This window comes from Furipterus horrens, unplaced genomic scaffold (assembly GCF_987537825.1).
Source record: "Furipterus horrens unplaced genomic scaffold, mFurHor1.1.pri manual_scaffold_21, whole genome shotgun sequence".
Taxonomy (NCBI): Eukaryota; Metazoa; Chordata; class Mammalia; order Chiroptera; family Furipteridae; genus Furipterus; species Furipterus horrens.
Window position 1 is genome coordinate 2,602,868 of NW_028327191.1, and position 143,347 is coordinate 2,746,214.

Below are 143,347 nucleotides of genomic sequence, written 5' to 3' on the forward strand. Positions count from 1 at the left end.
GCACGTTCATCTGAGCTCACTCCTGCCACCTGCATAACGGCTGCCCGGGTCCCCCTTGACAGCTTCTGCGTCTCCCCGGCCTCTCCGCAGCACCTCCCGATTTCCTTCTTGCTCACAGCCGCACACTGATGCTGCACGTGGGTCCCCTGCGTTGGCCCGGGGGCTCCTCACTTCCTGCTACCTCTGCCCCCACGCCACCCGGCCCTGCAGCGCCAAGGCCACTGCCTCGGCTCGGATCCCGGCAGTGCCGGTCACCCACCGACTTGCTCCGGACGGCATCTCTGGCCACCCCCTCCCCCATCTCCTGTCCACGTGACGGGGCTCATCCAATCCTTCTGCAGAGCGGCTGGCTCCGCCTTCAGGACAGACCATGTTCTCTGGCCTCCCACCCAAGTGGGGCTCCCATCGGCTCCCCCTAGATCTGCCATCCTTCTGGTCAGAGCGATCTTTTAAACACCCCTCCCCGCCGAGAAGCCTCCCGTTGCCGCGTCTCGCTCAGAATAAAGGCCAAACGTGCCCACGCCCCTGAGGCTGCCTGTCCCACCTCAGCTCCAGCGTCTGCTCCACAGCGAAGGCCAGTCTCACCACCCTTCACGACCTGTCCCAACGATGCCACAGGGCTTTCCACGCACAACGCCCTCCTTCCGAAATAGTCCTACCCCGGGTCTCCAACTGCCCTGTTCCTTCATCCCCCGAGACCCTTCCAGATCCCTCTGTTGAACGTACGCTTCCGCCCCACCTGGGCGCCTCTCTGGCACCTCACCCCACTCTCCTCTCCTCCCTAAGACTCACGTGGACAAAATTACATCCCGTAGCTTGCATCTACGGTCCCCCTTTCCCACCAGGTTGTGAAACCCAGGAGCAAGGGTTTTACCCCGTCCCCGGCTCCATCCCCATTTAGAGGAAAAGGCTAAGGTCTAGAGCGTCTAGAACAGAGCATGGCCTCGGGGGTCATCATCCGCGGAATGACCGACTCGCTCCTCACTGCCCAGTCCTTCACGCGCCACGTGGCCAGGCTCGCAGCCAGAGAACCTGGGACCGCAAGGAGATGCCCCTGAGCAAGCATCGCGGCCCTCGCAGTCTCCCAGCCCCAGAGCAAGGGTACAAACAGGCCGGGTCTGCGGGACTGGGAGGTGGGGGAGACCCGTCCGCTCAGCGAGCTCAGTGCGCGCTGGGAAAGGTGATGCCAACACGTGGGCGCCGCCCTCAGAACGCCTTCCTGGGCGAGATCTGACGCTCAGCAAGTCTTCCCTGGAGCAAACGCAATCAGGTGTTGGACGGCGTCCCCACCGCGTCCCCGTGTCGGCGTGGTCTCCAGGAACTCATCGTACGGGACAGCTGGGCTCGCTGGGAGCAAGTGGCAGACGTTTTGTGGGAGCGGAATTCTCACCGGTCAGCCTCCCGCGGCGGCTTGGTGCCGAAGCCAGCACCCCTTCCAGGGGCTCGCAGCCCTCCTGGGCAGCCCCCTCCGCAGAGATTAGGTTCCGGTCACGGGTGCGCCGGGGCCATGCAGCATTAGGAAGAGTGTGCGTGGAGCTCCTCTGGCCACGTACATACCTCGGGCGGGCGCTGAAGCCCTGACCTCCTCCCCGAAGGCGTGGCGCTGTCTGGGCAGCCCTCTAAAGCAGTATTTGATACTGAAAAACTGGATGTCCCTGTATGATTCGTCACAAATACAGCGAACACAGCAGGGATAACCACTCTTCAAGTACCGAAGGCTAACGCCGAGGAGTCTGTCTTCACCAGCTGGCCTTGCCCCCAGCTCGTCCTCCTGAGGACGAATCGGGGCCTGAGGGTTAGGAGGACTGCGCGGTGCACGGTGTAAGGGAAGCCCACGCTCTCTGGCCGGCCACGCATTCCTGTCCCTTGGAAGGGGCCGAGGCCACGCGCTCTTCCCAGGAAGCTTCCCAGGCAGGATCAGCACTTAACCTATTTCCCTCGTGTGACTCAGTGTAAGCAGAGCCAACCCAGCAAGGAGACGGTCTTTTCAGGGGCCAGGTGCTCGCACAGGTAAGGGAACGACCACCTCTTCTCCTGGAGTCTGTCCTGAGAAGTCACTGGATAGGTAGGGACTGTGGATCAGTTGACATACATCATTGATAAAATGTATGTTCTCTGATCAACCATCCATTCCCCTATCATGAACAGCGCCCTGTCCTCTGGCTGAAGTCGTGGTGGGGCACATCTCCAGGCAGAAGGAAGCCGGTCCTGAAAAACAGCAGCTCTGATGGGATTAGCCAAACACCGTGAGGTCCCCACCATCAACCCAACGCGGCCCGGCCCCGGAGGGGGCCTCGGCTGCCCTGCTGCAGCGTGGGACCCTATGGGACTGAACCCTGGTCAAGGCACCCGCTCTGAGCACGGGGGACGTCCTTCTCCCTGAAGTTAAATTACACCCAGGAAGGATGTAACACAGCGTTCTGTTATAACAGTGGAGGCGTGGCAGCGTGACCCTGTCCCAAACGGCTCCTGTTCAGGGACAGGGGAGTAGGGCCCTCCTGCCTCATCTTGCAGGTGGATTGGATGCTGAAGGTCAAGGGTCATGACATTCCTCCCTGGACCTTGGACTGGCACTGAGAGCAATAACCTTTCCCTGGAAGCAAGGTGTCCTTTCTCCAAGGAGGTCCCAAAGGGCAGGATGGGATACTGAGTGCTGAAAGACCCTTTAATAAACTCAGACCACAACTCTCTCTTTGAGGGAGCAAGGCGGAACTGAGCATGAAATGGCTCACCCCCAGAAGTCCCCTAAAGACGGACTGCGTTCTTCGGGCCCCTCCCCACAATGGCCGTGCCACGGGGCTGACAACGATCCCCTCCCCTTGAAGGTGCGGCACCTCCGCAGTATCTTCCAGGGCACCAGCAGGAAGTCACCTGTGAGATATCTGTCACCAACAATGAACCAGCACGCAGACGGCCCCTTGCCAAGCTCCACGCATGTATGGCCACTGCCAAGAGCGCTGGTGTCCTGGATCCAAAGCTGGCACCTCTCGGGGGCTTCTCCTGCGGGGGGATGAATTTTCTGGGTTAGTGGGCAGGGAAGCCCACCCACGGAGAACGTGCAAGGCCCACACCCACGCCTGTGTTCACGTACCTGAGGGCGAGGCTGACAGATTTCTTACATGAAGCTGGCGTCCCCAGGAGGCACCACACCCCTGGTGACTGCGTGAGAGGCCTCAGCCGCCCTGGTCACCGCCTCGGTCCCGTCCCAGCCGCAGGGCCTGGCAGTAGCCGCAAGCCACCGCCCTCAGCACAGACGAGATCCTGTAGGTGGTGGGCGCGGACGACACCCACCTGTGGGGGCCGGGCCAGCCCCCGGCCCCAGGAGTAGGGGCATTCCGAAGCTGGGGTGCAAACTGCAGACCGAGGGCGGCAGAGCTGTGGAGGCGGAGACGCATCGGCCGCGCTGTCCTCACACGGAAGCATGCAGGGAACACAGCTGTGGCCCGTCCCTTCAAGTACCAGGTGGCGGTGTCTCCTGGGAGTCCACCTGAAGAGGAAGGGGACTCCAGGGCAGTGACCTCAGAGGGAAGCGGGGACAAGAGCAGACGCTGCCCGCCCTGCACACACCTGTGGAGATGGAGGCCCCGCCTCAGGGGCGCCTTCGGGGGACATCTTGCCCCTTGAACGCAGATGACCTCAGAGGGGTTTCGGTGAAGGAAGCCACCGCGTCTGCTCCAGCGCGGCCAGCAGAGCCCAGGGAAGCCACCCTGCAAGGGAATGGTGTGCGGGTCAGTGCTGGAGAGACTGCCGCCCCGGGGCAGGCCTTGCAGCGACCACGGCGCTGACCCTGCATCACACGCTCCCTCCCAGGCAGGCCAACAGCGAGCGACGTGGCGGTGGGGGGGACCCTGCATACATCATGAACGCACATCGCACTCACCGCAAAGCTGCTGCGAAGCACCCCCGGCTCGCCCGGCCTCCGGGCCAGGAAGCACGGAGCCGGCCTCGGGCCCAGGGCACACGCACGGCACACGCGCTCACGCCTCCCGTGCAGGGGCCCTCCGAGGCTAAGCATGTATGATTCATGACGAATGAAGTGAACATACCACGGATAACCTCTCCTCAGATACCGTTCAATGTACCGAGATGAAAACCACAGCTCCGTTCCCACCGTCCTCTTGGGCTCCGGAAGGTTCTTCCCAGGAGGAGCCGGGTCCCAAGGGCCAGGGGGCCAGGTGTTCACGCCCTGCAAAGAGGGCACACGTGTGGGCACCGGCTGCCCGCTCCCCCGCCTTGGCCCCAGGCCGAGACTCAGCCCTGACACCCAAGCCCTAAGCCCCCGTTAAGAGACACGCTCGGGAAGACCCCAAAGCAGGCTCAGTCTTAGAAAAGTAGAACTCAACGTAAGCGCCTCCTCCGCAGATGGGTTTGAGGACAAGAGCTGTGTACTTGAAACCTGTGCAATCTTATTAACCAACGTCTCCCGATACGTTTAATTTTTAAAAACTGGCACCAAAGGAAAGAGAGAAGTAGAAAGGTGAGGCACCAGCAGGTAAGTGTGTGTCGCAGGCAGGCAAGGCCATCACGGAAAGTACCTCGTCTGATGACGCGGAGCACCACGGGTCCCCGACACAGGGTCTCTATGGCGAGATGGCCTTGGTCCCAGAAACGCCTCCTTCAGACTGGAAAGGGAGGGTCACAGAATTAGACGGCCCGGTCGCCCATCACGCCATGACACAGCCCCCGACAGGCCCCGCTCAGGGCTGCCATGGTGGCCACGGCCGGACACGGGCCTGGCACCGGGCCGCCCTCTGTGGCACGATCAGATTCTGGAGGAGAATCTCGTTCCTCCAGAGAGCGAGCCCGTCGCAGAAAACCAACTGTTCACAAACCACCGAGCTTCGGGGACGTCCTCCCGTGACAGGCGGCGTGGGGCAGGTACGGGTCAGGGGACACACGTCTCAGATAAAGCGCGCGTGTCCGACAGCGCCGGCCCCGAGCTCTTCCACGCGTTGTTCACTGACCAGCAGCATTAGCATCACTTGGAAACTTGCTAAAAATGCAGAATCTTGGTCCCTGAATCAGAATCTGCCTTTTAACAAGATCCCTAGGTGATGAAACTCTTAGGAGCATTTTAGTTTGAGAAACACAGCTCTAGCCCACAAGTCGTACATGTGCACACTTACACACACACACACACACGCACACACACACACACCAGAGGTGCCGTTGGCCGCACTGCCTTATCCCTCAAGTCTGTGTCCCACGGGAGGGAGTCTGAGGTAAGGTGGGTCCGGAAGAAGGCACATGGTGATGCCACGGCCGCCAAGTCACTGGAACCCTCTGCAGACAGCAGCTCAGAAGGCCCAGGCAGCCACAGAGACAGGGCGTGTACTGCCTCTCCCCTAGGGAGTCTCCATGCTCTGAAGGTGTGCCAGAAATTGGGGGGATGGGCGCCAGGTGCCCCGCGCCCCCAAACTGTCTCTGCCCCAAAGCTGGTCTGAGTGTGAGGGAAGGCGCCCCGCCGCTTGCCCCCCGGCCTGCTCCATTAGCGACCACGGATCTTCAGAACATCGTGCTCCGGGCGGGGCAGGCCCCGAGGCCCCCTCGCTGACGCTGGCACGGGCCGGGAAGGTCTTCGGAAGCCAGTTTGGATGCTAAAACAACGGATGTCCGATATTAATCACCGTAAACATAGAGACCACACTACGGACAGCCATTCTTTAAGCACCAAAGGTCTGTGCCGTCCAGACGAGCGCGGCATCTTGTCCCAAGTTCACGTCCCTTCCAGAAAGTTCTTCCCAAAGGCTCTGGGCAGTGAGGGCTAGCGGGCCAGCTCCACAGAGGAGAGAAGGCACGCGCTTGGGGTCAGTCACACCCTCGGGTGGGGGAGGGGCACCAACAACGACCTGTCACTAACGCTGCCTTTACATCCAAGAAGTGCCTTCAAGAAGGAAGACGGAGGAACCGCGAACAGTGTCAGCGCCGACACCCACCGGGGAGCCACGCCGCAGCCCAGCCCTGGCCACCAGGGTCGCGGAGGTCGGAGCCCCAGGGCAGCCGCAGGCCCTCTCCTCCCCACCCCGCAGGGGCCCGGGGCTGTGGCTGTCACGCCGTCCCCTCGCAGAGCGGGCCCAGGAGCCCAGGAGCCCAGTGCGCCGCAGGGGCAGGACTGGATACGCAATAGGAAACCACCCTGGCCGCAGCCGTCCCAAGCGAGGCGAACGCACCCAAGATAATTTCTCCTCAAGCGTGAGACAGCGGCACAGCCGGGGACACCGGCACCTCCAGGTCTGCGGCTCACGGTCGGGCGGTGGGGAGAACTCGGCCACCCAGGCACACACACACGCACACGCACCCACACGCGTGCGCACACCACACACAGCCCAGAACCCGCTCCTCACTCTGCTTAGCGTCCGCACCCAAGGGTCCTTCAGAGAGTGGACGGCGGCTGAGGCCAAGAATCCGAGGCCCGTCCCCGTCACACGGCGCCCGTGTCCCCGGTTTTCCGAATGCCGGCACAAGAAGGGTCAGCGGTCACACCGCAGGGCCTGCGTCGCCGCGTCCATTGCGCACACGGCACAATCTCAGGGCTCCACGGCCCGGTCACATACCTGAGGGGGCGTCACATCTGCACCTCGGCGCTGCTCCGGAACCCCGAGGACAGCGTTCGAACACCAGCGCACCGCCGGCTCCCGCGCACGCGGCCACCGCGCCCGGGGGGCTGAGCGCCGGGCCCCGCCCCCAGCCTCGCACGCGCCCTCACGCACTCAGCCCCCGCAGCCCCCGCCGCCCGGGCGACGCGTGAGACAGCAGGCACGGCGCGACGGGTTCCTTGCGCAAGGTGGCACGGTTAGTAAGCGTCAGAGGCGGGGTCCAGACACGGGGAACCGCACTCTACAGTCTGCGCTCTTGATACTGAAAAAGTGGATGACCCTGTACGATTCGACATGAGTAAAACGAACAGGACAGGGATAACCACTCTCCAAGTACCAAAGGTTAGCACGGAAAAGAAAGCCACTGCCTTGGGAGGACGCGGCACATCTTCAAGGCGCAGTCCTGGGGACAAATTAGATGCCGAGGGTTAGTGCACAGGGCCACACGCACCGAGCATGAGCATGCGGGCTCCGGGGTCAGACACCACGGGGACGACACAGCCACCCCCCACACCGACGCTGCCCTGGCCGGCTCGGACCCAGACTGTACACACAGCGCATGCCTGCTCCCGGTCCCCACCTCCCCCCCAGCCCGATGCAGAACCATGACAGGCGGTGTTCCCCAGGCCACTGCCCTCCCTGCAGTTCTCTCTGCAGAGGGGTGACCCATGCACGATGTGCCACACACCACACGGACACGCACCGTCATGCACACACATACCGCGTCCCTCGCTGTGCGCACTGGGTCCAGGGTTTGATGCTCACAGAGAGCTTGCCCTTGTATATTCTATGCCAAAGAACCGAATATACAAAGGGCAACCTCGCTCTAAGCACCAAACAACAGCGCTGGGCAGGTCCATTGCTATAGGCGCGGGGCTGCCCGCGACGCCCCATGGTGGGTCCTGGGGAGGGGGTGGGACATGTAGGAGCCGCAGACCAGGGGGCACACGCCTCCTGCCAAGTGTGTGCCAGCGGGTCAGCTCTCCATCCCTCAGAGCCCGCGGAGGGGCGAAGTCAGTGCCCCTTCCCTGAAATTGGCATCGTTTCCAGGAATCCATCCAAATCAGGACTTGTTCCCAAAAAGGAGCTCAAGCCCACAGGCTTGGAGTGCGCACACAGAGTCAGCTTCTGTTTCTGCAGAACGATGCTGCAGATGGAAGCCACACGGGCACTTCCTCCAGGAAGTCCTGACGATGCATGGACACTGATGGCACAGGGGCTGGGTGAACTTACACGGAACAGAAGCAAAGGCCCTGCGGCCAATGCCAGCTCACTCCTCCCACAGAGGTGTGGACCTCGCCCCATCGTCCGCCCCCTCGCCCCTCCAAAGCCCTGCTAGGAAAGACCTGACCCTGAAAAGGGTCAACCCCTACGTGCCACATTCCCACGGAGAGAAAGACTCACGGCCAACTGCTCGAGAGGGCCTGTACCCTACAGAAGGGGCATGAACTGAAGGCCACAGGCGAGCAGCTGGCCTGACTCAACCCTTGCCCACCCCCCCCCCCCAGGAGGTGCTCACCTCTATCAGACGACATGTACTCTCCTTGACGGGGGATGTTGCAGCACCCACCCCCGATACAGATGACCCCCATGGCAGCCAGGGTGTGCAGGCAGACGCACGGCCCAAGAGACGTCTCCACCAACACAGACCTTTGCTCCTGGCCAGCATCCTAGAGGTGAGCAGATACAGGAGGTCAGAGGGCCAGAGGACCAACACTGAGACAGAAGCACTTCCCTCTGACCTTCCAACATCCACGTACCTGGCCCAGGGAGATGGCTCCCCTGGCTTTGGCCCAGAGCCATGCAGTTCCTGTGGAGGACACTGGCTCCAGGCGGGACTTGAACCACAAATCACAAACAGAAATAGCTCTTACAGATTCATCTCGGGGGCCACAAGGAGAATGTCCACAGACACCGACGAGGAGCACTGATGAGCAAATCTCAGCCTCTTCCCAAAGGCTAATGCCACCTCCAGGAAGTCCTCCAGGATGGATTCACAGGAGTTAGTCAATCAGACTTGAAGTCATAAATAGAGCTGCTGCTCTGTGGTCCACTATCACTCATGAGTTACCCTTGAAAGAGTTTGACATCAAGGTCTCTCTCCTGAGCTTGACGCGAGGAAGCCTCTGGGACGCGACTTGATAATGATGAAGGGCAGGTCCACGCACGGTTCATCTTTAAAAGAAGCAAACCACCATTAAACTCATGGCAGACAACAGACAGGTTGCACAGAAGGCACGGCCTCCCGGGAGTTCCTGAGGAGGACCTGGGAGCCATCCTCACAGATGACACCCACGTTCAGGCCCGGGGAAGCCAGGACATACCTGAGAGTGCATGACCACGGCAACAGCGTCTCTGTCCTGAAGATGCATGTGGGTCCAGGCGCCTTCTCGATCAGAGTTTGATACGCAAATAAGAGTCTCCCCTGTATATTCACCATCAATAATGCGAACATACAAAGGGAACCCTCTCTTCAAGTACCAAAAAGCAGCTCTGGTGAGGTTCCACACCATGTCTTCCTGTGGGGCCTGAGACCAAGGGGGAGAAGCCGGTGACAACCCTGCTCCCTACATGCTGTGACCCAGCCCGGAAGTGGGCTGCACTTCCCAGCCTCTCTCCAAGTTAGGATTGTCTCCCCAAAGACAGGCCAGTGCTGTAAGACTTGACATAAAGTGGAAGGAAAGGAATTCTGCATCACATTCCTCAGAGCCTGCAAAGCCACCCTGGGGAAAGAACCACAGCCCCTTCCCAAAGCCACTGTCTCCAGGAAGCCCACCACGATGACAGACGGGCTGCTGGGGGTTAGAAGACACACTAGCATGCATCATTAGAGAGAAAAAGCAAAAGGTTAAACCAACAATCTCCACACTCGCAAACCGTAGCAGTGTTAAGACAAGCATCCCTTCTCTTGAACTTGGCAGTGTGACCGGAAAGCCACTTGAGCTGCTACTCAAAAGTACTCATTTAGTGCAAGAGTCACCAAAGGGAAAGGCACTCCCCACAGGCTAGCTCTAATCAAACAGACAGGGGCATCAGTAATCCCGGTGACTTTCCATCACAACTGGCCAAAGTGGAAAATGCCCGTGGACAAGAGGGCAGTGGGGCTTCCCGGGTCCAGGGCCGGGTCCCATAAAGACATGGCACTTCGGGGCTCCTGCTCCTGTCACCTTCCTTCAAGTGGACACGAGAGCCTGGAAGTCGGCCCAAGGAAGGGCAGTGTGTGGACAGAGGGTAGACCAACTGACCCCAATTTAAGGTAGACCCTGACATTGCTGTTGGCCACTCTCTCACGTGTCTGGGAGAGGAAGGGACCCTGAGGTCACTTCCCAGGGCTTGAGGTCATGTCTGGGAAGAGACTGGCCAGAGTAGCAGCTCACGATGGCATGAAGAAGGCCCACCCAGGAAGGCGCCGCTTTCTAAACAGAACAGCAGCTAGGAAAAGAAAACCACTGCATCATCTCCAAAGTCATCGTTTCTTCCAGAACGTTCTCTGGAGGATGCATGAGATAAGAGAGGTGAGAGAACCAAGTCACAGACAGCCAGAGAGGCCCCTGCCCTGTGTCAGCCATGCACCTGCGTACCCGAGGGCCGTCCTGGCTTGGATGGGTCCCTGACGTCAGCCTCGCTGCCGAGAAGCCTGCCCGCGCGCGGTTTGCTCCTTGGAGAGAGCTTGCCCTTGGATACTCGTCAGAAATAATGCAAACACAGGAAGGATAACCTCTCTTCAAGGAGCAAGGGATCCCACGGGTGGAAAAGCCACGCTCACGTGACAAAGCTGGCACCAGCTCCAGGGCGAGCCTAAGACAAACAGACCGGATACGCAGGGTTAGCGGGCAGGCGGCCGCGTGGCGCGCACGTCTGCCCCTTCCTTCCACGTCCCCCGGAGCGGCACCCCCAGCGGGCCCTCTTCCTACCTAGGCATTCTCTAAGGTCACTGCAGAAGAAGTTGATTCCAGAAAACACGATAAACTTGGTAAACAAACAGAGAACAAAATTCATTCCCGGCCAGCGACGCAATACAGAGCGAGGAGCCTCCTAACCGCACAGGGCACGCGGAGGGGGGCGCGTCTCTCTCACACGGGGCTCGGCGCCCCGCCCCTTCCATGGTGCCTTCACGTCCTCGGAGGTCTCCCAGCAGCATTTGATACTGAAAATGTGGATTTTCCTCTATGATTAATTAGAAATAATGTACTCATAGAAGGAGAATCTACCTTTTAAATACCAAAGAAGGATTCTGTCCTGGAGAACGCGAGCCAGGGCTGCGCCTTTGAGCTCAGAAGTCGCACGAGGCAGACGAGCTTCCGCGGGCAGCCGGGGTGACCGACCCGCAACGTCACTTTCCCCAAGTTGGCTTCTCGGCCAGAAGCGGCCCCCAAACGCGGAGGATGCGCAGGCGTACATCTTAAGGCAGATCCGTCGTGCGGTCCACGGTCTTTCCCTCCCCGCGCAGCCCAGGCGGCTGGGAGGCGGGGGGCCCTACAGTCCCTTCCAGCACCGTTTCCAAGGCAGCATTTGATACTGAAAACATGGATTTTCCTCTATGATTATCTGTGAATCACGTAAACATAGAAGGAATATCCACCTTTTAAATACCAAAGAGAGATCGGGTTCCGGAAAGGACAGATCCGTGTGTGCAGCTCCTCAAACACGGCGGCCGGACGGGTCGTGTTCAGCTGTTCAGTCCGGGGGCTGAGCCGCGACCACACGCCACGGCCTCCGGGCCCAGCTGGCTCCTCGCGACATGGGGCTTCTAAAGGTGATGGTCGGCAGACATATGGCATGAAAGAAACACATGTTCCGCCGTCCACCACCTTTTCACTTCCCTGCGTGGGCGGGGCCCTACCTCGCGGCTGCCCTGACCCCGGCGTCCGTCCGGCAAAAGTTCCAAGAGCGGCGTTTGATACTGAAAACGTGGATTTCCCTCTATGACTAACCACCAACGACGTAATCATAAAAGGAAAATCTACCTTTTAAATACCAAAGAAGAGGCATCCCCACGCGCGATCCGTCTACAATGAAAGTGGCGGGACCCAGGAAAGACGGCTCAGTGGCCACAGAGAGACTGACGAGACCCGCACGTCCCCACGGGTGGGTGGCCAGACACGGCGGGAACCAGGCGCTCCTGCTGGGTGCACACAGCCCCACCACTGCCCCCACGCGGCTGCACCCCACCCGGCGCCCCCAGCGGTTCTTTTGTGCACAAGCGTTTCCCAGTAGCATTTGATACTGAAAATGTGGAATTTCCTCTATGTTTAATCGTAAATAACATAAACATAGAAGGACTATCCACCTTTTCAATACCAAAGAAGGACTCAGTCCCGGGAGGCACGGACCCAGGCATGCGCCGTCGGAAACGGAGGGCCCGGAGGACAGGCACACCTGGCTGGGCCTCCCGGGGCGGCGGCGGCAAGGACGGGAGTGCCGAGCGGCGCCTGCCCGCCCCCTCGCGAAGGGAGCCCAGATTTGGGGTCTGCCTCCCATCCACACCCGGGGGAGAAGTGGGGGCCCTTAACCTTCCTCCCTCTTCCCTGAGGGGGACTTTGGGGCTCAGAACTGCTATAAAAGCAACTTTCGATACTGAAAATGAGGGTTTTTCTCCATGGTTAACCATAGCCCTGTAAACATAGAAGGAAAACCCGCCTTTCAATACCAAACGCAGAGCAGCTCTGAGAAGCACACACCCAGACACAGTTCATCAAGAATACACATGGCCCTGAGCTGGCTGGCTCAGGGCGACAGGTCGCCGGTTTGATTCCTGGTCAGGGCACGGGCCTGGGTTGCAGGTTCGGACCCCGCTGGGGGCGCGGGGGAGGCCACGGACGAGGTTTCTCTCCCTCTCTTCCTCCCTCCCTCCCCCTCTCTCTTAAAATAAACAACATGTTTTCTAAAAAGAATAAAGACTGCCCAGGGAGGGGAAGGGGGCGGGTGAGTACTTTCTACATTCCCGGAGGCCACTGTGAGGTCAAGGCCGGGGCCTCTTTTCACCCAATCACGGCCTGATGAAAAGGCGCATGCGTGGGGTCTCCTCTGCGGTCACTCAGCCTGCCAGAGGGAGCCGTCCTGTCTCTGCCCGATGGGTAGTCTGTGGCCAGCGGGGTCTGATTCTAAAACAAGCGCATGCACTTCTAAAATCCACCATAAATAAAGCAAGCACAGCAGGGATGACCATCCTTCAAGCTCCAAAAATATCACAGAAAGACAAAAACTCTATAAAACCCCTAAAGTCAGTGTCTTCTCCACAAAGACCTTCTAAGGCGTCCGATGACAAAGGTCATATAAAAGTGTATGCTGGATAGGTGAGCACCCTTTCCCATACCTTGGAGGGATGAGGACATCACAGAACCTTCCAGAAAGTGAGATTTATGTCTGGAAGGTCCCACATAAATCGACATGAGAGGCTGTTAGGAGTACGTTAGACAAACAGATCACCAACAACATCCCTTCAGACACAACTGAGCAGCAGCAAAGCACAATGTCCACCAGCCATGCCCCTGCGAAACCGTACCGCTCCCAGGAGACTCACCTCTCAGGGGGTTGGGATGCAGACACTTACCACAACAGTTTCTGTGAATCCTTGGAAAAATGTGCCTCTAAAAGCAAAACACAAAGCTCCAATAATCCCAGACTCAGTCCCTGCTCTGCAAGGTTGCCATCACCTCCAGGAAGTCCTCCTAAACAAAAACTCAATATGGAAGACAAACGGGCTGACGACAAAGCATGAGTTCTATGGTGGACTCTCCGTGCCTAATTCATAAAGGGCCCCCAACACCAACGCTGCCTTTCGAAAGTTGGAATTGGGTCCAACAAGTCTCTAACTTAGAAAGCAGTGGCTGGTACAAGGGGGGGTTTCAGAAGTCCTCCTAAGGAGGAATGGGCGTGCGCTAAGGGGACCAGGTAACACCCAGCCTCTACAGAGAGCCAGCGTTGCTCCCCGGCATGGACAGCACATTGAGGAAGCAGTGCTGAACCCCCAAGGTCCCCCAAGCCCAATCTGCCATAAATAAAGCACACATATGGGACCGGGTATTCCGCACATACCGCTGGGAGCAATGCCACACCCCCCAGGCTGGGGTCACCTCCGGGAAGCCCTGTCAAGAATAAATGAGACGTGCTGGTTAGGGGACCAGATGGTCTGAGGCGTAAGGTGAGCAGCCTCGGGGAAGCAGGACCAAGAATGAGGAGGGCGTGTCATTGAGGAATAATTCCTGTTTGGGTTGTATTATTATTTTTTATAAATCCTCCCCCGAGGATATGTTTATGGATTTGAGAGAGAAATACTGATGCGAGAGAGAGAGAGAGAGACACTAATCGGTTGCCTCCTGTACATGCCTTGACCAGGGATCAAACCCGCAACCTAGGCGTGTGCCCTGACCGGGGCCGGAACCCCCAGCCTTGCGGTGGGCGGGACAGCGCTCCAGCCACTGAGCCACCCGGCAAGTTGGTGGTGGTGGTGTGGTTATTATTTTATTTACTTTTTGAACTGAAACGCAGGCAGTCAGGCGAGAGCGGGGCTGGGTGCAGTGACCAGCCGTGAGAGCCCCTTCGGGTGTCCTGGGGGAGCAAGGCCACGCCCCCTGGTGCCTCTCTCCTGAAGCCGGCGCCCTTCCTGGAGCCGCCTGCTCAGGCGACCACGCGGCCGGCGGGTCCCGGGCCCGTGAGCTGGTGACCCAGCACGCGTTTGCTCAGCCAGTGTTGGCACTTCCTGCCTGTCCTGTCTCCCTCGTCCCCCTGGAATGGCCTCCCCTGAGACCCCTGCTCCAATAGACCACCTGCCCGCAAATCCCGAGGAGCCTCTCCGTGTTGGAGAACAGCGTGCACATCAGTGACCGCAGCGCGGCCGCTCGGGCGGGCGGGAGAGGCGGAGGCGGAGCCCGCCAAGGCCGCCTAGCCTCACCCCTGCTGGGCGCCTCGCGACCGTCCTGTCCCCAAGCGTGCCGCTATGGTGCCTTGTAAGAAAGTTACTAAAAGAAAGCTATATCAAAGTCAGTTACGGACGAAGACTCTGGAACGCCCGCCACTTGTTCATAAGCATTCCCAGGTCCTCTTTCTTATTTGTCATTTTAATTTGTCCCGCGGACATCTGCGTCTTATCTATTCTGTTAGAGGTCAATCAAGTAGGAAACCCAGGGACTGGAGAGCGTCTACGGATTGTTCTAGAACCCTGGAGACTGCATTAGACACACGCTTGTTTCCATTCCTTTGCCAACTTTGAAAAAGAAACAGGTGTTGGAGGGCCAGTTTCCGCATTCGTGGAGTTACCGTAGGAGAAACGGGGTCATATGGCGATTCATTAAACCCGCGCTCCACGCTCAGAACCAAAAAGGAATACACTTGCCATCCGGCCAACCGCCCGCTCCCAGTCCCCCAGAGGGGCCCGCGCCCGCACCCCGCCCCGACCGGCGCGCGCGCAGCGTCCGTCCCGAAGGCATTTGATGAGGAAAAGAGATCAACCGTGCAATATCTGCCACCAACAAAGCAAATACATCACGGACAACCTCCTTTCGAACATCTCAGACCGGCTTCTGTGGCCGCGCTGCTCCGGCCGCCGGGGCGTCCTCCTGCGGAGAGGGCGGGGGTTAGTGCGCAGAGAGCAGAGGCCCGCAGAGCCGCTGCGCGCCCGCGGGGGGCCCGCCCACGTACCTGGGGGCGCTGGGAGGCTCCCCTCTGGGAGACGGCCGCACCTTTCCCAGCTCCGCAGGCGGAGAACCGAGGAACAGCGCTCTTCACGCCCCACAAGTGACAAAATCAGAAGCTCCACTGGGGGGCCCTCAGGCTGCAGGGGGTTTTCTGAGGGTCCGGGCTCAGGTTGCGCGCGTGGCATACCAAACGCACTGCCTGCTCTCGGTCTCCGGCTCCCAAGCCCTGGGAGGGGCCCGCAGCGGCGCCTCCCCGGCAGTGGGCACCCCTCACCCAGAAGGTGTTACGGAACCCGGGACGCGTCTGCCGCGTCCCCGATGGCCTGCCCATGAGCCCGACCTGAGACAGCTCCTGCTGCTCCGCAGGCGTCTCCCCTCCAGGGAGGTCTCTGACGGGCCCCGGCGCCAGGGCGCGGGTGGGGCAGGAGCTGGCCTCACGCCGAGGCAAGCGTGGGCCACTGGGGCCTCTGGGGGGGGGGGGGTGCGGGGCGCAGGGCGGGCACGTGGCACTCCAAGAGAAGCGCATGCGTGTTTTCGTCCCCATCCCCGACAGAGCGGATGAACAGACACGCCCCGTTCCAGCACCAGCGCCCCGCCGGCCAAGCTCCAGGGGCGCTGCTAGGGAACACGGATGCGGAGGTTAGGGGATGCCTGGCCACCACGCCAGTGGCGCGCTTGCTCTCTAGACGACGACCCGTCACTTACCCAAGGGAGGGCCGAGGCCCAGCTCCAAGAGCCTTTCTTCGAAGTCAGATTTGATAACGAAAAGAGGTTGGCCAAGAATGATTCGTCATAAACGAAACGAATCCACCTGGGAAAACCTCTCTTCATGTACCACAGAACAGAACCTTCCGCGGAGCCCCGCAGCGCCTCCTCCAGGAAGACGGCCTGGGATGGACTCATGGGGCGGCTAAGAGACCCATCGACGGTGGCGTCACACGTCCATTCTCTGGTCCTGACTTGGGGCCAGCACCAGCGTCCCTCCTCCGTTGATGGCACTGATGAGCACATCCATCTGAGGCAGGACTGGAACCTGGAAAGAGTAGGGCTGGGCACGATTAGCCCCCGTGTTGTGGCTGCTCTGGGAAAACCCCTCTCCCAGGACCCCAGGGAGCGCTGCCTTCGGCCACAGTCGGTGCCCTCAGTCAATTCTACTGCAGGTGTGTGGGTGACAGTCCACCGTTGAGACGCCAGAGACAAAAGGCACACACCTGGCCACCCCACCCCCCAGTCTGGAGACGTCTGGGGGCTCGCTCTCCCTGTGTACTACTTCCTGTTGTCACCGCTGAGGTGGCTTGGCTGCATCATGTTTCTGGCTGCTCTCACCTGAACCCTTTCGGAGGTTGGGGGCTCCCTCCCCACAGACCCCGGAAACATGTCTCCCAGCCTCCCGTGCAGTGCGGTGCTGGCCTGTGACCATGGTCTCGCCAGCTGTGCGTGTTCTTAGAGGTCGCGTGGCCTGCAGTTGGACCACGGACGGCTGGACACGGGGTCCCGCCCACACACAGTGGATGGGGCAGATCCTCCACATATGTCCCAAGAGAGGCAGTGACACCAGGACCCCTCCCCAAAGTTCCAACAGGGCCAGGGAGCTCTTCGAGGTGAGAGTTGATACCGAAAAAGAAGTGCACCATGTTTGTTTCGTCACATATTACGCGAAAAGAACATGGGCAACTTCTTCTCAGGCACCAGGGGTCGCGCGACGGGCCTCGTCCGTGCCAGCTGCCTCCAGCAGTCCGCCCGGGCTGCAGGGATGCAGAGGCTGGGGTGTGGGGGCAGCCCAAGGGCACCTGGCTCCCCGGGGGAGACAGACGCACTCGCCGCCAGCGGGACACAGTGTCTGGGGAGCCCGTGCTGGCGGGGCTGGCACAACGCCCGGGTGGACGTGGGGTCCTCACCATGGATGGAGCGAACCAATCCCGGGCTGCCCCCGCTTCAGGGTCCCAGGGAGTCTTCCTGGGCCTGTGGGTTCCGGAACGCCAGTGTGAGCTCCCCGAGGACTCCCGGGGAGTCCTGTTCCTCAGACAATGGGACGGTCCTGGACCTTCGACGGCTTCTCCTCTGAGTCAGCGAGGCTCCTCTTGGGAGACAAAAGCAGGGACGGGGAATGTGGCGACGCGAGTGTGCCTTGCATGGGCCCGATGCCCCGTGTCCCTCCGTAAGGGTTCAGTAGGACTCATGACACATGCAGCCTACCCATCACAGAGAACTCCAAAAAGCAGCAGGTCTGCGTCACTTCTGGGAAGACCTCCCAAGGAGACAGGTGCTCTGAGGTCAGGACAGGTCAGGGCACGTGCTCAGGGGCACCGCCCTTCAGATCTCCTGGAGAGGGGCCCACGCCCCACGGCCTGTCCTGGACACAAAACACATTAATCGTGTGTTAGTTGTAATTCATCAGTGAAACCACTAGGACGCTACTTTTGAAGTACAAAGTAAATCCACAAGAAAAAGTCACTTTTGACCAAGAACCTGCCTTCGATAGGGTCCTCAGGGCAGCTGACCCAAGAGAGACACATCGTCAAAGAAACGCAGGCTTTCTTGTCCCCCGTGCTGTGGTGTCATCTGTTTGCACCCGAGTAGGATAAAGCCCAGCTCAGAGAGGCTTCAGCGGTGAAGGGACGGAGACGCTCTTACAACTGAGAGGTGCTGAGTCATGGGAAGCTTCAGGCAGGGTTCGATCCAGGGGTTCAAACGGCCTCACCCAGGTCCCGACGTCTCTCTGACTCCCCAATATGCCTTTTGTGATGCAGGCTACCATTCTGGGTCTGCACTGTCCCCTCCTGCAGAGTCCCAGGCTCTTCCCTCTTGGTCTGTAAGGGCCCATGGGTACTTCAGGCTCACGTTATGAGGTCACCTGGCCAAGGGACTGTGGAGGGTCTATTCTGACAGCACTCACTGGAGAGGGGGCAATACGCCCCTCCCCAGAAGCCTCAGCAAACGTCTTGTCATTGGCTCTGTGGAGTTAGGGGCCCATCTTTGAATCAGTCCCCACAGCAAATGGGAAGCGATAATGTAACTCACTTAACCCCGGGCAGGTGTGTGTGTGGTCAGCGGGGGGAGGATCAACCCAACGCCAACCATGGCTGGAAAGGGGGAGCTCTCCTGAGATGAGTCAGGGGAAGCCGAGGAAGGGAGAAGAGATGCAGGGGGGCGGAAATCGTGCCCAGAACCCACAGGGACCTGCATGCACTGCGGGACGTCAGTCCTCAAACTGGGACGTCTTCAAGGCAGAAACGGGTACCGAAGAAGAAGTGCACCGCGAATGTTTCGGCACAAATAAAGCGAAAAAAACGCGGGCAACTTCTCATTAAGTACCGCAGGTCAGAACCGCGGAGCAATGCGTCTTCTCGGGGGCCGGGGTCACTTCCAGCTGACTTCCTGAGAGCAAATGGGTCCCGCGAGTGCAATGGGGACATGCCTTCATGCGGTGGTAACAGAGAGATGCGCGAAGATCATCAGACATACAGCAGACAGCTCATGGACGACGCAGCCACGAGTGCAATGGAGTGACCCTGGGCCCTGACGGGGCCACCACAGCCAGCCAGCCTCAGGTCTACCAGAAACTGGAGGCTGATGAGTTATGAATGAATAATGAATGAACCCCAAGTCCCCAGGGCCCATGTGGACGCCTGACCCACAACCATCCCCACACCCACACTCTCGCCATAACCTCCTTATGGGTCAAACCCATCTCCCTGTCCTTGTCTTTGGACTTGGACATGAGACGCGTTTAGGTCAATGATTCGTGAGCAGAAATGTACCAGCCTTCGGTGGCCTCTGGCCTTCCACTTACTTTCTCATGTCCCTGCATCACCAGGACAACAATGTGACGTCCAGGCCAAGATGAGGATGACAGGTCGAGCCCCGCCTTCACCCCCAGAGGAGGCCTCGTCTCCAGAAGCTATCCTAGGTAAGGAAGTGTAACCTGCGATTAGTGGACAGCAGACACGCCTGCTAAACAGAATTGTGCTCTGGAGAGAATCGCCCACACACCTGCCTTCACTGATGACAGCAGCAGCCTCCTGTGAAGCTGGCGTCACAGCGGAGTGCATCTGGGACAGGATCCGGCCCTGAAAAGCATCTAGTCTGTTTGGGTCTTCACATCGAGCAAGGCTGGATCACAGACCCAGAGATGACAAGAGAGCCTCTTTCCCCAGGTCATGACCATGGACTTGACGTCGGCCCAGCGAGGTTGGATTCCATGCAGAAATGCTCAGAAGGGGCACACGGATGCACACACTGCGAGGCGCTCAGTGCCCCAGCCGCGCGCACACCTGCGGCGCTGCAGACCCCGAGGGCCCGTTTCCCGCCCAGGAAACCTTCCACAGAGGGGTTCACGGCTGGAAAGAGACGGGCCCCGTAACGGTTCATCACACCCCTGGCCAGCGAGAGCCTCTGTTCAGGGGCCACAGCCAGAGCTGGCCTTACCGGCGCAGACGCTGCCTGCATTAGCACTGTGACATGCACCGCGCACACACCCTCTGCTCAGGGCTCCGGAAGTCAGTTCACCGGTGTTTGTGCCAACTCTTAAGCTGGCTTTTCTATTTTGCTACACAACTCCTTTAACCATGACTGTTTCATTGCAAGAGAACACCGATACCGCCAGACTTTTTCCCTCCCATCAGGAGGCAGGCTAACCCCGATAAGACAGGGCAGATAGGAGCCAAAGTCAGGGCAGCAGTAACTACAGCGTCCCCTCCCACAGCTGTGCAGCGTGCCGCCCCACTCTCCGAAGCTGGGCTCAGAGCAGAAGACAGAGCGTTGCCACGTGCACTAACTAACCCACCGGAGCGCCCTGTCGTGTGAGCTTGGGGCCACCAGCCCTGGGCACAAGAGAGACAATGGCATGCCCACCACAGCCACGTTCTGTCCCCTTTCTCCTTTCCCACAAGGCTCTTCACAGGTGGGAGAAATGATGTTTGGGTATCAGCAGAAATGGAGACCGGTTGTGTCAACCGGTCTGGAGGGCCCTCGTCAGACACAGGGGTTGACGTAGAAAGACCTGGCCCTTCTTGACAGCCCGAAGCCCCTTTCCCAGATGCCACAAGAGCCCAGAACCCAGGGGCATGGACGACTGCCAGCCAAACAGACAACCAACATCTTACCTCTGTGCCTTGCCTTCAGAGCCGGCCAGGAAGCCCTTCCTTCCTCGAAGTTTGGCGTTGCCTCCAGGAATTCCTCCTGCAAAGAGTGACAGGAGTGTCAGTGTCAGATAGGACATGCAGAAGTGGGGGGCACACGTCTTGGCTCACTCACCCTGGACTGGGGCTGACAACGTCTGTCTTGTCCGGGACGTCTTCCATGCTGCTTCCTGATGTGGAAGAGAGGCCGGCAGGGACAGTGTGTCATCAGACAAAGACGATGCCAAAGGAAGGCGTTCCTCGCGGACCACAGAGGGGGACACACAGAAACGCAGCCTCTCCCCTGGCACCAGCACCGCCTCCTCAGGGTACACCGGAAGCAGAGTCCAGAGCACGGGGTTGTCCCGGGAAAGTGCACAGCCTGGCCGCAGCCACCTGCTCACCTCCCCTGAGTCCACGTTGTTGACAAAGCTTTACCCTAAATGGGCAAACCAACATCAAGCATTCCTCCAGATTCAAAGTAACTCAGCCCCAGAATTTGTGTTAGAAAAGATCAACCCCCACCCCAGACCACGACTAAGGGCCCCCAAGGCCTCATCATGAGGTCAGAACTAGCACAGCACCCTTCAGAGTAAACTGGAGCCTGAGGGGCGCCAGTGCAGACCCCCTGTGCCGCCTGTCCACAGGCACTCACCCAGCATGGGCTGGGCTAACTCCGCACCTGTCACTGCATGCCACCAGGACCAGCCACCGCTCCGAAGTGGGGCCGGATACGGAACTAGGCTGAGCAGGTATTACCTGTCAGAAGCAGGTAAAAGGAACTCCAGCTAACCTACCTGCATGCGCTGGGCATGGAGCCATCACGGGAGCACAGCTGTCCCCCAAGCAGGCAGTATCTTGGGCGTCCTCCTAAGGACGGATCAGATATTGGGGGTTAGTGGAATCGGCAATAAAAGAAACACAGGACAGGCTTTGTGGACAGCCACTTATTCATGACCTTAGTGCCCCTCCCTGATGCTGGGACCTGAACCACAGGGCCTCCACGGGGCATGCGATACCAGAAAAGAGGTTCCCCGGGTGCATTTCATCCTCGCTAAAGAAATGGGAACATAGAAAACCTCTCCCTCGAGACCACCAGCTGGCATTGACATGAATCCCGCTAATTCTTCCCCAGACTTGACACTGAGCCCTGAAATCCTGTCCATATGGACCCGACGCTGTCTTAGTAGAACAAGTGACGTGAGTCATAAACATAAGGCGGAGGCTTTGGGCTCGACCCCTTATTTCAGTCGCCTGGATGGGAGCTGAGAGCAACCCCCTCCCTGGCGCAGGGGCCCGGCCACCGGGCCTCCAAGGTGGGATCTGATACTGGAAAAGAGGTTAACCAGGTGTGTTTCATCCTCGTTGCAGAAACAGATACCCAGAAAACCTCTCTCCAGGTACCACTGGCTGACTGACACCGACAAGGACACCCCTGATTCTTCCCCAGACTTGGCCTCAGTCCTGGAAGTCTGATCTGTAGCGCCCGGACACTGGGCACGAGGTGACGTGCTGGCGTGACCTATCGGCCGAATGCATGCTGTCCGCCAGCCACCGACCAAGTACCCCAGCGGAGCAGACAGACCCCAGTGGCATCCGGAACCTCCTAGCGCTGGCACCGTGGCCAGAGGGTGGTGACACTATAGAGATGCTGGTCACAGGAGCGATCACATTTCTAGTTAACCCCCACCCCCACCCCCGGGGAAACCTCTCTCAGCTGCTCTGGGCCCAGGCGGGCTCCCTGAAGGTCCTCCTCCCGCGGACGCCCAGGCCCCGAGGTATGGTAGCCTGGTGACCTGTGACCTGTGACCTATTAAAGCTCTCACACTTGGTCAGCTGAGCCCTCGAGCACTTTGGGGGGGTGCAGACAGCATGCCCCTTCCCCTGAATTTGGACGGCCTCCTGTCCAGGAAGCCCCCCGAGGAAAGAGAGCCTTCTGAAGACAAGTCCACGTTTGCCACTTTTGGCACATGAGCCACGAATGTCTTGAAGGTGCTCTTTTCTTCCAAGTCTAGCAGAGCCCGGCTGGCCCCGGTTCACTGTCTCTTGCCCCAAAGCTGGCACTTCTTCCGAAGTTCTCCCGGGGGGAATTAGATACTGAGGGTTAGTGGACCAGGTCACAAACGGCACAAATAAAGCGTGTGCTCTCTGGTCAACCATCTCATGTATCCAGGCACGTGCTGATGCCACTCTCCGCGTCCGCGAGTGGCCCTCTCCTCGAAGCCGCCAAGCCTGAGTCGTGTGCTGAGAAGAAGGCCGCCACACGTGAGTTAGCATTGCACAGGACAGACACATCACAAAGCCCGCTGAGCCGCACCCAGAGCAGACTAGGGCCCCCCCCGCGCCCCCACGGCTGGTGTTAGCTCCAGGAAAGCTTGCGAGGCGGGATTAGATACTGCAAAGAGGTCGACCGTGTAATGTGCGCCATAAATAAAGCGAACGCGCCACGGACCACCTCTCTCCAAGTACCAAGCAGCGGCGGCAGCCCTGACACCAGGGCAGTGGCTCTTCCACAAAGCTGATATCACCTCCGGGAAGTCTTCCGAGGCGAGATGTGATATTGAGAAGAAGTAGACCATGTGTCCTACGTCATAAATAAAGCGTACACACCATGGTCAACCGCATCTTCAAATACCATGAAGTGACGCTGACCCTGACCCTCTTCCCTCAATTTGGTGTCACCTCCGGGAAGCCCTTGCGACGTTACCAGCAACCGGCAAAGGTGACAGTGCCCACAAACCCACGTCCAATGCCACTACCTCCTCCAAGAATGCCCTGTCAGGCCGGGATCGGGTGCTAAGTGTTGGTTGGGGGCCCAAAGGCCCATGTCATGAATAAAGCACATGGTCTCCTGCCAGTCACCTGGGGCGTGTGCCGGACAGCGCCTACCACACCAGCCATGCCTGCAAGTGGGCATGGCCCCCAGGAAGTCCCTTAAGGCTGCCTGATGCTGAGAATAAGTGGGCCATGTCGCATACGTCACAAACCACACGTATGCTCAATGGTCCACCCTCTCTCCACAGACTGTGGAACGGCGCTGAAGCCAGACCACTGTGTCTCCCACGAAGTTGGCTTTGCCTCTGGGAAGCCCTCCGCGACTGACTTTGATATTGAGAAGACGTGGACCATATTACATACGACCTAGAGACAGCGCATGTTCTATGGTCAACCATCTTTTCAGGTACCGTGGAAAGGGCTGATGTCAGAGCTGGCATCTCTTCCCCCTCATCAGCATCCCCTTCAGGAAGGCCTTGGAGGCTAGATGCAGTATTGAGAAGAGGCCACCATGCAAAGTCTGCGACAGATGCAGAGGACGCGGCACAGAGAGACCCCTCAAGGACCCGGAGTGGAGGTGACGCAGAAGGAGCGCTCTGCCCGAGACCGAGTGCCGCCTCCAGGAAGCCCCCCACGGTGCAGCTGCTGTTATGAGAAGGTGGCCCAAGGAACATGCGTTGTAAGTAAAACATAGGAAGAGTGGTCACCTTCTACCAAGTATCCCAAAGCAGGACTGGTGCCTTGTCGCCAGAGGCTGACGGGACTTCCCCGGAGACCGTCACACTGAATCTGACACTGAAAAGAAGCAGACCATGTTCCATACGCGGTTAGTAAAACACATGCAGTGCGCTCCAACCCTTTCCAGGTACCGTGAGGCGGCTGCTGACATCACAACCAGTCCTCCGAGTCGCCTCTGAGGCCGGCAGCTTCATCAGCGTGATCCCCAAGGCTGGACTGGAGAGCGGGAAGGTGGGGGCCGGGGAGCACGCTTCTTCGGCAAGCGTGACGGGACCCGTGGTGTCTCCGAGGAGGGTCCACGTGGGGCCCGCGCCAGGGCATCTTCCGCTAGACGACTAGACTTGATATGGAAAAAAGATAGACTGCACACGCACCGTCAGTGACAACAACGAGTCAGCGGGTCTTCGAGTACCTGGAGTGGCACCGTCTCACGCACACCCACAGCCGCCTCTCCAGGGGCGCTTGGTCCCGAGGCCATCGAGGATAGCTTGGAGGACGACGAGAAGCGGGACGTGTGACCTGCCTCCTTCGTGAACGTTCGCGGCACTGCGCACCTCTTCTTCAAGCGCTCCGGCGGGTGTGCCAACGCAGAAGCGGGGCCCCTTCCTAGAGGTTGTCATTGTCCTAAGGAAGCCCTCGGAGGCTGCGTTTGACACTGAGGAGAAGACCGTGTGGCAAGCATTAACAGGTTAAGCACACATGTAACAGTCTACCATTCCGCCGAGTACCAGGGAGCTCGAGGGGCCGAGGTCGCGCTGCGTCTCCAACTTCAGGCTCTGCAGGACCGTTTGGATGGCTGGGCTGGATACCAAGAAGCGGTTTACCGTCCCACATACATACTCAAAATGTATGTGGGACGGTAAACCATTTCTTCAAGTACCGCACGGTGGCAGTGGTGGCTGGAGGAAGGCTCGCGTCCACAAGGTTGCCTCTGGGGGCCTCTTCAAGGCTGCGCTTGACGCTGAGAAGAAGCAGGTCATGGTGGATACGAGACAAGAGCTGTGTAGTCAACCAAGTCATCGAATGCCATAGAGCAGCACTGATCCCAGAAAGAATCAAGATCTCCTCCCCAGAGGTGGCGAGAGTTCCCGAGCAGGACTTGATATAAGGAGAGCGAGAGAATGTCATTTGGCATCATGCAGAGAGAGCCCTACAGAAAACCGTCTCTTCGCGGGTCATGGGGTGGGCTCACGTTGGGTCCAGGGGCGCCTCCCAGCAGGCCACGGCGCTTCCAGGAGCCTCGAGGATGGATTTGATACTGAGGGTTAGTGGACCGTGTTACATACGTCACAGATAAAGCGTACGCTATACGGTCTACTATCTCTCCAAGTACCACACAGGGACGCCGAGGAGAGAGGTTGAGGACGCATCCAGAAAGCCTTCCAGAGCTGGGGGGAATCAGAGGCAGGTCGAGCGCAACACATGCATCATGCGACACGCACACATGGGCTAGGAGTCTTGTCTCCACCGTCAGGAGGCGATGCTGACGCTGGAACTGGTGGCTGAGCCCCAGAGCTGGCAACTCCTCCAGGAAGCCCTCCAAGGCTGCATGTCTCACTGAGCAGAAGTGGACTGATGGATTGCATCACTCCAGAAATACTGATTAAGTGCCTACTGTGTGCCAGGCACCCTGGCGGATCTGAGGGCATGGACAGGTGGGCACAGTGGGAGGGTGGGCACGCCATGTGGACGGCCAGCAGAGCTGTGTGGGGACGGGCGAGCAAAATGAGAACTCTAGGTCGGCCCGTGTGTGACCAGAAAGAACACCTGCCTAGTCATGCCGAGCAGGCCACACAGTCTCAGGGCATGTGAAGCCCAGGCGGAGAGCCCTGGTTGAGGCACAAAAATAAAGCAGGCCATGGACAGCCATTGCTGCCTCTGAGTCAGAGGCACTTCCAGAAGGTTCTCTCAGGCGGGTGTCATTTTTGGTCAACTGACTCCCTAGGGTGGGGAGCTCTGTCTCGTGCCCATCTTGGCACTGCGTCGAGGAAACGCTCTGAGACGGAAGTGAGTGCCAGTCAGAGGCGCCAGCGGCACACACACAAGCAAGGGTCTCTCCAGCGGCACAGAACACAACGGAGGTGGGCCGGGTGGGTCCCCTGCAGGTGGCATCAGTTCCGGGAAGCCCTCCACAGCGGGCCAGGCCCCCGGGGCGTGGCGGGCCACGTCACAGAAATCTCTCCTCGTGGACACGCCACGTGGCGAACCGTGTCTTCGGGAGCCGGTGTCCTTGCCCCAGGCTGTCCCTCCAGAAACCCCCCGAGGAGGCCTCTGCCGGGCCTCATTTCGCAACTCCGACGCGAGCCTGGGACTCCCGCGGAGCAGCGCGCGTCGCTCACGCTGCCAGCACCTCCGGGGGACCCTCCGAGGATGGAGTGGATACTGAGAGTTAGTGGACCATGTTACATAGGTCAAAAATCACACAGCCTACGTTCCATAGTCTACCATCTCTTCAGGAACCATGAGTGGTGCTGACCCCAGAGCCTGAGGCTGGCGTCGCTTCCAGGAAGCCCCCCAAGGCCTGACGCCCGCCCCACCCCCGCCCCGGCAAGTGTGGTGCCCGTGCTGACGGGGCAGAGGGGTTCCCGCCGGAGCAGCACCGCCCCCCGGGAAGGCTGGGCCAGCACGGAAGGATGGCGCGGAGGCAGAGCATGCAGCGGGGCCCGCGCTGTGGCCACTCCGCGGCCACATGGTGCTTTGCTCTGCGCGGCGGAACGGGATGCTCGAGGGGCAGCGCTCAAAGGCAAAGTGGGTGCCTCGAGTTCTGGGGACCAGCCTGCCTGAGCTCGCCCAAGCTGTGACAGTCCTCGCCACGCGCCCCACGACAGTGGTGTGCTCAAACCACAGAGCCAAGGGGGTGGGGGGCTCCCCTAGCTCCACCACCACACGCGCGCCTCCTCCAAAGGCCTTCTCCTGGGCCTCTCCGCCCACTCAGAGCCCAGCTGCCCATACCACCTCCCCTCAGGACTGGGACGCACAGCCCGGAGATGGGCCGGTCGCGGCGGGAGGGCATGGCGGGGGGCATGGCGGTCCTCCAGAGTCTTGGAGCCCAGTGCACAGCATGTCCGCCTTCTGCTCACAACACAGGCGTGAAAGACCGAATTCCTCAGTGACATGCACGGATGCGTCCTTCTCCCCCATTCTCTTCCCTGCTCCCTGGGCCCCGACACCACCACAGCAGGTCAGGCCTTCACGCCCCCTGCCCCTCCACAGCACCCCGCCTGTACCTCACCTCCAGCCCAATCACGTCGTCCTTGGCGTCCATCACAGAAACAAGCTCACGTTCACCGAACGCCTGTGAGGAGCTGGAGCCAGATGTGCTCCCGCCTGCTGCAGCTTCTGGCTGAGCAGGAGAAGCCACACTGAAATCATTGCAGAGCACTGGTTTCAAAATTAAAAGAGGCCTGAGTCTTATGAAGGAGCAAGGAGCATTTAAGAAGATCTGAGCAATTGGGGTGTGATGGGGTAGGAGAGGAGCTTCTCAGAAGAAGTTCAGAATAAAAGACTGAAAAAGAAAAAAGAGTGAGGATACTAAGCCAGAAAGAGAGCGGACAGGAGGGCACAGTGTACAATGGAAGCTGAGCGGTGGGTCGGGCATGGAGCAAATAAAGCAGGGACCGGAGAGATGGCGCACAGACCAGGTAGATGGAGCACGGACCGGAGAGATGGCTCAGGGACCGGACAGACGGCTCAGGGGCCGGAGAGACAGCTCAGGGGCCGGAGAGACGGCTCAGGGGCCGGAGAGATGGCTCAGGGGCCAGACAGATGGCTCAGGGGCCAGACAGATGGCTCAGGGGCCGGATGAGTAGAGCCCAGTCTGAATGGAGTGTGGTAACCCAAAGAGCATCCCTATGAATAGAGTCAATAATGTGCCAATAATAAGGCTGAGGAGGTAGATGGGGGTAGATCACACAGGCTCTTAAAACAAAAGCTAAATAAAGATTACAGATTTTACCTTTAACCCAAAGCAAAGTCCTTAGTACCTGTTAAAGAATATGAGTCCCATGTTTTAGTAAGATAGCTCTTACTGCCATGAAGAGAGCGCCACTGGGGGCCAGGGTGGGGGTGCAGAGAGTACAGGAGTCCCGAAAAGGGAGGATGGCGCCCAGGACAGGTCGAGCGGGCATGTCTGAGTTTGGAAGAAGAGCACGTGAGCAGAGAGCAGCAAGAAGATGCCCAGAAGCCCTGCCGGAGTCTGGCACGGATGCCAGGAGAGAGTGGCACCGCCTCGGAGCTGAGCAGCTGAGCAGCACCCCACAAGTGTGGGGTGGGGGGCAGGAGTTCAGTCTGGAGCACAGCGAGCCTGCAGTGCCATGACAAGCCTTGGGGAGAAGAGGCCAAGGCCCGGTGGCCTCAGAGAGCGCGTGTTCAGCACAGCGGTAGGGGTGAAAGCCAATGAAAGTGAGTGGTACGAAGGGGCCCCCAAGACAGTGGTGGGCAGAGGCAGGAGGTGGGTTCATGAGACTCTTCATATTAAAGGGACTACAGTGCGGTAGGGCCTCAGAGGGCTCCAGGGTCGGGGGAGGTTCACTGATGTGCAGCCAAAACGGGGAGGGAGACTCCTGAGAGCTGGCGGACGGAGCCCAAGTTCAGGGGGGCGGGAGCCGCCGGGCCAGCACCGGCTGCTTCCCCCACGGGCCATCGGGGAGAGGCACAAAGGGACAAGGCTAACAGTGGGGGGCTGGGGGCATTCGCTTGGATGGCTTCTCTCTCCTCTGTCCACGACTGAGAAGGAGCCACGCATGTGGCCCCCGCTCGGTATCAGAACGCCTCTGGGCAGGAGCGGTCCCACGGGTCTGGGCTCGCTGTTCCCAGCCACCAGAACAGGCATCCCACAGAATAATGAGGAACGAAAGGGCGGCCCTGAAACCGTCCTTGTCCTCCTGGATAAAGCGACGTGCGTCCCCAGTAGCTCCCCGGAGGTCTAGAGGGGCGGGCAAACGCACCTTCCCAGCCAGCCTCCCAGCACCCGGGCGCCCGGCCCGGGCTGGGTCTCCTGACCTCAGATGCGGTGGCTGGTGGCCCTTCTGACACCCTCCGAGGCCGGTCACGGCCCCCTCCCTCCCCTATCCGTCTGCTCAGCCGTCCTTGCCACAGCCCCCCAGGGCACCGCCCCCTTCACGCGCCCCTCTCCACCCGAGGCCCGCCCCTCCGCCCGCGCCTCTGCGTGGACGCCCCCGCCTCGCCGCTCAGTCGCAGGGCCACACGCACGTTTGCCGGCCTTTGCCCCCTGCCTCCGCGTCCCTGCGTCCCAGGAGCTCACAGTCTGGATGGGGGAAGACAGTCACTCAGCTCACGCGTTGACGGAGACCATGGAAGTAGACCAGGCGGTAGGATTCCAGGCCCCTGCAGAGGAGCCAGGCCTGAGAAGGCCCAGAGAGGCGGCCGCCACCCCCCGGAAGACAGGAGGCAGGGCCGGGCGGGGAGGAGAGGGGCCGCGAGAAAACCCGCTCCCACCGTGTCATCGGAAGGGTGCAGACAGCGCAAGGGCCAGAAGCAGGTTCGAGCCTCAACTTCACAATCCACGGAACGTCACGCCCAGAGAATACTGTGATTTTGTTTTTGTTTTTACGGTGAAGAAATATCGATGTAACCACGGTGTTAAGAAAAAAACTACACTATAAGCACTGGAAGACTTAGAAGCTGGTCGCGTACTTTCGGAACCACCGGAGTCAAATTTTTAAAAGGTAAACTGTAGTCTATATAATAAAAGACAGCAGGAGAGAAAGAATAAAATAAGCACTGAGTGTAATTTTAAAGTTCAAACAGGAGAATCAGGGGAAAGGATGGAAATGGGCTATACATCCCTTAAAAGGGAATTTTTCAATTCAAGTCAAAAACCTCACATCCAAGCTGTGTGTTGTCTATTTGAGACTCGCTTTAAATAAATGAACTCAGAAGAAACCCAGATCTAAGGGATGGGCACAGAGAGCGGAGGGCCTCAGTTTCCACGCATCTGGCTTTGAGGCTGACATCCGAAAACCCACAGAATTCCTGCAGCAGCCCCACGCTGGCAACCAGCTCCCCACCAGCAGCGCCCCTAGTTTTGCATACACAGGAACTGACTCAAGTTTCTGGGCACAACTGCTTACATATCTCCCGGCAGAGGCTTTCACAGGGCATTCAGGGGGCTCCTGCGGTTCCCCCATGTCCCTGGCAGACTGATGCTTAAAGCAGGAGGCCACTGCCCAGCTCTAAACAGTGCAGCCTTGATTTACTTTATTGTGTTTGTTCGACTTCTGGGTAATCTTTGGTCTGAATAAAGGGCTTGGCTGCATCAAAATCCCAGCACTTAATTATGTTTTGCTCGTATTGTTTTATAAAAATAAGTGGGAAACGGAAAAATAAAGTTGCTGATACCTGCGGTAAGAGCACAGATCTCATATATACTTAAGAAATTAAGACAAAGATGGAAATCATTAGGTAGATCCCATGCGGCCAACCTTCAGACTCAATAATTGAATTTAAGGCCGTCAACTATGTGTTTGGAAAGAAGAAAATTAAAGAACATCCGTGGAATGCTAGAAATTGTCTGGAAATGAGCAGATTATTGAGCTCTCCGGGAGCAGAATTCTTTGGAACACATTTCAACTTTCAAACAACACTTTGCCTTGAAAACAGACTTCCAGAAATAATTACATGTGAAAGTGAAGTTACCCAACTGGGGAACACAGGTGAGGATAAAGCACAGGTGGGCCCGCAATGCCAAGTGCCCAGGCGCAAGATCACGAAGCAGGTCGATGGGAACCAGCTCTCGGAAATGGAAGGTACAGCCGCGATGATGGAACAGTCACGCACACTTACATTAGGAATTAAAACAACATCCCCAAATGGGGGGAATAGATCCGAACAGTTCCCAAAGCAAACTCAGTCCTGAGGACAGCAAACAGGCGGGAAGTAAATGACAAACACACCTCAGATCTAGACGCAAGTCACATCACACTTAACAGAGAAGGAGAAATAAAAGGTGCTCACAGCATCAACATTAGGTTACACTGTCCACAAAGCTCTAACCAGTATGATAAAAAATATATATTACAAACTACTAGAATGAGACTTAAATGATTACTTACAGAATTCTTAATTCTTTACTAAGAAAATCCAAAAGAATCAACTGATAACCTGGTAAAACTAAATGTCTTCACATCAAAATCGGGACCCTATAAGCAACATGTACACCTTATTTTAAAGGCCCGTGGAACATTTACAAAATGGATTATATAAGGCAAAGAGACATCAGTAAATTCCCCAGAGTAGAGTTTTTTGTCCACATTCTCAATCCACAATGAGACATAACCACAATTCCATAAAAAGTATAAGCAACAGCACACAACCCAAGCATATTAGAAATTAATTCAAAAATAAGCTCTACTCTTGCACATTTAGTTCAGATAATCACTTTTTCTAAGAAAAAGAAGAAATGAAAAGCATAATTACAAATACTTTAACATTGAAAAAACTACATATTAAAACTCATGACATGCAGCCAAAATTGCAAGTAGAGGCAAATTCATACCATGAAATATTTTCATTGTTAAGGAAGAATAACATGAGTTATATAAGGACAGGTCCATAAAACAAGCTTAAGAACAGCAGAAAGACGTAATCTTTATAAAAGGCAGATATTGTTGAATTTGAACACACACAAAAACAGTTGAATTGATAAGTTATTCCAAGAACTGATTCTTTGAAAAACTTCTAAGATAGACATTCTTCTAGCTCATCTAATAAAAAGGAGATAAAGTACACATACACAAAATTCATAATGAAAATAGTATATAATCATAGAAATAGATTAAAATGTTATTACAAAGTAATATTTATAACTATGCTAAGAATTTTTAAATCACAGAAAAATAAATTATTTCTAGGATTGATAAGAGGTTATAAAAAGTCGTTGAGCACTTAACTGTGCCAGACACAGTGCAAGTTACTTTATCTCTTTAATCCTCACAGTGGCCCTATTAACTACAGACTCTCATTGTCCCATTTAACAAATCAAAAACCAAGAATTAGGGAAAAGACATAGTTTTCCTGAAGTCACATGGAGAATGACAAAGAATTTAAACCCACACTGGCTGATTCCAATGCCTGAACATTTAAACACTGAGCTATATTAAAAAAAGAATAAAAAATTCTCAAGATGTAGAATATATAAAGAATCCAACAAATACAGAATAGGAAGAAATATCTCAGGAAAGTTATATGGGTGAGTTCTTTCAGGTTTTCACAAAACAGATCATTTCAATGATGTATACATGGTACAGAACACAGAAAAAGATGGAATGTTTCCTAATTCATTTTACAAAGCCAGCATATCTTTGATACCAACATCCACAAAAGGTAAATTTGAGAAGGCCTACATGAAACACCAGCAAAGCAAGTAGTCTATTAAAAGAACAGTATACCACAAACAGGTAGAATTTAATCCAAAAATGTTTCAAAGTTATGAAACATTATTATTACTTATTGCATCAATAAGTCAACAGAAAAAAAACATAAATATCTCCATAGATATCAAAAAAGCATTTGGCAAAATTCTAAATTCATATCTGATTTTAGTCACAAATACCTCATTAGCATTATAAAAATATGCAGCCTAAATTTATTTATCATATTTAACAGTGAACCAGAAATGAGACAAAGATTTCTATTTTCAACAATGCAATGTTTTGGAAGATCTAACCAATGCTATAAGACAAGAAAGAGAAACAGAAGAGATAAAATATTGAAAAAGGCAAAATTTGCATTATATAGATATGAATTGTTCTTAGAAATTCCAAAACGTTCAACTAAAAACTTGTGGAACAAAGGAGAGAATTCAGTAAGACAGCTAATAACAATAAATAGTTAATCTCTTGCCTACATACCAGCAATAACCAATTAGAAAATATAAGAAAGGGAAATAAATTCACAATAGAAGAAATACTTAAGTTCTTGAAATAATGACAAATAATAAATTTGTCAAGTTTGACAAATTGTGAACATATACATTGAACTGCAAAATATCATGCAAAGCCCACATACCAAAAATATCAATTCTCTTTAACTTATAATTTTGTAAAATTCCATAGAAAATCTATAACAATTTTTTTTAACTTCACAATATCACTAAAATTCATCTGGAAGTATCAACAAGTGAGACTAATCAAGATAATCTTGAAAAATAAGAACGAAGGAAGACTATTGCTACCAAATAATAACACACATTATAACAATACTATATATTAAAACAAAGCAATACTGGTACAAGACTAGGCGGATTAATGATATTATAGAAAGCCACAACAAGAAACAAAAAATATAAAAATATCTAGCATGTGGTAAATGTGGAAATGGGACACATAATTATTGCTTACAATAACTAAATTAATGGATTGAAGATGCAAATAAAAATGAAATGATGAAAAAACTAGAAAAATTAAAAGTGACTATGAACTCAGGGTGGGAAAGGTCTTTCTAAGTAAGAACAAAGTATAAGAAAAAATTTTGATAGACTTTTAGAACATAAATTTTTTAAATTAAGAATTTCATGAACAAAAATGGAATGATAAGTGAAAAACGGGGAAAATGACATTGGTAATAGATGATAAAAAAAGAGTTTCTATTCTAATTTTAAGAGTCTTACAAAATAAAAATAAGAGGTGAACACACCAACTGAGAAAAATGGGTAAATAACTTCAAGTTCATTATGGCGAATTGAATCGAGTTGTTCACCGATCCCTGCACCCCCTGAACGCGCTAAATGAGCTTGAAGACATTTTCATTTTGAGCGTAAATACACATGGAAAAGACAAGAAGAGTTGTAACAGATTCAGAGCAGGGAATCCTAAACTGGCAGTAAGGAAAGCAGAAATAAAGGCCACTGTATCCCGGGAACCCACAGAAGTCTTTAGGAATTGGCAGCACCGGGTACCCCAATGTGGCAGGAAAATCTGGGCCTAAATGAGATGAAAAGGCTGAAAGTCTATTTAAGAAGAAGGCAACTCCCCAAATCCTCACCCACTGTGAAGTCTTCCTCAATCCTGAGAGAAGACTAAAAAATATAAATGAAGAAACTGGAGGTCACTAGAACAGAGATATATCTATATCATTATATTTATATCTAATTATATCACTGGAGAATTTAAAAAAACCCATCTAACATTAAAGTTAGAAACACATACACTTGGAAGAAAAAAAAGGTTAGAGACTCTGTAGGGAGAAGAAACTTTAAGAAAACCTATTCATATTATCAGAAATATCAAAGAAGCAATTGCATCTATTAATTAAAATGTTATAAATTATTATTTAGAGTATAATTTTAAAAATCTTGGAAATTAGAGATTACAGAAGTGAAAATAGATCAAAAGATGAGGACAGCAAATCTTTCAAGATGGGAACAAAGAAATGGAAGGTTGACGATCAGAGGGAAAATATGGGGATGTTAGAGAACCAAAGAGATCCAACATTCAAACAATATAAGTTCTAAAACAAGAAAACAGATGGGTGGTCATTATCCAAGGAATTATTCAAGAAAAATTTTCATAACTGAAGGACAAAAGTTTTTAGTTCAAAGGTCCTGGCAAAATGGATGAACATAAGTCCACTTCAAGACCCATACACATGAAATTTAAAACACTAGAAGATAATGAGAAAACCCTACGAGTATCAGAAAGGGAGGGGGTAGGACCACATATAAGGGATAGGGAATCATAAAGGTTTCAGACTTCTCCTCAACAACACTAGAAGTCAGAACACAATTATTTACGCTTTCTAAAATCTGAGGGGAGAAAAGATGACCAACTAGAATTCAATACCCAGCCGAACTATCAATGTCAGTGGGAACGAGACATTTTCCTTTTCAGATGTGAAAGGTTTCCAAAAACGGCCCTCTCATGAACCTTTTCTCACTTTCCCGGAGGATACATTTAACAAAACAGGGGAACAGACTGAAAGAGAAGATAACACAGGGTTTATGATGTTAGCGATCCAGCCAAGGAGAAAGGAGCGAGGAAATCCTTGGGAGGAGAATGAGGGGTGATCCCAAGATAAAGGCATGAACCCCAAAGATGGACCAATCCAGATGGAACAGGCAAGAAGGCTCCAGGAGGAGATTCCTTATTAAATGACAAAGCATGAAGAAACAAACAAACAAAAACGCGTTTGAATGGATTGAGAAGCTTAGAATAAATTGGTGATAAGTTCATTAAACACGATTCAAAGAAAAAAGTGAGGGAAAGAAGCAAACAAAAAAGACAACCGTCAACTTCAGAGAAAACAAAAGTTGGGAATTAGGGCCCAGAATCATGCGTCATTGTTGCACCGTCAAGAGCGTGTGCTCGGTTACGACCGTGTAAATGCTGAATGTTGATCAAACCAAGACTGAACTCGACGTCCATGGGGGGGGGCCGTGGGGAAGCCAAGGGCATTTGGGAGTTAAACTCACACCTTCTGTGGGTAGAAAGTGAAGATTATGCGTAAGCCAAAAAGATCAAGAAGAAAAATAAGAATATTACTTAGAAATATAGATATGAACATCAAGAGAAGTCAGGAAAAGGAGTTCACAGCTGAGGCTCTGGGGCGCAGGCTACAGACGGGAACTCGGGGGGCTGGAGGGCTGGAGCTCCTAAGCAAACCCTGCAGAGCCACTGAACCTGAACGTGACGCACAAGCATGACTTCACCCGAAATAAACGCAGTGGCAGCTCAGGGACGGAAAGCCAATCGAGATACGGGGGAAATGCTCTTATCAAAAGTAATAAAAGAACTAAAAATGAGGAGAATGAAATACCACGTTTTGGCAAACTAGCAGAAGTTAAAAACCTCGGTAATTCCTAGAGAAGCAAGGCCCTTCTTCGGCTGGTTCTGAGACCATCAGTTGCTACAAAGTCTACGGAGGTCAGCCTGGCCATAACGTTGTCACGCCTTTTGACAAGGTCCCTCCCCTTTGAAAGGCTCCGCGGGCAAGTGTGAGGATGAAGGGAGCGAGAGGCTCATGCACACACAAGCCCGCGCCTCCCGTGAGCTGCAGGCCTGGCCAGGGGGGCCCATGAAACCAGTTGCGATAGAGGCATTCGCTAGGACACGATATGACATTTAAAAAACATCACAGAACAGGAAACTATTTCACAGCACTGGAAAACATTCAGGAGCTAGAGTTAGTGGAAAAGTTAGGATGACAACAATGAGCCCAATTAAAAATATACACACACACACACACACACACACACGCTCTCCTCCCTCTCTCTCATGCAACTGACAGGGGCAGACACATTCAATGTTGGCAGAGGTCGTCTTTGCGGGGTGGGACCAAGTTATTTTTTTTAGCATTTTACAAGCTTTTACAATGGAAATGTAGTTCTTTTTCTTTTTATACTTCTTTTATAATGAGAAAAATATTATTTTTGAGAAATACGTTCCATAGATTTCAGTTATTAGCTTAGAGTCTTTATGCGGAAGCCGGACATGGCTCTGGTGTCCTGCGCGCCCCGTTACAGTCACGCATCCACAGCACGCAGGGACTGCCACCACTTGAGGAGACTCACTAGGAGCAGGAGCTGCAGGTGACCCTGAGCCCCAGCTCCAGCAGCCAGAGAGGACTCTGGTATCTACTCACTGCAGAGGGCACAGGGCCCCACCACCTGGGCGCGACCCGAGACAAGGAGGGACAGCTGTCTGGGGTCAAGCCCCCACTGACCTCGCCGAACTTGGCTCCCCCTCTCCCCGTGGGAAACCCTGGGCAATCTTTGAGCAGCTTCTCCGGCCGGCCCCGCTGCCCACTCAGAGAAGCAGCTGCCAGACCAGGCCCTGCCTCTGCCGGCCCTGCTGCAGGTGGGCAGCGCACGCCCATGGGTCCCTCTGAGGCCTTCGCCCAGGCCCAGCCCATCCTGATCGTCTGGTCTCCCGGCACCCTCACCAGCCTGGCCCTTTCTCAGAGGTGTGGGCACTTTGTAGTGTCACAGGAGGCACAGAACTCACCCAGGAGACGAGCGCTCCCCAGTCATCCGAGGTGACCTCCGGCAGCCACACCTGCAGGGCTCCGTGCTGTGGACCACCTTCCGAGGCAAGAGGGGCATGTCAGCAAACCAAACCGCCTGTCTGGGCACGTGTGGGGCCCCAGGGTACAGGGAACACATAGCCACTCCTGGACGGGGAGCTTTGGGTTCAGTGAGGCCCAGCCCCGGGGACTGAACACGTGGGCCCGTGTGTGAAGTGCACAGTTGTGGAACAAAATGTGGGCGCTCCCTACGGTGTAGGCCCGGAGCGGCTCCCGAGGGCGGGGCATCAGGGCGGGGACTTGCAGGGATGAGCAACCCCCGTGAGGGGTGGCTCTGGGGCTGGCGCTCAGCTCCTACTAGCAACTCCCTGCCGTTGTCACTGCTACTACGATTGTCTGTGGCACCAGGCAGAGAACTCGACGGCTTGCCGTCTCCAGCCCATACAGGTGGCCATGAGTGGCCCACACAAGCTCTCTTAGTTTCTGATCTTTATCCAACTTTCCAGGTATAAAGGACCACCCATAAAGCCCCCACCCACACCCCCTGTGCTGGGTGGTCCTGCCGTTCCCTGCCAGCCTGGTATTGGAGGACGAGACCCACGCTGGTCCCACCCCTGATGCTGGGTTCCGGAGCGGAGTCTCAGCCGTGCGCTCCCTGTCCCCATAGGCACAGCACAAGCCTGCCCGGAGCTCAGCTCGGCCAAGGGGAAGAAACGGGCTGGTCTGGAGGATGGGTGACAGCCGGGCCACCGCCTGTGGCTCTGCCCGTGGTCATGGCAGTGGAGTTTGGGGGATCGAGGCCAGCTCAGGCAGGCCAAAAGTGACCCTACCCCGGAGGGCCTGGTGGCCAAGCCAGGAGTGTGCATTTTGAAACATGCTGTTTGGGTGACTGTCAAGGGCAGAGGAGTGGCCTCACCAGAGGCTTTCCCGCAGGGCTTTTATGGAAGGTCACCGAACGGGTGGCTTGGCCAGGGAAGTCTGGTCCATTCCTTCACTCTGACGAGCAAACCACAAACATGCGCTTCAGGACTCTCCAGTCCCCACCCTGCACGGCCCCCGCTGTCACAGAGGAAGCCACGGGCAGCCAGGGGCCGGCGGAGACACCCGGGACTTGGGGCAGAGTGGCCACTGTGCTGTCTGGGCCTCGGCTTCCTTCTCCGTAAAAGGGCCAGCGCTGCGGCCCCTGCGGCACTGGGGCTTCGGGGGGGGGGGGTGGCAAGTGCAGCGGCACCCACTGACCCCGCCAGCTCCCGGGGGCAGAGGGGTGGCTAGGCAGCGCCTGGGGGCCGCGCAGAGGTAGGCTGGCGGCCCAAGGCGGGCGTCTCCTCCCTCACCTCCCTAACACCCGCCTGGCACTCTCTGGCTCATGAACCCCTTTTCCTTTATTCCCCATCGCACCGCAGACAGTGGCTCCATGCGGAGAGGCCTCATCTGAGGCCGGGCGGCCAGGAGGCCCTCCCCTGCGCTTCAGCTGTGGCTCCCCCAAGGCCGATGGGCGCCCCCCAGCTGTGTAAGCGGACGAACATGGAATGTGAGCCATGGCTGCCCAGGGGACAACATACGTGGGCATGTGACCTGCAGAGCTGTGGATGTGGGGGGAGGTGAGGGGACAGTATACAGGGTACAAGTACACACGGGAGAGGGGCCAGGAGCCTAGCAGACTTGCACGGACAGAGCAGGAAGACCCCAGGGGCAGAGAGAGCTGGACAAACGGCCCTTAAAGAGTCTGATCTGGCTGGAGGTCCCCGAGAACCCACAGATGGGCCCCCACACTCCACGGGATGGACCTGCACACAGGGCACAAACTCACTGCAGAGTAAACGCATGAAATTTACTTCCCTTTTACACAGGAGGGGCCTGGAACTTGGAGGTTTCCGGTGATGTCTCCCAAGACACAAACTGCTACTTTTCCTGGCAGAGAAAAGAAACGGAAGTCAAACAGAGAGGACACCAGACAGTAGAAGCTCCCTGTCCAGGGCCAGTGCCCGCTCCCTGAGCACGCAGGGACGGCGGGACAGGGCTCGGCACTGAGGACTGGTCACCGTGGCCATGCCCCCGGATTCCCGGTGCCAGCCCCGGCTCTGCCTGACAGGCGCTCGGGCCGAGCAGCGGGAGGGGCGTGGGTGTGAGCCAGGCTGGCAGGCACAGCGCCGCCTTCCGCAGGCCTCAGTTGCCCCGTCTGCACGATGAGGAACCGATGACCCGCATTAACAGGACAAGAAGCATAACGCAATGTCCTTACGCTGTCCCCTCAGCGTCAGGACCCTCAGTGTCGGGACAAGACCCTGTGCCCGCGAGGGCCTGCACCCGTGTCCCACTGATTTCAGGACCAACTCCAACTCCCCTCTGGCTTCGTGGGGACCCGAGGCCTCAGCCGAAAGCTTGCAGGAGCTAATGAGGGTGACCGAGCTCGCTCAAGTTTCACCAGAGAAGCACAGCAAACCGCGGAATTCCCCTCGCAAAGCTGCCGCCTGCCCAGGGACAGCTGAGTGTTTGTTTTCCATCTTCCCTTCCCTCCTCGGAGGGGGCCCAGCGACCCCCACAAACCAGACTCTACTCTGGCCAGCGGCCATAGGGTTTCAAATTTTGAAATGGGCCTTCTGCAAAAAGCCCGGTCCGGCTGCCCACGTCCCGTCCAAACTCCCTGGGGCAGGGTGGGGTGGTTTATTTAAGGCAGGGAGAAAAGCACCCAGCTGGTGCGCGGACGGAACGCACACTCCGGCTCCGGCAATTGCAGAGTAAGGTTACACGTCTGCTAACGGGCCGCAGGCGGGGGCGAAGCGGAGCTGGCTGGGTCAGGGGGCGGGCTCGGGAGCGAGGGTGCTGGGGGGCAGAACCTGTGCCCCAGCATGGCCTGGCAGTCCTGTTCTGTGCCCTCATTCACTGTCAGCCAGCATGCCTGTCGCTCCGGAAGTCACTCGGCACGGGTCCCGGACCAGACCGTGGGTAGCCTGAGGCCCCCGGCACTGGGCACCTGCCGTCGGGGGGCTCAGAGTCTGTTGGGGAAGGCAGGTGCCCACACAGGGCATGGCCGAGCTACAGGAGAGGCTTCTGAAGGAGGGGAAGTTCACCACCACGCAGTGGTTCTGAGGGCGGACCAGTCCTCCAGCTGCCTGAGCTGCTGCAGAGGCCCAGAGCCGCAGGCGCGTGCGGACGTGGGGAGGGGGCCGCTGCGCAGCACACGAGGCCAGGCTCTGCATGTGGCCAGGCAGGGCTAGAGGCCGGGCCACGAAGACCCTTGAGCAAGAAACCCAGGGGCTCGGAGACCTCAATGTGGACCTTTCAGAACTCATTAGAGGGCGCTAAGGAACACAGGGACTGCCCTCACGCTTTCTTGAAGGGTCACCCCAGGTACTGTGTGGAGCACAGACTGGAGGGGCGTCAGGGAGGCCAACTAGGAGGCCGAGGCCAGCCCAGCATGAGACTCAGGGGCCCATGGCGGGGGGCGGGGGGGTTCCGAAGGGGTGGGCCTGAGGTCGCAGGCAGAGTGAGGGTGGCCCCGATCGCAGGGGCACTGTGGACACTACGCAATGGGGCGACAGGAGGGTCCCTTGGGCAGCCGACAAGAGACCCGGGGTGCACGTGGCGGGCGGAGAGAGGAGGAACAGCCAACACGTACCCGTCCTGCCCCGAGCTGCTGAGCTGGTGGCACATCAAAGAGCCACACTTGCAAGTGGACAAGGCAGACCAGACCGGACGCTCACAGGGCCCAGCAGCTGCACAGACCCCCACTGCGGCCCCTGTCACGCCTCCAAGGGTGTCCCCATGAACCTGACCCCAGGAGCAAAGCCACTGACCAGCTGTGACCACGGCTACAGCCTTGTCCTGCGTCAGTGTCACCCCGAACACAGGTGAGCACCAGAGGGAGCTCCTGGCGCCGGTCCAGACCCGCCCAGCCGTGGGGTGACAAAGCCCTGGCACTTGGGCTTCACATCATCACTACGAGGGCGCTTATGAAATTCTGCTGGAAGCATCTGTTTACGACCCGTCTCCCACCCACCACCCGGAGCCCCTCGGGGGCAGTGACGGGCCGTCTTGTTTGTGGCTATTTATCACCCAGCCCCTGGCCCTACAGAAGGGGCTCCACTGTTTCTTGAATAAGTGGAAGGATGAACAAGTGGAAGGATGAACACTCAAATGGGCAAACATCCCTGGATGCTGCGACCTTCTGGTGGGCTGCACTGCCACAGATGGGGAGACCTGTCCTCAAGAAGCTCCGAGTCCTCTGGGAGCTCCTGTCATTAACAGGTTGTAACTGACAACGTAATGTGGGCTGTGTCAGGATGTGGAGGAGGCGTGACGGAGCAAACGCAGATACAGGGACGCAGGGGGCAAAGGAGAGGGACGGGACGGTGACGGGCAGGTGGCATCTGTGCTGGCTCCACACAGAACTGAGCAGCCAATGGGAAGAACCAGACTAAAATTCCCCAGAAGGCTTTGCACGCTGCGTTCACCCAGGAACTCTGGGGACGAGAGAACTAACTCCTGTCCCCTGTCCCTGCACACGCATCGTTCATGTCTCAGATCCCAGCCCAAAGCCACCGATGGGGGCCGGCTGCCCACCAGCACCCAGAAGGCCCACCTGCTACCATGGTCTGACCACTCACAGGAGGGGCTGGAGCGTGCCCGGATGGGAGGCAGCCAACCTAGAAGACCCACAACTGGGGTCCTGGACGCCCAGAATTTTAAAAATGGGGTGCTACCTGTTTCAGTCTGAAGCAGGAAGGCCACGCACAGGTCTGCGCTGACGCGGGGTCCTCGTGAAGGAGAGGGCTGTGTTCCAAGACGGCCACGTACCATCTCCAAGTCCAGAGCAAGGATGCGAGGCCAGGAGAGCAGGGTCAGGAGCCAGCCAAGACAAGAGAGGAGGAGAGGCAGTCAGTGTCAGGCACGGAGTGGGTGCTGAGGGTGCGAAGGGAGGCGGGCCTTGGGCAAACGCCCCCTAAGGGAGTTGCGAACTCACCTTTCTTGTCTGACCCCGACAGAAAGGCCTGTTGCTGTCGCCAAGGTGTGCGCTCTGCGGTGGCCTGTCCCACTCACAGTGGCATTCCTGTGGAACTTAGTTGAACTCACCATTCCTCTGGGACGGGGCATTTGGGTATCACATTCATCTGGGGCTTTTAAATAAATATAACTGAAGCATCAGTTATAGCTGCCTCGGCTAAGTTTTGAGGCATCTGTCCCCTCCCAGGTACCACACGACGTACAGGACATAGACCCTGTAAGGTCCTTAGGATGAGCTTTTGATAGACACGTTTAATCCTCACACCCAGCAGGTGGGCCTCCCTGTCCCCACGTAATGGTGAGGCCGATGCTGGGTCCGGGGGTGCTTTGTGTCTAACCCGGAGTCCCACGACCAGGACAGGAGGCAAAGAGCGGGCCCGCTTGCTGGAGGCATGAAAACAGGGCCGGGCTATTTTTGCTCCCCGGTCCTGGCAGAGGCAGAGCAGATTTCGGGAAGACCCAGGGCTCCCATCCACCACGCCAAGGTCCAGGGCTGTCGGAACTGCCAGTGTTCTGTCTCTGTCGGGCTCCGGCCGCGGACAGCTGGACCCCAGGGAGAGTCTGGACTTGTGTGGGAGGGCACCAGGGGCCGTCTGACACACAGCACCCTCACTCCTGGTCCCTTCTGAGAAGGGCCACCCAGTTCCACAAAAGCACGTGTATTTTTAGTTGTTCCCTCATTCATTCAGGGCCTCCTAGGCACGGGGCCGAGCAGGCACTGGGCACAGAGAAAAATCTGACCCGGTTCCAGGCCCTCGGAGCACGCGGGGTCAGTGAGGACACCTCAGCAAATGCCCACGGTCGGTGGAGGGGACCCAGGGCAGGGTCACTCACGTGCCACCTCGCGGGCAGGTCACAGGCTCATCCACTCCCTTACTGACTCGATCGCTCCTTCACTGATTAATGTGCATGTCCCCTCATTCATTCAGGGAGCAGCTAATCGATTCTTGGGTTACACACTCACGGATTCACTGCCTCGCTCACCGACCCAATCGTTATCCTCTCTCCCTGATGTGGTCCCCCTGCCACCCGTCTGCAGACCCATTCCCCACCGATCCGTGTCACTCGCTGACTTACTCATTAGTCAAGTTACTCAGCTTTCTCCTCTCTCATTGATTTACCCATTTACTCACTTACTCCTTTTTGACTTATTGATCAGTTAACTCACTCGGTCGTTCGATGGCGCGCTCACTCTTTGCTCCCTGCGCCCTGGCTCATTTGTTCCCTGCTCACTAACCATCCCCACCCACCCGTGAGCTCACGCGCCCACGCAGAGGCTCGCGTACCTGCTCCCTCGTCCACTGCTGCTTCCACTCACTCGCTTGCGCCTTCTCGTTCTGGGATTCTCACCCGCAGACCAAGTCGCCCGCCCCGGACTCGCCCCACATGTGGGCACGCACGGACGCGCGCGGCTCCCACTGCACGGAGCTCGTCACTGGCTCAGGCGGCGTCTCTTCCAGAAAGCACCTGGCACTGAAGGGGCCGAGGGCCCGCCGCCCGTGCTTCTGCAGAGCCCACGCGCTTGCCCTCTGGTGTGGAATCGGCACGTTGATAAGCAGGCCTCCGTCTGGGCCCAAAGAGCTCCTTGACAGCTGGAGCCGGGCGGGTCTCAGGTCTGAACGCCACGTCCCACGCGGAGCCTGGCATGGATTCCCACCCAAGCGTGTGGAACTGAAATCTCTCCCTGACTCTCAGGTACTGTTGCTCTCTCCCAGATAACGAAGTGCCAGGAGAATTGAAAATAGGGGGTACAGGGGGCCTCTCCACTTCGTCTCCACACAAATCAGGTCACTGGGGCTTATGCCAGAGGTAGGGGGAAAAGAATCCTTGTAAAAAGCATGCAAAAATATCCAGGTTATTTCAGAATAACTTGCAGAGAAGTGCTACACACTGTTTGAGAACAAAGATACAAAAAGACAAATGTTGCTCATTAAAAAAGTCAGTGGCGCAGAACTGTAACAATCATAATCCTTGTTTCAAAACACACTCTCAACCCTGGTTCATGATTTTGCCTCATATAATTTAGTTTCTCACAGACTGATTTTCTAAATAATAACAGCGACAATAACACCAGCAACAGCATCACAACCACAACACCAGAACCAAAACACTGAGGGTTTTCACAGCGATCCTTGGCCTCGTCACACTCAGCGGTAACTGACTAAGTGTTTTTAGTTAGACGGCTCTCAGGGAAGCGAAACTGGGCGGATCGCAAGTCTTGTTTTGTAAAATGTTAGCATTGGAATACTCTTGGTCATTTTAATTTTCTTTATATGGGAATGTCTCCTTGTTTATTACGTTGGTCAGTTACTTGTCTTCTGAAGTTAAGTCAACAGCAAAGCATCTCCACCCAAAAGAGCAGAAACAATCTGAGCGTTATTTGAATCTCTCTGCACGCTCCTTCCACAGAGTGGTAAACAGGTAGCCCAGCTTAAACCCTTGTTTTATAAATAATACATCACTGACCAGGAGTGGACATCGTAATTTCACTCGTATATTTACTTTCTGTTTGTCTAATAAAGGAAAGGAAATCACAACCAACCCAAGAACAAGATCTTTGACCAAGACTAGAAGGTGTCTATAATCTTCTTTGTCTAAGAGAAAGTGGTCAAAGCCTATTTTTCTAATGGGCCTTGGTTTTACCAAATTAATTACCATGACCTCGTCAACACAAATTCTTATCATGGTCTGCTCCGATTTGATTTCATGATCGCACAAGGCCACTTGTTCTCTGTAAATAACAGTCACAATCCGTCAACAAAATGACCACACCAAGAATAAACACTTAATTTATTACTTACCTTGATCTCTGCTCTCCTTGGCCACAGAAGTTTAACAGTCAAAACCTTCATCGTTAAATAACAGCTGAAATAACCGAGGTGCAGCCATTCTGGGAGACAGAACAGATTTAAAAAAGAATAAAATACACTCCTCACTGGTTTGTATTTTGCACCGAATCACTTAGTCAGCCGCGGGTTTAATTTCTATGACTGTTCCGCCGCATCCCACACCACGAGGTCACAACTTGAACTTTTGTTTCTCCACGGACGAAGGTGCTTCAGAACTGAATTAAGAAGGTCCCCGTTATCCTCAGAACTGACCTGTGTTGTAACCTCTTCTCTTTACTTACGAGTACAGTTTTATCAGTCCGTTCATTCACTCACTAATAACACAAAGGTAATAGCCTTGAACCCTCTCAACTAAACTCAAACCTCCCCGAGATCATCCCCGAAAAGTCATCTGCTAGTTCTCGTTTCACAAAGTGGACCTCAGGGGTTCAAACGATGATTGATCACAGTTTCCTTCAGATGCATTCCGTTTACATCACTGGTCCAGGAGGGGCCCTTCTGTCTTTAACTCGGACAACTTTCAGACGTTGCCCTGAACAACCACCAGCCACTGTCCCACCCGAGTACGGACTCCCTCAGCGAGTAAAGTCTTTATCAAAGGGTGGACGTTCAAATACAAAACCCCGCAGACAGACGACAGGGTGGTGGCGAACAGAGGGACGCGCGGGAGAGGCAGGAGAGGGCCACGGGGCTCAATACATGGTGACAAAGAGATTGAACTTGGGCGGTAAGTACACAGCACAGGACGCGGATGACGTGTTACGGGACAGTGCGCCTGGCCCCTATGTAATCTGACTGACCAACGTAACCCATTAAAAATCAGTGAGACAGAAACACGAGTGAGAAATTCAGGTTTGGAAGCGAATGAGAAAAGCTAACTTTTTTCTTGTGCTTCTCTTGCGCTTGCGCTAGATCGGACGAACCGCAGACTTTAATTCATAGCTCATTCTCCTCAGGGATCTACACATGGCACTTAAAAGTTTAGTCCCATTCATTCTTTTTAAATGATGTAACAGAAGCCCACGGACTAGCCACTCAGAGCAGGAACTTGATTACTTACGTAGTGTGACATGCCCCTCCCCGAGGGACAAGCAGAGACCCTCCCAGCGGGAGGACGATTTAATCGGCCGCGGGCATGTCCTGCCCCGTGGAATGAGAGAACAATGACAAATGCAAATGCCGGGACTGGGTCCTCAGTTAGTGAACATCAGGTAACCGAGGAAGGAACTAATCATTGTTATCTCTGGCTCATGAATGGACCCCCATTTTATTAATATATTCAGTCATCCATTTGAATAATATAATAAACACCCTTCAGTGAGCAACCCAACCTAAGAACCATGGGGGCTGAGGACCTGATTCTGGGTCCCTTGCCCACGGAACAGAGAGGCGAGAACCTCTTTTCCAAGAGAGCGCTGCTGGGCCGAATCACCTTCATCATGAAGTCTCCCTCGTGACGCGGTCTCATCGCGGGCCCTTCTGTGGGCTTCGCGGACTACGTCCACAGCCTTTAATCCCGCCCTGGACACCGTGACCAGGCTGCCCGCACAAAGACAAGAACTTGAACTATTATTCACATTGACCCTTAAAGGTCTCGGTCATTAGAGAATAATTATGGGTTCAAGTGTGTCCATTCTGTGGAATAGAAAACAGATGGGAAAAAAAAAATTGAAAATCATTCTTTTATAACTTCAAAATTCTTTAATAAAATATGTGAGCCTCTCTCTTCCCAAAAGAGGAAAGAGGTGTGAAATTTCCTCAATGGACTCATGCTTCTCCCTTGATGTACATGTTGTTTAGGTTTTGATTAATTAATAGAATTATCTATTTCTGTTTCTCTTAATAAAATTAGAGATGATAACAAGATTGAGACATTAGCTCCATTGTTCTATAAGTTCCCTAATTATTTAGGTATTTATTAACTTATGGTAAAACTTACTCATTTTTCTCTATAAAACTCAACTTCAAACTTGCAGCTGACTCAGGGAAATCACTGACTACCACCTACTATTGTCTATACCATCCTTAGAGACATAATACACTTGGTCCGTTTATTATCCATTCCAATGTATATTAATATTCATTTTCCTGACTACATATTTTAGTAAAGAACATGCTTCACCTGCTTCATCTTTATTCATTGTATGGCACCTTTGCTAATTTATTCTGCCATTTATTTGTTTATAAACATTTTTTAAAATTCATAAACACAAAAACCAAGATCATTGTATAATCCTGGAATCTATCCACAGTAGCGTGTAAAATACAAAGAACAGCCTGGCTCGTTTAGTCCTGGCCTTCCTACTTCCACACCCACACCGTCCGTCATCCATGGCTCCTTCACCACCCGTCACCGTCAGTGGTCCATGCGCGGTCACCTTTCTGTCCATTCTCATGTACACGTTTTTATCAATTCATTAATGAAAAAATACACATAAATCACACACAAAAATAAGATCCTTCGATATCCCTAGCATTCATCCACAGTATTATTTACAATGAGACTAAATCCTTTTCATTAACTAAACGCAGCGTTTGCATCTTTTGTATTTACTGGCATATAGTTGGTATACGATACTGTGTTAGTGTTTGTTTCGTTATGGATGAGGGTGATCAATGCACTGCTTCATGCCAACCTGGTTTTCAACACTGGCCTGGCTCGCATTCCTTGAATCCCTCAAAGCAAGACAACGCTAGGACTATGACTCACACCGGTCTCCATGCTCCTCACACATGCATGCGAACGTAAGATCGTGGCCAGAGAAGAACCTTTACACAAGCTTGAGGGCGCCCACTGTAAGGAATGAAGAACAAAGCGGATGATAAAAACGACTGAGACACTCTATCCGTTGATCTACAGATTGTACCATGCACTTCTATAGTTATATGGGTATGTATTATGTTAATAGTTTTTAAAATAAATCAAATGTCAAACCTGAAACTGACGCACAGCAGTATTACTTATACCATCCCATTATCACTCTTTCCTCAAAAATAAAACACCCTTCCCAGAAGACACGTAGTTCACTTATTTACTGTCCATTCCAAAGCACAGTAACAATATCAGCCTTGTACACATGTCTGACACCAGTGCGAACAGTCGTGCTAGCGGGGCCGTGAACTAGGTTTCTCTCACGCTGGACCTCCCAGACATGTATTCCTTGTATGTGACTCAAATGCCATCAGTGGCCATCCCTGACCCAATATTGTCCCCTTTTTCTCATTTACTTCTAGGGGCTTATTGATTAATTTACTACTAATCATCTTTAAATGTCATAAATCACAAGAACCCAGAAAACTTTCTATGTCCCTCATCTATAGACGGAATTGTTTTCACAATACACCTCTCATTAACTGTGCTCAGTGTTTCTTAGGTACATTAATAAATGTGCTAACTACAGCTGCTATTTATCACTGAGTTAGAAAGGCATTCTTAAATAGGTGTTTCACTTTTTAATGACTAATCTTACAAAACAGAACACCGAAACCCAAGAAAACAGCCTGACCTATTGCTCGCGCGCATCTCTGCCTTCCTGTTACGCACAGGCAACCGCGGAGCTCGGGACTGGGGGTCAGTGAACTGCAGAGCAGATGGCAGAGACAATTGGCGCTGTCACTGACCCTTGTTTTCCACATCTTGTTAGCTCAGGGTTTAGGTATTTATCACTTTCTCTGTCGTATTTATCATCCGAGACTTGGATGCGCCGCCGGTCGCCACCACTCATCCAGGGGTGACCCCCATTGTCCTCGTTCGTGTCTACACATCTTTAAATGATGAAGAATCACAAAAGAAACACCAAGGGGTCACAAAAACATAAAACAAGACTCTTGAATATTTCTAACCTGTGTCTATAAAATTACTTTCCACAAACAATACCTATCCATTATTAATGACTTCAAAATTTCCTACCAAGGTTAATTAACATAACACCTTGTGTCAGCACCGTTATCCTTTTTAGCGTGTTTGGCAGTCATGGATCGTAGTTCAAACTTATTCTTTTTATTTAATTTTTTTTTATCCTCACCCGAGGACACTGTCATTTGCTTTGTTAGAGAAAGAAGAAGGGAAAGAAACACCCATGCAAGAGAAGCATGGACTGGTTGCCAAGCACGCACCCAGATCAGGGACCAGGGACAGGACTGGGGGCTGCACACGTCCCTGCCCGGACCAGGGATCAATAATGAACCCACAGCCCAGGCATGCGCCCTGATGGGGATCGGAACCGGAAGCCTTTGATTACCGGATGCTGCAGCCACCCACTGAGCAACACCTGCCAGGGCCACATTTCACACTTCTTAACAATGCGCTGAAAACCTTTTTTAAAGACTACAGAACCAAGAAAAGGACTTTGGTACTTATTCTGCTATCTGTGCTTTCCATGCAGAGGGAGCCAGAGAGCTCGGGCCCATGGGAGACGCTGAAATCAGCCACGTGGTCCATTCTGAGGGGCACAGAGCGCAGCGGATGATGACGACGGACTGAGACACGCTCTGCGTGGACAGGCACGCCCCGATCGCCTGCGTCGGGCCTCGAGAGTTGCAGACACGTCCCGGTCACCACCCGGGCCTCCTACGCCTGCACCGGCCACCGCCGGCCCAGCGGACCCCTCCGTCTTCATTTCTATGTTGTTTTCTGATTAACTCATTAACTCACTGATGGTAATTTTAAAACCTTACTATTTAAAAAACCCAACAGGCCCTTGATATTTTTAGTATAACTAGAATCACTCTAACAAAATATCCCCACCATTAATTATTTCAGTTTTTCTATAGGTATTGATCAAAATAACAATGCATATTTATGCTGTAATCGTTGCTAGGAAACAGTTCGTCTTCTTTGAGTCCATTTCACACCTTTTATTACCAGAATGAACATCCTTCTGTGACTCACACAATGTCATCCTCAGCCATATAGGTAGCAGTCGTGTACCATTTACTTCTAATTATGCTTCAGGGTTTTCATAATACATCAGGAGTCTTTCTTGTAGAATCACATATTTTTATAATTGGACAATACTTCACTACACTCATCTTTACATATTCATTTATAGAGTCTCACACCTATTCAATTATAATAATGGAGTGGAAATGCATCAACACTGACACCAAAAAAAGCAGATCCTCAAAGAGTTCTGACGTGCGTACAGGATCTTTTCATACAATGGAAATGGACTAGGTGTCCTTTGTGCTGGATCTCAGAGCGCCAGACATAAAGTCATCGTAATGACGCAGATGCTACCAGGAGTCATCAGCGATCCTTTCATCCCTCGTTTTCTTTCCTTTTTAATAGTTTGTTGATTAAGATCATTAATTCACTACTAATAATATCTAAACATTATGGTTCACCAAACCCAAGAAGAGTTATTACATCCCTTATCTGTACATATATTATTTTCACATAGGTGTATCACTCTGATTAATTATCCTGCTTTTCATACATGGATTAATCAATATAACGGTTCATATATCCCATATTTATCACTGGGATACATTCCTTATTTAATTATATTTTATAATTTTTAATAACGCTGCGAATTACCTTAAAAAACCACTTAACCAAGAAAATAAAACTTCGGCTATTACTCACAATAATCTCCATCCTCCTGGTACATAGAAGCTTCGGGACGCTCGTGACCATCGGTGATGCTGAAGCGGCTGGCGCGCGTCTGCCTGCAGGGCACAGAGCAGAGCACCTGGCAAGCACAGTGAAGGTCTAATTGACGCTGACCCTTGCTGACCGCATTCACAGACTCAGGACTTAGATACTTCTTCTATCTTAATGTATACGCAGTCATCCTAACGTGATGAAAACCTCGATCTTCAGACTGACCCAGGACAATACAATAGATTCATTCTAATCAGGGTCAGTACGATTCTTAACCAAAGAGGAAACACCTTCCCACATTTATTTCTCCATAAATATGTCTTTTCAATTTTATTAATAATAACCTTTGCCTTACCACATACATTCATGGTTATGCATTGCCTCACCCTATATTTTAAATTTTTAAGTATTTGTTTAATAGTTCTGTCAGTTCCATTAATAATAACATGTCTATGAAATCAGTACAAAAACATGAGCTTTGTATTGATTTGTTTTTATCCTGACATCTGTCTATAGAAATAATTTGTCAATAAAATCAACAGAACTTCTTGCCTATAATTGGACAATATTCCACTCTCTTCATATTGATTTCTTTGTATATTTGTTTATTGATCATTTCATTGACCCAATTATAAAAGAAAAAAATGCATGAACATAAAAACCAAAAACAAGACCCATCTATAAATCTTCCCTCACATGTGCCTATGGGGTCACTCTAACAGGAATAAGGGACCAGATGTCATTTCTGTTGCGCCTCAGAGTTTCAGACTCATGTGCATCATAGATGACTCATACTCTGTCAACGGTCACCATTGACCTAATATTGTCCCTCTTCTTCTTTTATTTCTACGTTGCTTCCTGACCAATCACTACTTGTAATTTTAAAACTTGATGATTCACAAAACCCCCAAGAAGACAATGATATCCCTACTACGTATCTAGAATCACTCACATCCATATACCTCCTCCAATAATAACCCCAAATTTTATTTGAGCATTAATCAATATACTAAGTCCATATTAATTTGAATATTAGTAACTGGATGGCCGTTGGCTTTCTTTGATTCTGTATGGCACTTTTTAACCTCACACTTGAGACTGACCCAAAACATTTACTCTTCATTATTATTTTTATTTTCCTCATGAAATACATTGGGAAGACATCGGTTAATAAGATTACAGTTCTGATACTTCATCTGTATGCTGCACTGTGCGTCCGAAAACAGAGCCAGGCCGTCCCTGTCACCTTCTATCTGACCCCTCACCCTTTCCTACCCCGGATCTTTGCTTCCAACCGTACGGTTGCCTGTCTGAGTGTTTGTTCGTTTTTCTTGCTTCTTCATCTGTTACTTTCGGTTCTATATCCCACACGAGGGAAATCACATGGTTCTTCCCTTTTTCTGATGGACTTATTTTGCTTAGCACGGTGTCCCCATGACATTCTCCAGGCAAGTGAACCTGATCCCTGGCCAAACAATTAACACCATTGATCAGTGTATTTCTCAAAAAGCTCAGTGTTTTCAATTTTTTAACATTATTTTCCTCCTTACCATGGATGCTCAAATTGTGTACAATGATTTAACATTTTAATCTATTATTCATATTTCTTTAACGGTGCTTATCACCCATTAATGATAATAAACTTAAATCTATGAAGCCAAAATAAAAACACGCGTTACGTGTGCTTGACATCTGTCTCCAGTATCAAACGCAACAGCGAGAACTCCCTGGGACTGGGCTGGCCCTTAGGGCGGGAGACAGATTGTTCACATCTCTGGGCCACCCTCGCGGGTCTGCTAGAAGCCTGCTTCTCCCCCACTCATTCCCACATTTGTACTGATGACCTCACTAACTTTCCGACAGGACCAGAATACACAGCTTACAAAAAAACTTAAAAACAAAACACTTGACTATCCTTAACTTCTATCTGTAGAAACATTGCCAACACAGGTTGTGTGTCTTTCATTAATCAATCTCGATGTGACATTGATTAACCAAGATAATGATTTGTATTACATTTATGATTGGGCAATAGGTAACCTTTTTAATAATAGCTATTATATTTAATCATACTGTAAATCTCCTTAAACAATGATGCAAACCAAAACAAGACCTTTGACTTACATACACACTTTAGTCTATTTCCTTATATGAAGGCAACGTAGCAGCCTTGACCGTGACAGGGGACAAAGTTGACCTGAGAACCTGTCCTGAAAAGTACCAGGCAGAGAGGGTGATAAAGACATCGAGACCTTCTCTCTATTTAGTCATGGTTCTTACCATGTATTTGTAGACTCATTTAGGCATTTATAATTTATGAAAATACTTACTTATTTTTAACTTAATAAATTTCACACCTGCAACGGGCTCAGGCGATAATTGACTATTATATGTCATTGTTTTTATCAACCTTAGACAAAGACATAACACACTCAGTCCGTTTATTATTCTTTCTAATGTATGTCAATATTCTTTTCCCTTGCTACAGATTTATCAAAAAATAATGCTTCACCCTCTTCATCTTTATTCATTTATACATTAATTATTTTACACTTTGTAAACGTTAAAAGTGTGAATACAAAGAGCAACACAGATGTATGTGCCTGACATACACCTCTTGACACACGGGGAATTACCTGGTTACCTTCTGTGGACCATGGAGTTCCAGACACATGGTGTTCATTGTCCCGCAGTCGTCATCACGGACCCATGACTGTCCCTCTGTCTTTTCATTCTCATAAACATGTTTATTAATTCATTAATAAAAAAATAATCAGTATAATCATTTCCACCCAAACTATGCTGACTTCAGTGTTCTATTTGCAGTATAGTCAATACAATGTCTCCAATAAACTGGGTGGTTTACACTGGCCTATTTCCACCTTTTTTTATGATACTGAGCACTTTTGAATAACACAGTGAACACCCTTGAACAACCATTCAAACTAAGACAATAACTTGGACGATTACTCCCACGGTCCCCAAGCCCCTACAACGCAGACGGAAACGAGGAGTTCGGAACTGTGGAAAAATGTCACATTCAGCTTGAGAGCGTCCATTCCAAAGAACAAAGGGCAGAGCAGGTGATAAAAACAGGGACTTCCTTCCATTGATCTGTATTTTACGTCTTTCACGGAGACATTTAGACGTTTGTTACTGAAGTCTGTTTACCTCATTGTCTTTGTGAAGCCAAACAGCCCTGAACTTCCCACTGACCCAGAACACAAACACTGCCTATAACGTGCCCTGGCCACCGCCCCCTTAGCCGAAGGGGGACGTGCCACAGATTCCCCTCTGGGCCTCACATTCCCCATTTATGCCCACAGAACTCACCACCCCCGCGCGTGCTCCAGACTGGACAACACCGCTACCATGCAGCTTTGTTTTTATGTATTTCTTCATTACAAACCATTGATCCCGTTATAGTAAAGAGTGAAAATACACACAGAACACCTCATTGCTTGTGCTGAAGCCCAGAGTTCCAGGCCCGTGCCATTCATCATCCGTGACTCGTACGCTAGCTGCTATCACCACTGACCCAGAAGACCGCTTTGTCTTCATTCATTTCTACATTGATTATTGATCAATTCATTAATTCACTAATTGAAATTTTAAAACTATGACTCCCAAAATATCAACAGACCTAATATATCTCTATTATGTATCAAAAGAAAATCCCTACATCAATATCTCCATCATTATCCTCAGTTTTCTAATGCATTTAGAAATTAATAATGCTTCTAATTAATCCCATAATTGTTACTAGAATACAGTTCAACTTCTTTGATTATGTCTCACACTTCTTATTAATATGGTGACTATCCTGACACAAAACAGCAGAACCAAGATGAAAACTCATTATTACTCATGTTGGTGGGCTCCAAGGCTCTTGATCAAGGAAGAACCCTTACATTAGGCCCCGCGTGTCTGTCCGAGAAGAATAAAGCAAATGATAACAAAAGAGCTGAGACACTCTCGCCACCCAGCCTTGCTTTTCCCATGTCGTGCGGTCAGCAGCTTAGGGCATAGTTTTTCCCTTAAGGAAAAGGGCGCCACTGACCTTGGACACTGACCCAGAATCTGAATGCCGTCTGTGACTAACACCGTGTGACGTGCTTATACGGGTCCCAGCCAGGTACCGTTCATTTCTAACTGAACGTCAGGGTTTTCATAATATAATAGCTCAGTACTTCTTGCATATTCACACGTTTTTATAATTGGGCAATGCTTCACTACATTCATCTTTATTTATTTATAAATTTACAGACTGCTCGTGTTTATCCAATTACAATAAAAGAACGAAAATGTAATGAAGACCAAGACCAAAAACAAGGCCCTGGTATATTCCTGATGTCTACCTACAGGATTCCTTTACACGGTGGGAATGAACTAAACTCCCTCTATGTCGGACCTCAGGGGCGGACACGTACTCATCGTGTGCTTCACACGCCCCCAGTAGGCACCATCGATCCAACGGTCCCTTTCTCTTCAGTCGCTTCTGTAAGTTTATTGGTTAAATCATTGATTTACTAAAAATGATTTTAAACCCTGGTAAACAAAAACCTAGAAGAGCCTTTATGTCCCTAATCTGAACATAGATTATTCTTACATTGGTGTCTCTCATTAATTAGCCTTAGTTTTCCATGGGATTAATCAATATAATGTTTCATAGATCCCATTCTTATCACTGAGAGGCAGCTGCTTTCTTTAATTATATTTCAGACTTTCTAATAATACAGTGAATTATCTTTTTAAAAACCATGGAAACCGAGAAAAGAATTTCTACTATTACTCACATTAACCTTCCTCTTCCTTTACAAACGCAACCACACCCCTCCTGAACACGGAGGGTGCTGCAACCACCCAGATGGGACCAATCTGAGAAGCACAAGACAGAACAGATAATTAAAATGATTCAGACATTATGCCATTGGTCACTGCATTCCACCTTCCATTTAGTCATTTATGTAATCAATGTATCCAGACATTGTATATTTTAATTTCTCATAGGTGAGCAAACATTTATCTAACCACTGACAGAAATGAACACTGACCACTCCTTATCAATACCTAAATCAACCTTGGTCCAAGAATAATGACCTGGTACCATGTAAGCCCTTTTCATTGACAGTGTTTTAAATATATATTAATACTATTCCTTGTCTAATCATACATTCTTATAATTGGACAATATTTCACCACCTTTATTTTTATTTCATGTTTGTTCATTGATCATTTCATTGATCCAATTACAAAAATAGGCTAGATGTCTTTCATATTGGACCTCAGAGTTCCAGACACATAGTCATAGTGTACGACTCAGACGCCACCCTTGGTCACCATTGATCCAATATTGCCTCTCTCTGTCTTCAATCATTTCTGCACTGTTTAACTAGAGAATTCATTAGTTTACTAAAAGTAATTTAAAGTGCTATTATTCACAACACCCAAGAAGAGTTACGATATTCCTAATCTATATGTAAATTCATTCTCACATCAATACATTTCTTTCTTAATTATCTTAAATTTCATGTATGTAATAATTAATATAATGTCTCATTAATTCAATAGTTATAACTGGGCTATAAGTTCACAAGACTTGACTCCATGTGGCACTTTTTAAAAATACAATAACTATCCTTAAGAAATATTGTTGAAACCAAGACAAGAACTTTGACTCTCACTCACTTAGGTCTCTGTGCCCCCAATGCTGAGGTGCCACCCCATGGCCTGCCACCGTGGGACAAGCTCACTGAGCTCCAGCACGTCCCTTCTGAGAAGCACAGGGTGCAGCAGTAACAGACGTGCAGACGGATTCCCACTAATCCTGGCTCGCTTAGGTGTTTCCGGATTGTTCACAATGCGAACGCATTTCTCTCTTAGAGTAGCGACGTCACGCTTGGGCCGGACCCTGGAAGAATGAAAGACACTTGCTCATCTGTGTCCACGTGAGCTTCCGGGGCAACACCCTTGCTCCACTGATTTCTCCCTGGGAATCAGCCCTTCCAATTGTAATATTTATTGCTTCGCTGTATATGTTCCTAGTTGGATAACGGAGCATTGGAGACCAGTCTATAGATGCAACCACAGAGCTCATGGCCTGGAAAACAGCTCAAATGCACCCACGTCACAGAGAATATCCACAAAGGTTGAGCCATTATGTTCACTGGCCCCCGCAGTCCACCTTTTCCTGAGCCAGTCGTTTTAGCTGAGGAATGATTTGGGACCATGTATATTTCATTTTCTTTTCTTAAATTTTTTTTACTTAACACTGTATAACACTCTTAGCCAAAACTTTACACCCTTTGCCACTTCTTTCCTAGTAGATACTGGTCTTTTCAATATACAGCAATATTTACTATACACTATAGTAATTTTGTCTAATCTCATATTTTTATAATTGGACAAGACTTCATGGTCTTCGTTTTTATTTATTTAAACACATTTTTATACTGATTAGTTCATTGATCCAATTATAAAAATAGAAAGAAAATGCGGCACATAATGACCAATACCCACGTCCCTGTGCGTTCCGGGCCTTTGCCTGCAGGGCTGCTCCCAACAGGGGCAGGGACCCCGATTCCACTTGCCTTGGCCTTCACGGTTCCAGAAACACAGCCGTCGCATATGCCACCAGGCGTCGTCACTGATCCGCACGGTACCCGCTTTTCTTCATTCACGTCGGATTATTTACTGGTCAATCAATAATTCAGAAATTATAATTTTTTAAAATTATTATTCACAGAATCTATAAAGAATCTAGTTATCCCTAATATAGATTTAGAATCACGTTCATGACAATATCTCTCATTAATTATTCTCAATTTTTACTATGTACATTAATCGATATAATGCTTCACATTAATTGCATATTTCTCAGTGGGCTATTTGGATTTCACTGATTTTATTTCACAGTTTTCAATAATACAGTGAAGTCCTTAAAGTGCTGAAACTAAGAAAAGAACGGGGACTGTTACTCACATAGTCTCCATACCCCCGCCACGTGAGCGCAGCCGGGGAGTCCGGGACGATGGAAGATGCTTGAATCAGCGCGAGGGTGTCCATTCTACGGAGCACAGAGCAGAGCAGATGACAAAAAGTTGGGAACTTTAGTTCCACTGATTCTTGTTTTCTGCATTTTATTTCTTAATTTATACATTCATTAATTTTTCATAATGTAGTATATTTCTCTTAACAAAAGAAAACCTTAAACTTGAGACTGACCCAGAGCAATAATATTGAGTCCTACTCTTCGGTGTCTGTATGGTTCTTAGGCAAAAGGGCAAATTCTTCTTCCATTTATTGCTTAGTACGTATGATTTTAATTTTATTTACAACAGTCTCGCCTCACTCCACGTGTTCCTGGCCAGACAATGTTTCCCTCTCTTTGTTAGCTGCTCACCACATTCTCAATAGTTCGATTGCTGACCCACTCATAACAATAAACCTCGATGCAGAAACGCAGAGTACGCATGTGGCCTTTGTGTGCACGCCCCGCATTGCCCCAGAGGTCACCGACGACGGGAGTGGACTAGGTTCTGTTCCCTGGGCCTCAAGAGCGACAGGGACCCGGTGCTCACGGAATATGACTCCTGCCCACCAGTCAGCACCACGGGTCCGTGTATGGGTGTCTTCCTCTTCACTTGTGACTGCATTTCTAATTATTAAATCACTAATTCATTCATTCAAAAGATACCTGATTCATGAAATCACAAGAAAAAGACCCTAGAATAAGCCTCCCTTCCGTTCCACACGGATTGTATCTTTTCCATTCTTTGACTTCAGTGCTGCACATGATCAGCCTATCAACATAATCCTTCACGTCACATTTGTCACACAGTTAACTTTTTAATTATATTTACTACCTTCCAATAATACCATGAATACTCTTGTAAAAAACCACCCAAGCCAAGGCAGGGCTCTCTGACGGGTATACACACTGGTCCCTTTACTAACGTGAAGGGGACGCGACGTCGGGCCTACCAGAGGCTGACATCGGCTCAGCGCACTTCCTGGATTCCTGAAAGTACAAGCAGACGATGCAGAAATGACGATCGATTTTGTAATATAATGTAAATATATGCATTAAAATGGAAAGATCTCCCCTATAGGAATAAAATTAGAATGCATAGATATCAAATTAGATCCAATTAATGGAGAAAATAGTTAAATTAGGAAACAAACATAACTAATCAGAAAGCAAATCAAGGGAAAGAAACAAACAGAAAAAAACACAGGAGTAACTCAGAAGTTCAGTGAGGAACATATGAATACACTCAAACGTATTAGTCGTCGTAAAAATGTAAAACAATATATTACCCAAAAATGTCATAACTAATCAGAATACATTTTAAAAATTCAACTACATGATATTTACAAAAAAAAATGGAGACATTTTCTCCATTTTACCATATTTCCCACTATTCGCTTAGTCATCCAGGCAGCTATTAACTTATGTAATATTCCTTTATTTTACGCTTAATAACGACAACTCCACACGAACTCCTGCCCTAAGACCATCTTTAATACCCGCCTGTGTGTCCGCCAGCCTCCGTCAGACACTTAATCCACTCGGCCCTTTCTTCACCTCTCCCCTTCCTATTGATATTCATTTTCATTATTACATATTTTATTAATGAACAAAACTGTCGCTCTCTTCATCTTTATTCATTGATACATGTGTCTACTTGTTCTGCCATAAAATCTCCAATAATAATATTTTTAAATTCATGAACTCGAAGCGAAGAACAGGAGCCTCCTGTGCTCCTGACACCTGGCCAGCGGCCCCGCCATGACAGGGGCACGCACCGGACCCCACCTGGGCGGGACCTCAGAGCTCCCATGAGACCGCGCCCGGCCCACGACTGGCCTTCGTTCTCTATTCGATGCTAAGTTCATTAACGAAGACACACACGTGTCTCTAACACCCGTCTGTGTGACCGCTTCCAGCGAGACCAGGTTCCTTCCATGAACTGCGCTCCGTGTCCCACATATGGATTAATGCACATGGTATTTCATGGTACACTGACATTTAACGTGGACATGTTTCATCACCTTTGACGATGCTGACACTTTTTAATAATACAGTGAAAACCTTTATTTAAAACAAAAGGTTAAACCGGGAGGAACACTGGCTGTTACTCACAGGGGTCCCCGCGTTCCGACTGCAGACACCCTCCCGGGGCCCCCGACTATGGACAACGCCTGAGTCAGCCGGGGGGCGTCCATCCTTCTGAGTACAAAGCGCAACGGAACCAAAGAAGAGATCGCGATGTCGCCTCCTTGGTCCCAATGCCACCGTGTGGAATCGGTCACGCAGATAATTAGCAGCTGGTGACTGTGTCTGTTTCACTTGCTCTTAAGTGACTGAACAATATCAGGACTGCCACGCGCAGAATAGGAACACGGTTACTCATTACTGTCTGCATCACACGGAAAAGGGCAGCGTCGTGTCCCGCTCATGTTCATTCATCTTCAGCGCTCGCAGCAGCATAATAGGATTTTTTACCAGACCACATAGTTTTATAATTGGACAACGCGCAACCCCGTCATCTCTCCTTGTAACCTGTTTCTGGGTTTATTCGCCGGTTCAATTATATTCACAGAACACAGATGAGTGAACACAAAGACGAAACAGGTCCCTGCACACCCTGCCATGGGGGCGGGCCCATCGCAGCCGTGTGACATGGGTCCTTTCTGTCGGCCCTTGGAGTTCCAGGCACAGCGCGCACCTGTCGCTATCCTTGGGGCAGGACCGGCTCTTTTTCTCTGCTGTCTGTCTTTCTTATTGGTCAGATTCACTCCTACGAAAGCAAACACAAACGACCAAAAAGATCACAGATAAGACCCTTGACTCCTCCTGCCATCCACCTACTGGATCATTTCCACGGAAGCCCAACTCTTCTGTTACCTGAGCTCAGTGTTGCACGTGGGATTAATCATCCTGTTATTTCATATTAGCAATATTTGACATTGACGTGTTTGGGCTCCGCTGATTATATTTAATGCTTTTTAATGATGCAAAAATATCGTTTTGTAAACCATTCGATCCATGAGAAGAACACTCACCATTATTCACTTTCTTCTCTGTGTTCAGAACCCCCTGGACCAATTTATTTCTCAATGAACACTGTTCTCAACTTCTATTAACATTTCTTACTTGACCACATGGTGCTTCGTGTTCTCCTTTGTCTATTCATTTATCTTTCTTTAATGATTCTACCATTGATTTGTTAATAATATTATATCTAACTCTACAAATCCCAAATAAGAACATGACCTTTGTATATTTCTGACATCTGTCTGTAGAATTATTTCCTTCAAAGACTACATTTCTTTCTGTACTTGGTCTCGATCAACGGTTAATACACCAATTAATCGCCACCACGCTTCCTATCAATGCCAGGTTCAGCAGGAGGCCTTCTTCTCCGATTATATTGCACAGGCCTTCATACAGTCAATACCCTTAAGCGACCCACCCAGATCTCAACAAGGAAGTGGACTCTCACTCACTGTGGTCCCCACGTGGAGGCCACCGCAGTAGAGCTTTCGATCGCCAGGACCACAGCCGGACCTTGGACAGTGAGCAGCCGCCCTGAGGAGCACAAAGCAGAGCCGATGACAAAAAGGCGGAGACATTCCCTGCACAGATCGCCACCTTCCGCCCTTTACACTCATCATGAAGTCATTTAAATGTTTGCTTGTCGATGACAATACTCACCCGTCTCTTCTCGCAAAAGGAAGAACACCGTGGGACTCACCAATGCCCCACGGCAGTGCCAACGGCTGTCATTATCTCTCTATGGGACAGGTCACCAAAGAGGTCACCCATCCTCAATGTGTTTATTCCCTCAGGGACACTGGTATTTCCCAGTTATGCTGGTGATGGTACTTCTCATGTCCTCTCATATGTTCAGGACGGTCAGCCCCTCACAGTCTCCGCCTTCATTCAGTTGTGTAATTGTTTAATTCCTGACTTATTCATAACACAGGAAAAATTAATGAAGCACAGAAGTCCAAAAACAAGATCTTAATGTATTCCTAATCTTCCTAGAAAACCCCTGCCAAGAGAAGGAACACACTAGATCTCTTCTGTGTCATCCCGAGTCCCAGCCTTGCCTTGTTCAGTGCCCGTGGCCCACACGCTGCCAGGTCTCCACCACTGGTCCAGGGTCTGCCCTCTTTTCCCTCAATCATGTTTATATTTCTTGATTTATTAAATTTTCAATGGACTAATAGTAACGAAATTAATTTACATAATCCCAATAGCCCAAGAACAAGGCTCTTAAGCCTCGCTCACACCTGTCTGTAACTTGCCTCGCAGCTTCCGATGGCAGGGGGCACCAACCCATTAAGGGTCCCGCGCTCCAGGTGAGCCCCACCGTGGGCCAGGGTTCAGCTCTTCAATTGTAACGAATACGTTTTTTAACAATTCAGGGAACGTTCTGAAACAGGTCACCCGTACCAAGACAAGAGGGCGTGCGCTCCCGTCGGTCCCCGTGTTCCTCGCGGTTCTCGGCCGTGCAGAAGGTCGACCAGCTCGGCACGTCCCCTCTGAGATGAGCACCACACACAGGATTCTGAGGCCACCTGGCCGTGAAAACACGCTTTGGTCATTTCACTGTCTTCGCCATTTAGGTACTTAACTTCGCAGTGTGATTCTTTTTCTCTAAAGTAAATGACCCACTCACACTTACGACTGACGCAAAGCAAGAATATGGACTCCCGTACATCACCATCTTAATCCTTCCTACCCTAAAAATGGGACCCCTTGGCCCATTTATTGCTGAACGGACTCTGGAGGCTCCAGGTTGTATCAGGAATAACGTCTATCTCACCACGTATTTTCATAGCTCGACTGCCTCACTCTTTAGCGTCTACACTGGTATTTATTTACTCTTCTGTTTATCTACTTACAATAATAAAATTAAAATCCATGAAGCGCTGAAGGCTGAGATATGATCCTTAAATAGTACTGAAATCTATCCATCACGGTCTTATTCCCACTGAGGTGCACACTAAAATCCCTTTCTGTAATGGACCTCAGGAGGTCACGGGTGTTTTGATCATAAACTACAGTTCAGAATGCATTCCATTCACATCATTGGTCCACGCTGGCCTTTTCCATATGATTCGCAAATCCTTCCTCTGTGTGGGATGGCCCCCACATCAGCACTAACCGCTGGCCAGTACTCACCGTTCCTGCGTGCGCTGCCCTCATATGGAAGATAGGGGACCTCTTTATCAAGTAAAGAGTCTTAGGGAAAACCTAAAACAGAAATGTAAGGAGCTATTAAAATGAGTATCCCGGTCTCGCTCTGTTATTAAAATCATCCTACACAAAACTGAGTCAAGTTAACTCTACACTTTACTGGTACAAACAGGTCCTGCTTTGACTACATCCACGAGTGCGGCCAAGTCCTCGTTTGAAATCTAAATCCCTAAAGCAGAGGCCGCGAGCAATCTTGGTCTTTCAGAGGCTGACTCGGCTCTGGGGCCCCCGCTTTGTGAAGGAGAAAGAGGGTGTTTAAAGATTGAAACATTTCCTCTACTGAACTATGCTTTCCCTCTTTCATTTAGACTTTTAGATATTTAAATATATGTGTTACCTTTTCTTAATGAAATAAACAAAGTGGAACTGTCCTCTGATGCAGAGCCAGGGCGTTAACTATCATTACCGCTATCGGACTGGATCCGGACGGGATGGCCCGCGAGGCAGCAGCAGCAACACGAGACCATATTGAGAAACACAGATTTTTGGGTCCCATGCCACTCCCACCGAATCAGAAACGCTGAGGGTGGGGCCCATGGTCTGTATTGTCACCCACCCGCCCTCCAGGGGGTTCTCCTAGTCAGGCCTATGTCACCCTAACCCAAAGAGGTGCCACCCTTGAACTCCCAGTGGCTCGATACCCTGCCCCATGTCAGAGCCATACGAAAAGTGATGTCTGTCTCACAGTGTTTTTCCTGAATTGAGCTACCTTTACTTCTTCTATCTACCTAAGGCCTACCTATCAATCTAACGTAACTGCTGATCTTTTCATTTATTCCCTCAGAGTCATGCAATAAATTCCCAGGACCCACTTAAACCCTGAAATTAGGTTCCTGAAAATGACAAAAATCTAGCTCCAGGCTTATTCCCCCAAGTGTAATATATCAGATCTTTTTTTTTGAACTAAACTTCAGCAATGCAGAAATGAATTCATCACACGGCGCATTCAGAGCACATCCCACTCGCACCATGGACCTGCACTTGGCTCCTTTTCATTTAACTCGCACGGCCTTTGAATGATATAAAAGGAGCAGCCGTGACCTCACCATCCACTCGGCACCCAAACACTGTCAATACCCTGCGTCTTTCTGTGAATTGCTTCGTTGAATTAACAGCTCAGATCTCATCCTCAGAGAAATGTTTATAAACTCTGACACGAACCTAACAGGGAGTAATAAGCAGTTTTGAAAGTGCATATAAAATCCTCAAACTTTTAAAAAATTGTCCTGAAACGGATACACAGCGTATCTTCATCAAAGATCCATATTTCATGTATGTGCATAGCTACGAGTTACTAGCTGTAACTTCATTCACTTACTCCTTCATTCACGAGAAACTGGAGGAACTGTTGTTTCGTGAACAAAATGAGAACTGTTTAACTTCCCGGAAGCCCAGGAGAGGAATGTTGTTGGTGTTCCCCCCTGACCCCCTCACTCACACGGACGGAAGCAAATTTCTGCCTCTCAGGAGGGACGTACGACGGGTACCCCTGACAGACGCCGTTTCAACACACGCACATCGCTGCCCGAGTGCCTGCCCCTCTTAACTTATTACACTGTTAACCGATGACCAGTTTATGATGACAAGGGTGTCTGTGTACAAACACAAGACAGCGACACTGACTAACAGTAAACAACTGTGCCCGGCCCCTCCCCGCCATGATACGCTTCTTCCTGACTTTGTTGCGGGATAAATGGCAGAGATCATCGTAAACGCTGAGGGCGCACCGAGGGCCGCTCTGGCTCACCCTGTGGGATGGTTACCCACCGAGCACAATGAGGGTCACTGGACTGATCTGTCCTCCAGCACATTTTTGTCACTGGTTCACACTCGGTCCTCTTTAATATGCTTGGTGGATTGAACTATATAACTTTTCCTACTTATTAATTTAAAAAAAAACACCTGCTTCCCAGATACAACACAGAAAATGAACATCAGCAATTACATACAGCTCTCCCCAGTCCCTTAGGCTGAGACACAAAAGCCTCTCTGCATTTTTAATGGACTTCAGTTCTTTGGAAGTGGACGGGTAATGATGTTTGTTTCATTATATATGTCATTATTCTTCCACATCTGGCCCTCTTTTCCTTAATTTATTCATACATTTATGTAGTTATTATTGCATTATTGTAATAAGCAATAAAGTCTGCTTTGCGGTGGACCTTGGAGTTCTAGGTGGGCATGAGCCTCCCCCAAATCATCCGCCCGAGCCTCCTGTTCCTCAGCCATCCTAATTCCATTAAGAGATCAATCATTAATTCACTAATAGTAAATGTATACCATGAATTTTTAAAAAGCTTTAATATCCCTGAAGATCTGATATAAAATCACTTTTTAAAGAGCAAGTAGTCTAGATCTGCTCTGCTAATCCTCCTCAGTACTGAATATATGGATTAGGCAGCATATTGCTCCATTTGACCCTCCTTATCATTAATCCGTGATTGGCACGGGCTAATCTCCACCATCTGTCTACAGAATTATTTCCCTCGGCAACACAGCCCTTTCATTAAATGACTTCAATGTTTCATATAAAAATTAATAAACACCATGCTTCATATTAATTGCATTTTGTGGACATGGGTGACATTTAATGATTACATTTCACACTTTTTTGCATTTATTATACTTATATAATAAAATAGTAATAACTTTATAAAGTTAATGCACTGATGATTAAAATCCAATTTTGTTTTATTTATAATTCTTTTTATTTTACTTTTTGTAGATTTTTAAAATTGTTGTCCTATTACAGTGGTCCCAATTTTTCACATTTTAGTAATACAGCGATTGTCCTTAAGTAAGCCGCCCCAACTGAGCCAAGAACATGGACGTCACTCACGTGGTCTCCACGCTCGGACACAGACGCCACTGCGGAGCCTGAGATCATGGAAGGACCCTAGAATCAGCTCGAGTGCATCCATTCTGAGGGGGACAGAGCACAGCAGATGGCTGTAAAAGGTTCAGATTTCATATCTATCGATCTGGCATTTAACTTTTAATTAATCACTTAGGAAACTAGCAATTTGGAAAAATCTTTAAATTCTCCAAAGTAAACAAATGTCTGTCTCTCTAGATATTTTCATATTTGGACAATGCTTCATGACCTTCATCTTTACTTATTTGTACGTTGTTACTGGCTACTTCATTGATCTCACTGTAAATAGGAAGTGCATGAGCATAAATCAGAAACAAGACCCTTGGATACTCCGGACACCTGTCTAGATGATCCCTTCCAACAGGGCAACGGACTAGACCTCTTGTGCTGGGCCTCACAGTCCAGACATGTGTTCCTCGCATGTGACTCACACGCCACCAGGAGTCATCATTGATCCATATTTGTCCCTCCTTTTCTTCAATCTTTTCTACACTGTCTACCGAGTAATTAATTAATTAATTAATATAAGGTTAAGATTGTATTATTCATAAAAACTCAAAATAAGCCTTAATATCCCTAATCTGTATATAGTCATTCTCACATATCTCTCTCATTATTTTATTTTTCTTATATACATTAATCAATCCAATCAATGTTCTATCAATCAGAAGAAGTCCCATATTTGTCACTGGACTAGAGTCGGCCTCACCTGATTATGTTTCCTACTCTTTAATGATACAGTGAATGCCCTTTTTATAGAAACGCGGGACTTAAGGGAAGAACTCTGACTGCTGCTCCCACGGTCTCGGCGCTCCTACGCCACAGGCAGCCAGAGAGCCCGGGGCCAAGGAGGACGCTGAAACCTGCCTGCGGGCATCCGTTCCGAGAAGCACGGAGCCCAGCGGGCGATAATCAAACGGAAATCTAATTGCCATTGATCTTTGACCTCCAGGTTTCATTTACTCAGTCATTTGGCTATTTGTTAGGCAATGCTAATATGTTTTTCTGTCAATAAATCAGACACGAGAGCTGCAACTACTCAGAGCGGGAATTATTACTGATCATTTTAGATATCGTTCTTCGCCAAAGATGTAACACACTTAATACATTTCATATCAGTTTCAATATACATGAGCATTATTTTTCTTCCCATTTTAACAATAAACAACACTTCACCCCCTTTGTCTGTATTTATTTTGTCAGTTATTCTTTTATAACAGTATTTTGTAAAACTTAAGAACGCAAAACTCAGAACAAGAGCCCCGTATGTCCCTCATCGCTCCTGGCATCTGCCCACACCACCCCTGCCAACAGAGGGAAGGGACAGGATTCCTCTCTGTGGGACCTCACAGTTCCAGACACAGCAGTGCTCACCCACATGACTCGCACGCCACCAGGCGTCCCCATCGCTACAGGTTGGGCCTCATTTTCTTCCTCCTCATCTGCATCTGTTTCCTGGTCAGTTCATCAATTCACTAATAACAATAATAAAATAAATACCTAGGGATCACAAATACTCAAGGATAAGATCCTTAATATCTCAAATATCTATCCATAGGAATATTTGCCTCAATGAATATGGCTCTTTTCTGGATCAGCTTGATGGATGCAAATACCCATTAGTTGATGCACAGAAAGCTTCATGTCAATTCCATATTCACGCTGGGGGTAGGACTGGCTTTCTTTGAATGTATTTAATACTATTTTTAACATTTTAGTAAGCACTCTAAACAAACAACCCAAACTGAGAGAAGCATCTGACTATTACTCACGTGAACCTATACGGAGGGACAACTAGTGGAGCCCGTGGTGATGGCCCAGGGTTTAACCAGCTCAACAGTGTCCGTCCTGAGGAGGACAAAGCAGAGCAGAGACGATGAGACTGAGAGCTGACCTATCGGTGCACGCACCTCACCTTACAGTCAGTCAGTCCCTCGGGAACGGAGTCCACATTTATTAATTTTCTCTTAACAATCCAAGCAATAAGCACCTTGACCCAGACCAAGAATAAGAACTCTGATGGTCACTGACGATCTGGATCATTCTTAGCCAACGAGGCGGGGCACTCGAACTATTTACATTTCTTAAGGAACTGTGGTTCTTTTCAATAATGTTAATAATTTTTATTGTCTCACCCTCTTCATCTTAATTTATTTATATTTGCACATTGATTCCTTTTCAAGCCATTTATTACGGTAGCATCAGACATCCTGAAAATGACCCAAGTAAGTGGTCCTTTTTCCTTTCCCTCACGTTGGTCTAAAGCATCGCGTCCAACAGAGGCCACAGACTACTTCTCTCTTCCTTGGACCTCCGAGTTTCAGACCCACCGTATTCCTCATCTACGCGTGACTCCTACTCCACCAGCTGTCACCTCTGGTCCGTGTCACGCCTCTCTCCCTTCATTGTCATACACATCAATTCATTCATTAATTCTTGGATTGATTAATTTGTAAAACCCCATAATTCACAAGGAAGGAGAGCAATGAATATTCCACATCTGCCTATAGGATGATTTGCCACATTGTTCAAGCTCTCTCATTAATTATCATCAATATTTCATACACGCATTAGTAAATATAATGCTTCATAAGAGCCCACATTTATCATTTTCCATGGTTGGTGCTTTGGATTATATTTCACACGTCCAGCAATGAAGGGAAGATCCTTTTGAAAATTTCTCAAACAAATACAGGAACTTTAACCTTTACTCACATGTGTCTCTGCTTTTGTTCAGAGCAAACGCTGAGTCTTGTTACCATGGAAAAGACTTCCATCAGCAGGACTGTGTTGATTCTGAGGAGTACAAGACAGATCAGATAATTAAAAATTAAAACCTTCTCTCCATTAGTCATTTTCTCTCTGACTTTTTTCAGTTATTTATATATTTCATTTTTAGAATATATATATATATACACACACATATAAATATTAAAAAATTAACATCCTCCACTCAATACTGGCACAGGCTTATAAAACTGAATGTTACTTATTAGAAAAAGAGGTAATGTCCTTGGTCCCCTTATTTCTTACATCCGTTTCTTCAGTTTATAGCAACAGTATTTCTCGCCTGCCACACACATGCATAGCTTATAAGCTTTTATCCTTTCCTTGCTTAGTCCCACACTTGCTGGCGGGCTCCATCAGTGACTCGTGTCACGTTAACAGTAACAGTAACAGTAATACTAGTACACTACAAATCCACGAGTGCAAAGCCACAAGGACCATCTCCTGGCGGACCCCGAGCCCCGAAGCAGAGGATGACTTGCAGGAGGAAACACCAGACGTCTGGCCTTGGACCTCAGACTTCCAGACACAGAGCAGTCACCGTCTCTGACTCATACGCCACCAGTCGTCATCATTGGTCCGGGTGCGGGCCGCTCCTTCCTCGCCCTCACCTGACGTGTTCGCACGGTAATTCGCCAACCCGCTACCAATGATCAGACACATAACTGGGCAAGGACAAGAGCCTCGGGGTGGCGGTCGCACTGCCTGAGGACCAGCGACTCGCTGACTACCCCTCTCTCATGGACCAGCCACACTGTTCCGAACGAAGGCAGGCCGGCCAATCTAATACTTTGTACGTTTCCAGTGTAATCACTGGACCACAGTGGGTCTCTGTCCTCCTGTTTAATGCTTTCTGAATTACCGCAGTGACACCCTCGACAGGCCACCCGAAGGAGACAAGAACTTGGATTGTCACTCACGCTGGCCCTTCATGCTCCCACGTGGGGCTCCTGGGCATATGGCGGCCGCTTCCATCCCTTCAGGCGTCCCGACCTGAGAAGGACAAGGCCAGAGAGACAGTGAGGACTCTGAGACGTCACTCCCACCTCACGTTCAGCCGGTCCGTTAGGACGTAGTGCAGTGGGGTGACACCTACGGTTGCGCTCGCTCGTGACCCAGAACACGGCCTTCGCTCAGAGGCAAGGCCGTTAACTTTCCGAGACGGGCTTCGGTGTTCTCACGACAGCTGGGGCCCGCCCGCCGCCTACCACGGATCAGCGTTTGCTCTTCCCTCTGCTTGCGTCGCCGCGCGCCGATTCGGAAACTAACCGAGGTATCATAGGAGGATCAAAATCCATGAAAACTGAGAAGGCGGTCTCTTTATATTTCTAAAAATCAATCTACAGGGTCACTACAAGCAGAGGCAACAGACTATTATTTCTTTTTGTGTTGGACCTGCGACTTCCGTGTGTGGTCTCTCTCGCTAGGTTTCGTTCTGGACTGTCCTCGCCCTTCCTGATGAAGGGCGGGAGCGGGTCCCTGTGACAGAGCGTGGGGCTACTGCTGGCCCGCCGGCGAGAAGCCGGAGGGAGAACGCTCTGATTCTGAATCATCCTGCCATGGCGATGCCCATGGCTGGGAACCAGGAGCAGAGGATACTGATGGTTAGGGAAATTTAGTATTCGTGGGTGCAGTTAACCATGGGTACCAAAACCACAAAAAGAAAAACCATGGGTATAGGTCTACTGTACTTCTCCAATAGTTCGATCATCGATCTATTAATAATACATGAAAATCAATAAATCTAGGGTAAGAAAAGGAGTAGCTGTGAAGCATAACAAAACCGAGAACGTGAGCCTCAAGCAGTCCTACCTCTGTCTACAGAAAGACTGACTCCATCAATAGGTCCCTTCCACTGATCACTCCCGAAGCGTCATATAGGGATTAATCAATACACTGTTACACCTCGCGTCCACACTTCTCAGTGGGCCACGCTGGCTTTTGCGACTGTACTCCACACTTTGCAAATACAGAGCACACACCTGTAAAAACTCACACTTGTTTCTGTGCACCAGGCACCTGGACAGCCAGACGTCCTGTGAGCACGGAGGAGAGTCCTTTTCTCGGCCCCAGCGCAGCCTTTCTGGGGGGCACAAACACAGAAGGAGAAAAAAATGAGATTTCTGCTCCCTCACTTCGCCTTCCGCATTTAATCTCCTCGGTCACCTAGATACTTATTCATGTCCACAGCATACAATGCTTCACACTCATTCACACACATTTCCTGACATGTGTTTATACTTCTCTCCCTGATCTACCTATGCTAACAGAATCATTATCCATGGACACAAAAACCAAGAACATAATCTTTATATGTTCCTAACATCTGTCCCTACGGTCACTTCCAACAGAAGGTAGAGACTAGATTTCTATGGTGTTGGGACCTCAGAGTTCCCGACACAGAGTGTTCATTGTCCGTGACTCATACGCCACCAGGTGTCATCACGAGTCCAAAACTGGCTCTCTTCTTCTCCATTAACTTATTGATTAATTCATCACATCACTAATAACTAAATAAATACCTGAATCACAAAAACATAAGAACGAGACCTTTAAGTATCCTTAATAGCTATCTATGTGATCATCTGTCACCTTGATTATATCTTCTATTAATCATTCTTAATTTTTGACACTACTGACTAATCTACACAATGATCATATGTCATGTGTTAATACGACACAATTACAATGTCATATTTCTCACTGGGCCATGGTTGGCCGCCTTGAATTTTTTTTAATAATACAGTGAATATCCTTTAAAAACAACCGGAACCAGGACAAAGACTTTGATTATCCTCACACGGTCTCCATGCCCTTCACACAGGGAGCTTACCCACAGAGCTTGTGACCATAGAAGATGCTTAGATCCCCCGGAAGCGCGCTTTCTGAGAGTATGAAACAGAACAAATGATAAACAAAGAGATGGACGCATTCTGTCCATTCATCCTGAATTCCTCCTATCATTTTATGAGCCGTTTAAGGCTGCAGTAAATAGTGATATCTTTTTCTTGAGAAAACGATGTTGAAGAAGGCACTGACCACACAAGAACAAGGACTATTATCATTCCTTAAAGAGGCACTATCTTTAAGACACTTATTTCTTCATGGACTTCAGTGTTTTTGATATATATTAATGAATTCAGGCCTCACCATATATATTTTTTCTTAACTGGACAATGCTTCACCTTCTTTATTTATTCATATATTTGTATTAATTCTTTCCATTTATAATAATAAAATCAAATTCCATGAAGACAAAAACTAAGAATGAAAGCCTTGAAAATTCCTAACCTCTATCCACGGAATCATTTCCAACAGAAGGTATAGACTATATTTCTCATTGTGCTGGACCTCAGAGTAACAGACGGTAGCCACCATCCATGATTCATATTCCACCAGCCCACATTGGTCCAGACTGGTCTTCATTAGCTTCAACCATGGCTACATAGTTTTATTAACTAATTCATCCACTCACTAATAAAATAAATGCTGAGGTCATAAAAACTTGAAACAAAATTCTTGAATATCTCTAATATTTCTCTATAGAATTACTTCCCACTGAGAATATAGATTCGCATAGAAATACCTGTAGGTAGAGAATATACATGTCTTTGATTGACTGACCCCAATGTTGGCTTTATAAATTAATGTAATCCTTTACGTGAACCCCATTTTGCTATTTGAATGTGACAACACTGTGTTTACAACGCTAAAGAAGGTTTAAAGGAACTGTGACGTGGAATTAGAACTGAACAATACATTTTACATTAACTAACTGAATAATTAACTGTTTAAATGAATGAGTGGTCTCGCTTGTTTCTCTGTAATTGATCACGGATGCACTGACCTGGCCCACACGTGACCTTCACTCATTTTATTTGTATATGTAACTGTTTATGCCCTTTCAGTAAGAGTTAGCATCTGCAACAACCCACCAAACCAGGAGCAACTCCGGCGACTATTACTTACCTAAGTTTCTATGGTCCTTTAATTGGATCACAGTGTGTCCATTCTGCAGAGCGCAAAGCAAATATAAAGTAAATTAAATTAGATAGAAAATAGATCAGTCTAGACTCAGGTTTTTTAAATTGATCCAAGTCAACAATAATTGATTAGGAATAAACCTTAGTGCTTGTTACATATTAAAACTTGAATGGCTTATTGATTTGTTTGAGTATTAAATTTAACTGATACAATGAACATCTTTGAAACCAACAACAGACAAAGAAGAACCATGACTATTATACCTATTTATCTATACGCCCTCTACCCAGCTAGGTAAGGGCTGTTATTTTCTTTCTAAATGAATCTGCTTGGGAAGCATGAGGTCAGTCTGCATTCTAGACGGGAGCACATTCTCCACAACCGCCTATGCTTGGCCAGTCTGTATGTGCAGGTATGTATATAGTCACACATGGAGTCACCTGAGTCCCATCTTTTAAAGTAATCACTCCAACAAGTCAGAAAGAGAAATTCTACCTAAATGTATTCACCGCTGTAAAAATGTAAGCGCCTAGGCGTGTTTTCTTTATCTGGAGAGCAACTGTATCGCTCACTCTCCGGCTCCACCCCATGTGCTCGTCCGTGGCCAGCGCTCTGCCTTCTTTCAAATCATTGAATAAAATATTAACTTATTCTTTTATACATTAATACCAATATTATTGATATTTGTGACCCCACAGAAACAGGACAATATTCATGCCTGTCCATACGTTCATTAGGCATGGAAAAAAATATCAGATAATCTTTTTCTCGTTCTTTAAATTAAAAATAGTGACGATCATTCAATTAATTACAGCTGGTCATGTGACCCATCCAACATAGGTCAGTGTGCAAGCCCTATCTCAATTATGCATTTATTTAATCAATAATTAATTTTAGCTGATGGTTTGCACTTCTCTTAATAAAACAGAAGCCCAGCAGCCCAACCCACCTGGCTGCTGTGGCTCAGTGGATTGAGCGTCGGCCTGCGAGCCAAGTGTCGCTGGTTCGATTCCCAGTCAGGACACATGACTAGGTTGCACGTCAGGTCCCCAGTTGAAGGCACGAGTGAGAGGCAACCACACAGTGATGTTTCTCTCCCTCGCTTTCTCCTTTCCCTTCTCTCTAATAAAATAAAATAAAATAAACAAGTTATATTAAAAAAAAAAACAGAAAAGTAACATGGGCTCTTACACCCATTTATCCAAATGCTCTTTACCCAAAAGGATCAACTTTAACAAACTTATTTCTTTCTCTAGAATGCAGTGCCTCAGAAATGTATTACTGATGATTTTTATGTTACACGAATCACATTACTATTCTCACATTCGCCCCAGGAATAACCCATTTTGTCTCCATTCACTGGTGCGTCTCCTCGTTTATTCACGCCTGATTATGAAAACGCGACACTCGGAACCCAGGAATGGGCTCCTGCGCACCCGCAGCTCCTAGCAGGAGGGATCCTTTGGCAACGGACCTCAGAGTTCAAGGGTTTAATCAGAGTCCTCGATTTCAGACACCCCAGGGTACTCATCATTGATCCAGGCTGAGCAGGCTCTTCTTCATCTATACCTTTGTTTATCGACCTATTCATGGATCCATTAACAGTAATAAAATCAACATTCATAATTTTTATGAAAGGCAAGAACAAGATCCCTGAATATGACCAAGATCTGGGGATGGGTTCCTTTCCCATAAACTCGGTCTTTTCTAAGTCAAACAGATCTCCTTGTGCAGCGCCCATCAGTGATGTATGTGTGACCAGTGACCATCCTAACCTCACTCGTACCCCGTCCCAGCCACCGTCCATCCCTAGCGCACCCCTCCCTCGGCGGGGAGCAGGCAGGAGGCCTTGGTGTGATACTATGATTGGGCTCTAACGCGGCTCCCCAGCACGGTCACCTACTGCCGCATGGAGCTAAGCCCTGAAAGGCAGCAAGAGCAACCAAGGAACTGAATTTAACATTCATTTGATTTTAATTATTTTAAATGTAAGTGGCCCCATGTGGCTAAGGGCAACCACACTGGACAGCGCAGCCCTAGACTTTATTGTGGGATAAATTGTTTAAATCAAATACAGTGATAACATGAATTATTAATCAGCTTTGAAAATAAACAAAATATTCTCCATCTTATTTTTAACCATAATTGTATTGAATTGGATTAAACCACAACCTTTGTTTCATAACACATTCATATTATCAGTTTATGTATGGATTAATTTAAATAACTCACTGAGCACTAACAAAAAATACACCCCAATTGACAAGATCTTTTGACTAATATTTACGTTAGTCTTTAGATTTCTTACCCTAAAACTAAGATCTTCATCAGCAGAGACTGATTACATCAACCACGGTCTTCAATCTGTGGAGTCAAATAAATGCCAATATTCAAAATAATGAACATTCCAAATTTAAACCCATTTAAACAACATTAATTGTGTGTTACTAGGTTAGTCATGAAGTTGATTCAAGTCTCATTTTTATCATGGAAAAGTTCAAATTATAGCCATAAAGTGTGGGTGCCCATGAACCGTACACCTAAATACTCTCGACTTCTGCTATAAGCTCATTTCCATAAAGGGGGAAAGGAGGCCACTTTGCAGTAAGGGTCCTCAGAGTTACAAGTGGCTCTAATAATGATTTTTGATTGAGAGACTCTCCAATGTCATCACGGGTCCAGGCTTGGCCCTCTCTTTCTTACCCATGTATAAACCGTCCCTTTCCCGGGACTCGCAAACTCCCAAGAACAAGATCCTTGATGTCCCGATGATCTGCCTGTAGGGTGATTTCTCACAGAACTTTCAGACTAGGTCCCAGTGTAAACCTTGCTTTGGATAGCATCACCACTAAAAACGGCCCGTGGTTTGGGCCACGTTCATTTAATCTGGCTGAATTAAAACATGACGTCGTAGGCAACCCAAACCACCATGGTATCCAGGACACAGACGCCATGTTCCCCCTTCTGAGGGCTTCCTCTGAACTGTTAACAGCCTGGGTTTCTACCAACACGGAAATGCTTCGATCCACCGTGGAGCAGAAATAATATGGAGCGGCAACCAGTTGTGACGACGAGTTAAATGCTTTCCGTCGCCGGAAAGAGAAATGAATCGCAGCTGCGCTAACGAGGGCTGGCCCTGCTTGTAGGCCTGTACCCGGTGCCCGTGCTCGGTCTGTACTTGGTATTCTCGGCCCGTATCTGTTTTACAGCCTTTGCTGCATTGAGCTACCCCAGTAAACACACGAGGCCCACCCAGCCCACGCCAGCCAGGGGCTCACACTTTGTTCCTTCCATGGCTCCTTGTGCGCGGAGAAAGGAAGAGCCAAGACCCCCATCACCGGGCAGCGACAGAATCCGACCAAGCATTCGCTCACGAGGAAAGGCGGGTCAGTAGAAAGAGTGGAGAGCGTGGGTTTAGATGTTTCAATAGGAGCTGGCTGTCCACTACTAGATGCGTCGGAAGCATCGGTTGGCGTCACACTTTCGTATCAGTCCGACAGCTCTTCCCTTTCCTCTGACTGACTGAAGTTCTAGTGTGAAATAACGTCAGGTAGGCCTTGCGACCTACCACCCAACATAAAAACTGTCACTACTGTCAATGCCTGTCTATATGCCCCTACCAAATCGCAAAAAGGACATCACCTTTTAATGGGAAAATATTTTGCCGAATGAGATTGTGTCATAAAACAATCTGACCACGGGGCCACGCTGTGCTTTCTTCCACGTGTGCATTGGTTAATTTACTTTTATTCGGTAACTCTTCTTCCCGAAAGAAAACACAAAATGGTAGAGCCGTCCGCTACCCAAAACTAATCAGTGTTACATGCAAATTTCCATGGCAGCGCCACGTGCCCCGACGGGACTTCGCGCAGCGATGAGGCAGCTCCATGTTAGCACTGCCCCGCAAGGTGGCCGCTGACCCCACCCCGCACGGCCAGACTGTGGCTAGGGAGAAGGAGAAACTGTAGTGTCACCCTTCATTAATATGAATTTCTATGTTAATTGCAAGATGCATTTGGAGGGCGGAGCTGGGATCTTTTTCCCTGGAGGAACCTCAGCAGGTCAGAGCGGGACACGCGCCTGCGTCCCTCGCAGGAACTGCGCACCGCCCGCGGTTCGCCCTTTGGAAAGCGATGGGCCGAGGTGTGAAACTGTCCCTTTACTCGCTTCTAATACCAGCAACAATATTGGGGAACCCCACGTACCCAGACAAGAACACAGAGGGACGCTAAATCTGCCCATTCGCTTATGACTCACAGACATCAACAAAATGCACTTACAGTTTTCTTTTTAGATAAAAATCAATTAACACAAGGATATTGGTAACTACTCTATTCACATTTTCAGTGCTCATGACTACACCCTTTTCATTTTTCAATAACTATTGAATCATTTGTATTTTAATTATTGATTATACTAAGTGATTATGTATTAAAATAGTTTTATACTAATGTGTTTATCAAGATTTGTTATATTGTTATTGAGTTTATTATATTAAGTTTTATTGATTATTGTGAAATTATGCTAAGTTTTTGTCCCTTTTTTAAAAAAGACACGCAACACAAACTCGCCACCAACTCAGAGCAACAGGGATATTCTCCTCTCTCTCTATGGTCCCTAAGAAGGAGCAGCCTGAAGTCCATTCTATTTGAACTCAAAAGTTCAGAAATGCATGAAGAATGACCCTCCGTTCATCAGCTCCTAGAAAAGGTGTAGCTCTCCTCTTTATTTATACTTCATTCGTGCCTTGATTTACTTATGATAATATAATCCACATTCACAAACAACAGAAGATCAGGCACAAACCCTCGGATTTTCCTCGCCCCCTCTGCCAGCACGTGTCCCATGGACGCAGCGGACCTCAGAGTCACAGACTGGGTTTAATCAAAGTTTTAATTCAGATGCCCCACGCACACTCATCAATGATCCAGACTTGGTATTCTGTGCCTTCCTTGCATATATTGTTCCTGACTTCTTCATTGGGTCACTGATAATAACATAATCCACGTCCATGAATTAGGAAAATAAACCAAGACCCATGAAGACATGAATATGCCTGTGAAGCTGAGCTTCCCACGGAGCCGGAGGCCTCGCCCTGCGCCCGTGTGCCCTTCCCACGGCCCTGCCCCGGCCCCTTCCGGATCAGTCGCTGACCCAGGCCTGGGCCTCCTTCATTTCACATCCATATTTTCAAGTTGGTCCAATGAACGAGCATTTTAAACCAACTGAGAAAAAAATTTCCATTTTCTCACGTTCGCCTCCTCCCAATAGGTGTGTCGTCTGTAACGGGGTAGACAGGGAAGCATTTCAGCTCACTGTGGTACCGAACTGAAGTGGAAGAGTAAGATGCTCTGAAAATGACCGGGATGCCTTTTTTCTTTGTGTCCCAATGAGCTCAGCCGTGCTGAAACAGACTCATCGTCATTCGGAATTCATCACACGCTCTGATCCTTGGCCAGTGCGTGACCGCCTTTGACCTGTTCATGCACAGAGGCATTTATTCCTTCAGAGGGTCTCAGGGCACGGCCGCGCCCCCAAGTACGAACATGAACTTTATTACTGACATTCATTTTGTTCTCTTTTTACCCCAGGAGGTAAAAAGCAAGATCATCACCATGAGATCAGAGTCAAATCTGATAGAGTGTGTTCCCTCGGTAATCAAGTAACCCTGAGCCTACATCCAATTCTCCACATTTGGAAAGAGGGGGCACTACCTTCTATTTATCAGCGCGTGCAGCTTTGTGTTTTAAGTAACCACGAACACCAGTGAGCCCAGAGGTAAACAGGAAAACGACTATAATTATTAGGAATATCTGTCTGAACTCGCTGCCCACATAGGCAAGAGCCAAGGTTATCTGACTGGTTGAACTTGGTGTGGAATGAGATACACGGAGGGCCAGTTCCCGGCGCAGTCTCACCAATGGTCCCAGCTTAACCGTACATAATACATTTAATCATTCACATGCTTCATTTAATTCCTCTTGGGGAAGAAGACCATCCCTTCATTTTCCTAAAAGAATTCCGGAAAGTATAAACAACCGTCAAAACGCAGCTGGAACACTGTTATTTGCCAATTTCTATATGCACCATTGGAAGGGCCTAGAACTCTGTCTTCCTATGAAGATCAGTTGTGGAGAACGCACTGAACCATGATGTTTACACCCAAGTGCACGCTCCTGTTGCTGCATTGTTGGCTCGCTGGAATGTAAATGTATACATTTGTCCATGTATAATTCTCCATCAACGTATGGGAGCCCACCCGCGCTGCCTAAGTACCTTGCATAATATTTACATATGACCTTATGTCATTAGCCAAAATAGCAGCAAACTGGTTCCTTGAACGTATGTTTGCTTATACAAAACTGCATTAAAAGATTGCATCAATCATGACTGTGTTTGTATAAAACAGTCTCATCGTTGCTCCATGTTCTCCCACTCAATTACATAGTTTATTCGATCAACAATTTATGTAAATGTATTTTCCTTTCCTTAATAAAATGACCAATTGGCAATCTGCCTCAACACAGAAGCAAAACACTGACTCTTAACAGACGACCACAAGCTTCTTACTAAGGTGACAAGGGCCTTGACTAGGAATGTATTGGGACCAAGAACCTCAAAATTGTCTTAATAACTTTCCTTGTTTCATTAACTGCCTTAGAAATAGTGTGCACACACCTCTCTTACTTTTCCTTCACTGAGACGCTTCTTTATTTGTGGGCTAATGTTATGATAATGGTACAACTTAGACACCAAACCACAGGACCCAAGAACAAGGTTCTGTAGGCTCGTTAGAGGACAATGAGGTGTTCCGCTGTCACGGACCTCAGAGTTTCCAGTGGGTTCAATCAAAATTCTTTCTTCAGAAACCCCACGACATTTGTCACCAGTCCATGCTGGACATTTTCTAAAACTGACTAATTCTCTGATTCACAAATAATAATACAATTGCCAAATTCCAAAACAGGGTCCTTAAATCGGAGGCCCTTGTGTAAGGGCCCTCAGGCTGCACGTGCGGACGGAGCCACATCCCTGAGCGGTGCACGCAGCTCGCTCCCTGTGTGGCCCTGTCATTTAGCGTGTCCGTCTGTCAGAGGCGCCTCAGTGAAAAGCACTCCCCGTCCCCTGCGGGCGCTGTCCCCAAGAGCGCCCCGCCAGCCCTGCGCACGAGAACGCCGAAGCCGACCACGGTGACAGCCAGCTGCTCCGCGGAGGAACTAGGTAACTTCCAGCGTCTTTTAAAATTACCTCAGTTGTACCGATGGAGCATCAACCTAACTTTTGGTTTAGAACACATTCCCGTCGCGGGCCCACACTTGGAGTGTTTAATGTGTGTGGTACGGAATGATTACTTTAACATCCTTTGGACGACACCCGTGAGCAAACATCGCAAACAGAGAATGTAAACGAAGGGACTGATATCGGCCCTGGTGCTCCTGGCTCACAGCGACAGCCCCGCTGCCCTCTGTTCCCTCTGGAGGGGAAGAAGCAGGTTTAGACTCGATTTACACTTTTTCAATGGCTGTTAGTCGGGCAGAACTGGATAACAGTAACCTTTGGCTCAAAAATGCAATGTTGTGTCTGCTAGTATGGAATCTTAGCTTTATATAAAATGAAAAAGTTCGCCACCTAGCCAAGGTTAAGATCTATACTAATTACGAATCTCCACCTATATGAACATCTATTAATAATGGATTACTGATGCACTTTCTCTTTTTTTAATGTAAAAAAATTACCCAGCAAACTACAAAAACTCACAACACTGCCTCTTAACTACAAATGGTAATGAAAGAAGATTACAGGTTAAGCCTGTTCCTTTTATTGTAGAATTATATCCATATTCAGAGCTATTTTATTATGCTCTAACTGGTCCGTGAGTAAGCCTCTTAGAATTCACACATGCATTTCGTTATTCACTCCCGCATCGGTTCGCCTGAAATAATACCATCTATATCCGTGAACCACAGAAGCCCAGAAACAAGTGTATCAAATTTTCCTAACTCTTGCTCTGAGCTAACTTCTCCCGGGAATATGGACTGGTTCTCTTTCTGTCGCAGACCCCAGAGTCACACAAAGGGCTACATCAGAGCGTGTGTCGATTCAGATACCTCCACCGATACGCACCGTTGATCTAGGCATGGCTTTCTACTTCTTCCCTCATTTATGCCTTTGAGAACTGATTGATTCATTCACGGATTCCCGAGTAATGATTATATCATCAATGAACTCGGGTGACACGGGACCGAGAACAAGGGCCTTACGTGCAGCCAAGGCCTGGCCCCGGCCCTTGCTCACATGGTCTCAGTCCCTGTTCACGACGAACCTGTCGCAGGTGCAGGGTTAATGAGCCCGGCCTTCCCCATTAGCCCTAACGCTGGTGCCCACCCGCTCCTATCACCGCGACTGTCCGCACGTTAAAGTCACCCTTCTCAATAGCCACGGGCCCCTCATCATAGCCCACATGTGACAAAACTGACATGTGCCACCCTCGAAGGGACTCGAGCCTCAGAGTGAACAGCTGAGGTCTTTATCGGTGAAGGAACACACGAGGCAAAGGGGACAAGAACACCGAATGGGAAGTTAAGTCCCTTAGAAAACACGCGGAATTCCCTCCATCACTGTCTGAGGGTCCTTAGTTGCGCTGAAATGAATTCATTGTAAACTGGAGTCATAACACGTTGAACCATGGCCTCATGGTTGGCACTCCTTGATTCCATGTATTACTTAACTGAGTAATTGTGTGGGTTCCCATGAATAACCCCCCTCTAAGCTTCAAACTCACGTTCACTCACATCAGGCGTTCTGCTCCTCGGTCCCAGAACTGACGGCCAGGGTCTCCACAATCCCAGAAGGACTAGGTCAGGGATATTCATTCTACAAAGGAAAAAAGAGCCCACTTTTAAAAATGATGACAGAGTCTTTTTAAATTGAAATTCATCAAAAAGACTAGATTAATCGTAAGGCCGGCCTCACTTCCCCGTCTCATCATCTCCCCAAGAACAGCCGTCTTTCACACACTGATACTTAAATGTCACTATTAAATACTATAGTAACTCCCTGCATAGGGAGAGAGCCAGGACCATCTGTCTGTGGGACGCATTTATGCGAAATGTAACACACTTAACTCGTTTCCTGATACAATGTCATCGACTCTCCGCTATTTGTATTTATCAGTTTGCTCACTGATTTAGTTTCTTATTCAGAGAATAAAAATACAGTGTCCTCATTTTTCTAAAGAAACCAAAAATGGTTAAACACCAACCCAGAGTCAAATTTCCACAACTTGAAAAGATCTACGTGCACCTTTCAAACAACAGAAGGTCCCAGAATGTTTCCTAGAATCTGGGCTGTTGGAAGCCAGCTGAATCAGTGTCCTCATATGAAAATATGCATTCCTAACTGGTCTGGGGTTTACTGTATATTAACAATGGATTAAGATATAAAATTATACCTCCTCTCTTACACAAAGCCATCAGTATCTGTAGCCCATGATCATAATTACTGGACAAAAACATGGAACATTACCATCAAGAATAACAGACTTGCTTCTGTTTCAGTGTTTTATTAAAAATCAGTAGAAAGGATAATTATGAGTGTCGTCATATAAAACATTCTCATTATTGGTCTCTGCTTGGCTTTCAATTATGCGGTTATTTGACCAAATGTGTTTCCATTTCCTTAATAAAACCATCAGTCAGCGACCCACCGCCAACCTGGGACGGGAACTCTGTCACTGGACAAGTGACTGGTCCTTTCCAGAGCAGAAGGAGCCTTTCCTATTAATTCTCTGGAAGTCAAGCCTCAGCCAACTTTTAATAATAATCCATGTTTCATTAAATTGCTTATTAAAAGGTGAACGGCCTGTCCTCTTTTTTTCATTTATGAACACATTTTATTTAATTTGGTGTCAATTTTAAAATAAAAATTACAGTCTGTTCCAAAGAGTCACAAAAGCCCAGCACAGCATAACATGGGCTCATTTCCCATACAGGGGATCACTCTGTGGACCTCAGAGTTGCATACGGGTTTAATCAAAACTCCTGTTTCAGATACCCCATGGTACTCATCATCGGTCCAGGCCTGCTGCTCTTTCTTTCTGCTTTCATTAATTTATTTCTGCATTGATCCACGAATGACAGGAAAATCACAAGATGCCAGGAACAAGAGCCTCCCATTACTGGTTCTTTCCCCATGAAGAGGCTAGATCTCGCTTTCTAGTGGGCCTCGGAGAACATGTGTGATCCGTTAATACCCATGCTTCATACTGAAGCCACGGTCCCCCTCGGTCCTTCTGCAGCTCTCTGTTCTTTAATTAGCCCGTGTTTGAAAGATGAGTCGATGACAAGTGGTGACACCGCCACCTTGGATCCATACTCAGACCTAGGGCCTGCCACCAGCTCTGGGATGCCCCCCACACGGACGTCGGCCAGGACGAGCGCAATGTGCAGATGTTTAAGTCATTTGTCGGGAAAAATCAAATGCAATACTTAATTGTTTTGAAAAATGAATGCAATGACCTTATTTTTAAATTCTCCCGGTTGTCCCAAATTAGATTAAATATAATTTTTGATTCAGAACATATTCCCATCACTGGTCCATACGTGGAGACTTTGTATTTCTTTTACAGGCATTGATTCTTTTCAAAAAAAACAAAAACACTTGTGAACAAAACATTCCAACCAAGGATGGGAACTTCGACTCTTACTTACTATGGTCTTTATCCACAGAGCTGAATGCCAGGATTTTGTTTCTTAGAAAACGAGTCAGTCTGTATCCTGTAGTCCTTCTGTGGAGGACAAAACAGAATAAACCTATATTTTAATGTATATTAATTACATGGAACTAAATAGTAATATACTTTAGAGTCCTTTTTAATTAGTCTAGTTTTTTACTTTTACTTTTAAGTAATGTAATAGCCACTGTTGAACCTACCACATTAGAATAAGAACACTATCTATCAAAAACTCCTGCCCTGGCTGGTGTGGCTCAGTGGACTGAGCGCTGGCCTGTAAACCAAAGGGTCACCGGTTCGATTCCCAGTCAGGGCGCAGGCCTGGGTTGCTGGCTGGGTCCCCAGTTGGGGGCACGCGAGAGGCAACCACACATGGATGTTTCTCTCCCTCTCTTCTCTCCCTCCCCCTCTCCCTAAAAATAAATAAATAAAATCTTTAAAAATATATATTTATAGTTTAACAATTTTAACAGAATAAAAGATAATCTTAATGGATCTTACTTTTGCAGAATTGGGTATACGTAAATTCTCATTTCACATTCTCAATGACTCATGCTTGATTCTATTTTACATTTTCATTTATTTGGTCACTTACTCATTTATTTAATTATTAATGAGATTATTTAGCCATGTGCTCATTATATTAAAAAAATGAAATTGGTAAACCAGTCAGTAATCCAGGACAAAAATACTATTAAATGCAATGATCTACATGTCCCTTATCAAAAATGGGAGCAGGCCAGGATTTTTCTTTCTATAAACATCAGAAGTGAAAATCCAAATTAATAATTATGATTGTTTCATAAAAATGTAGTATTCAGTAACCTGTGCTTTCTCTTGTTTTAAATAATTATGATAGGACTTCATTAATTATAATACTTCAATAATCTGAATGCAAAGACACTAGAAATAAATCCTGAATGATGCTAACATCTGTCTATCTATTAGTCACAGGAATAACTGAGTCGATTTTGAGGGTGTTAATGAAATTTAGTGAACACAATCTGGTCAATCACAACATTGTCAACATGTGTCCATTACTGCTTCTCATTCAATGAGATATACAGCCATTCAAATACCCATTTCTGTAAATGTTCCCTATTTCTCTTATTTTAAAAATGGATGCAACACAAGCAGTGCTTAGAAGGGGATTTATAGCATGAATACATAGAAAAGAAGAACTAAGCGTCAGCCGCTAGATGAACAGATGAAGAAAGTGTGGCATACACACACAGCGGGGTGTTATTCAGCCATTAAAAAGCGATTCTGTCATTCGTAACAACATGGATGGACCTGGAGGACATTATATACGAAGTGAAATAAGCCAGACATAGAAGGAAAACTGCCGCATGATCTCACTTATATGTGGGATCTAAAAGAGTTGAATTTCTTGAAGCAGACAGTAGAATGCTTATCACAAGTGAGGAGAAGGAGGAAGCAGGAAGATGTGTGTCAGGGGTACAATGTTGCTGTTACATAGCATGAATAAATTCTAGGATCTAATGTACAGCATGATGACTATAGTTAATAATATCAGGTTGTATATTGGAAATTGGCTAAGAGAATAGATTACTGGTGATCCTATCACAAAAACAGAAAAGAAAAAGAAACTATATGAGGATATAGAAACATTAATTCGCTTGATTATAGTAATTATTCACTATGTATATGTCAAAACACCATATGCACACCTTAAATATATACTATTTTTATTTTTTTAAATAATTCGAAATCAGTAATCTAAGTTTCTACTTTATTAAACTAGAACACCACAAATTACATCCAAAGTTAGCCTAATAAAAGAAGTGATAAAAATTAAGGCAGGATCTTCTCCAACTATAATGAAATGAAACTAAAAATCAATCATGAGAAAAAACACTGCAAAAACACAAACACACGGAGGCTAAATAATGTGTTACTAAACAATGAATGAGTTAACAATGAAATCAAGGAAGAAGTCAAATGATATCTTGAAACAAATGAGAATGAGAACACAACAACCCCAAATCTATGGGACAGAGCAAAGGCAGTCCTCAGAGGGAAATTCATAGCATTATCGGCCTATCTCAAGGAACAAGAAAAATCTCATACAAACAACCCACATTTAAGCCCAAAGTGAGAAGAAGAAAGGAAATAATAAAGATCAGAACAGGAGTAAACAAAATAGTCTGAAAACAACAATACAAAAGATAATTAAACTTCTCTGAAAAGATAAACAAGATTGATAAACCTTTAACAAGATTCATCAAGAAGAAAAGAGAGAGGATTCAAATAAAGAAAACCAGAAATAAAAGAAGAGAGGTAACAATCAACACCACAGAAGTACAAAGGACTACAAGAAAACATTATGAACAACTACATGCCCCAAAATGGACAATCTGGAAGAAACAGATAAATTCCTAAAAACATACACTCTCCCAAAAGAGAATCAAGAAGAAACAAAATCTGAACTGATTACAATTAATAAAATTGAAGTAGAATTCAAAAAACTTTCAACAAACAAAAGTCCTGGACTAAATGGCTTTATAGGAGAATTTCATCAAACATTCAAAGAACTAAGGCCAACCTTCTCAACCTAGTCCAAAAAATTCAATAGAGAGAAAGACTCCCAAGCTCGTTTTATGATGCCAGCATTATCCTAATTCTAAAACCAGATCAAGACACTGCAAAGAAAGAAAATTATAAGCCAATATGAGGAACATAGATATAAAAATCAACAAAATATTAGCAAACTGAATCCAGAAATATTTTTAAAGGATCATTCATCATGATTAAGTGAATTTATACCTGGAATGCAAGGTTGGTACAATATGCACAAATCAATTACTGTGAGACACTATATAAACAAAATGAAAGCTAAAAATCATATGATCATATGAATAGATGCAGACAAAGCTTTTGACACAATCCAGCACCACTTATGATAATAACTCTAAGCAAAGAGGGAAGATATTTCAAAAGAAAAAATAGCATATATGACAAACTTAACAGCTAACATAATACTCAGTGGGGAAAAACTAAAAGCATTCCCCTAAGATCAAGAACATGAGAGGGTTCTCCACTTTCATCCTTCTTATTCCACATGATACTGGAAGTCCTAGCCATAGAAATCAGACAACAAGAAGAAATAAAAGGCATCCCAATTAGAAAGGAAGAAGTAAAACTAAGATTATTTCCAGATGACATGATATTGAATATAGAGAACCCCCAAGATTTCATCAAAAAACTACCAGAACTGATAAATAAATTCAGCAAAGTACCAGGATACAAAATAAATATCCAGAAATTGCTTGTATTTTTATATACCAATAATGAACTATCAGAAAGGGAAACTAAGAAAATAATCCCATTTATAATTTCATTAAAAACACCTAAAAATAAATTTAACCAAGAATGTGGTAAAGACCTGTACTTTAAAAATTATATGACACTGAAGAAAGAAACTGAAGAAAATACAAATAAAAGCATATACCATGTTCATGGACAGAAAAAAAATAACATTGTTAAACTGTTCATACTACCCAAAGTAATCTATAGATTCAATACAATTCTTATCAAAATACCAATGATGTATTTTACAGACTTAGAACAAATAATCCAAAAATTTACATGGAACCAAAAAAGTCCCCAAGTAAACACTGCAATCTTAACAGGAACAAAATTATAAGACTCACAATACCTGATATCAAACAATACTTCAAGACCATAGTAATTAAAACGTCATGTTACTGGCATAAAAATGGGCACATAGATCAATGAAACTGAAATAAGAGAACCCAGAAGTAAGCCCACGCCTTTATAGTCAATTAACATTTGACACAGGAGGTAAGAGCATACAAAGGGGTAAAGACGGTCTATTCAGTCAATGATGTTGGGAAAATTGGACAGATGCCTGCAAAAGCTAAATAAATAAACCAGATCACCTTTTTACACCATACACAAGACATGTAAGACTCAAAATTATAAAACTCCTAAAAATACAGGTGATAACATCTCAAACATTTCTCTTAGCAATTTTTTTTTAACATATCTTCTTGGGCAAAAAAACAAACAAAAGAAAAAAATCACAAATGGGACTTCATCAAACTGAAAAGTTTTTGCACAGCAAAAGAAATCATCTATAAAATGAAAAGACAACCCACCTAATGGGAGAAGATATTCCCCAACGATACATCCAATAAGCGGTTAATATCCAAAATTTATAAAGAACTCATACAACTCAAGGCCAAAAAGAGAAAGAAAGAAAAAAACCTCCACAAACAATCCAATTAAAAAATGGGCAAAGGACTTGAAGAGACCTGAACAGACACCTCTCCAAAGAGGACGTACATATGGCCAATAGACATACGAGAAGATACGCAAAATCACGCATGACCAGAAAAATACACACTAAAATCATAATGGGCGAGCCCCTCACACCTGGCAGAATGACTGTCATCAATAAATCAACAAACGCGACATGATGGCAAGGACACGGAGAAAAGCGAATCTTCACGCACTGCTGGTGGGAATGCATTTGGGTGCGGCCACTGTGTAAAACAGTAGGGACGTTTCTCAAAACAGGAAAAATGGATCTGCCTTATGACCCAGTGGTCCCAGCCCTGGGTAGGTATCTGAGGAAAACCAAGACACTGATTTGAAAGAACATATGCACCCCTGTGTTCCCTGCAGTGTGATCTGCAACAGCCAGGCTATGAAGGAGCCCAAGCACCCCTCCACAGACAAGTGGATAAAGACGAGGTGGTACATACAGACAATGAAATACTCCTTGGCCATTAAAGAAGAATGAAATCTCACTACTTGTAAAAGCACGGATGAATGTAAAGTACACTCTGCTCAGTGAGGTAAGTCAGGCAGAGGGAGGCAAATGCCGTGGGGTCCCACTCACACGCGGGGTATGGAGAACCGTGCAAAGGCACAAGCCAGGCAGAAACAGACTCACACACACGGGAGGCAGACAGATGCTTTTCGGGGGGTGGGGAGGAAAGGTAGCCGGGTTGAGAAGTACAGGTTGGTAGTTACAGAACAGCCACAGGGACGTAAAGTACAGCGAAGGGAACAGAGTCCGTAATATGGAAATAACTACGCTGCCAGGTGGGGACCGGAAATATCACGGGGAACACTTTGTAACGTAACGATTATCTAACTCCTATACTGTGCTCTTGAAACTAATACACAGTAACGCTGAATGCAAACTGCAATTGAAAAAATACTTAATAATAATTTTAAAATATCAAAAAATTAAAGCAGAAATCAGTAAAATTTAAAACAGAAAATCAATAGAGAAAATTAATGATACCAAAATCTGGTTCTTTAAAAAGATCAGTAAAGTCAATAAGCCTCGAGTCAGGCTCACTAAGGAAAAAAAGAGAGGACATGAATTACCAGCGTCAGAAATGAAAGCGAAAAGATCACGACAGTGCCAACGGGCACTTACAGAACAGGCAGAGAGTACAGGGACGACTTTACAAGCACAGATGTGGTAACTTAGACGAACAGGACCTATTCTTCAAAAGACATGATTTGCCAAAATTCATACAAGAAACAAATAGACGATGTGATTAGGACTCTACTATTAAAGAAATTGAATCAATAATTAATAACCTTCTAAAATAGAAAGCATCAGGCCTACATGGGTTTACTGGTGAATTTTACCAAATATCTATGGAAAAAAATTATATCAAGTTCTCTACAATCTCTTTCAGAAGACAGAAGCAGAGGAAATGCTTCCTAACTCATGCTGTGAGGCTAGCATTACCCTAATGCTGAAACCAGACAAACACATTACAAGTAAACTACAGACCAACATCTCTCATTTTTAAAAATGCAAAAATCTTCAACAAATACTAGCAAATTGAGTCCCAGCAATCTATGAAAAGAAACACAGAATGACCAATGCTGGTTCTGTATTCAAAAATCAATTAATGTAATCCCTCACATCAACAGGTTAAGAAAGAAAAAAAAAATCTGACCAAATGCAACACCCATTTCATGATAAACACCCCAGTAAGTATGCTTAAAGAGGAATTTCCTCCGCTTGACAAAGAACCTAATGCTAACACCATCCACAGTGTTGAGAAATGACGCTTTTCTGCTAAGATAAGGAACACTGTCAGGGTGTTCCTTTTCATCACTCCTTTTCAACAACACTCTACTGGAAGGTATAGCCAATGCAATAACGCAAGAAAAAGATATTATTTCCTGAAGAAGGAAATAAAATAGTCTTTGTTAACAGGTGACATGGTCCGCTATCTAGGAAAAAAAAAATATATATATATATATATATATATATATATATATATATATATACATAAAACACACACACAGAAGTCAATCGATTTCCTCTATAATAACAATTAAAAGGTGGGATCTAGAATTAAAAACACAAATTAAAAACATAGTACTACTTATGTTAGCACCCCAAAACTAATGAAATCCTTAGGTATAAATCTAACAAAATATGTACAAGGTCTCTATGAGGAAAACTAAAAATCCTCTGATGAAAGTAATCAAAAAAGAACAAAATAAACAGGAAAAAATTTCATGTTCATGGACAAAAAGACTCAATGTTGTCAAGATGTCAAATTTTTCCCAACTTAAGGTCAATGCAATACCAATTAAAATCCCTCCAAGTTACCTTGGGGATGTAGACACACTGATCTTATTTAAAACTTTACACAAATTAGGCAACAGACCCAGAATAGCCAATACAATATTGAAGAAGAACAAAGCTGGAATGCCTGGCTCCAAGACTTACTATAAAGCTCCAGTAGTCAAGACAGTGTGGTGTTGGCAAAATAAAAGACAAGGAGATCTGTGGAACACGATGAAGAGCCGAGAAAACGGAGCCAACTGACCTCTGACAAAGGAGTCCACGCACCACCGGGAAGCAACGCCACCTTCCCAACAAATGGCATAGAATGGGGACGGCTATCACGGGCAGAAGAGGCAACTAAACGAGGACCCTGCACTCTTCACAGCAATCAATCCCAAATGGATCGTGTTTGGACTGATGTATTTAAGGAAACTATCATAAAAGACTTGTTTAAGAACTCTTAAAAATCAATTTGTTTGGGGGGCTGGGTGGAAAAGGGGAAGGGATTAAGCAAAAAAAAAAAATGAAAAAACCTCGTAGACACAGAAGACGGCAGAGGGGCCACCTGAGGAAAAGGGGGAGGAGGTAGGTGGAAGGGGACTTGGCTCTGCGCGGTGAGCACACAATACTATATACGGGTGATGGATTACAGAGTTATACCCCTGAAACTTATATAGTTTTATCAACCAATGTCACCCCAATCGATTCGATAAAAACTTATCAATTTGGGTCATAGGTCAAAAATGTAAAATGTAAAACAATAGAAGTTCTATCAGATAACAAAGAAGAAAATGTAGATGACCTTGAGTTTGGCGATGACCTTGTCAGGCAGTCTGCCACCCAGCAATAGGTGACCAACACACCACGATGATCAACCAGCCATCCCCACGTCCCAGGGGCATCACCGTCCCTCTCCCGTGTGCCCCCTCGCGGAGCTCACGGCCTAGATATTTATCACCGAAAACACGTTTGCATCAGCCAGGGCGCAAAATAAAAGACAGTACTAAAAGCTCTGACGCTGGCTGAGCCCCTCCGTTGGGTACACCAAACCTCGGGTGCGCCCTGAATTGGACTGATTGTAAAATTTGGTTAATTTCCACTAGTGGTCTCTGTGGGGCATCCTTGATTTTATTAATGCCTTTTGTATTTATTCCTTTGACATGTAAACAGACCATCTAACCGAAGGATGCGGATTTGAATTCTGACCACAATCTAGAACAGACTCTGGGCTCCCGACCACAAAGGTAAAACCAAAATCTTTACTAGGATTGAATAAGGAAAGCGGCTAGTGTTTCCATTCTGTAAAGTAAAGCGCACGTTTTACAAAGAAGGAAACAGCATGAACTTAACTTTTGTCTAAAGAACGGGAGCCATGAGGTACCAGACATATCGTGGGTCTTAGTTCCTACCAGGTCCTCGTTAGCAACTCAAGAATGTCTCTGCTCTTTATGCTCCGACGTAATTGTGGTTTGTAACTGACGTCGTGACGCCGTTCAGGGCACCAGCCAGCACAGGAGTGTAACCACGACTGGGACGACCACCCTCCTGTGTACTCTCTCCCTAACCACGCAGGCCACGGCCTCGTTAGTCTTTGTTTAAACCTCGCTGCCCACGAATGGCTTCGAGGGCACCGGGAAGCGTGAGACCCACATTTACCCTGACGGATTCATTTACTGACGCACTCATGCAGCTCTCCTTTAATCACTCCAAGAATGATTTGATCATCAATTCATTTTTTTAAGGACAAAGAGTAAAACTCCCAGTAACCCGGAATTAAAACCCCGTTTCATGCCACTGCTGACAAGCATTTGGTCCAAAGGGAGGTAAGTCTAGATTCCTTTCTCTTCATCTAAAATGATCTCGTGACCCCTAGTCTTCCCTGACACACACCCTGCCTTCTTTTTTTCTTTTTTAATTACACTTATTGGGGTGACATTGGTTAATAAGACTATGTGCGTGTCACGCGTGCGATTCTCTGACCCAGGCTCTGCAGATCACAGCGGGCGCCCACCACCGCGGTCGGGTCTCCTCCCATCATGTGTACCTGCCCCCCTCACTTCCCTCCCCTCTGGTAACCAGCACCCTGCTGTCTGTGTCTCTGAGAGGAAGGGGGAGAGAGGGAAGGACTGATCTGTTGTTCCACTTGTGTGTGCGTCATTGATTCCTGATTCACTGATTCATTCAGTCCTCACCAGGGATTGAACCTGCGACCTTGGTGTGCTGGGAAAATACTAACCCACTGAGCCACTCCCAACCAGGGCCTGGACCACATCTTCGTTATCCAATCATCTACCAAAAGATACTTTTAAAAATATAACTGACCAAAACACGAACTCCTTCAGCCCATTGTTCACTCATTTACTTTTAGCAACACGTTCAAAACAGACGCAAGCCAGGACCCCGGACAACAGCACTGACTCTGACATTCGTCCCTATGCTCATCGTCCAGTTACAACCCGCTAGGGGTTTTGTGCTTCTTAACCCTAGTCAGGCGACAGAGCAGACATGAGCACACCTGCTATCACGTGCTTAACGCGGGTCTACGCCTGGTCCTCCTTCAAGGGGGCACTTACCCGACCAAGCGTCTCTCATGGAAAGGACTTGCTCCTTTTTTAAATAAAACCAACAGCCAGCAGCCCACTGCCAACCCAGACAACATGGAGTCCCACGGGACAGGATATATTTTTTTATGAGAAACAGTAAGAGAGCGTTGGTCCGCCTAGGTTATGAAACTCGGCGCTTCGGGAAATAACAGAATTAATGATAACCCTTGCCTCATCGCAGACTCGCGTCATCGGTCTGCATGCAGTGACACACCCTATCCTTGCATCGCTCCCTTGGGGTACCCGTCGCAGACACTGGGAACAGAGCTCACGGGCCAGCCCCTCACTGCTCCTGACTTCTGCAGGAAGCCCCTCTCCCTCCCGGGGAGTCACTCGGTTTCCTCTTCCTAACGGGCCTTGAAGTTACGGGGTGTAGTCAAAATCTTCGGTTTGTCCATCTCAGAATACCCATCATTGGTCTATACTGGGCAGCTTTTTCTTCCTTTGTCTATGCATTATTTATCCCTTTATTCATTGATTCACTAACAATAATACCATCAAACCTCATTAATTAAAAGCCCAAGAACTACAGCCTTGAGTATTACTAATACCTGCCCAAATGCCCCTACCCTGCCGCGCTAAGAGATGGGAGCAGTCCCTGGAGGGTCTGAGCGTGTGTGTGCTTCTCACGCATGTAAGTTAATCAACGTTCTACTCCGTGTCAGTCCACTGGTCCGTGCTTGGCCCTGGGTCACTTAGAGAAGATGCAACGAACAAGTTTGCATCGTAACCTCACTTCAGACTAGAACAGCAACACTTTTGTCCCTCTTCCTACGTGTCCCTCCCTCAGAGAATTAGCCTACACCTTTATCCTTGGAGAAGCCCGTAAGTCAACGGTTCCCAGCCTGTGGGTTTCAGTCCTTTGGGGGTCAAACGACCCTTTCACAGGGTCGCCTAAGACCATCAGGAAACACATATATAATTACATACTGTTTCTGTGATTACTCACTATGCTTTGGTTATGGCTGGGGGTCACCACCACATGAGGAGCTGTATTACAGGGTCGCAGCTTAGGAAGGTTGAGAACCACTGCCTTAAATGACCCGCAATGCGAAACTAAAACACAATGCGGGGCAGCCCTGGAGATAAAGGGAACACCTTCTGCCTTTCTGGCTGGGTTTTTTAGTCCTGCCTCAGATTCCAAACCCCAATTTCAGCCTCTGCTGGTGTTATTTGGTTTTACTTATTAATGTATTCATTGATTACTTGGAAAAATCCAAGCCACACCCAGAAAGCGACCTCCCAACCCAAGAACATACACTCTTGTGACTTACATCAGTCTCTTCTCTCCTTACCTGCAGTTAGTAAAAGCCACGAACCTGGACATCAGAGAATGAGGACGGCGGCGGCGGTGTGTGCAGATGGGGACAAGCAGACTCAAAACACAGAAAGCCCATAGTTAGATCATTTGTAATGGAAGTTCGTCTTGTAGTATTACAATAATTATACACTCGGTTCATTTCCTAATCTCTTCATTGTCCAAGAATTACACACCTTATTTTAGGGACTTATTCAAGTCTTACTTTTAAATAATACAATGGACAGCAACCTAAGAATATGAACCATGATCTGTCATCAGTACCTGCTCATACGCTCCCTGTTCATAAATTTCACATCTCAGTGACAGCTTCCGGCGGACCCCTCACTTGTGCAAAAGGGGATAAATGTACATCTGTTTTAGGGCATATTCTCACCAAGGATGCATGCATTTTTCTGAGGCATATGACTCGAGCTTATTTACCCACGTGTATCATCATTAGACGTAAAGTAAATTAATCATCTACCCGTTTTTCTAAAGAATTTCTCCATGAACGTTTCTACAAGCACTTTAGGCAAAGCAGAGGGAACCTAGAGCCCCGTTTCTTTATCTGGACAACATCTGGGGACCACCTTAGGTTCAGAAAACGTTTCTCACTGGCTGTCGCTCAGCCTTCCTTTTAGCAATTAATCAATATATAAATGCACCCCTTCATTCCCTTATAACAGCATATCAATCCCAATTAACACCAGGGCGCTGGACAGGAGCGTGGAATACCCTGTCTCCACACTCGTGGCCCGTGGAAGAGTACCCAAGCCCTCAATGTTCCACGCTGCTGACACCATTACGATGTCCGCCACTCCCCCTCTTTGCCGGCGTCCCCCAGCCCCTGTCCCCGACGGCCTGGCCTTCCCCGCATTACGGTCGTTGTCCGTGGGTCATGCCTACGTACGTCCTCTGGCTCATTTCTTCCCCTTCTTCCGTCCAGCCCCCCATCCCCTCCCGAGACCTGCTAGTCTGTTCCATGTACCCACGCCGCGGGCTCTATTTTGTGCGTCTGCTTAAAACACTCAGGGAGCAGAGTGAAGACCCGTCCTAACTCTAGTGACACGGCACATTCTCAGGACGGGCTCACGCTCGGCCCTCTCTCCGTAAGACAGTCATTTAGGCAATTGTATATTTATGTAAACCTCTTTCTTGTCCTTCTCTATTTAAAGCAGCCCACCGAACCATCAAAGGAGCAACATATACTCTTGGGTGTATCGGCCCCTTTTGTCATTACGGGAGGGTTCAGAGCTTTGATCGACTTATCTCGGAAGCACAGTGTTTCAAACATGCGCTAACAGAAGTCACACCAGTTCACACTGGCCCGCACGTGGCCCTCCCTGCCCTCACTCACTTACGTGCTTCCTTAGCCGGTCATGAGCTCACTTTCCAGACCCACCTCATCTCTTCCTGCAACCGTCAGCAGACTTCCAGACAGGGACCGTCCCGACTCTGGACGCAGACCCTGCCCCCACTCCACGGCTCACGTTCTCCACCTTTTGTTAGGGGGCCACCACGTGCGAACGGAATTAACCATCATGGTCAGTGGTTCGTAATCTATTCCCATCATTGCATAGCAGTCTTTAATTCATTAAAGATGTACAGCATTCTTTAATTTTATTCTTTTATGTAGCTATTTATACTTTCAAATGGTTCAGTGAACACCCAGGGGCAAGTTCCCCTAACCAAGTATATAAATTTTGTATGTTACTCTCCTCAGTATTTATGCTTCTTAAACACAAAGTTGTTAGTGAAAATCTTTATCATTAAATATGATTAAATCAGCTACAGTGTGCTAATTCTAAGGAAAAAAAGGAGGCTTTAAAATAATGAAAAAGCCCTGGCTGGGGTGGTTCAGTGGACTGGCTGCCAGCCTGTGAACCCGGAAGTCGCAGGTTCGATTCCCAGTCAGGGCACAGGCCTGGGTTGTGGGTTGGGTCCCTGGTTGGGGGTTTGCAAGAGGCAACCACACATGGATGTTTCTCTCCCTCTCTTTCTCCCTCCCTTCCCCTCTCTCTAAAAATAAAACAATAGAAAATACTTTAAAAAATAAAATAATGAAAAAACAAATTTCAGTATTTTTAAAGGATATTATAGAGTTAAAAATAGACATAAAACTTCATTTCATTAGCCCAAGAATATCACTACTTTTATTTCCTGAATTATTTAATTTTAACCACTCTACTGAATACCATGGAATCCACTCCCTAACCCACAACTCAGAACTATGACAATTATAAATATGTCCAAATACTTTGCATAAGTGGAGTCTAAAGTGTCCTTTCTAACGGATCTTTCCTGTGCTGAGAGCATAAATTTAAATCTTTTTATGGCATATTCTTGATAATGGCCTATGCCTAACTCCACTTACTGTAGTCATTCTTTAACTCATTCATTCATTCATCCGTTTACTTACTCGCAGGATAATTTCACCAGGTGTTCACCACAGAAAGAAAAGGCAAAATGGTAAGATGGGCAGCAACCCAGAGCTACAATTCATACTATTGTGTGCGACGGTCCACACACACATCATGCAAAGTGGAAAGAGCCTGGGTTTAAAAAACTATGGATGTCAGTTGTGGAAAGCGAGGTAATCATTTAATCATTTTCCTTATTTCATTATCAGGCTCCTCATTGCTATGTGCTTTTCATTTGTAAGCAAAATATGAATGTACTCACTCACTTATAACAATATATAATTATGTCATTTATAATTATAACTCATTGGACAAAAGCTCTGAATAGTATTAGCGAGTGATCGTACAATTAATCACAATTCTTGTCATATGACATATTCTCATCATTGCTCCACAATTGTTCTATTTTTTAAATTAGATAATTATTTACTTATGCAAATATTTTGCCCTTTTCTTAATGAAATGAACAACCAGCAACCCACCATCAATCCGTAATAACGACATTTAATCTCAGACGTTCCTGTCTATTTGCTTCCGAAATGTCTCGAAAGGCACTCTCATTATTGAGCACCACATGACTTTCCTGCTCTTCCTTCACCCTTTCCTTTTTGTCCCTCCTTGTTATTTCATTTCTAACAAGAAAATGGGAAAGCCACGCCTAAGGCGCGGCAGGTACAGAGGGCCCTGAATCCTCCCTGCTGTGCCACAGAGGCTCACACAGAGGGACTGACGAGACTCCTCTGCGATGACCCCAGGACTATAGGGTTCCATCAACACCCTTCCCCGAAACACCTCCGGATACTCAGCACTGGTCCGGACGTGGCGTTCCTCGCCTTCTTCACCAGACCCCCTTTCGGGATCACTCTGCACGCGCGCATTAAGGTGCAGTCAGTGTCCACGCGCCACAGATGCCAAGGGCGGGATGCATGGTGTTACCAAGATAAGTCTGCTCACACTTGTCCCACAGAGCAAATGCCCTGACGCCTCCCAGGGGGCGGCATGCGTGGCCGCCACACTGCGATGGCTTCCCGCGCGTCTCTTTAATTCATCCGCACGCACGGGTGGCAGCAAGGACAATATGAGCTGCCTCCTTGCCTCCCAGCCACCGCAGTGGCCTCCCCTCCTCCCTGGTGCTCCGCCCTCCGCAGGTGAGCGACCTCCATCTTTCCTAAGGAAGGGGTCTGGGAATAGACTCTGACGCCAAAGTAAAATAACTACGTGGTGGCCCTGGGAAGGCTGAATCGTGAACTTTGGTTCTTCGTGTGCTACCAGCCTTAGTCTCTGCTTGGTGTTTATTTTATAAAACATCACTGACCGGGTACTTCTATGGGTCTCTGAGTTCTCGGGCCACCGAGGCCGCCCCGCTCAGCGCAGGGGGGACCTGGCCGCGGGGCGGGCCGGCTCCCAGCACCCAGCATAGGCGGTTTCAGCGGACGTGACCTCTGCGCTGCCGGATCAGTCACCTGCCCCAAACCGCCCCCCTCTCATTACCGGTGCCAACCCGCACGCCTTTCCCGTATCGGCTTATTTTGTTTTTCGTTGTGAGCAGCGTGGTAAGTAATCGCCATTGAATCCGACATCTGGGTCACGAAGAAGGCCCGTCACGCCCGCCAGAGGTCCGTGTGGCCGCGGACTCTCTACTCTCACTTAGTAACCTAGGAAGTATTTCACGGGCTCGTGCCAAGGTAGGGAGATTTCACACCCAGCATCAGGGCACCTGCTCACCAGTAAACCTAGCTTCATTCTGTTTGGTGACTTCATAAATTCTCTCATTTATTTCTTTAATTATTAATTAAATAATCTCATCTCTTTTTCCTAAATATATACATATGTTTTGATCATCATTGTATATAATTTGATATACACGTGGTGTGGCAAAAGCAGGTTTACAGTTGTGAGTGTGTGAAACAGTTTATTCTTGTGTTATTATTTATTATCGTGTTATTTTGCACACAAACAACTATAAACCTACTTCTGCCCCCCATATAATTGTCATTATTTTTCTAAAAATATATTGTATATAATACATACATAGTATATGTAACAAATATCTAAAATATTCTATATAAAATACAGAGTATGCCATAAAACCACAGAAACTATAAATGTAATAAAATTACACAGAAGCTCTCCGACTGAAACCCAGAACTGACGTGCTACCCTTACGTGCACCTAATCCCAGGAAAAGAAATGAGGACGTCGGGGGGTCAGAGCAGGACTGATCAGCCTTGTTTCCCCTCTTTTAAGTAACTGCTTGAGATATAATCACATGACTCAAAAACTTACAACAATATTTCGTTACTGAGAATCTACAGACCCTGTACTTCCACACCAAAACCACGAACATCTGCCCATGGGCTCGTTACCCACAGAAGTAACTGACTATATGTCATTTCATTTGTTTTGTTTTAAAAATAACTTCAGTGAATACTAGTAAATTAATCCTAACTGGTGTCAGATAACACATGCTCAGCCCTGGCCCATGTTTGCTTCTTCCCAGCGAGTTATATAAATATTTCTGCATGTAAACGTCTTTTCCTTATTAACAACACCAACACCCGCAGCCTCCCACCAACCCAGAACAGCAATGCGGACGCCTCTGTGCCCATGTTTCAGGGCTTCCAGGGACTCCAGCTTTCACCCACCCAAGGGGAACGTGTCATCAACAATTACATTACTAATAATTCCTGTTTCCTGACATTCTCTCATAAGTGACCCATGTGATCCTCTTTGTCTTCATTCACTTACATATATTTATTCATGTATTCATTAAATCACGTAAATCAACACAATCCACACCCAGGAACTACTAAGAGTAGGCTCCTAAATGGGCTTGAATTTCTGCTCTGAACTCAGTTCCCTTAGGTCTCTTTCTTCTTCTTTTTTTAAAATTTTATTTATTTATTTTTAGAGAGAGGGGACGGGAGGGAAAAAGAGAGGGAGAGAAACATCACTGTGTGAGAAACACATCGATCTACTGATTATTCTCACACGCCCCCAACTGGGGACCTGGCCCACAACCCAGGCCTGTGCCCTGACTGGGAATCGAACCCGAGACCCTTTGGCTCACGGGCCAGCACTCAATCCACTGAGCCACAGCAGCCAGGGCTAGAGGTCTATTTCTAAGTGATCTCAGAATTTAGGGATTAATGGATATTCTTGGTTTTTACATCATTGACCCAAGCTCAACACTTTCCTTCCTCTCTATATTTATACTTTGTTTATTGACCGTTTGTACATTAGTTATTGATTATTGCATTCATAGATTGACTGAGAAAAATTGATTTCAATGAGTCACAAAAACCCAAGAATAATATCTTCAAATATTGCAGAGAGCTGTTGACAGGTTTATTTCTCACAGAGCTAATAAATGAGTCCTCTTTTTAACTGAACCTCAGTGTTGCGTGCAGGGTTTAATCGACAACCTCACTTCACACCTGTCCCATGGGTTTTACCACCCTCTGCTAGCTCATGCGTCTTTCACTTAATTTCTTCATATTTTATAAGTGGCACAACCGACCTACCACCTTACCCCACAGTGAGAACACTGATGATATGTTCTAGCTTCCTAGGTGTGCCTATCAGCGATGGAACAACCTAGCTCCTTATCAAGAAAGGAATTTTTTTAAATGTGGTGCAAAGATAAAGTGGAATGTTACGCACCACTGAAAATGGATGCAAAGCCCTGTACCTCTGCTCTTAACGGGTCGCATTTGTCCGACAATGGACTAACCCTAATCAGCGAGCGGTTGGTCACACAACCCCAATAGTGCTCCACCCGTGACACTGTGACTTGCTGTTTGCAGCTGCCACTTGTTCCTTTGAAACAACGTGGAAATCTCCTCCAAGCCGAGACCATGAACTCTGTTACTTACACGAGTGCCTTTGCCCCTTTTCCGGAGAAGTGACAACGAAGGTCTTCATCGCCGGATAATCGCTGAGTACATCAGGCGGGTATATTGAATCTGTGCAGTAAAAGGCAGATTTTAGAAAACTGAGGTCGTGGGGGTTTTTGAAGGGAACTGAGCTCCGCTGTGCCAGGTTTCTCAAAAACATGTTTCCACCTCATGCTATTGACCCAGAAGTGGCCCTCTTTTCATTTCATGTAACTAGGAGTACACACAACATGAAGACAACGGCCGAGTCCACCTGCTAGCAGAACTGAGAGCTACGCCTGCTCCAGATTCTGTCTGTCAGACCCTCACACGCAGGCAGAGCTGGATTAGCCTTGACATGGGTGGTCCTCCTTGATTAAAATTAGGTAAATGCACATCCTGTTTATTCACCTGTTCTCACCAATGAAGTTATTCATTTACTTGTTTAGATTTCATTTATTTACTCATGAAATGTCTTGTTACTATTATCTTTTTTTCTTCCAAAACAAATGCAAAATGATCTAAAATACTGTCACAGACAAGTGTCTCTGTGGGCAGAGCCCCGACACCCCCTCATTTACCTGGACATCGGAACAGAGCGAGAGTCATAAACTTCCTTAACACGGTCAGCGCCCACCTGTCTTGCCTCCCTTCCCGTTTGGCCCTGACATCCGACTTCACCGAGAGCTGGCCGCCGGAGGTCTGTGCAACGCTGCGACGAGCCTGCACGTATATCATGAGATATATTTCTTGTATATATTTATGGCAATCTGTACTCTGTATTCTTTTAGAAATGCTTTCTAAATACTCTAGAAAAGTATGCTGTCAGTCACCAGTGACTGACGCTGTCTGGACAGAAGTCACCAGTGACAGACATGGCGCTTAACATGTTAAGGACAGAGTATCCTCACTGTTTGTCCTCTTTTGAAACAATTTCTTCCTTAATTCACTTATAATATCATGAATACTCATAAACCCAGGCAAGAGTCCTAACTTACACTAACATTTGTCCATAAACTCAACAGCCACAGAAAAATAACTACCTGTGTTTTTCAAAACATGATTCTGATTGAGAAGAACTGATTTAATCATAATGCATTCTTAACACTGACCCATCCCTTGGTCTTCTTAAATCAGGTAGCTCTGTAATTCAGTGTTTATTTTGCTCCCCTTTCCTTTTCTTTTTTTTTCTACTTTATTATAATTGTTTACACTCTTACGGATGTCCCCACTTCCCTCCCCTCCCCCCTCCCCCCGACCCTGCCCCTTCCCTCTGGCCATCAGCACTGTGGTCTGTGTCTGTCTCTGTGCAAAGGCTGCGAGGATGCAGAGAAGGGGGAACCCTGTGCGTTGTGGCGGGAACACAGACTGGGGCAGCCGCTGTGGGAAACAGTAGTTTCCTTAAACAACTCAGAATGCAACTGCCTTTTGACTTCTGGGAGTATATCCAAGAACCTGAAACACGAATTTGAAAGAATAGATGCACCCCTATGTTGACAGCAGCATTATTTACAATCGCCAAGATCTGGAAGCAGCCCAAGTGCCCATCAGCACAAGAGGATAAAAAAGCTGTGGTACACTTACACCATGGAATACTACGCGGCCATAGAAAAGGACTGGCCGAAGAACATATGTTTCCCTTTCCTTAATAAAATTAACAACCGCCAACCCAGTGACTCTTACATACGTCGGTCCACGTTTCTCATCGACATGGGAAAAGCCCAGGACTCTTCACTAAGGAGGCCTCAGATCCTCAGAAACCACTGAGTGATAATTGATAGTATCTCATTACATACTCTCATAATTGGTAAATATCTAGCTCTCTTTGTCTTTATTCATCGATATGCTTCTTTATTCACCCACACACTGATTCACTAACAGACGACCCACACCTAAGATCTACCAAAGCCGAGAGCAAGATGCCTGTGTCCCTAACTTCAGCTACAAGCTCAGGTCTCAACAGGAAGGAAATTACATTTTAAATAATGAACTTCAGAGTGACAAGGTTTAATCAAAATCCTTGTCTCAGACACCCCAGAGTATTCGTCCCTGGGTCTGAGCTTGGGACTATTTATTCTATATTCACTTATGCATTTTTTACTCATTCATTTATTGAGTAAAAACTACTTCCGCTCCGTGAATCACAGCAAAGCGAGACTAAGATGTACGACTATTGCTAACTTCTGCCGTTTGCCTAATTTCCCCCCGAAGTAACCGACAGATCCCTTCCCACCGTGGGCCCCACTCTGCCGCTGGGTCAGTCCGTATTCTGTGTGCAGACCCACACTCACCGGGGCCATGCCTGCTGCTTGCTATGGCCTCTCCTCCTTTTTCTGAAATGGTAAACATGTAACAAAAAAATCCAAGAATGTCTCACTCTACCTCATGAACAATTTCCCATCTTTCTCGGGCTCTTTCTCAGCACGTTAAGAACCTACATCTTCGTCACTGGTGGGCTGTGTCAGTCAGCAGCGGTGAAGAGCAAAATGAAATATTAAGCAACTGTGAAGGGAACGAAGTGCCCGCTTGTGCCCCATTTCAGCGGCCCACACGTGTCCCAAATTGGGTTGGTCTGACGCTGGCACATTTCACCAGTGCTCATTCCTGACCCTCTTCACGTAAGCATCTATTTGCTCATCTGTTAGTTATTTTGATGAGACACGGATTGATTTAGCCCTATAGACTTTAGATGATAGTTCACAAGAGTAAACACACCAATAGCCCCAACCGAAGCAATAATATAACACGACTTTACCTGTGATCCTTAAATAGGTCGGATGCAGGCCGTATGTGAGCCCCGGCAATGACCTCTGAGTTCATCCCCTTAACTGTTTAAAGCTTTGCCTGCTGTTAATGGATTGGTTCCCTGTGACCATAAGATGCCTTCATTCCCTCACAGCGTACAACTTGGAGCCCGAAGAAGATGGTCAGAAACTCTAAATAACCTAACAGCTGTCAGCCTGTTCATTACCGACAGCGATAACCAGCCAGATCTTTGTTGTTATTTAATGAACTCAGTGAATAAATAATTCTTATCATCTGACACACACTCAGCACCGGTTTTCTTCCATTTTTTTATTTATGTTTAGAAATTAATGTCTGCACCTTTTTAATGGACATCAGTGCTCTAAAAACATATTAATAATAATTCTTGCTTTATTACAGACACTCAGCATTGGCCCATCGATGCCAAAGTGCCGCGGGCCTAGCATTTACTCTTCACCCTTTGGTAACAAGCCTAGAGCTTTCTGTAATGAAGCCAATTTGGAGGGATCATCATTTTTGATCATTGGTCCTTGAGGCTTCCTTTTTGTTTTATTTGATCACTTCTAAGGCAGTTTTAATGAGCAACCGCGCATCCCATGTCTCACTCCGCAAGTGGAACATTACCTTTCATCTCCCTCTGGGCTCCTTGCTCAAAGAGGTCTTTATCCACGGAGAGGCGTCAGAATAAACTGTGTACATACAAGGAAAGAAACAGACTAGGTTATTTTTTGGAAGTCAAGAGCACAAAAATAAATGAACTATAATCCTTTAATCCTTGGGTCATTTTCATCACCAGTCTGTGTTTTGGCCTTTCTTGTGTTTTAAATATTCATGTAATTATTTATTTTTAGTATTGAAATTGACATCCAATGCATCCCTGTGCAAAAACAAGAATAGGAACTACTTATTCCTTAACCAACACAGTTTTTAAATAGACACTGGGTCTACAGAATTACAATAATCTTCATTCTGAGATAATGAGATAGCATCATCATTGACCCATGTTTGTTTTATTTATTAATGTGCTCATTCATGGATTTACTTACTTACGAGCACTTTGAACAACTTTCCAGCCAAAGATTTAAGAACACTGACTACTGCTTACATTTTCTTTTCCGTACTTTATTCACCCAAGTAAGAGTCAAAATTCCCGCAAATACTGCACGATTAAATAAACTATCGTGCGTCCGCTGTGTGCAACAGGAAGGAATGGCGCAAAATGAACGTCCTGGATCGTTTTCATTGGCTGTCGCTTGTGTAGAAATGAATTAATCGCTTTAGTTTATGAAACACTGTTCTCATTGGCCTAGGAGCACCCCTTTTTCAGGTTACCTATCCCTTTAAGAAATCATAAAGGAATGCCTTATCCAGCAAATAGAAAACCACCAATGCTTCTCAGCTGTAATTCAAACAAACTTAAATTAAAAACTACCAAGACCTGATGTCTGTGCGCACCTCTCTCACTGACTTGACAGCCTAAACTATCAACAGGGAAGTGTTTATAAGCCATAGTGTATAAAAGAAATAAAGTAACATAGATATTTCTGCTTTAATGTCCCTCAAATTTGCAAAACTGTGTAATCATAAATCTTAGGTCGTGGAACACTGTCTTCATTAGCCCATTCTTAACCCTCTTTGATTTATATATGCATCTACTTATTTTTAATAAATTAATAAACATACATGAGTCCACCACTCAGCCAAAGAACAAAAAAATAACAATTCTACTTATACAAACACATATGTTACATATATGTATAATACAGTTATCCCTATACACATATAAAAAATTAATACAGTTATAGAAGTATGTAGTTCCTGCTTACTTGCCCATTCCCGACAGAGGAACAGCCCAGTTCTACTATTTTTCGCTTTGCTGGCAGCTGTGCCCCAGGACACGCGTCCCCCTCCCTCGGCTCCTGGCCGTCTCATCGGCACAGCGACAAGCCTCAGTGCCGGGCCACCCCTGGTTTGGCTGCGTACCTGTCACTCACAGCGCGGTCCACGGCTCACCTCCACAGAGCTCCCAGCCACGCTCCTCGCCACCAGACCCGCGCTGGGGCCTCCATTCTGTGGAACGCAAGGAAGACATTTTACAATCAAACAAAGGAGGTGTTTCCACAGGCCGTCGGGCCAGCAGCACAGGGCGAGTGACAGCCTTTGGTTCACGGCGGCCTCCCACTGGCCCAAGCGCGGCTCTCATGGTACACAGTTTTCCATCCCAGAAGTTTGTCACAACGCACACACGGACTCACCGCCCTCATCAAAACCAAGAACGGCGACGACCACACACCTGTCTTCACGCTTCTTGCAAAGGGACCAGCGCGGGCCTTGCTCCCAACAGGCCCAGGGGGCAGAGCTGGAGTCATAATAATCTTTGATCCCACACAGAAGCTCATTTTGGGTTCTTACTTGTCCCTTTTACTGCTTTTACTTGCCTGTGAGCTCAGCCTAACCCAGCACAAAAACGTCAGTTAGTCCTTCGCTACCAACGCCCCTTGTCCGCAGAGAGAACAGCGTGCTTTTGTTCTGTTGTTTTAAATAGTCCACAGCTGCCCCTGAGCAGACTCATCTCACGCCATAGAGCACTACCTTCGGTGGCCCATTCTCAGCCCGCTGTCACCTGTCATTTATTTTGTTACTCATCTGATTAATTTTTAACTCCACAGTAGCTACACATGATGCCACCGTCCAGCCCCAGACCAATGACGGTCCCGTGTACCTTTTGATAGGCTCGCTCCCCACAGTGCCAGGGACCTGAAGCATGTTGGGTTTGGGGGATGGGGGTGAACCAGGTCCCTCATAATCTTGTTTAAAAACCTGTGCTCATCACTGGTCCATGCCTGACCCTCTCTCATTTTATTCACACGTGTGTGCACTTCTAACTGTTCAGTGAACTCCCGTGAAGCCCCGCTCACACCTGCCTACGGTGTCCTTCTCCACGGCCAGGGTTTCTCTGGCTAAGGAGCCCCAGGATGCCATCCTATGGAACACAGAGCCCATGAAAAGGAAAAACATAGCCTAGACCTCTCCTGTCTGTTAATGTCGGGTCAGCAGACCCGGGTTAATCACCACGCTTTGTCCAGAACACGTTCTCACGATTGCTCTGTGCAGGCCATTATTACATGATTTCTTTATTTTTAATAATAAAATTAACAACCACAAACTACTCTGGTCTTTTTTACGCCCCTTGGTGGCGGAGAATTAATAACAAGCCCTGGCCTGTGGGACCTGCTGTCGCGGATCTTCCTGGCGTGCCCCCTCATTCTATTACTTATTCAAACCAGTACAATAACCAGGCACGACGGTCCCCCCAGGTTTAGGGTTGGGGCTGCCCGCTACCTCGAATAATCACTCCCAGCTCTCCTGTGTGCCCTCCCCCCTTTCCCTTTGACACATAGAAAACTCGATCACGTGTATGTACCCTTAAAAAGATATTACTATTTTCCATGGCTTGCTGGGCCTCTGTCAGGGAAGACAATGAAGCTCATGCGAGCGACGCGAGAGCATGTCCACCAGGGGGTGGTAAAAGGGCTCAGATCCGGGCCCAAGGATTCAGGACCTGTGCTCACAGCCCGAGGCAGCGCGTCCGCGGCTCGGGCACCTGTGAGTGCCACCACCCGCCCCCAAACCCAGCCTCCGACCCTGACCTGCCGTGGGACCCCTGCTCTGAGCTCCTGTCTACCCTCCTGCACGACAGCCGCGGCACTAGCCCCTACACAAAACGCACTGTGACGTCACGCCGAGGTCAGCCGGGTAGGCCCGGTGACACCCCCGCCCCGCCGCCAGGGTCTGAGCCCCTCACCCACGCCTTCGCTCCCTGTGCAGCAGCGCCCGAGCTGTGGCGCCAGACAGACAGACAGACCAGGTTCCACCCCAGCAGGCACTCACGAGAGTGTAACTGCAGAGACGTGACCTGGCCTCTCTGTCTTGTGCCCCGACTTGCAGGCTGAGGACAGCAGCATCCCCGTGGCTGCAACGTGAGGGGGAACCACACCTCGGGCCGTCGCTCAGGCAGCTCCCGCCTGGCAGACACCTGCCCCGCCCGGTCCTGCCCTGTGCATGCTGCCCACCCCACGGGCCACCCAGCCCCCAGGCCGGGGACAGAAAGAATGAATGCGACGCTCAGGCCCCGCAGAGGGTTCTGGAAGGAGGGACCTCGGGCAGGAAACGGCTGGGATCTGTCCGGGTTTGGACCTGGCACCAAAGCTTAAAGAAGCACCCTGGGAAGGAGGAGTCCGGGAGAAGGTTCTGTCACGGAAGGTGCCACCCCAGGGCCATCTGTGCCATGAGATTCTTGGTGTTCAAATAGTTTCCCAGGAGCCAAAGCGGCCTCTGCTCTGACCCTTCCGGACAGGACTCAGCCAGCCTCCTCCCACCCCCCAGGGCCGGCCGGGTGGCTGTCCAGCACACCCGCCTCAGAGCAACCAAGACTCAACAACCGGAATCCATACATAATTATAACATAAGGGAGTCATGGAGAGAACCCTCCACTGGGCACCCAGAACGTGACTCCTGGCTCTGCCTTCACCCCACAGCAGGGGCCGCCCCAGTCGGAGCCTCAGGTGGCAACAGCCCCCCAGCAGGCCCTGCCGCCCAGGTGGTAGGGAAATGGGAAGCGTAAAGTTTAAGTGCAAGTCCCCCCGCAGCAGCCGTGCGGCGCTAATGGGGTACCTCCCGGACCCGGCACGGAGCGGCCGCAGCGTGCCTCGTCATACATTATCCTGCTTGATCCTCGCCGCTGCGGCCCTGGGAATTAGACATAATAATCATAATTAGCCAATATTTATTGAATGCACACTCTCCACCAGGCACCATGCTGCCTGCCCTGCCAACGAGACGGTCCTCTCTGGTGGGTACAACTCAGCAGCCTGTCTCCCCCGCCCCTCCAAAAAAGTTCAAATGTGCGTTTTGTGCCGAGCCCTGGTCTAGGTGCCCGGGATACAGCAAGGAACAAAAGAGACAAAACACAAATAAGTAAGCGGCGCGTGGCACAGGGGACAGCGGGGAGGGCAAAGGCCGACCCCCGAGGCGCGCAGCCTGATCTCGCCTACGCGCAGAATTTTTTCAGTGAACCCTCTGAGTGTGTTTTTCCTTCCTTACGATTTCTTCCTAACACTTCCTTTCCTCCAGCTTAGCCCCTCGTAGTAGAAACACGCATAACGTACAAAACACGCGCTGCTCGGCTGTGTAGCTAATGTGTAAGGCTCCTGGCCGGCGGCAGGCTATCCGTGGTGAGGTTTGGGGGGACACCGAAGTCACACATGGGCTTTTTGCTGCGTGAGGGGACAGCACTCCTAACCCCCACGTTGCCCAAGGGTCAACTATACGGACAAAAAGGGAAGAGGGGAGGGAGTGAAAGAAATAACAAAGAAAAAGCCGCCCTGAACAAAGACATTATTAGCCCCAGTTTACGTGAGAGAAGACGGAGCCTCAGAGAAGGGAAGCGATTTACAAGGGGTCGCACAGCCAGGAAGGCGCTGGCGCAGGGGCAGGTGGGGGAGGTCTGGCTCTAGAGTCTGTCCTCCCCAGCTCTGGCCTCTGAGACGCGTCAGCCTGGCAGGGCGGGGCAGGAGGGGCGCCTGTGCGACCCCTGCTCGGGCAGCCCCAGGGCGCACCGATGTCCCAGATGGAGCAACAAACTGCCTTTCGTGGAAGGGGAGCGTTGCCCGGATTCCGGGGTCAGCTCTGCTGCGATCAGACATACACCCCACGCCACCCAGCAAGTCCACACAGGCGCCGACCCCGTCTCCTGCCACGTGGCTCTGAGAGCACCCGACTGCGGCCCCCCCGCCCCCGAAACCACTCCCACAGGCAGGGGCACACCACCTCCGCTGCCCAGGAACAGGAGGGCACCCAGAACCGTTCCACTGGGCCACCCTCCAAAGGGCGGGCAGAGAAATGGCTCTGAAGTGTCTACAGTTAGGAAGTTTGGTGAGGGCCTCTCCCAGAACTCGGAAGCCATGAGGTGGTGCTCGGACCATGGAAGTGGCCCTGAGGCCCCAGCGCCCATTCGGTCCCTGCCGGGCCCTCTCTGTCCCCGCTCCCAGTGCGCCCGAGGGCCTCCTTCAGGGCAGCTGCACCTGTTCCGGGGCTCATGCTTTTGTTTGCTGGGTCATGTCCATTGGGTGTGCATAACCCTTGTTTCCGGAACTAGAACAAAAATCCTCTAGTCTTACATCCAATCTGTGTTTCTAGTTCACTGCCTCGCTCTCGAAAGGCAAACACACCTGAGTACCTGCTCAGCTCGCGGTAAAAGGGCGGTGGTAACTCCTCCCAGTCAGAGAGGCCATCTGCCAGCTCCAAGAGGACAGGTAGAACAATTATTTTAATTGTCGTGAAATATTTGCGCGCTCACCCTATGGAAAACACTGTTTTAAGCACTTCAGATGTTGGAGTCCTTTTACCTTCCAGAGCCCATTCACAAGGTACTACTGCCATCCCCATGTTACAGCTGAGGGAACTGAGGCTCCGGGCTGCCGGGCGGAGCTCCCAGAACCCGTCAGGGCAGAGCTGGGATTGAAACCTGAGTGTCTGGGACGAGGGGACGGGGCTCCGCCCCCTCAGCAGATTGTGGGGTGGGGCCCCCCTCCAGAGCCCCTCTCTGCTCAGCTGGAACCCCTGTAAGGCTCTAGACTGTCCCACCGGGTTCCCTTCACGTCAGTCACCACACGAGCCACCAGAATTTTTGTTACACTGAGGAGGTGTTTTGCAGCAGGCACGAGAGACCCTCGTTACGAGTGGTCCTAACAAACAGGGGCAGCTCCAGCAGGTGTTCCTTGAGCAATGCTTTTAGAGGCTAGGGGCTGCCCTGGCTGGTGCGGCTCAGTGGGTTAAGCCCCGGCCTCTGAACCAAAGGGTCGCCGGTTTGATCCCCAGTCAGGGCACATGCCTGGGTTGCAGGCCAGGTCCCTTTTGGGGGGTACGTGAGAGGCAATCACACACTGATGTTTCTCTCCCTCTCTTTCTCCTTCCCTTCCCCTCTATCTGAAAAATAAATAAAATAGAGTCTAGGGGTTAAGAAGTCCCACTCCCTCATGGACCAGAGGGTGAGTACAATGTTGGTGAACACCAAGAAGTGCAGGCTTTTTCAGGCACGAGCATAAAGAAAAGGAAATGGGGGAGAGTGTAGGTTGGAAAGGAAAGCGAACTGGGGTTCAAATCCTGTCCTGTGTTTGCTCCCTTTGCGAGCTGGGGCAGGTCGGTCATCGTTCCTAAACCTCAGTTTCCTTCTATCTGAACGCAGAACGCTCCCTGCTGCCATGGAGGTTGGCGGGGATGACTGAGAAGGCACACAGTTGTGCCCAGGGACTAGAAAAGGCCCGGGCACGCGGCGGGGCCGGGGCGAACCCCCCCAGCCAGGAGAGCCAGGCGGAGGGAGGCCGCCTGCTGACCCTCGCCTCGCTGCCCGGGAACACAGCAGGGGCTGCGAGCCGCCTCCGAACAGCCCCGCCACCGCAGCGGGGACTGGTCCCTGGGGACCGGCAGCCCACCTGTTGTACCAGAGCCACCGAGCCAGCCAGTGCGCTCAGAGGCAGAGCAGGAGGCAGGAGCTGCACCAGCGAGCGCCGCTCGGAGCCGACCTGTGTTCTCCCAACAAGGAAGCCTCTGATCTTGGTGAGAAACTGGCTACTTCTCATCCGCCCATCCGTCCATCCATCCGTCCATCCACCATGCTCCATTATCCCTCCTCCCTGCTCTCTCATGCTTTGGAATCGAGACAAACCTGGGCTGGAGCCCTGGGTGCCCCTCGCTCCTGAGCCCACCTTGACCAGTCACTAACCTCTCAGCGTGCCCTCCTCGGTAACGTGAAGGCTGGGGGAGGATCTGAGAGGAGCGTGGACATACCAGCGCCCGGCCTGGGCGACTGCCCCCTGCATGTCCTTTCCCTCTGCTCCTGCATCAGGCTGCGACGTGCGCAGGGACAGGACCGGTACCCCCTGCATGACATTGAGAAATACTTTTTAAAAACTGTCTGCCATGTCGCAGCACCGTGCAGTCCCCTGCAGCCCCCAGGCTGGGCACTGGCCACAGCACTTTGGGGTGGTGGTCCCTCCTGGAGTCCCAGCGTGTTATCTAGTGGACCAACAAAAGGTGGGGTCCCCGGGAGGTGGTCCTGGGTCACAGCAACTGCTGTGAGCCAGGCATCCAGGAGGTCGCCGCCCCCAGGCTGCAGGCTGCCCTCGCTGGGCGGTGGTGCATGAACTGTCTCAACCACTCGGGGGTGGCCTGCCTGGTGGAGGGCAGCCAGCTTGGTTTTGCCTATCCTACCCAACTCCCCCTTAGAGGGTTCCAGGGAAAGAAGAATCACCCCAGCAGGTCCCGTTTGCCGACTGTCTGCTACGTGTCAGACGCGGGACTGGGGGCTTCCCATGCATGCGTTAGCGCTGATGCTCGCAATGAGCCCAGGGAAGGCCCGGGACTTGTACCCTTTTCTGTGAGAAGGTGAAGGTTGCCGAGGCTGGGTCACTGGTGGGAGGCGAGGGCAGGTGGCCAGGGCCCTGACCCTGCAAGCTGCACTTACCTTCGGAAAGCCCAGTGCCCCTCGAGCGTGCAGGGAAGTCTTTGGACGTGGACTTGGACAAGCCAACTGGAAAAGAAACGTATGAGTTAACGGCGCTATTTGAAAGCTGAATAAACGTTGGATGATATTAAGGAAATGCTGTTAATTTCGTAACTGTGATGATGGCACTGGGGTTATGTGTTTAAAACAGAAAAGAGTCCTCATTTTTAGAGAAACATACTGGAAAATGCCCAGAGGACATGACGGGGAGCTGGTTCCAGCACCTCCGGGGCTGGGGGGCGGCGGGGGTCTGGCTGGAACAGGACTGTGAGGGCACCGCAGCGGGGGGCAGAGGGATGAAGAGTGTGCAGCTCGGGACGGGAACACGCACCGTAATGCCCCTGCGCTTCTGTGCTGTTCACGGTCCCTCCTAATTATAGGGCTTAAAGGGAAAATCAGTGCAGGACACGAGGCAGGACAGGGACCCAGGGTCTCAGCCGAATGTCAGGAAGAACTAGGAACAAATGTCTCCGAGTGAAGAGGGGCTGCGCTGTGGGAGCAACCGTTCTAAGCTGGGTGGATGGAGGAGACGGGGCGAGGGGGCCCCCTGCCCGCCCGCCCGCCCTCCCGCAGCCCCTCCGTGGCCCCTCCGTCCGCCTCCCCGCCATGCTGGCCTCCCCCGCCTTCCTCCCTTCCAGGGCCTCCTGCACCGCCCCAGCCCTCTCTGCCTCTCTCAGCCCCCGCCCACGGGGCCTCCTGACCCCTTCCTGGCCCCTGAAACCCCCTCTCTGGCTCTACTGACCAAGAGCACCTCCCATCCCCTGGGCAGGGACCCCTGGTGACCCTCCGAGACCAGCACAGCCAGGCTGGGGGAGGACTCACTGTGTAGCTTTCAAATACTTTTTCTTTTTCTTTTTCTTTTTTTTTTTTTTTGCTTTTTTGGGGGAGAACAAGGGTCGGTGCTTTTCCCCCGAAATGTTTGCCCAGCGGCCCTGGCTGCCCCCACTCCCTCTCTTCCCCCCCTTTTCAGCCCCCCCCTTCCTCTTCCCCACCCATCCTGAGGCTGCAAACTGACTCACACTTGGACCCTGGGCCCACGGCAGTCTCCCCTCACCCCCGGGACCATCACGAGCTCCTCCTCACCCCTTCCTGGCCCTTCCGCAGCTGCTACACCCTCAGCACCCTGGTTTCCTGGCTCCCCCCGTCACCCCTCACTTCCCACGCTGGAAAACCGGCTGCTGCCAGACAGCTCCGGGACCCTCCGGCCGCCGGCTGCATTGCAGCGTGGCTGCAGGAGGGAGGGGCGCAGCCCGCGGCCACCCCTCCTGGGGCCCCCAGCCCAGGGCAGGCTGGCCCCCCGCTCGCCGCTGACGCAGTTGAAAGCGCCACTACAAAAGTAAAAACGCCCGTCCCTACTGACGGTCTCCCCCTCCTCACTTTCCGGGCTTAAAATGTGGCCCAGGCAGCCCCCTTGTGGCACTTGGGGGCGCCACAGACCCTTGGCTGGCATCTGGAGAGTTCAGACCGTCCGTCTGCTTCCACTGCACCGTGAGTTGGCACAAATCTTAAAGCCCAAGCCCGCCGATGCAGCCTCTGCTCAGTCCTCTCTCGGGGTCGGGGGCAGCCATCCCCTCCCCTCCCCTCCCCTTCTTCTCCAACCCGCAGGCCCCCCTCCCCCTCCCTCCCCCTCACTCCCTCCCTCCCCCCTGTCTCTCTTGCACTGAAACTCTCCTGTGCAACAACACCGCTCTGACAAGCAGACAGGTGTCTGGAGCCTGGAGCAGGGGTAGGGGAGGGAGAGAAGGTCGTGAGAACCGGGGCTTTTCTTGCAATGCTGCGCTTTCCATCGGGGTCTCACAGGGAGGGAAACTGAGGCGCAGAGGCTCAGAGTGGCTGTTTGTGTCCGACAGGGGCTGGGGCCCTCCCCCAAAGACGGGGTTCTAGTGCATGGCACTTCCCTGCGGCGAGGGGCTGCCCGGCAGGCAGTCCCCTCCCGCCTGAATCAGCCATCCAGTCCTCCCCAGGGGGCAGCTTGAGCCCCCGCCCCTGCCCTGCCCCTGCCCCAGTGCTCTGAGGTCCAACTCCTCATCCACACAAACAAGCCCCAGACCCCTGGAGCTCCATCTGCATTCTGCATGGAGGTGGGCCGGGCCCTCCCCACATCAGGTTAATAACACTATTTTCCTAAGCCTCTGCCCATAGGTGCTACCACCTAATCTTGAATTTGCCCTTCAAACGGATTGGGCCACAGAGGAGCTGGGATCTCATGCACGGCTGGGAGGTGCTTATAACTAATCAATCCATCCCCTGCCCACCCACGTCCCCCCCCCCCCCGCCCGCCCCAGCACTCAGCACAGCCTTGCTGAGCAGTCCTCAGCAGCAGGGTGCGGTGGGAGCCTCGGACACTCTGGGGTTCCATCCAGGCCTGGTCTCACATCAGCTGAGAGCCAGTGAGTACCAGAAGCCCCTGCCCCTGCCTCAGTGTCTCCATCCAGTGAATGGGGATCCTGAGGCTGCTGCTCGGTTTCTGCCGGGGAGAGCCCTCTGCAGACGGCCCAGCTCAGTGCTTGGCCCCTCCATCGGGCCCCATAAATCTCAGCTGCCAACCCCCCCTCCCCCCCCCACCACTCTGATTTAAAGTGACTCACTCCCTGCCTCTTTCCCCCACCAGACTGAGCTTCGAGGACAGGCAGCTGACCGGCACCCAGCCTTCCAGCCTTCCAGCCTTCGAAGCCAGCTTCCCACTCGGGTCTGGTCCCAGCAAGGTAGGTGCACAGTGGCAGCCTGGGGGCAAGTGCACGGTGGGCGACCGTGTCCCACAGCCTGCAGGAGGCTTCCCTGTGCCGGGCCCTCCTCGGGAGCCGCGTGGGAAGCTGCCTCTCCGTGCCTCCCCCCGGGGCCCCTCGGGCTGCTGGGTACAATGCGAATTCTTGCTTTATGAAATACAGATGTGGGTTTCGTGTCCTTTCTACCATCTACTGCATCTACTGTGAGCTCACAGGCCAAGGGCTGCCTCTGGCTGATTAAATGAGTGTGGGGAAGCCCACAGAGGGGTCTCTGCCCGGCGAGGACCCCCTCTGCACTTGGAGCGGGGTCTGGGAAAGGCCAGACCGGTTTCTTTCGCGCGACGCCTGTTCTGTGCGCGCCTCCCTCCCTGCGTCCCCGCGTCTACTCCGCAGGCAGCTGTCAAGTGTCTGATGTGAGCTGGGCTACCCTGAGGTCCTTTAGTCTCCCTGCAGGCGGGTGGGGAGCCCCCTCTCAGCGCCTTTGCGGAGGAAAAACCAAGACTCGGAAAAGTGAGGGAATCGCTGTGGCGGCCGCTAGAGTGGGAGTGAAGCGGGGTCTGCTGGGCTGGGGTGGCCGCCTGCTGGTGCCGGGGCTGCGGCTGCAGCGGATGCGGGCTGCCCAGGGCCACCGGCGGCTCCTGCGGAAAAGGCAGGGACTTTGCATACAGAGTGTTCTCCCTGGCAACTGGCAATGGGGCCGTAAAAACACTGAGGGGGCTCGGAAGCCGCTTAACAGAGCTCCAGAGCAGCTGGACCCGGCCGGCGGGCGGGGAGCCCCGCGCCCTCCCCTGGGCTCTCCGCAGAACAACACGGCGAAGGGGTCCGTCCCGGCGCCCGGCCTTCGGGGGCAGAGGCGCCGGGACAGGTGTAGACGGCCGCAATCTGGACTGGGACAGGGACCCCAAAACTGATCCTTGATGGGGGGCTCGCTCCGCCGCACGGGAAGGAGAGGACTGAGCGCGAGCTGGCTGCCTGCGAAGCGCGGAGGGCAGAGGGGGCGAGGGGGCTGCGCGAGCCAGGGAGGCAGACGCGGGAGGCAGGGGAGGGCTCAGCGCAGCAGCTCGTGTGTGAGCCCCGCGCGGGCGGCTCGGGGAGAGAGGGAGCTCCCTGTTACGGGAGGCATCCGAGCAGAGAGAGGGGCAGGCCAGCTCTTGGCCGGGAGGCTGCAGCGCGGCTCCCTGCCCGGGCTGGCAGCCCGCACGTCTAGGCCTCTGAGCAGCTCCTACGGAGCTCAGTCCTGAGCGGGCGGGCGGGCGCGCCGGGCTGGCTGCGGAGAGGCGGGCTGGGGTCAGAGCAAGGATGCGCACTTCCCCGCGTATTTGGCCCTGAGCTGAATGGCAAAGGCACCGATGGCCAGTGGAGCGCGCCTGTCACAATGAGACAGTGAGGGAGAGGAGCGGAGAATGGGGGTGAGTGCTCGGGGCCAGTGGGGGGAGGTGGGGGGCTGTCCTGCAGCCAACTCCCCATCTCAAAGGCTGGGCCACCTGGAGAGAGAGGCCAAGTGCCCGCTCTGGCTCCCAGGCCCAGAAAGGCTGGCCTGGGTCTTCTCTAGGCTAACAGGCTGCTGTAGAGGGTGGGGGCAGCCTTCCTGGGGGGCAAGTGGTTAGGAAGAGGGGCCCTACTGAGTGAAGGGCTGGCTGGTCCTGGGAAAAGCAGGCCCTTTCCTGGAGGCTGGGCTGCAGTCGCCCGTCTCCACCGGTTCCTGAACCTTGACCTGGATGCCCTGGGGACTCCTGAAAGCCGCTGGTCCCGTCCGGGGCCAGGGCAGGGGCCAAGGGCCTGGATATTGATGAATGAGGCCAGCTCTGGAGTCGGGGTTCCAATGCTCCAGGCACATTCATGGGAACTCAGTTCCCAGGAACTCTGTCTGGGTGGATGGGGCCTTTATCAGGGGACCCCGCTAGACGAGGCTCTGCTCTGCAGTTTCTAAAGGAGTTTTCTTGTCTTTGTTCCCAGTGCGGGCACTGAGCGCGCGCGCACACGCGCGTGCGTGTGTGTGTATGTGTGTGTGTGTGTGTGTGTGTGTGTGTGTGTGTGAGAGAGAGAGAGAGAGAGAGGGAGGGAGGGAGGGAGGGAGGGAGAGACAGGCTGGCTGGGGGGCCAGGATGCCCTAGCTCACCCTCAGGGGCAGAGGGGCACCTCCATAAGGTAGAAAGATTCAGGGAGGTCACAGCCCCTGGTCACTGCTGCCTAATGGTACCCCCTCCTGACATCCCAGGCGGCCAGGGCACTGTCAGCCTCGGGGTCCCAACAGCTGCATCGACCCGCCGTGGGGGGGCAGCATCGTGTTGCAGGTGGAGAGCACAGGCTGGCTCCCGCAGACAGACAGACAGACTGCGGGCCGCCCACGGAGGCGCTGCACACGAGAGTGTTTGTTTTTGTTTTGTTGTTTTTCCTTGTTGTTGTTTCACTCTATTAGAAACCTGAAATTGTGGGAACGGTTGGTGACATGATATTTACGAGTGTGTTGCCGCCGCGGCGTGGTGTGGCGTGGAGGGAGCAGGAGAAGTCACGCAGCTAAGGTGTTGTGTAAAGAAAGGGTTCTGGTCAGGGCAGCTGGTGGCTCGGAAGAGGACTCAGGATATTCTTGGTGTGGATTTGAGAAGTCACCTACCCACATCACCTCACCAGCCAGAGGCCCTGGAAGGGCGCAACCTCGCGCTCCTGACAGGCAGGCTGGCTGGGGAGGGACCCCTGCAGGAGGTTGCACTGTCCTGGTCCCATGTCCCCGCTGGTCCCTATGCTCCAGACACAAACAGCCGGACTCCCTCGCCCAAACGGGAGAACTCAGGACAGAGTCCGGGCATGAAGCTGGGGCCGCAGGGGCAAGGGCAGCTCCATCACCAGCCCCGGAGCAAACCGCCCGGCGTGAGACGTGTGCCTGACCCAGCCCACGCGGCAGAGTAAATAAACCCGAAACCGAGGAGAGAGGGGCCTTTGTGTGCAGCGCCGAGGAAGCCCACGCCCGGGCGAAGGCGGCACGCACGCCCTGCTCCCGCTGCGGCCGGCCGCGCCGAGGCACAAAACCCCCATTTAGGCCCGGCCCGGCCCCCGAGCAGTTTCTGTGAAATTGAGGAGAAGCTTGGTTTAGCCAGAAGTTCTTCCAGGAACCGTGAACCTCTGGAGACTGTAGCACTGTTCCTTCCCAGCCACCCCTGCCAAAGTCTATAAAACACGAGCCTAAAACATCTGCCTGAAGAGCAGCCTGACATTTTATATATATATTTTAAATTAAATTAAATAAACTATCGCCAAACTTTTCAGGAGAACCCAATTAAAGCCAGAGGGGCGGCCCCTTCCCGGGCCCCCAGGTGTGGGGAAAGGTCGGCGTGTCCCTTGGGGGAACGGCCTGTGCCCGGGCTGGGGGTACAGAGACTTCCACGCCCCGTGCGCTTGCATCGTCTCTGGCCCTTTTGGCCCTGAGGGAGCCTGACAGGCGCTGCCCCGCTGTGGGGGTGCCGGGGGTTAGGTGTTTAGGGAGGAGATGATGCGTGGACAAGCCCCCGAGTCGCTGCTGGGGGGCACGTTCGTGCTGTTTTTCTCTTAAAGCCCATGGGCGTTACAATTGCTCATTTTAATATTGGGGAACTGAGGCACCGGGCAGCTTGGGGACTTAAAAGGATACACAGCTCTATGTCGGGTCCATAACTTTGTTTGTGTTCAAATGGCCAGCCTCTCAGGGAGCCTCCTCCTCACCCCTGACCCCAGGGAAAGAAAAGGGACCAAAACCTTGAACATGCTGGTGACTTCTTTTCCTCTCAAGGGCAGGTGACTCCTCTACCCCAAGGGTGACGGGGACTTGGCATCCTAGCCCTCTACCACCTCAAAGCCTGTGTTCTTTCTAGAACATGCCACTGTCACTCTGAGCCATGTCCTCTCCCCAGAGCTGCCACCGACACCCCAGCTGGGGGCCCTATTGTCGCATGCTAGGACTCCCCTCTCTCACGTTCTGGGACCAGCCCATTTCCCTCTGATGAGGAGCAGACCACTAAAGACGCAATCACCCATTTCCAGGCTGTGATGCGACCCCAAGACCCCGTCACTGGCACTCACAACCCTGAGGTGCTGGACCCCATACTCTTTGAGTTTTGGGGCACTGCACACGTAGCTGCCAGCAGACTTGGGGGCAGCCTGGTGTGTGCGCCTAAAGGGCAAGATAGGGCAGTGGGTGCTCTCTGGGCCACCCTGGATGTGTATGTGCAGTGCGATAGCATTCTGGGACTCACCGGAGCCGCAGGGCACACAGCTCCATCCTCTGACATCGTCCTTGGGCCCAGGGAAGAATAAGAGGTGGTTTTCAGTTAGGGGGCATCATATCCAGGCAAGACAGGAGCCGAGGGCCCTGGGAAGGGACAAAAGAGAGGAGCTGATTAACATGCAGCCAGTTTCGTGAGTTCTAGAAAAATGCGAAACATGGTCTGGGACTAGGATGACGTGTCAGTGAGGCATCACGATTCGGGGACAGAGCTCTGCTGGACTTCTGAACGTGGCGTGAGGGGGAAGCCTCTACGTCAGGCATGAAGGCCAAGGAGGAGAGGGGCACAGAGAGGAGCAGGGAGCAGACAGCACCACAGTGAGCCCAGAGGGGGCTGGGTCAGGGAGGGGGCAGGAGGCAGGGGCTTCCAGCCAGACCCTGAAGGGTCCTACGTGCAGGGCTGAGGCTCTTGGACCACGTCCCAGACGCCATGGGAAGTCAGATGAAGGATTTAAAGCAAGATAGTGAGGGGGCCAAGATGGTGTTTCAGAAAAACCACTCAGTGAAAATAAACTTTGCACACTGCTTAACTCGGCTCCCCCAGCTCTAGGAGCTCGGGGTAGAGGAAGTGTTTCCACACACGACCCAGCAATGCTCCCTGCAGGGCACAAGCGAGGGCAAAACCAGGGCCCACGCAGGTGTCTGTGAGAGGGCATCAGGTAAGCAGAGCTGTGTCCGTGAAAACCCTGGCTCGCCGCACGCTCTCCTTGTCTATCTATGCCAGGAACACTTATATTTTATGGAATCACAGGCCTTTGTTTTCTTACATAACACGTGCCCATGAACCTGTCGGCTGCCCGGATGTCGGGGACTTTTTGACCGAAGCTTCCGCTGCACACCCGCCACAGCCCCCCCGCCCCCAGCACACACACACAGCGGGGGTTCCGCACAGCAGAGGGGAGCCGGGTAAGCGGTGGTGCATCCGTACCCCGGAATATTAAACAGCTCTTAAAAAGAATGCAGGAGCCGAGACCTACTGTTTTCTAATGGGTGTCAGTGTTTTGCGTGAAACTGGATTAATCATGATCTTTTGTTCCTGAGTACTTTCTCATCACTGGCCCCGCCGTGTCCCCGTTTTTCTGTGCTAATTTATGCGTTTATATATTCATCTGCAATAATGCCATAAGCACTCAGGAGCCCACTCCTCAACTCTAGACCGCAGCAATTACTTACACCTGCCTGCTCTCCCCGTCCCCTCGGGGCGAGAGCGTGGAGCTTTTGTGACAGCAGGGACACAGGGGGACAGCGTGCCGCAGTGCTGTCCTCGCCATGACGCTGATCTTATCATCCCCAAGCAGATGTCCGAGGGGAGAAAAACAAGCTGCCCAGAACAGAAATGCACACTGTGAAACAGTCAATGCAAGACATTAGCAAAACCATAGCCTTTAGAGGTCTTTTCCTAAACATATGCAAATGCCCAGAGAACGATCATCAGTGACCCTAACCCCGAAGCCCCTGACAGCCCCTGACAGGAGTGAATTCGTAGGGGCAGGAGGGGCTGGGGTGGAAGGAGGGGCACTGAAGCTGCCTTTGGCTTTTATCAGCAATGTTTGATTTTTCGTAATGAGCGCATTAATTATCAATGCATTTCTCGCACTATTACAAATAAACATTTTGCGAACGGTTGTTTTTTTTTTTTTGAACACACACAAAAAGAAAGACATTTTGGTGATGGAGCAAGAATGGACACACTCCCAAAACACGTTCTGCAGACACAGGGGGTTTATTTTATCCCAAAAATCATTCTTAATTTCATACATTCAGAAGCTGGAGCCTGGGGGCCTGGGAGTGACATGTCAGTGACGAGAGGCCAGCAGGTGCGTGGATGCCAGCTGTGACGTCCCCACCCGCAGGCCCCCGGTCCCCCGAGAGCCACTCAGTGGGTGTCTGCTATGCACCCACCAGGGAGTACTTTTTCCTTTTCTGGCTTTAATAAAAGACCCCAAGAGCTAATGTGCTGGCCTGTGTCCTCGGGGATTAGCTAACTGGAACTAGAGTGTGGCACAGGATCGGCCGGGGGGTTGGCGGCGGGGGGGGAGACACAGGCCTCTGGGGAGTAGTAGCCACACAGCTCACAGGCGTGGCAGCCGCGTGGCTTGCTGGCCAAGAGGCCTTGCTGCGTCCCCACCGTGGCCACATTTCCTGCCAGTTCTAACCAAGAAGGCATGTGGCTAAAGGCTTTTCTAAACTCTCTGCTCCGAGAGAGTGGGAGCAGACTTGCAGGTCTCTGCTGGGCCCCTTCATGTCCAGGGGAGCACAGCACGCCCCATCTCCCCCTCAGAGCCCACCTGCACCCCATTCAGCGGCCTCAGGTGTCAGGCTGGGGCCACTTGCTGTAAAGCCAGCCACTCCTCCGACATAGATCCAGGTCAACACAGTCAGTCATGCAGGTGACTCAGGAGAAGTCTGTCGGGACCCAGGGCTGACCCTCCCTGGCCCTGCTCCCCTTGTCTACCCTCTGAATTCTACGCCAATGAGAGGGGCTTTCAAAGGGACAGACCCACCTAAAATGGCCATTTTTATGTGTCAAGTACCTACTGCATGCAGAGCATTTTACACGTTATTTTGTTGAAATGCTGGAAGAAGGCTGCCCCCTCCGACAGGAGAGACCGGGGCGGGGTCCAAGGTCGCCCACCGCTTCCCGGGGGGCATGCCCTCTCTGCCCCTGAGCAGGCCGCATGAGTCCCTGTCACAGATTCCCTGTGAGCAGCAGCTTCCCGTGTCCCAGTGAGAGACCTTAACAGCCACCTCAGTCACCCGCGTGATTCTGGATTTTAATTGCCCTCCCATATATTAAAGCTGTGGAACCCCCAACTCTTCAGGGCCCCTCCCGCCCCCTAAAGGCTGTCAGTGGAAGAGCACAGGCTCACATACCTGGTGTGCCGCGAGGTCACCTCTGGGCAGGGGTGCCAGCCGGGGGCCTCAGGAACCCGTGGGCTCACTGCCCTCCACGGGCAGCGAGCCTCAGCTGTGGGACCAAGGGTTCGAGTTAGTTCCATTCCAAGGAGTGCGCACATGTACAAATTGTTCAATCATAGGGATCGGGGGGAAAGGTAATTTTCCAGACCTTTGATTCAATCCCGGGCCAGGCATCTGCTCCCTTCCTGGGAGAAAGCCGCCGCCTCACCTCCGGCCACCTGGGAGGGAAGAGAAACTGCTCACGGGTCCCAGCCAGGGCGCAGCCCCCCTGTCTGAGCCCCTGCCTCCGCCCGCACTACTGCCAGCAGCCCTACTGTGTGCTGAAGGTGGGCATGGGATCCCTGAGTGCAGACTGACACCAGGGGCCAGAGCAAAACACTACAGGGGTCCCCCTGGGTGTAGGCGGGGTCCCAGGAAGGGCGGGGTCACCAGCCTGGGAAGATGCCTTGAAGTCAAAGCTCAGGGAGCTGAGAGGTGAACTTGGGGTCTTTTAAGAGGCCAGGCCCTGGACTCACATCAGCTTGGAAGTGCGTTTGCTAGAGAGCAAACTGGGGGTGCAGCAAGAGCGGGGGTGTGGATAGAGCGCCAGTGTGGCTCTCGGCTGTCTGGACGTTAGAGACATGAGTGGCTTGAGATATGTTTCCCTTCTGGAAAATGGGATCCCCAAAGGAACCCCACAGGTTGTTGTAAGAATCAAGAACTGAAACAGTGCCTGGCACACAGTAAGCGCTCCAGCAATCTCCCGGAGGGACCCAAGCAGCGGTCTGGAACAAGGGGGCGCATCCTGACGTAGTTACGTGAGGACAGCTCCAAGTACTAGGATAATACTCATCCCAAAGCCTAGACTCACCTAATAACGACATTAATTTATCCAATACTTTTTAGAAAGAAGCCACGGTCCAGCCAAGAGGACAGAAGCAAATCCACTGACTACTCGCCTCAAAGGTAAGACTTGGGGTGGGGGTCCCATGCTGACCTCCCCCGTGGGGCGTGGGCTTGGGGGTGGGGTTGAGGGCTGGGCCGGTGATTGGGAAGGAAGGCCACAGGGTTCTTTTGTCCACAGAAAAACCGTGACATGAGGTGCTCCGTACCTCGGTTCCAATACTTGAGCGGCTATAATTAGCCATCCCAGGCCAGCTGTCCCGTCCCTCCGCCGACAACCAAATTAGCCGAAATGCATTGGGAATGACCCCAGGGGCTTTTCGTGGAGGTGGAGGCAGGCTCTCATTGGCCCATGAGGCCGACTGTGTGGGCCGTGGAGTGAAATAGGCCTCTCTGGGCCTGAGGGTGTCTCAGAGACCCCCAAATAGCCACTGCTCACCCCTCGGGGAGTGTCCGCTCCTGCTCTCTCCCTCCACCCCCCAAGGGAGGGAGGAACACCTGGCTTTGAACGCTGCCCCTGCCTCTTCAATCCTGAACTGGGCCCGCTAACCCTCTCGCTTTAATGCTGGGCGGCGGGGAACACACCCGCCTGGTGATGAGCATTGACCGCAGCAACAGGGGCTGCGTGGCGAGGGTCCTCTCTGTCACTGAGCAGACACTGATTAGCCCTGTCTGGATGACAAGCACCGCCTGCGTCCATACACCCCATCCGTCCCCAGCCTCCGTCACCGGCCACATCGCCAGGGTGCTCAGTGGCCGGGGTCCCAGTGTCACAGCCCCGACCCAGTCACAAGTCCTGGGCGAGTCGCCTCAGCCCCTTGACTTCCGGGCACTCCTTTGCAAAGCTGGGCACCGTCCCCACACAGGGCTGGGGCGAACATTCAAGTGGCCCCCGTGTGAAAATGTCTGAATGGCAGCCGCCGGCTACATCAGGTGACCAGGTGACAACATGGGAGCCCTGATGACAAAACAGGCCCTCACTGTTCCTGATGCTTCAGTTTACAAAGGGCTGGATGCGCTCCGTCTCGCCTGGAGCAAAGGCGCTCCTTCTGTTTGTAAATGGGGACCCTGAGGCTGGGGTCTGCCCCGGCGGTGCCAGGGTCCTGGCCCGCAGCTCTTGGCTCACCCAGGCAGCAAGAGACCACCCGAGACGGCCCCAGATTCCACCAAGAGCCCTCCCAGCCCGGGCGTCAAACCTGGACAAGTGCTGGACAAAACCACCCAGCCCGTGCCCCTGACAGTGGCTAAGAAGGGGGGACTCTAATTAAATGAAACAGAAGAACCCCTAATTTCTAAAAGTAGCCAATGGCAGAGGCAGGGTCCCTGAGTCCCCTGTGCTCTGCCAAACTGCGCCCCTCACCCCTGCTCCCCGGGGTCACCCCCTCCTGTGCCTCTCAGGACCCAGAGTGACAGGAGCGAAGTGAGAAGACCACCACCCAACCCTCCTTGCAGATCTGGGGGACAGGGGGGCCTAGGCGGAGAGGGTCACCCTGAAAGCCAGCGAGGGCCCCGGGGGGCAGCTGGCGGCCTCCCTCCTCCGCCCGCTGCCTTCAAAGGCAAACGCGGCGCCGGCAGCAGCTGATTGGCCCGGCCCACTAGGGCGGCTCAGAGAAGGACACTTGTCTGCGGCCCCCTCCCGGCCCCTCCCGCGCGCAGCACTCTCCCCTCCCAGGGTTATTCTGGGCTGCTGACCCAGCTGCCCCCCGGAGCTGCCAGCCAAGGGGAGGGGGGCGGAGGGGGGGTACAGGGGCTTGGCTGCGGGACATTGCCAGGTCAGAGGCACTGCTCTTCACCTTGATGGCTGGAGGTGAGGGGCTTCAGGGGCCCTCCCCAAAAGGCCCTCCAGCCCAGTTTGGCGTTGGAAGAGAAGCCCTGGGGACAGTCCGAGACCCCCTGCCAGAGCCTCAGTTTTCCCAATGATATCCGAGGCCCCATGGGGCCTGACCTTCACGCCCCAGGGGCAGGGAGGGCAGACAGGCAGCAGGCTCTCCTCTGGGAGGCCCAAGCCCAGCAGCTAAGGGCCCAAGGCAGGGGCCTGGGACGGAGGGACCCCGACGAGAGCCCCGCCAGGATCCTCACGGGCCCCGGGGGAGCAGCCGCGCTCCCCGGCCGCTCCCAACCAGGGAGCTGAGTGCCCGGAGCACTGGTCCGCCCCAGGGAAGCCAAGAAGGACCCCCAGCCTCAGCCCGCCAAGGGCACATCTTGACCTTGACTTTAGTTCCACAAAGCAACTAACTGCAACGGGTGGCCCTCCCAGAGCTCATCGCAGACCCCCTGTGACGTTGCCGTCCTGTCTGTGCCAGCAGGGCTTGGGCAGCGAAGGAAGCAACGGAGGGTATTCACACTGGGGTCACCCGGCTCCTGAGCCCAGTGGCTATGTCCCGCAAACCCAGGGGGCTCCGAGTACGTCCTGGGGGCTGACGGGGTCTTGGCGTGACGCTGGCCCCGACACCCACCCTGGCGGCCCAGAGAGCCAGGGGCTCCCGTGGAACCTGGGCGTCTGAGAGGCCCGGGGCGGGGAACCCCGATCTCCTAGTTCCCCCTCCACCTCTACCTTCCCTCCTGGCAGCTGGGGCCTCCTCGCGCCCTCCTCCCCTGGCCTCAGCTCTCCTTAATCCCTCCACCCCCCACCCCAGGCCCAACTCTGCTCCTAAATACCCTCTCATCTCCTCTTCCAAGCTCTATTTTTAAAATCAGATTTCCTTTACTGTACAAGTGAGCTGACAGGGCGAGGTATTCACTGAGGGATGGGCCCCGAGCCCCCCCACAGCCAACCCTTCATAGACACACGTTGGCAGCCCCGACCCAATGGGCCACTTGCTCAGAGGCACGCAGGGAGCGGACCTGACGGAGGAGGATCTGGGCGCGGCAGGTGGTGAGGCTGGGTGTCTGTCTGCGGGTGTCAGGGGTAGAGGGTCCACCTCTAAGACCCCAAACCAGGGGCACCGAGGCCGGATGTGGGAGGGGGAGTGAAGTGAGAATTCCCAGGTTGGTAGTAGATACGGCTGAAAGAAACTGTCCTGCGGCTTGAGACCCCAACATGGATCAAGCTCCATTCGCAGGACTGAGAGCCCAGGACAGAGGCAGGGGCAGCTGTGGGCACGGGGACAGGAGTCTCAGGACACACAAAGGGGCTGTCTAAGTGACAGGTGAGAGAGCGGAGGGACCTCCACCTTCTGAAATGATGGCCCCAGCAAGGCCCAAAGGACTCACAAAGGGGTGGGCAGCTGAGCCCAGAGACCCCTCAAAGCTGTAGAGGGAGATCTCCCAGACTTGGCCCCCAAGACCCCACGCTCACCTTCAGCATGGCATGTGACTACGCAGGCGTGGTCCCCGCCTCCTTGCAGGTGACAGGTGTCCGGCAGGCAGGGAGAGGCTGCCTCCACGTCTTGACCCCGGGGACCCAGCTCAGGACCTGTCCCGGAAAAAGAATGAGGACATGCTGCTGTGGGAACTAATGAATTACACGCAAAGGCACCAGCTTACAAACACAGAAAGACCCAGGGACAATACTGATGTGTGTTCGGGGGCAGGAAGGGAGAAACCCAGCCTTTCCGGGGTGATGTGGGAGGGGGCTCAGGGCACGGAGACCAGAAACTGGAGATAATGGAAACTGTCAGTTCTGTGCAAAGGAACTGAGGCCTTTTCTCCTAGGTCATGGGGAGCAACGTCAATAGTTTTCACTTGCCCAAACACATGGTGCGATTTGCACCCCCCGCTCAGGCCTTCGGACTCATGTTGTAAACACGAACCGTGGAAGGTTTTGAACGGAGACAGCCACAAGTAAACCTGGGGGCCACACTAACACGCCAAGCTATCTTATCTCCCCAGGAGAGGGTTTTAAGCGGGGTGTTCATGAATAGATGTGGGGGTTGGAGGGAAAGTCTCTGGACTTTATTTTGAGGAGGGACAGAATCAAACTTTTAAATCATGCTAAAGAATTTGGGTTCCTGCCAAAGGGTTTGAAGAGACGTGATGGTAAGGCTTTTGCTTTGGGGAGATAAGTCTGCAGAAAAACAGGATGTCTTTTAAGGCAAATGGCTTTGGACTGTGTACTACAGGCAAGGAGGAAACACGGGAAACTGTACGCAGAGAAGGAACAGCCGCAAATTTGGGTGTCCCGCTCCAGCAGTTGGGCTCTACAGGCTGAAGGGCTAGTGTCTGATCTGAGAGCCCACCAGTCAGGTTTGATTGGTGTTGGCACCAGAGCTGAGAGGCTTCAGTTGGGGGACTTCCATGATCAACGTTGGGGCTATGCAAAAATATTTGGAACTTATTCGCAGGCGCTGACACGGTTGGGTCTTTTCACACGCCTAGGAATCTGACTGTGGACCATAAAAAAGTTCTACGGGGCATCATGAGTTTTGTTGTTGTATTTGATAAATAGTGTGCAATGAAATGACAAAATAGTTTAGATTTTATGCTCAGAACGTGGGCTCTTATCCCCTAACCCACAGCCGAGAGAGAGCGCCTAAGGCACGGCTGGTCACAGGATCAGGTTTTATGTACTGTGCCGGGAGGTGTGAATTTTATTTTAAGGGCTGACAAGATCAAGTTTTTACATCACGCTAATAAGTTTGGGTTTAAGCCAATAAAGGCTCTCAAAGATGACGGGATGTGATTTAGGGTTTTTTATAGACCAGTCTGAAGATAAATTACATGGTAAAATGTTGCATTTTATGGTAAGTGGTTGGGACTTCGTGTTGCAATGCAAGGAAGAGAACGAGAAGTTTTAAACTGAGTTACATGATCAGACTTCTGCATTTCGGCAGAACTACAAAACTGGGTTTTTATGGTAAAGACAATACGATCAGATCCTTATAACATGCCAAGGAGATGAGATTTTTATGTGGGGGAGCGAAGGCATGTGAGCATTGCATTTCAGGGAGGGACATGATCTCATCCTGGAGCCCTCAGAGCAGAGGCGCTGGGCCTGCAGCCAGTCCGGGGTTTTAAGGGGCGACTGGGGTGGGGGGGGGCCTTTGTCTCCAGGAGAAGAGCTGGGGAAACAAACTTTACGCCGAGGGGTCTGGGTCTGACGAGCCGGGTAATGACCTGAGCGTGAAGAGCACGGAGGGGGCCCCGCTGGCCCAAGTGGACCCTGTCTGTACTTCCTGCTGAAGAACGGGGTCATTCCTAGCGAGGAATAGACGGTCGGGGCGGGGCGCACGCAGAGGTCATATGACTGAGTCCACATGGTATGCAAAGAGGTTTGGACTCTTATTTGGAGGAAGGACAGGGGCCTCATTTTTGGGTCTGCTAAGGAATTTGGATTTCAGCCACTCAGAGATTTTAAGAGAGGAACATGGAGAAATTTCTGTGTGTGATAAGTATGCAGGGAAATTACACAATGAGATGTATATTGTATGCCAAGGCGTTCACCCTTTAATATCGCAAAGGCGATGAAGAGATACTACAGGGTTTTACGCACAAGTGAAGCGACCAAAGGCGTGTGTGACTTTTATTCTGAGGTATGTCATCAAATTTTTGTCTCTATGCTTACAAGTTTGAAATTAAGTCATAGGGTTTAAGAAGTAGCTGGGTAAGATTTTAGGTTCTATATCCAGCAGTTTGCAAATAAATCACATCACCAAAAAAATTTATTCTGTGGTAAGTGATTGGAACGTGATACCATTAACAGTGAAAAAAAAGACTTTTGGAAGTTTTAAATAAAGAATTTGAGATGACTTTCATGCGTCTTGCTAAAAGTTTGAACTTTGATGTTAAAAGGAGTATTAAGATCAGGTTTTAGGTTGAAAACAAGAATGTTGAAGGATTTGATCAGTTACATCATCGAATTTGTAAATATATTAATAATTGTAAGCTATATAATTAAGAAGGGGTGTAATCTATTTTTTAAGTCATTTTGCTAAGAAATTTAAATTATAGCCTGTAGTTTCAAGGACTTTAAGAGATATACTAAGATTTTGAATTTTAATCAATTCAAATTTTTAAAATTTTATAGATTAGCCAATAAAGGGTTTTAAGGGTTTTTAGTGAGATACTGAGATTTTTATATTTTAAATTTTAGATTTTAACCAATTTAAATTTTTTAATTTTAAATTTTAGCTGATAAAGGGTTTTAAGAGACATAATGAGATATTTATTCCCAATAGAGAACCTGCAGATGAATTACTTAGTCCAATTTTGTATTTCGATTAGAACGTTATACCAGTGCCTGGAACTTTACAATATTAATACACGCTATATGATAGGGCTTTTGATGAGGAGGAAGTTAGTTAATTTACGCAACGTGGTCTGTATATGTAAGAAGGGAGGCTTATGGTGCTAATGGGGATGGGGATGATGAAGAATAAGTTACATAATTGGTGCTAAAGAATGTAATCTCTACCATGAGGGATGGCATGATCAGAATTTTCTATTACCCAAGGCCTTGAAATTTTAGCCAGAAAATGGTTCGGATGAGCTTTTGTGTCAGGAATGTTTATGCTAAGAGATTTGGACTGAATACTGTAGACAGTAAATAACACACAGCAAAAGGTTTTAATCAGAGGGCCTGTGGGGTCACGTTCAACTGTCATGCTAACAACAGGGGACTCATTTTGAGAAAGAGCAGATCAGAATTTTATATCTTGCTGGAAAGTTTGGGTTTTAGCCAATGCAGAGTTTTCAGAAGGGCATGAATGTTTGCTTGTTTGTCAGGGATCCGCCCAGTGGTTACGGAGAAGACTCAGTAACAAAAGGTGTTAAGTATCTAAAGAGCAGTAACCACAGAGCTAATCTAGTGATGGACCAGAACTCAGCTCACAGTGCCCCAGCAGAGAAGAAATGTACAAACCCCCCAATAAAACAGCCCTTACAATTCAGTCCTGGCCCACTAAAATCCACCCGTGACTCGATTTTCAAAAATCCACTCCAGGACAATCAGATGTCAGAGAAACCTGCCACCTCTCTCCCTCATCCAATAGCCCAACTGGATACACCCCTATGTTTGGGGAAATCCAACCCACCACAGGGAGGGGCTGTCTGCCCCGCTGCCCCCCCCCTCCAGTAAGACTGGAGGGACACGTCCACACGTTTGCACACGTGGAACCGAGGCCAAATTTTTGAAGTTCCCGCACCCCACAGACAGAGAGGACGCCCCTGGGATAACGGAGGCTTTAGAAGGGGCGGGGAGATGCCTGGCAGGTTTCCTCAACAGCTCAGAGCTGGGGCGAACACAGCATGGCAAGTTAAAGTTAAAGCAGAGAAGAAGAGACATAAGCCAAACACCCAGCGTCAGAATGACATCGCGACGTGCCAGTCTCTGGCACACTGTCGTCGTTTTATAAACGTTTACGAAAAAACAAACCCCGGAGTCCAGGGCTCTCTACCCAGCCCCCACAATTTCTACTTTGAATCTGGGGGAGGAAATAGAGCTATTTTGGGCTCCGCTGACCCAGCGGACAGGACGGCGGCCAAGGGCCCGTTTTCTCCTTATTCCCCCAGCTTGTCCAACAGCAGGCGTCCCCAAGGCCAGGGCCAGCTTTGGCCACCACAGAGACGTGACCTCTGTGACCTGCGGGTGACCACAGGAGGGGAGGAGGGCTGGCCAGGCACGTGTGCCAGGGTGAAACGAAGCAGCCAGTGCGCCCTGCCAGGTGCCTGCTGCCACGGTGCTCTGGGCCCATCGCCCCGCCGAATTTATGGGCTGTGAATTTCTCACCGCCGCGGGGCAGCGGACAGGCCAGACAGGCGGAGGAAACTGGGAGAGCAGGCGAGAGGGTTAGGGGTTGACAGATATATCCCCTATTCTCTCTCTGGGGGCACCGCACGGGGGACACGGAGGTTTCCCCGGTTTCTCCGTGTTCCGAGGTGCCGGGCTTCTGCTTCATCCTGGGGAACCTGACCCTGACTTCAAGGCCCTAAACCGCTGCCTTTCCTGCCCACCCCTCTGTCCCCGCCAGGTTCTGATCGCTGTGGTCCCAGTCACTGACGGGACGCATCGCCACCTTACCAGTCTTCAGAGAGCGCTCCTTTCCATCCGACGACATGATAGAACCCTCTGAAGACTCATTTGAGACGATGATGGAGTGTAAGAATCCATCATCAAAACAAATGGAGTCCTCCGAGGGCTCATCCGACACCACCAAGGAGACCGCAGGCTGCGGAGCACAGGAGGCGGCAGCGCTGCCCAGTGACCTCCTCCAAGACATGGAGGAGCCATCCAGTGGCCCACATAGGGAAATAAAGGATCCACCCAATGACCTACTCCAAGACCTGGAGGAGGCACGCGCCGTTTCACGTCAGGAAGCGGGGGATCCGATCGGTGAGGCACCTGGTGAGATGGAAGAAGCATCCGTCAACCCCTGGGGAGACCTGGAAGAGGAGGACGACGACACTGACCTGGCTGGATGGCAAGAGGAGGAGCGTCCTGAAGAGCAGGCTGAGGCCGCCACCGCGGAGTTCATGGCCATGTTGAGGTCCCTCATCTCTCTGTACTTCCGGATGCAAGACGTCCACGAGCAGCAAAAAATAGCAGAAGACATCTTGGTGAGAGGGCTCAGCATGGGCCAGCTGCCCACCCCGAGACGCTTCTCGGGCGACCGCAGAGAGTACCGCGAGTTCATCGTGCTCTGCCAACTGATCTTACAAAGCTACCCAAGAAGGCTCTACAGCGACCGCCGGCGCGTGGCGTACGTCGTCAGCCACCTGTCGGGCATGGCCCTCGAGTGGGCCAGAGGTCTAATGCAGGAAGACAGCCCGCTGATGGGCAACTTCCCGGCCTTCCTAGAGGCCATGTCAGATGTGTTCGAGTACCGGCAGGCAACGCGTGTGGCGGAAGACGCCATGCTGAACATCAGGCAAGGGGACCGTACCGCCGCCGACTACATCAGAGAGTTCCAAAGCCTGGTGCCCACCTTGGGCTGGCCAGACGAAGTGCTGCAGGCCCACCTGTGCCAAGGGCTCAACGAGGAGATCAGGCATTACCTGTTCCGGGTGCCCCAGCCAGACTCCCTGGACAGTCTGACTGTGCTCGTCCTGCAGATAGAAGAGAAGCTGGCCGAGAGGAGGGCCGTGCTCAGGCTGCCCCCAGACGCCCGCCCTCGGAACCTGACCTGGATCGACTCGCCCGCTCCGGAGAGGTGGGTGGTCAGCAGCTGGCTGCCCTGCGACGCCCACCCCCGCATCGACCGCAAGCACCTCTTCCTGCTGCTCCTGGTGAGGGCGAGCCCGTACCACAGCGTGGCGGTTCGGGCTCTGGTGGACTCGGGCGCGAGCTCCAACTTCATGGACGAGCAGTTCGCCCAAGAGCACTACGTCGAGCTGTACGAGAAGCCCCACCCGCAGGCCGCCCACGCCACGGACGGCTCCCTGGTCGGCAGCGAGCCCGTGTGGCTGCACACGGAGGCCCTGGTGTGCATCCATCAGAACCACCAGGAGCCCATCGAGTTCGACATCATCCCGTCGCCCAACTTCTCCGTGATCCTGGGCATCAACTGGCTGCGGCTGCACAGCCCCGAAGTCGACTGGGCCCGCGGCCGCTGCACCTTCCACTCTCCCTACTGCCTGAAGAACTGCTTCCGCCCGCCCCCGCCGTGCATCGCGCTAGAGAGACATGCCATTAGCCTGCTACCCGGACTGCCGCCCCAGTACTCCGACCTGGCCGACGTGTTTAACCCGAAGGAAGCAGCAGATGATGAGACTTCCGACCAGCCAAGCTCAGACGGATCCGATGATCTTTCTGAATCAGAGCCCTCTGAGCTTCAGCAGGCTGGAGACAGTGATCACAGCGCGACCTCCTACGAGTGTCCCTCCTCGGCGCCCTGGGAGCCTGTGAGTGCCAGGATGCAAGAGATAGCCAGGCTGCGGGATGACTGCTGGGACCTGCGGGACATGCTGACCAACACACAGGACTACATACAGATAATTCCAGAACTATTCGACCAGTTACACGGAGCGACATGGTTCACAAAGCTGGAGCTGCGGGGGACCATTGTGGAGGAAAGCATGAAAATACACCAAACGGAAGACGTATGGAGAGCGGCGTTCGGCCTGGACCTCCAGGAGATGGACAGCTACCAGCCCTTTCTCGTCTGCCCAGACCCTCTGATCCCCCAGAGCGTGGTCCACTGCATCCTGAAGGACATGCTGGGCTACTCCGTGCTCTCCTACGGGCACGACGTCCTGGTCTACTCAATGAGCCAGGAGGAGCACCTGCACCACGTCCGCCAGGTCCTGGTCCGCTTCCGGCACCACAACATCTACTGCTCCCTGGACAGGAGCCAGTTCCACCGGCACACTGCCGAGTTCCTGGGCTTCGTCCTGACCCCCAAAGGGGTGCGCCTGAACAAGAGCATCGTGACCACCATCACGGGGTACCCCACCCCTGGCTCTAAGAAGTCCCTGCGGCACCTGATCGAGTTCATCTTCCCCTACCGCCACTTCGTGGAGCGCTTCGCCATCATCACAGAGCCGCTGGTGCGGCAGCTGCTGACCGCCACGCGCTTCTCCTGGGGCGACGAGGAGCAGGAGGCCTTCGAGTGCCTGAAGCGGGCTTTCCGCAAGGCCCCGCTGCTGCACCACCCCAAGCCCCAGAACCCGTTCTACTTGGCCACAAGCGCCACGCAGACGGCTCTGCAAGCCTCCCTCGTCCAAGTGGACGACCAGACCGGCAAGAGAGTCTCCTGCGGCTTCTACTCCCGCAGCATCTCTCCTATCGAGGTCGACTACTCTGCACTGGAAATGAAGATCCTTCCAATCCGGGCTGCCTTCATGGTGTGGTGTCGCTACCTGGAGAACACCGAGGAGCCCATCATGATCCTTCTTAACACGGAGGATCTCGCCTCTCTGAATAATGACAGGCTCACCGTACTTCTCCCGGGGCACTGGGTCTTCTTCTTCTCCCACTTCAACTTTGACGTCATGGAGCGGCCCGAACAAGAGGGCGGCCGGCCTCTGCCGCCCGTGAGGAACCCCGGCCGCAGGCCTCTCCAGGCCCGCACCGCCGCCGGGCCCCGCGCGCTGCGCAGCGCGGGAGGATCCCCCAGGGATCCGCCCCAAGAATCCGGGGGAGAAGAGGAGACCGAAGACGCCCCTCCCCAGGAGGAGCCGAGCGGGCAGACCGCCCACCAACAGCTCCTGACTCAGGTGCCCGTGGACCAGATCCTCAGCAGCCTCCTGGCCCACCTCAGCCTGGCCCAGATCAGGGCGGTCATTCTGCACTTCTTCCGGGGCCTGCTCTTCTGGAAGAACACCGTGGCCATAGCGGCCCTGCTGGTGGCCATGAGGGTGACGCAGCGCCTTCCGCTGCTGCCCGCACCCACCCTGGCTGTGGCACGGCGCCCGGCAGGGCGCTCCCTGCGCCTCATCCTAGACCCGTCTCTCCTCACAAACCGCGGCATCGCCGCAGCCATCGGCCAGCTGCTGACCCAGACGCCCCCTCTCCGGGGCCCTGACGCCGTCCCGGCCGAGGAGCGGGCCGGGCAGAGGGCCCTGCTGCCCCGGGCCTCGCGGGCCCTGCGCCCCCCGCCTGCGTTCTGGGTGCTGCTGTGTGATCGCTTTGGCGTCCGAGTGGACCCCGGAGAAGAAGGGCCCCAACCCCTCCGGCTCGGGAGCCACCCCCTGGAGCTGCACGTCGCCGGCGGCGATGTCGTCTTGCGAGAAGCCCTGCAAGACGACCTGCAACGTTACCGTCAGCCTGGCCTGCATGACGGCCTGCAAGACGCCTCGCAGGACGCGCAGGGGGGCGACGTGCAGGGCGCGCCGGGGGGCGACGTGCAGGGCGCGCAGGGGGACGATGTGGAGGACGACGTCCAGGACACGCAGGGGGGCGACATCCAGGACGCGCAGGGAGGCGACGTCCAGGACGCGCAGGGGGGCGACGTGGAGGACGATGTCCAGGACGCGCAGGGGGGCGACATCCAGGACGCGCAGGGAGGCGACGTCCAGGACGCGCAGGGGGGCGACGTGGAGGACGATGTCCAGGACGCGCAGGGGGGCGACATCCAGGACGCGCAGGGGGGCGACGTCCAGGACGCGCAGGGGGGCGACACGCCCGGGTACCAGGCACAGGGAGACAGAGCGCCAGGGGACGACGCGCCAGGGGACCAGGTGCAGGACGCCCCGGGCGCTGACCCCAGCCCCGCCCTCCCGGGCCCACAGGGGGCCTCTGGGGGGATCCTCGGCTTCCTGCACAGCCACCTGCAGGCCGCCCGAGAGCAGCCGGGCCGCGCCCAGCAGGACCCAGCGGCCAGGAGCCTGGCCCACTTTCTGGCCCTGATCTGCGCCGAGGCCCCGGTCCCGGCCCGGGGCAGGCAGCCCCGGGAGAGGGCCCGCCTGGAGGAGCTCCCTGAGGATGACGAGGCCCCAGACCGTCACTGAGCGCCCCCCGCCGGCGACAACAAGCCCTGCGCTCCCGGCCCCAGACACGCCACAGAGTCTCCTCCCAGCCTCCCCAGGCCTCGCACACGCACGCCGCGCCTCCTGACCCAAGGGGAACCCGCCCGAGGAGGGCTACGGCTCCCTGAACTCATCAACCAGCAGCATCGTCAGTGCCAACAGACTCTCCGGTCACCAGAGACCCCTAGCCAGCTCAGGGCTGCATGTCCCGTCCTAATCCTCCAGGTCCCAGGCCCACGGCGGGGACTGAGCAATGACAGGAGCAAGCAGGGAGGAGCAGGGAATGAGCCCACGACCCCAGGCCAGGTGAGAAGTCAGGCACAGCAGACTCAGCCAAGCAAGCAGATGCCGGAGACCCGCCCCCCCCGAGTGGCGGGTGGCCACCTTGCGCCACCCTGCGACACTGACCTCGGGTGCTCCACTGACTTCTTCTACCTCCAGCACCGGCGCTCCTGCTCCCCTGGGCCGCCCCCACCCCCACCCGCACGATGGTTCTTCTTCTCTTCACGTGTGCCGTGATGCCTCCCCCACCACCCCCTGCAAAGCCAGCCACCCCCACGGTCTGGCCCGACCCGCGCCCCACTGACTGCCTGACCCTGACTCTGCCTCTTACCTGGACCGTGGGCTCCGCGGGGTGGCCCGACCTACCCGAACTTACCGGACTCGCGTCCTCCCGTGGCCCTGTGACTCCCCCCCGGGACCCGGAGGGCTCCCTCCCCTCTCCCAGCACAGGTGGCACAGGAGCCACCAAGAGAGACTGAGCACGTCCCAGACCCCTGGCGCGCTGTGCCAAGTCGCTGAGAATGTTCCTGCCAGACCCGCTTTCCGCCATGCGGAGGAGGCCCTTCCCCACACCTGCTCCCTCGCCTCCCCCCACCCCCTCAAATAAAGCGGAATAAAAGATTATCTGACTTTGTGGTTTGTTTTGAAGGCAGTGAGTGGGGGTCAAGCAGAGTGGGGGGAGGAAAGGGTCCTGAGATTGGGGGACTGAGGTCCCCCTTAAAACAGGCCCTGCCGGCGCCCGGCACACACTCTAAGTGGGTTGGGGAGACACTCGGAGCTGCCTCTTCCTGAGGGTCCGGAGGAGGGACCCCCAGAATCCCAAGTCTGACCTCTTGCCTGGGCCTTCCTCCCCCACGAGAAATGAGGGGCGGTCAGGCTGTGCTCAGTCTCCCAACCCAGGGTCGAGAACCAAGGAGCACCAGGCTTCACATTCTGCCCCCCCACCCCCCACCCAGTGGAGAAGGCCCAGCTGACACTGGGCTAAAAGTAGTAGGACAGTCTTCTGAGGGTGCACTGCCCTGAGAAGGGGGGGGTCCCAAGAGAGCAAGGTCAGCAGAGGGGGTGGCACTGGCTCACTCAGGGCTCACTCGTGCCAACGCCCCGCACACGCTGTCCCAGGATCTGCTGGCCTCGGAGTCCATCACCCTCCCAGCAACAGCCTAGGACCCAGAAGAGGACCCCTGCCCCCACCAGCACAGGGACCACTCCTGGCATGACCCTGAGCTTCAGCTGGAACTTCAGCACAGGAAGTCTGCTTGTGACAGCTGCCCCACGAGATCACCAGGCTGACCCCAGGTTCAAAGGTCAGGGGCCTGACTTCCCATCCCCCTCCCAAGCCTGCCCCTCCCCCCACCACCCTAAGGAAAGCCCTGTCCTGGCCTCCACTGAGCCCAGACTCCTGCACCTGCCCCACTCCACGCTGCCTCTTGCCCTGTGCCTTCCTCCCTTGTCCCGCACCCACCCATCCCTCTGTCTGAGGCATCTACCCCTGCTGGCAGCACCAAGAGATCATGGTCAGGACCTCCCAGTTCAGAGCCAGGGGCTCAGCTCTATCTCCGGCCTGCCGTCCCCACTCCGCCCGCTCCCAGCCTCGGTTTCCTCACCCGTCACAAAGGGGTGGCTGGGCGCAGCCAGCACGGGAGTCCCTGTCCTCTAGCACTGCCCATGCGTGGGCTTCCAGTGCCCCTTCATTCAGGGTACACTTGGGGAAGCCAAGGCCCAGAGAGGGCCAGAGGTGGCGACTGGATGGCGGCCGAGGAGGACTCAGAAACAGCTCCAGGACCGGGTCCTTCCTGGTGGCCTCTGTCCTCTCACCCTGGGCCACCCCGCCCTCCCGCACCCCCCCCCGCACACCTACGCTCACAGGCCTTGGGACCACCACAACAAACAGCTGCCATCACAACAGCCCCAAGAGCTAAGGGCACCAGGTCGGTCTGTCTGTCCTTACCCTGACGGCAACCCCAAGAGGCCACGGGCAGGTCCCGTGGGTCCAGGCCAGGGGCTGAGCTGCAACAAGCCCAGCATTCCCCTTAGTGACCCCAACACCAGCTGGTGGGTCACCCTGGCTAGTGGCTGTCAGCTTTCAGCCTGTTTTCTCATCATCAAATGGGAGACATGGCAAGAGGGAAGGGGAGTTTCAGGGGCAACAAGACACAATCTCCAAGGGCCCTTGGTTCCTAATGATCCCATCTGTTCCCACGTGACACTCTTTTGGACTCCTGACTCTCTTGGTGCGGCATCCCCTGGGTCAGAGCCTGGGGTCACGGTGGGAAGGCCACTCACAGCACTGGTCCCTTGTTCGGGCCGCCCTTGGTGACGGCAAGAGCTGGGCTCCCCTGGGGCAAACCTTCAGGCTCGCCTGGTAGGGGCTGCCCTGGGCACCTGGAGATGGATGGATGACCCCGGCCAGCGCTAGTGTGGGGGCAACGGGACAACCCCTCGGCCAAGGCCAAGTGGAGAATTTGTCACCAGCAACCCTGTCCTTCAGCAGGGAGTCCAAACACCCACTAGGGTGCCCACATTTTCCATGGTGACATGCGCACGCCTGTGGACACATGCACATACACGCAGGGAGACCCGTGGGGTTGCCAGCACGAGAGTCGTTACTGCCTCCGACCCCTGCTGCCCAGTCGAGCCATGGGGGGCTTTATCCCCATTCTCAGAGGAGAGAGGCAGCCCCCAGGCAGAGGGGGCCTGCTGACAAGGCAAAGACTGTGAGGGATAAGGCCCCAGCTTCTAGAAAAAGTTAAAATAAAACCATACAAACCTTTTTTCTCCTGAAACAAAAAACAAAAAAGAAAGAAAAGACAATCAGTATTAAATGACATTCTGGCTTATGACATAATGGCCACCACAAAAGAAAAAGTAAAGACTGCAGACAATGTCTGGTTACTCTGGACAGCGGGTGCCCAGCACACAGGCATGTGGCCACGCCAGGCCACACCAGACCACACCAGGCCACGCCGGAATAGACCATGTCCCACCTCCCCACCCCGCAGACCCTTGGCATTCACCAAGCTCTGGCACCATTCAAGGGACCAGGAGGACCCCTGAGTTCCACCCCAGGGGAGGCTGTCCACCACTCTCCCACCTTTACCCATCCATGGACACCTCCAGGCCTGGGCCTGATTCCGGAACATTCTACAGCATGCCCCCCTCCCCCCGAGGAAGCTGATGGTACTCACCACTCAGATCCGAATTTGCCCATGGCTCCAGCCACAGGCCCCCACACGAGAGGGGTGACAAGAGCTGTGGGAGCTTGAAGCCCCCTCCCACCCCCCGGGGGAGCCCTGGCCTGCTCCCCACGGGAGGAAGAAGAAAGCAACCGACAGAGCCCATGTCCCACCCCCACGGCCGCCACCCAGGACCCCGCTGCAGGCGACAAGCATCACCGAGTCGGGATCTTGGACCCGAACATCAGCCCTCACCCTGACCCAACAGGGTCTTCCAGAACAAAGGATTTGTTTCTAAAATGCCTTCCACCTAAGATTTCGCACCCCCACCCAGTCAGTCAGCCTAACCCACGCCCCCGCAGGTGGTCAGTTTAGTTCAGCAAGTAGCAGCAGCTGTAGAAGCGAAAGGACGGTGGGGTGGGGCCAACCTTAGGGGGTGGGGCAACATCAGGGGCGGGGCCAACCTCAGGGGGCGGGGCCACTTGTCCAGTAGGGGCAGGACTTTCCACCAAGTAGTCCCCAAAGTGAGGCCCTGGGCCTCCCCCAGCAGGCGCCCAGGGAGCTTGTGGAGCATGCAGACTGGGCCCTGGCCCCGCCCCTCAGACCGGGGACACCTGGAGCCCAGGGGGGGGGCGGGGGGGGTCTAGAGAGCCACGTGTCCCATCTGTCACATGCTGTCCACTCCTCGAGCCCTTGTTTATAGCAAAGGGTGTCCCTGAGCAAGATGCAGGCCTGTCCTCGGCCGACATCACTCCAGGATGGGACACCCATTCCCTCGTCACACACACCTTGCTCCAGCCCACTCAGCCAACGAATGCACACACCACATACTCCCACCGCCGCCTGGTGACCCCACCTTTGTTTGAGCGGCTTCCACCTCCTGACCCCGTGGAGAAGGAAAGGCGTGAAGTTTGTGGGGTGCCGAGAGAGGGGGAGTAAGGAGGAGGCAGGGAGGGGGCGCGCAGGGGTGGGGGATGGGCAGGAAAGTGGGAGGCGCCATGGGCCCTCCTCTGCCTGCCTCCCGTGCATGTGCCTGGGCTGGCTGCATGGCTGGTTAGTGCGTTAATGATGTCACTAGCACAGGGGCTTACACGGGTCACCTCCCACCATGTACTGAGTTAGTGAGGGACACAAAAGACACTGGCGATGGCCCAGGGGAACACTGCTCTAGCGCCCTTGGGTACCCAGCCTGGGGAAGGCTGAACAAGAGCAAAAACAGGGAACCTGGTGACAGCCCTCGCTGAGGGACGGGGAGAAGCTGGGAATGTCTCCAGGCCGGGTCAAGGCGAGAGGAAGCAGCCGCCTGTGAGGGCCCTCAGCCTCCTGGTCATGAGAAAGTCCTGGGTAGAGGCTAAGGACCCTCAAGGAGACCCTCCTCCTGCAGCAGTGAAGGGTCGGCCTGCTCTGTCTGCACCCCGCGCCCCAGTCCTGGGAACCGCGGGCAGTCACCCCAACACCTGCCCCCCTGTCCAGAGCACTCTACAGAAGCACAGCACAGCCCCGTCAGCGGGAGAAGCCCCCGGACAGGTCCTGACCCACGTCTGGCCTGCCTGCTCCTGGCCTCCAAGTCAGAGGGTGGCTCTGGGCCCAGCCCTGGGGACTGTCCCACTGGGAGCATAGCTTTGCCCTCTGATGATGGGGTCTCAGAGATGGTCCCACCCCAGGCACCCCCTCCAGGACCTTGGGGTGCTGCAGAGAGAGAGAGAAGAGCATGCTGGGAAGAGGCTGGCGGGCAGCACAAGCCTGAGGCCACGCCCCGTGACAGCCAGCAGGGCAGAGGAGGGTCCGGGGCTGCGCTGGTTGAAGGGGATGAAGAAAGGCATCATCTAGGCGCTGGGTAACTGGGCATCAACTCCTGGATGAAGCCGTTCTCACCCCCCACTTACTGACTGTGGCCGCGACCCTCCTCCAGGAAGCGCAGTGCAAGCGCCGTGATGGCAGGTAGGACACCTGCTGCTAATGTTAGAGCGGCAACAGCAAGGGACAGCCAGCCCAGGGCCACGGCCCACTCCTTGGAACACACGGGTGGGGAAGGGGCTCTAGGAGACACACGAGTGGGAGAAGTCAGTGGGACACACAGGGAGGGGCTCAGTTACACCGGGGTGGGGGAAGAGCTCTGTAAGAGGCATGGTGTGGGGGAGGGGAGAGGTGCAGCACCTGCGTGGGGAGGGGCTCAGTGTGACAGACGGGAGGGGAGGGGGCTCCATATGACACAAGTGGGCGAGGGTCTCAGTAAGACACGGGCTAAGGACTAAGGACGACACATGAGTGGAGAAGCCAGTGTGACACACGGGTGGGGAAAGGAATCTGTGACACATGAAGGGGGGAGGGGCTCAGTGTGACACACAAGTGGGGGAAGAGCTAAGTATGACATGATTAAGGGATGGGCTCACTGTGACACAGTGTGACTGGGGCTCAGTGACACATGAACACAGGAGGGGTTCAGTGTGACAAATGAGTGAGAGATGGGGCTCAGTGTGACACACTAATGTGACTGGGGTTCATTGTTCACCCATGAGCAGGGGAGGGGCTCAGTGTGACCCATCAAGTGTGAAGTGGTTCAGTGTGACACATGAATAAGGGTGGGGTTCAGTGTGACATGCAGGGAAGGGGTTCAATGTGAGATATCAGTGTGACAGGGGTCAGTGTGACACATGAAAGTGGAAGGGGCTCCATATGACACATGAGTAAGGGAGGGGCTCAGTGTGACCCATCAGTGTGACATAAGCCTAGTGTGACACAATGTTAGGGAGGGATTCAGTGTAACAATGCACATGGGAGGGCTCAGTTTGACGATGAGTAAGGGAGGGGCTCAATGTGACACACGTGTGACACAATCTCAGTGTGAATCATGAGTAAGGGTGGGGCTTAGTGTGACACACCAGTGTGACAGTTCAGTGTGACACATGAATATGCAGGGGGCTCCATGTGATACATGAGTAAGGGAGGGGCTCCATGTGACATAAGTGTGACACAATGCGGTGTGACTCATGAATATGGGAAGGGTCCCATGTGACACATATGTGTGGCACAAACTCAGGATGACACATGAGTAAGAGTGAGGCTCAGTGTGACCCACAAATAAGGGATGGGCTCGCTGTGACACATTAGTGTGACCGGGGCTCAGTGATACATGAGTAAGGGTGGGGGTCAGTGTGACTCACGGTGTGACAGGTTCAGTGTGACACACGAGTAAGGGTGGGGGTCAGTGTGACACATGAGCAGGGGAAAGGTTCAGTGACACATGAATAAGGCAGGGACTCAGTGTGACACAAATAAGGGAGAGGCTCAGTGCGACTCATAGTGTGACAGGAGTCAGTGACCCATGAACACAGGAGGGGTTCGGTGTGACAAATGAGGGATGGGGCTCAGTGTGATGCCTCAATGTGACAGTGGTTCAGTGTGACACATGAATAAGGCAGGGGCTCAGTGTACACATGAAGGGGGGAGGGGCTCAGTGTGACCCATGAGTAAGAGAGGGACTCAATGTGACACATAAGTGTGACACAATGCAGTGTGACTCATGAATGTGGGAGGGGTCCCATGTGACACATGTGTGTGGCACAAACTCAGTGTGACTCATGAGTAAGAGAGGGGCGTAGTGTGACACACCAGTGTGACAGGAGTTCAGTGTGACACATGAATATGCCAGGGGCTCCATGTGACACATCAGTGTGACATAAGCTTAGTGTGACACAATGTTAGGGGAGGGATTCAGTGTAACAATGCACATGGGAGGGCTCAGTGTGATGATGAGTAAGGGAGGGGCTCAATGTGACACATGTGACACAAATGCAGTGTGACTCATGAGTCAGAGTGGGGCTTAGTGTGACACACCAGTGTAACAGGAGAGTTCAGTGTGATGTATCAGTATGACAGGTTCAGTGTGACACATGAATATGCAGGGGGCTCCATGTGATACATGAGTAAGGGAAGGGCTCAGTGACACATATGTGTGACACACACAGTGTGACTCATGAATGTGGGAGGGGTCCCATGTGACACGTTTGTGTGGCACAAACTCAGGATGACACATGAGTAAGAGTGGGGCTCAGCCTGACACATCAGTGGGACGGGTTCAGTGAGACAACTAGTAAGGGAGGGGCTCACTGTGACACATGAGTGTGACGGCGGTTGAATAGGGATGGATTCAGTGTGACACGTGAGTAAGGGTGGCACTCAGTGTGACTCATCAGTGTGACAGAGGTCCACTGTGACACATGAGCAGGGGAGGGGCTCACTGTGACACATCAAGTGTGAAGTAATTCAGTGTGACACATGAGTAAGGCGGGGGATCAGTGTGACCAACAAATAAGGGAGGGGCTCACTGTGACACATCAAGTGTGACAGGCTCAGTGTGACACAGGAGTAAGGGAGGGGTTCAGTGTGACATAATTTGACAGGGGTTCAGTGTGACACATCAGTAAGTTTGAGGCTGAGTGTGACAATTACATATGGGAGGGGATCAGTGTGACACGTCAGTGTGACAGGTCTAGCGTGACACATGGGTAAGGAAGGGTCTTAGTGTAACAAACTGGTAATGGAGGGGCTCAGTGTGACACCTGAGTAGGGGAGGGGCTTAGTGACACATGAGCAGGGGAGGTTCTCAATGACACATCTGTGGCACACATGAGTGCCTCAGTAATATGATGGGAGCCCAGTGTGAAACATAAGCAGAAGAGGTGCCTATGTGAGCAGATGAGTGCGGCCCATGAGTGACAGACGCTCAGTGTGCACGTGAGCTGGGAAGAGTCTCAGTGGACACAGGGCAGGAAGTGTGGCTCAGGAAGACGTAAGACTGGAGGAGGAGCTCAGTGTGACACCTCAGTGTGACACATCAGTGTGACGGGGGCTCAGCGGGACACCTGAGCAGGGGAGGGGCCCGTGTGACACATGAATGTGACAGCAGCTAAATGTGACACAGGTGTCGGAGGGCAGCTCTGTGTGACACGTGTGTAATGGAGGTCAGTGTGACACATGAAGGAGGGGACCCGTGTGACACATCAGTAGAGAGCCCGTGAGTAGGGGAGGGGTTCAGTGTGACACATTAATCTGACTGGTTCTCAGTGTGACCCATGGGTGTGGAGGAGCTCAGTGGGACATATGAGAGAAGGAGGGGCTCAGTGTGACACATGAGTGTAACAGGGGCTCAAAGTGACACAGGATTGGTACCCTGACATGTGGTTGTGATGGAACTCAGTGGGACACATGAGTAGGGGACAGGCTCTGTGTGACACGTGAGAGGAGGAGGGGTCAGAGTGTCAGGTGAATGGAGGAGGAACTCATGGTGACCCAGAGTGGAGTAAGGGCTCAGTGTGACCTCAGTGGAGGAGGGGTTTAGTTGACACCGGAACCTATGCATCGTTTTTACCCTCAGGAACATCCCGGAACTGCAGCCCCTCCCACAGGGAGTGTTGGTCATGCTGGGGTGAAGCTGGGACACCGAGCGAGACCCTTCATTCCTACAGGTCCCACGGCAGTCTTCACATACCACACAAATACTGATTCACAACCAAATGAAAACGGGCAACTACGCCATCCTAAAAGCTACAGAACTTCATCTACCAAAGGGAGAATTCCAAATCAGCAACCCGGAAACGTCTGCAGACCACCAAGGTCCCTAAAACTGAGTCCATCCCAATCCTGGAAGGGGACCTTTAAGGCATGTGATCCACGATCATACTCCACAAGCCCGT

At 51.0% G+C, this 143,347-nt stretch overlaps 1 protein-coding gene, 4 long non-coding RNA genes, 9 other non-coding genes and 6 pseudogenes across 14 annotated transcripts; 1 reads left to right on the forward strand and 19 right to left on the reverse strand.

Moving 5' to 3' along the window:
• Positions 1-47,833: 47,833 nt before the first annotated feature.
• On the reverse strand, positions 47,834-47,899 carry LOC149990228 (small nucleolar RNA SNORD113/SNORD114 family; annotated as a pseudogene).
• Positions 47,900-49,884: 1,985 nt separating this feature from the next.
• On the reverse strand, positions 49,885-49,955 carry LOC149990229 (small nucleolar RNA SNORD113/SNORD114 family; annotated as a pseudogene).
• A 1,094-nt stretch (positions 49,956-51,049) lies between these two features.
• LOC149990230 (small nucleolar RNA SNORD113/SNORD114 family) lies at positions 51,050-51,121 on the reverse strand. The gene has a single exon (XR_016508910.1). It is a non-coding gene; the product is annotated as a small nucleolar RNA SNORD113/SNORD114 family (small nucleolar RNA).
• Positions 51,122-53,767: 2,646 nt separating this feature from the next.
• Positions 53,768-53,842, reverse strand: LOC149990231 (small nucleolar RNA SNORD113/SNORD114 family). The gene has a single exon (XR_016508911.1). It is a non-coding gene; the product is annotated as a small nucleolar RNA SNORD113/SNORD114 family (small nucleolar RNA).
• Positions 53,843-54,706: 864 nt separating this feature from the next.
• Positions 54,707-54,774, reverse strand: LOC149990232 (small nucleolar RNA SNORD113/SNORD114 family; annotated as a pseudogene).
• An 805-nt stretch (positions 54,775-55,579) lies between these two features.
• Positions 55,580-55,651, reverse strand: LOC149990233 (small nucleolar RNA SNORD113/SNORD114 family). Its single transcript, XR_016508914.1, has one exon. It is a non-coding gene; the product is annotated as a small nucleolar RNA SNORD113/SNORD114 family (small nucleolar RNA).
• Positions 55,652-62,505: 6,854 nt separating this feature from the next.
• Positions 62,506-68,237, reverse strand: LOC149990234 (uncharacterized). The gene is made up of 3 exons (XR_016508902.1): positions 68,163-68,237; positions 65,412-65,494; positions 62,506-62,569 (listed from the first exon to the last, which is right to left on the reverse strand). It is a non-coding gene; the product is annotated as an uncharacterized LOC149990234 (long non-coding RNA).
• On the reverse strand, positions 65,835-65,905 carry LOC149990235 (small nucleolar RNA SNORD113/SNORD114 family; annotated as a pseudogene).
• On the reverse strand, positions 67,753-67,831 carry LOC149990236 (small nucleolar RNA SNORD113/SNORD114 family; annotated as a pseudogene).
• A 504-nt stretch (positions 68,238-68,741) lies between the features above and the next one.
• LOC149990237 (small nucleolar RNA SNORD113/SNORD114 family) lies at positions 68,742-68,816 on the reverse strand. Its single transcript, XR_016508913.1, has one exon. It is a non-coding gene; the product is annotated as a small nucleolar RNA SNORD113/SNORD114 family (small nucleolar RNA).
• Positions 68,817-69,160: 344 nt separating this feature from the next.
• Positions 69,161-71,111, reverse strand: LOC149990238 (uncharacterized). Its single transcript, XR_016508903.1, has 3 exons — positions 71,068-71,111; positions 70,217-70,317; positions 69,161-69,227 (listed from the first exon to the last, which is right to left on the reverse strand). It is a non-coding gene; the product is annotated as an uncharacterized LOC149990238 (long non-coding RNA).
• LOC149990239 (small nucleolar RNA SNORD113/SNORD114 family) lies at positions 70,613-70,687 on the reverse strand. The gene has a single exon (XR_016508915.1). It is a non-coding gene; the product is annotated as a small nucleolar RNA SNORD113/SNORD114 family (small nucleolar RNA).
• A 468-nt stretch (positions 71,112-71,579) lies between the features above and the next one.
• LOC149990240 (small nucleolar RNA SNORD113/SNORD114 family) lies at positions 71,580-71,647 on the reverse strand (annotated as a pseudogene).
• A 556-nt stretch (positions 71,648-72,203) lies between these two features.
• On the reverse strand, positions 72,204-93,493 carry LOC149990241 (uncharacterized). Its single transcript, XR_016508884.1, has 6 exons — positions 93,444-93,493; positions 82,928-83,004; positions 81,011-81,092; positions 74,527-74,582; positions 73,168-73,340; positions 72,204-72,246 (listed from the first exon to the last, which is right to left on the reverse strand). It is a non-coding gene; the product is annotated as an uncharacterized LOC149990241 (long non-coding RNA).
• Positions 73,687-73,759, reverse strand: LOC149990242 (small nucleolar RNA SNORD113/SNORD114 family). The gene has a single exon (XR_016508909.1). It is a non-coding gene; the product is annotated as a small nucleolar RNA SNORD113/SNORD114 family (small nucleolar RNA).
• LOC149990243 (small nucleolar RNA SNORD113/SNORD114 family) lies at positions 77,073-77,148 on the reverse strand. Its single transcript, XR_016508908.1, has one exon. It is a non-coding gene; the product is annotated as a small nucleolar RNA SNORD113/SNORD114 family (small nucleolar RNA).
• Positions 82,221-82,295, reverse strand: LOC149990244 (small nucleolar RNA SNORD113/SNORD114 family). Its single transcript, XR_016508907.1, has one exon. It is a non-coding gene; the product is annotated as a small nucleolar RNA SNORD113/SNORD114 family (small nucleolar RNA).
• Positions 93,494-109,925: 16,432 nt separating the features above from the next.
• On the reverse strand, positions 109,926-121,021 carry LOC149990245 (uncharacterized). Its single transcript, XR_016508885.1, has 4 exons — positions 120,928-121,021; positions 118,025-118,140; positions 111,034-111,099; positions 109,926-110,449 (listed from the first exon to the last, which is right to left on the reverse strand). It is a non-coding gene; the product is annotated as an uncharacterized LOC149990245 (long non-coding RNA).
• Positions 119,039-119,115, reverse strand: LOC149990246 (small nucleolar RNA SNORD112). The gene has a single exon (XR_016508906.1). It is a non-coding gene; the product is annotated as a small nucleolar RNA SNORD112 (small nucleolar RNA).
• An 8,825-nt stretch (positions 121,022-129,846) lies between the features above and the next one.
• On the forward strand, positions 129,847-134,181 carry RTL1 (retrotransposon Gag like 1). Its single transcript, XM_090265633.1, has one exon. The coding sequence runs from the start codon at positions 129,847-129,849 to the stop codon at positions 134,176-134,178; it is 4,332 nt and encodes a 1,443-aa protein (XP_090121759.1). The 3' UTR covers positions 134,179-134,181.
• The last annotated feature ends 9,166 nt before the right edge of the window (positions 134,182-143,347 follow it).

Excerpts from the sequence above, each read along its gene's own strand:
- RTL1 (XM_090265633.1), top strand. The coding sequence starts at position 129,847 with ATGATAGAACCCTCTGAAGACTCATTTGAGACGATGATGGAGTGTAAG.